We start from the raw sequence: 143,161 nt of genomic DNA on the forward strand, positions 1-143,161 counted from the left end.
CCCAAGAAGATATAGGTCTTCTGAGCTTTCTGGCTCCTTAACTGAAACTCTGGGAGTCAGAGCCCTTGGGCTGGGCCCTGAGTGTTGATATCTACAATCAAAAGTCAGAGAGAGACTGTGCTGTGGACTTGTACTGTGGGAGGGGCCCCTGCCTTGGGCCCTGGGCTTTAGGGGCCCTTGCTCTGGCCCTCATTTGATCACGCCCCTCCCCATGTTCTTATGACAATAGGACACACTCGCCCTGAGCACTCGCCCTGAGCCCATGCCCCTCTTCCAGACCTGTGTTTTGAATTTCTGTCCAAAGGGACCAGAAGCAGATTCCAGGGCTAGCTACCATCTGTCTTGAGATTGGACTGGCCTGAGGAGTGGCCAGGTAGGGGCTGTTTTGGGTGGCAGTAGCTGGAACGTGGATGTGCAGGCTGGGATGGGCACCACATTTGTGGGAGAGGCTCTGCGTATGCTGAGTGGAGCTGAAGGTGGGAAGGGAAGGGGAGCTGGGTTGTGTGCCAGGTGCCAGGGTTGAGGGCCTAGTACAGGCTTGCCTCGTGCTGCCACTTTGGGGTACAGAAATCAGAGGAGGTTGAGATTTTGAAATACAGACAGGATAGAAGGATAGAGCATTATTTTAAATTGGATTTTTAGCTGTTAAATGTTCAGATTTATGGTATGTCGGCCTCCATTTGTATTCTTGCCTTGGGATTGTAAATGTTAGGGGTGAGCTGGAGGGAGAGACGCTTGCTGGCCCCTGGGAACTTGAGCTGAATTGTGCGGAGAGTTCTGAGCATTGGCCAGTTCTAGAGCTAAGTTTTCCAGGGACCCATAGTGCAGGGCTGGCTTCCTCTGGATCTGTGTGGCTCAGAGGATGCCATCCCCTTTCTCTTGAGCTCCAGGGAGAGCTGCACAGTGACCAAGCTTCCTCCTCCAATCTTAGACAGTGTCTTCCCCCCTAGAGGCCCCACCTCTCAGAGCTTGTAGAGAAGCCCTGGTCTGTGTCAGGACTTGGGTCATGGCTTTTGGGACTCTCCCCTGTCCCCATCACTGTGCATTATCATGGCTGATTTGAAGGTGACTTGGATGGTCCCCATAGATCACCTTCAGCCTCTCCAAATGAAAATATTAAAATACCTAGGCCAGTGAATCGCAGCTACTGTAGTGAATGCAACCTCCATGCTTTTTAAATCTATGATGAGCGATGTCAGTAGGATAAAATGAAGCTCTTTTTTTCTTTTCAGAACAACGTATCATGTTTTCATTTTAAACAAGCTTTGGTCAGCTCTTCTTTTTCCTGTTTGTCATGGTGTTGGTTGTGAGTGCATCCCTCATCTCTGAGTCAAGTATAATAAATTCAGTAAAGTGGTGATGGGCAGGTGGGCACAGGAGGTGTTAGGAGGAGAAGGAATAGTCTGATTTGCCAGCAGATGAGTCCTTTTCTGTTCACTTTTAAAATCTTGATTTGATTTTGAAATACCTTCCTTCCTTCCATCCTAAGTGGTATGACAGTTTTTTAAAGTTAAAATGAACTAAATTAAGTGTATTTAATGCATTTTGGGAGGTATGTACAGCCCTCCTTCAGATAGCTGACCTTGGCAGTCTGGCCAGACCAGGGCTGGACATGGGAGGCCAGCTCTTGAGCTGCCTTGAAATGGGGCCTTTCTTCACTGTTGAGGGTCACATTCTCCTATTAGCATCTTGTTATGGACTGAATTCTTGTGTTCCCTCCAAAGTACATATATTGAAGCCCTAAATCCCAATGTGATGGTATTTGGAGGTGGGGCCTTTGGGAGATAGAGTTAAATGAGGTCATGAGGGTGGGACTCCCATGATGGGATTCATGTTCTTGTAAGAAGAGAAAGACCAGATTTCTCTCTCTGAGAGAAAGTGCCATCTGCAAGCCAGGAAGAGTTCTCACCAGAAACCTATCTTCCGGCACCTTGATCCAGTACTCCCCAGCCTCCAGAACTGTGGAAATAAATGTCTGTTGTTTAAGCCCTGCAGTCTGTGGTATTTTTTTATAGCAGCCTGAGCTGACTGGAAAATCCCATCTTGCCTTTCCCATCTCTTCAAGTCAGGAGAGTCCCAGGGCCCCTTCTGAGATCCTCCCCATTCATCTCCCAACCCACGGTCTCCTCCAGGGAGCACCTCTGTACAGGGAGCCCCTGAAAATTGTGTCAACTCCAGGCTGCACACTTTCATGGGGAAAACTGAAACCCTGGACTGTCATTGGGTTGTTGAGCAGGCTGGTTTATTTTAAGGCAGAAAACTTAAGGACTTGTGCTTACAATCTTCTGAGGAAGTGTTGTGCTGCAAAGGGAAGGGATTCATTCAGCGTTGCTGGATTCAAAGGAAGAGTGGATTAAAATCTGTTGTGCAGAGGAGACTTTCACCAGTGCGTGCTGCCCAGCGTGGGCTGGGGTGAGCCCCCTGTCACTGGAGGAGTGAAAGGATCAGTAAGGAATATTTATGAGAGGACTCGTGACCTGACACTCCTGTGGGGACACTACTGCTTGGCATCTAAGCCTCTTATCCCTCAACTCTAAGAATCTGTGGCTTTGCAGTTGTTTTAAATGGGATGCCAGGAGTTGAGAATGCAATTAAAGAAATCCACAGAAGTGAGGACCAAGCTATAAAAAAAATCTTTATTTCATGTACCAGGATTTTTTTCTTTTTTTTTCTTTTTTTAGTTTTCTGCTTTTTAAAATTTTTTCTGTTAACAGTCTGAAAAAAAAAGGACCCACCGAGAAAATAAAATGGAGGTTGGTTTCTTGAACTGGTTTGAGCTGGACATGAGCAATCGTCTGCCCTGGTAAGCAGTTCCCTTGCCGCCCGCCCCATCCCAGCTTCTTCCCTCCAGGCCCCCGCCCTTTTCCAGCTGCCATGCTGGTTTCAGCCACACCTGATGACCTTTTTCAAGAGGACCCAGGACTCAGGCCTCACAACCTGGAGAGAAGCACTGATCTCCATCCCAAACACTCTGCCAGAACTCAGAGAATTGGGGCCAACTGTCCTCTTTGGACAGCACCGCTTGTTTGTTGTTTTCTTGGGGCCTCCCCCTTCTCTCTAGCCCTTGATCCTTTCAGGTTGGAATCGGGTAGGGTGGAGGGCCAGGTTGGAGTGGGGAGGGAGAGAGTGTGATTTCTGCCCACACTGAGAAATCCTGTGTTGCTCTGTCCTGGGGCCCTGGGGCCTCCCATGAACTTCTGGGCTGGGCAGGCAGATGTTCTGCCTTGTGGTTCAGGCTGAATTTAGGGTTCCAGCTGCTGCTGACCTGAGGACAGAGCTAAGAGACGGGAAGGGCAGCTGGGAGCGTGCAAACCCCAAAAGCCTTGCTAGCCACTCCCCCCACTCCCCAGAGCTCAACTTAAGAAACTTCAGGCCAGGGCAGTGTCAAGAAAGAGGCAAACTGAGATGTGCAGATGGGGGCAGCAGGGCCCCTCACCTTCAGCGGAGTGGCTGGCAGGCTGGGCTGAAATGCAAGCTCTGCAAAGCTATTGGGTTTCTCTCCGTCTGAACTGGCCCCTGTCCCTCTGGGAAGAAAGGGGAGCAACATGGGATGCTCCAGACTTTAGTCAGTGGTGTCAGTTTAACTTTTGAGGTTGGTCCTCACTCTGGGACCAAACTTTATAAAGCTCTCCTCTCCATCCCCTGGCTTTAATCACTCCAGCAAACCTTGGAGGATCCTCTTTTTCTCTGACCCCCAAAGACAGTGGGGGAAGCGTGGTGCCTGATCTCTTCTCTCAAGGAAGCCCCCTTCCCTCTCTGTGACTAGGTTATGGCATTAAAGGGGACACAAAATGAAGAGTGGCTTTGGGGACCTCTGGTGCCTTTTCCCTCTCTGAACGGCAGGATACGTTTGCTCAGGTGTGTAATTTTTGCTTTGACGTTGGATGTGGGGACAGGGGGTTGGGAGCACAGTGAGGAGGCATATGGGGTGTGTGTGTGTGTGTGTGTGTGTGTGTGTGTGTGTGTGTGAACAGCTGACCGATAATTCAGAAATGTTCTCAATGTATGGGGCTGGATGGCAGCTATTTTGGTCGTCTCTGGCATCTTCCTCTGGGCAGGTGGCATATCTTAAAAGTCATCGGCATCAAGAATAAGAATGAGCCTTTGGAGCTCATCTGGGTCAATCCACATGCTTATTACACAAGGGAAACTGAGGCCCAGAGAGGCTACACAGCAAGGGATTTCAGAATTCAAAGCTGGATTCTAGACTGGTGTCCTTTCCATGCATGCAAGTAGTGTGCGTGTGTGTGGGGAGGGCACGCGCGAGCATGAAGGCCAGTATGGAGTTGTCCATGGCTTTGGAGGGCCTGAGTCATCTTTGAACCCTTCCTCTGCCTGCGTATGGGAATGGAAGGGTTTACTTGGCATGTGTATCCCTGTGAGTGAGTCTCGCGCTGGGCTTCAAGGACTCTGTGTGTGTGTGTGTGTGTGTGTGTGTGTGTGTGTGTGCGTGTGTGGTGTGCGATCTCCTTCCCAAAGAGAGGATTCTCCATTGTGGTTCTCTCTCCCACGTGAACATCTTCCTGGTATAAGGAAGAGTTCTCTCATTACAGGAACTCCCTGCAGCTCCCTAGGGCCGTTCGTCTCTCCCTCCTGCTTTAAGCCCAGCTCTAATCTCTCACAACAGTATTTTTAAAAAATGGATTTGTATATTTGTTTTCTGTTTTTTCTTTACAAGTTCCCTGCTAAATTTTAAGTCCCCCACCCCACCCCATTTTTTTGTTTTCACAGTTTAAAGCTGGAAAAGAATTAAAAGAAAAATACTATCTGATTTTCTTGCGAGTAAATCCACTTATTATATATTTACATTTATTTATAGTCTGTGGTTTTTTTTATTAAAAAAAAAATCACCACTTGTTTTTCCTTTTTCTTTTGTAAAAAGAAACCTTTTTGCAATGTCAGGACCCCCCCAAAGGGTCAGTGAGCCCCCTTCCCAGGAGGCTGGGGGCCTACGAATCTGGGGGTCCACCATCGCCCCAGGGTCATTGGGTGGCCCTGAGGTGAGGGGTGAGGAGGGAGAGCTGCTTTATATCCCCGGGGGTGGGATCTCCTGCCCCCAAGGACAGGATCTTGGGGTGGTGACCCCAAGAGGCTCACCCTGAGGATTCCGGGGTTTCTGGGCATCTCAGCAAGCCACCAGCAGCCATCCCCTCTCCTTCCTTTCCCTCAAGGCCTAGGAAGTCATCACAGTGGGTTAAGGACCATTAAGGACTGGGAACCTGGGGGCTAGGCAAGCCCCAAGTGCACCCCCCTCCAGGCACCTTTCGGACAGGAGGGACCAAGGACTCTTGGGTCACCCGGAGGCCTACAACTGCCCCATTGATGCTGGGTGGAGTGGGCTCGCAAGCCAGGAGCTTGCCCAGCATTCCTGGGGTGCCCATCCAGAGGCTCCAGGGACCTGGCAGTGACCAAGAGGCTCACCTGGCCCCGGGGCCTCTGAGTCTCCACCCCCCACTCACCCAGGGAGGCAGAGTCGCTTGGGGTTAAAGGGAACAGAAAAGCAACTCTTCCAGAGTTTAAAAAAATAAGTAACAGAAAGCCCTGATTAAATACAAAGAATATCCCCCTTCTTTTCTGTTCCTTCTCGTTTTTTTGCTTTAATGTTATCTTAGTTCCCTTTTATTTTTTCATTTAAATTGGTTTTATTAAATGTTAAAATAATGGTACATGGGAAATCATGCATTTTCTTTTAGATTTATTTTCTATTTTTAATTTTTATCCTCGCTTGCTTTTTTAAAGTTTGTTTTTCCTTCCCTCGCTTATGTTTTTTTCACATTTTCTGTTGTTTGGCTTCTTTGTTCCTCTTATATTTTGTTCTTTTTTTTTTAAATTTACTTATGTTTTTCTCTTTTTTTGTTTTTTTGCTTTTGGAAGGTTTCCCCCCCAGTGGATTGTTTGGTTCCCCCCGGCCCCCAGCCCTGGCCCACCCCACGGGCCGCGCCTGCTCTGGGCTCTGCCTGGGGCGGCAGGCGCTCTGGGCCCCGCGGCCTCATACGGGGGTGGTCCGGCGGTTGGCTGTGTTGGAGTGGAGAGAGTCTTTGTTCTCCTTCTGGATACAGTTGTGAACTTGGAGGAAGCTGTTATCCCTGTCGGAGTTGTAGGTGGCGGTGGGCGTGGTGGCGGCCTTCAGGGGGTCCCTGCTGAGGGTGTACATGGAGATCTCCGTGGACGGCAAGGTGTTGAAACCCTTGAGGCCCACGGGGGAGGCGTCCCTGGAGTGTGAGGGCTCGGTGGAGCGGGAGCTGGAGCGGCTGCGGCGCTGGTAGCGGTAGCGGTAGCTGGGGATGCGGGTGATGGCGGAGGCCTGGAGGTAGTCCGTGGCGCGGGCCGTGGCCCGCAGCTGTTTGTGCCGGTCGATAAACATGTGCACGGCCAGCACACCGACCATCTCAGCAATGATGAAGGACAGGGCCCCGAAGTAGAAGGACCAGCCATACGAGTAACTATTCTTTTTGGAGTCGCTCTTGGAGGGGTCTCCGGCATTGGCAGATATGTACACTATGATGCCAATGATGTTACTCAGACCTGTGGGGCACAGGATGGACACGGAGGGGGACGGGGCAGAATCAGAGAGAAGGATGTTAATTTCCAAGCAGAAGGTCGGGCACTGGGCAGAATCAAAGGACAGGGACAGTTGCCCTTGCCTGCGTGGCTTGTTTGAGCGTCATCGCTTGCACAGAAAGGTTGTCGGTTTGATGCCCTAATTGTGGGCTTGATCCCCAGTAGGGGGTGTGCAGGAAGCAGCCCATGGATGTTTCTGTCTCTCTCTCTCTCTCCTTTCCTTGCTTTCTAAAATCACAAAAACATTATAAAAAAGGGCAGGGACAGTTGAATGGGCCTTTGTTTTCAAAGTGTATGGATAGGTGAGTATACTTCAATGTTGGCAAGCATCACCTTAATTCTTTATCACTTCATTTGGAGAAAGCCACAGAAGAAAGAGCTAATGGTAACATATGGAAGAGGGGAGAGAAGAGAGAGGCATTCTACAACTATTGAGTAACAATCATAATAATAGGTATTGTTTATTGAGCATTACCACCTGCTTTCACTGCTAAGTGAAAATGGCCCTTTTCTAAGAGTTGGGAGGAAGATGGGCCGTTGGGCTAAGGGACAGAGTCTGGGATGTTCGTGGAGGACTCGGGGTGGGGGTGGGGGCTCAGGTGGGAGCCCTAGCACAACCTGCCTTCCCCTCAATATGATCTGTTGCTAGGCCCAGAGATTCCTCTCCTCCCTCCTCTCCTCTCTTGTCCAGGTCCTCCCAGCCAGTGAGCACCCAAACCTCACTCTTCTTCCTACTGGTAGGCCTGGGCTCTGGCCTGCCTGGCTTGGTTCTCATTACCTGCAGACACAAAGAAGATGCCGGCACTCAGGATGATGTTGTGTCGAGTCTTGTAGAACTCGCTGGCTGCGATGCAGAGTCCCCCCATGAAAAGCAGAATCACACTCAGGATCGGGAAAATGCTCGAGGCCCTAACAGCCCCTGTGGAACATGGAGGGTCAGGGGGAGAAAGAACATGGCTGTGAGACTGAGGCATGCCAGAGGGAGGAGAGGGCCAGCACACAGGAATGGGCTTTTATGGACACAGGACCAGAGTCGAGGTTGCTTAGCAATACTAGGGAGGAGAGAGAGGGAGCCACTGCCCAGCTCACAGCCCTGGAGGGGCTTATCACTGCCTACAGGCCCAAACTCCAGTGCATGTTGAGGCTCACAGGGCCCTGTGTGACTTGACCTCTGCCTAGCTCCAGCCTCATGCCTATGTTCCCTCTGTTCAGCCACAGTAAACTTCCCATATCATGTCATTGCATGTCTGACTTTGACATACTAAGCTTTTTTAGTAGAATGTTTTTCCTGCTCTTTTTCACTCAGTAAACTTCTATTCAACCATCAAAACTCAACTCAAAGTTTCCTTGTCTGTGAAGCCTTCACTGACATCCTTAGGCAATTTTTAGCTCCTTCTTCTGCTCTTTGGGGTACCTGGGACACATTGAGAGGCAGTACTTGTAGTGGCCAGGGAATCACACAGCCTGGATTTGGGATTTGAATCTGGCTTTAGCATTTATTAGCTGGGTAAGTTTGGGTAAATTATCTCACCTCTCTGTACCTCAGTTTCCTCATCTGTAAAATGGGGACGGTAATAGTACTTGCCTCTTAAGATTGTTGTGAGAATTAAATGAGTTGATTCTGACAGTGCACTTAGATAAGTCTTTGGGGGCATACAGTAAACATTTGATGAACAATAGTTTGGGGGCATGTGTGGGGTGAACCCTAGCTGCATTCCCTACCCTGTATCCCCACCCTGATCCCTCAGCGCACACACCTGCACACGCACACATGGGTGCCCGGGCGTGCAGTGAAAACCACCTGCATTCTCATCTTTGTGAGCACACAGGGATGGTGAGAGCTTGTTGAAGACCCAGGAGAGAGAGAATTCTTGTTAAGCACTCACTCTGTGTCTGGTCTTGAGTGAGTACCTAATGTATATTATAAAATTTAATCCTTGTAACAGCCCCTCTGGGTGTGTTTTTCAGCTCCAACTGATAGATGAGAAAACTGAAGTTCAGAGAGGTGAAGTAACTTGCCCAAGCCCATCAGCCAGTGAATCAGAATGGGGATTTTGCAGTTAGTCTCACCTGAGTTCAAATCCTGGCTTTGTCACTTATCTATGTGACTTTGGGCAAGAGTCTCAGTTTCCCTGTCCCGTAAAGTGGGAAGGGCAAGAATAATATCCAGCTCGCAGGAGTGTTGTAAGGCCTGCTGCTCAAAGGGCAGTCTGAGCACCAGCAGCATGGGCAGCATGGGAGAGCTGGCTAGAAATTCAGATTCTCAGGCCCCACCCTGGACCTCCCTACTGAGGCAGAATGTACATGTTAACAAGATCCTCATAATAAAATTCGTGTGTGCACAACAGTTTATAAGGATTAAATTGGATAATATCTGCATTGTTTCTGACATTACAAGGAGTACAGTAAAAATACAATTTTTATTATTTCTAATGTTCAGATACAACTTCCCCATGAATTGTCCTGATTACCCACTGAAGCTGGTGTGGTCTTAGTGCTAAATCTATAATAAGGAGCAGAAAATATCTGATTTGTTCCAACAAGTATTTGTTGACCTGTGAATAAGCCTATGGAACTACACAATGCCTACTAATACAGAGTTCTTCCTGCGTGCCAGGCTCTCTTCTAAGTGCCTGCTGTGGGTTAACCCATCTAAACTTCATACCGCCCCATGAACACCATGGGCCTTAGCTTCGAGGAGATTACATGTACCTAAAGCAGGTGTTCATAAACTTTTTCTGTAAAGGGACAGGTAGTAAGTATTTCTGGCTTTGCTGGCCATGTAGTCTCTGTTGCAACTATTCAACCTTGCCATGGTAGCATGAAAACAGCCGTAGACAACATGTAAATTATTTTCTGTACTGGTGACAGAAATGAAGAGTGTTATAAGCACCCAGGAGGGTTGACACTTTACCTTCTAAACAGGTGGCCTAAGCTGGAAATTCCATGCTAATAGTCTTTTTGGCCAAACTCTGTAAACAAATCATTTCACCACTAGTGCCTCATGGGCCCAGGCACCTATGGCTGCCTGCTGGGAAATCCCTCTCCGTGGTGGCCTCGGCTGGAGGACGCCTGACCTGAAATCCTGGCTATTTCCTCATTCAGGCAGGCAGAAGAGGAGGTGCTCTATGGGGGGGTGGGGTGGGAGTTCAGCAGGCCTGGCACCCACTCTGCCTGGCTGTCCACGGAACCTGAGCATGTGCTTTCCCTTCTGTGGGTCTAGGTATGCGCTCTGGTGGGCTTGGACTATGTGATCTTCAAGGTCCTGTGTCCCCCGAGACCTCCCCTCAGGGCCCACTCAGCCAGGCCAGGCTATTGTCACACCTATTCCCTGTGCCAGTCATAGTCTTTACACAAAATAGTCGTCATAGTCATATATAGGGAGGGCAGTCTCCTGATTTCTGGGCACGGTGTTAAGCTCTTTATGCCTGTTACCCCATTTGGTATTCATTCCATTTTAACGTATAGAGTGACAGATGCACTGGGTTGGGAGGAGCTTCTAGGCTCTTGGGCCTCTCTCCCCCTCTCCTCCTTCCACACTGTGCTGCATGGGGTAGCCGGTGACTGTGAAAGTGGATGGGCTACAGCAAATGCGTGTGTGAGTACATTTGTGTGAGAGTGTGTAAGTGTGACAGTGTGAGAGTGTGTGTGAGTGTATGTGAAAGTGTGTGGGGAGATGAGAGAGAGAAGAGAAGAGAAAAGGGGGGAGAGGGAGGAGGGAGGGAGAAAGAGAAGATTATTGGAGAGGAGAGCAAGAGCTCAGAGAAGGAGGAAGAATGAACCGAAGATGGTGGATGAGGGGAAGAGAGAGAGCCGAGAGTGGTGCTTGGGAGCATGGGCTCCAGGTGCGGACTGCTTGGGGTCCCATTCTGTCCTCCCACTGTCTTTGTGGCCTCTGTGCCTCCCCTTTCTCATCAGTATCCTGGGCACACCAGCAGCACCTTCCTCTTAGTGTGGCTGTGCAGATGAATGAAGGTAATATATAAAAGTGTCAGGCCCTGCACGGACAGGCAGGTATCCAATGAGCGTTTGCTGTATATAATGACACATGAAAGGAACTTGGAAACCCAGTGAGCATCCTTCGGGAGCGCCATCTGTGCAGGTCCTGGGTGCTTTCCCAGTTCCTCTTGTCTCTGGGGTTGGTGATCAGCTGCAGGATCAGGAGAGAGTGGCCTGAACGCATCTCTCTCGCTGTTCTGCCTGCCCTCTCTGAGCTTCAGTTTGCCTCCTGTGTTGCAAGGAGAGGGTCAGACACCAGCCCAGAGGGCCACAGTGAGGAGTCATGAGAATGCATTTTAAGCAGTTAGAACAGTGCCTGGTACCTGAGAGCACTGGGAAATGTTGGTTCTCCCCCAGCAGAGCATATTGTTGCTGTTCCCCCCGGGCCTGAGGTAACTTCGGGTGGTGGTGGTTTAAGTGCAGGTTGTGACTCATGACTAGCTCGTGAAGTCAGCATGGTGGTTGCAGCCAGCACTTAAATGAGTATGCCAGGACCGAATAGAAACTGCCGATGTGTGTGGAGTAGGTGGAGGGCAGGCACCTTTTTGTGACCCATTGGCTCTGGTTGCATGGATGTGAGAGCACGAGCTGCGGCTTAGCAGGCTCTCTAACTGCAGCGTTTGGTCACAACAGTTTTAGCCACACTGACCATGATGACCTCTGGTGGGAATGTCTTTCAAAACCATTTTGCTAGAAGGGGCTGCAGGGCTGGGACAGTGGACAAGAGCACTCAGCCCTGCATAATGTTCCAGGAGGCAGGTGGCAGCCCAGCAAGTGTACTGGGCTGGGATGAGTCATTTTACCTCTCTGGGCCTCAGTATTTCCTCATCTGTAAAATGGGAGGATGGGGCTGTGTGTGTGGCCCCAGCATTTCAGGAGCCAGGAGGATGTTTTACTGTGCTTCTAAACTCTAACCTGAAGGAGGGGGTGATGGACTTCTCCCAGGTGTTCCCAGGGGCAGCTGGGAAGCCCTAACAATGCACCACCCTAGCCCTGGTCTCATTCTCAGAGTCCCCCGGGGCTGGTATTCATCCAGGCTCAGAGAAGTGTAATGTGCCCAAGGCCACAGAGCAGACCTCACCTTGAATTCAAGTCCTTCACTCTAAATCCCAAGCTCAGACCTGGACACCTGGTATTCCCCACACTTCCCATGCTTAGGTGCCTAGGAATCCCCTTGGTGCCTGGTGAGATTGGCAGAGGGGGATGGAGAAGGGGCAATAGGGAGGAGGGGGGTTCTCTGAGGCTGGGAAAGGTGGCTTTAGCTCAGCTTGAGACCCAGCATCCACCTCTGTCCTCAACCTGGGAAGAGGGTGAATGTACCAGGGGGCCCTAGGGAGGGTGGGTTCTCATTTATTCGTTCAGCAAACATCTCCTACTGGGTGGGGGTGGGGAGAACTCTATTTGCAGCTACTCAGAGGAGTAGCTGTTCATGGTCCAGTGGGGACAGAGAAGAATCCATAACAAATCATGCAGGTTGGAAAACACAGTGATCACCTCCCTGCAACCCAGCCTCCTCCTACATTCCTGGCCTCGGAGAAGGGCAGCAGTGCTCACCGTCTTTAGTCACTGAGTCCTCTCTTTCTCTCACCTCTCCCCAACCAGACTGTCAGTAAATCCTGCTGGCTCTGCCTTCAAATACATCCAGAATTGGACCCCTTCTCAGTCCCCTTCCAAGCTCCTGCCCCGGTCCCCCCACCTGCATTTCTAGCCTGGATTACGGCCATCATCTCTTTCTGGTCTCCCTGCGCCTGCTCAGACCCCATAGTCAGTTCCGTGGCAGACGCAGAGTGATACTGTTAGCATGGGCATTAGTCCTTACCTCTCCTCTGCTCACAGCTTTCCTGAGGTCCCATCTCAGAGTAAAACTGAGGCGTACAGTCCTGGCCTCCCATCTGCCTGCTTATGCTCTCTGCCTAACCACGTGGCCTCCTGGCTGTCCCTGAGCCTGCGAGCTTCAGACACTTTGCACTGAATGCTCTTCCCAGTACACCTGCAGGACCAGACACACTCCCTCACCTGCTTTAGGTCTCCTTCCTAGTGAGGACCTTTCTGACCACCCCACTGAAAACTGAAGCCCTCTTCTTGGCACCCCTTCTCCCTTCGCTGCTCAATCTACATCCTTTGTACTTTTTACTGTGTAACATACACAACTGTAATGGCCAATGCCTGCCCAGTGCTAATGCCTACTATGATCCAGGCTGGTGTGGAGTTGTCTTACAGTGACTTATTTTAGCCTCATTACAACTCTAGGAAGGTACCAATGGCCATTGTCCCCATTGCGAGGAATCCGAGGCCTGGGAGGTTAACCAAGAAGTGGCAGAGCTGGATTTTAACCCAGGCAGTGTGTGCTAAAGCCTGCTGCTATGTCTGCCTACCTCCCATGGCGGTCAAGTTCAGTAAAGTTCTCCTCCAAATAACCCTCATGCCAGTCCTCCCTGCCTTGGCTGCTTTTCACCTCCCCTTCCTTATAGGTATTTGTTCCTGGTCTAAAGCTGCTCCAGGAGCTTTCCTCAACGACTCTGGGGTGGCCAGTGAAGCTCTGGGAAGGGGTCAACTCCTAGTCCAAGTGTAGTCAAATGAGACCTCTTTTGGTGGGGAGGGACAGGCCCTGCCAAGAGCCCTCCCTCCCCTCCGCTTCTGTTCACTCCAGGCTCTGGAAAAAGTGTTTGACATAGTAAGGCCCTGTTACTGCAGCTCTGGTGTGTGTGTGTGTGTGTGTGTGTGTGTGTGTGTGTGTGTGTGTACATGTGCACGTGTAACTTCTGGGTGCCAGCCCCTCCACTCTCCCTGGACAGAGTATGTCAGGGACAGCAGCTGACCTTCGGCCCATCACCTCCAGCCCCAGGCTCTCACTCTCTGGAGAGCCTGATCCCATCCTGCAGTCCTCGGCTACAAGTGGCCACAGTACAGTGGATTTTGGGGCCTAGCATACAGTAGGTGCTTAATACATGACTGGAAGGGAACTCGTTTCCTCTAATCTTCTTTCTCTGCTTTAAGTCACATTGAGACAGCTAGAAAATACCACTCCCATTTCCTGGCTGCAACACACACACGCGCGCGCGCACGCACATTCGCCATGTAGGGACCCACATGCACACAAGCAGACATGTGCAAACACACAGGCACTTACACATTCAGACAGGCAGACATGCAGGTGCACAGACATGCAGGCACTGAAAGACAACACAACGCAGACTCATGCCCTCATGCACAAAGACAGACACACAGACACATTGACAGCCGTAGGAAGTCACACCCTGGTTGCCACCACCTCTGCTCTTCGTCATGCTCCTCAAGCTTTGTTCAGGAGGGATAGGGGTAGGGAGGCGCCACAGCAGACACATTGATGGCCCCTCAGAGCTGGTTGGGAAAACAGCGCCCTGTACATAGTGAGTGCTTAGTGAGTGCTGCATGAGTGAGTGAGTGAATGAATGAATGAATGCTTCTAGAGTTCAAGTCTCAGCTTTGGTGCCACCTCCTCCAGGCTGGGCGAGGAGCCACACTCCCTTGTGCCCCACTCTTCCTTCTAACCTATATCATGGCATACACCTTATGTTCATGGGTCTATCTCCAGACAGCGAGCCCTCGGGGGCAGAGGCTACTTCCTTGCCTCTCACAGCCTCCCGTGTGGCAGGTGCATCCTGCAGGCAGGTTTAACAGACCTGAATAGAGAGCTGACTCAGGCTCCACCCACTCTGGTGCAGCTTCGCCCACCTTGAGGCACAGCCCCGCCCACCACAGGAGAAGCCCTGCAAGCCTCCCTGGGCCCCTGCTCTGCCCGCCTTAGTGGGGCAGAGGGTCCTTCAAGAATGATCCCTGTCTTCTAGCTTCTCTAGCCAGCCAGGTTACAGCTGAATAGACAACGATAGGAACTCACATCTTCCAGCTTTAAAAATTACTTTTATTGTCTAGCTCAAGATTAGTGTATTATAGATCAGGGGTCAAAAAACTATGCCGCATGCGGCCTGCTGCCTGTTTCAGTAAATAAAGTTGTTTCGTTGGAGCACAGCCACACTAATTTGCTTCTGTTTTGTCTCTGCTGCTTTTGTGCTCCAAGGTTAGTTGAGTAGTTGGGACAGACTGTACAGCCTGCAAAGCCTAAAATTTTTATTATCTGTCCTTTTACAGAAAAAGTTTGCTGACCTCCTATTATAGATGCTCAAAAGTATTGGATTTAGTCAACTCAGACCCTCAGATCCTGCACTGCTAATGTATGTTCAAGTTCTTTGCCCAGGGACACCAAAATGAGCCCAACAATCTAAGCTCTTTTCTCTTTAAGAGTAAGGAGAAGGAGGTATAGCGTAGGCAGGGAACAGTCACTGAAGAACCCGATATTTTCCTTCATTTAACAAAAAGCGCTGATTGAGCATCTACGGTATTCCAGGAGCTGTTCTAGGCATAGCAAAGAAGGAGATGGAATTCCTGCCGCAAGCACTTGGCATCTAGCTGTGCTCCATCAGTGCGGCTGTGGGTGTGGGGCTCAGCTTTGCTCCCCTTCCACCTCTGTGTGCAGGATGCATCTCCGCGTGCGGGTCTCCCAGTCCAGCTCTTTCCCTGAGGGTCTTCCCCACCAGGCTGTGTACCACGTGGTCTCCCTAGGGCCACGGACTGTGTTGCATTCATTCATCTGGATCTCCTCAGTCCTGAGCACAGGGGTAGTGTGCAGATGGTGTTCAATCTGCCTTCACCCATTGCCAGACTCCTTTGGGAGCCCCAGACGTGGTAACAGGGAATACAACCAAACTGCCCTTTAGGAATTCCATTTAAGAGCAACGTCTTGCAGGAATTCATAAAAATAAATGAGGGGCATTGTAAGATATTTCCTCCCCTTAGAGAGAAATCTATAAATTGCATCGTGTTCCCTTCCTTTCTCTCCTTAGTTGCCTGGCTGACGTCATATTCCGTGGGCTTCTCGGTGACGCCCGGATTCCAGGCTGACCTGAGCTGGATTTGATGTGAGGAGTAATTATTGAAAGAGATGGATGATCCATATAATAAAATGCCTCCTGCATTTTTCATAAAAATGATCTGAGGGTAATGCTAAGCCCTCTGCCAACTGGGAGGGGAGGGGCAGAGCGGGATGCTCCTGGGAGAAGAGCGGATCTCAGGAGGAGCAGGCCTGAGAGCCTCCAGCAGAGCCTTCAGTCACTTCTGCTCTGGTGGCTTTGGTGTCCCAGGTGTCAAGGGCCCTCAATCCCTCTCTTGGAAATCCCTTTCTCAGGGAACATTTCATCTTGTTAGTTTTTGCCAATTCTTGAGAATGTTTCTTTGGGACTCAAATGCTTTCTCTTGATAATATGTCTCAGGTGGATTTAAGAGTGCAGCTTTTACATCAGGATTCAACTTTGACTTGACTTGTGGGGGAGGAAAAACAATCTGATCTATTGTTTCAGTAGAAATTCTAATCTGGCACCGCCTGATAAGTTTCTTCATTCAGTTATTCAAGAAGTATTTACTGAGGCCACTGGGCTGAAAATATAATGCAAACAAGAGCCCCTGGCCTGGCAGCATTGGTAGGACTGTGAGGGAGATGGCTGCCCAAATAAACAAGGACCTTACAGCATGACAAAAGTGCCTTACTCTGGGAATATGTTCAGGGGCATGGAGGACTTCCTGGAAGAGGTGATGTTTCAGCTGAAACCTGGTGGATGAGTAGGACAAAGAAGGGAAAGAAAAGTGGTGCAGGCAGAGGGAACAGCATGCATGAAGGTTTAGCCTCCAGACAGGAGGGAAGGGGGAAGGCTCAGCTTTTTCCAGCCCTCTGCTGAGACAAGGACCTCTAGACAGTCCTGGTGTTTGGTGCTCTGAAGGCTAGAGGGCAGGACCCGTCACCATGAAGGAGATAAAAAATTGCATGCACTTACGGAGGAAATATTCTGCTGTGTCAGCTTCGTAATCTGTATCCTCTGGGAAGTGATCAATTTGCTTGCAGAGGCCTTTGAAGTTCCCTGGAAAACAAGGGGAAAAAGGACACATGAGGCAGGCATCACAGTTTCCGGGGTTCAGACCCACTGGCCTCTTCCTGACCTCTCACTCTGCTGAAGCTGGTTCAGTCCTCGCCCTCACCCTAGAGGACGGTATTGCTTTGTCTGTTTGGACATCCTCCTGGTGAATCAAAACACGCCCCCTCCCCTGCAGTGCTCTCGGAGAGGATCTGAGGCCTAAGACTTCAAAATCCAGCCTTCCACTGAGGCTTCTGAGGATTAGCGGAAGCTCGGTGGTGGAGGCTGGAGGTGGAGGTTTGGTTTAGGGCTGTGGACTGCCACTGAAGAGGCCCATGAATGATGAACCTGGTGCAGTGCGTGTGGTCGCCTCTGTGTCCCAGCTCCACTGGTCACCCCACAATTTGCTTGAGAGAAAGTAGATAGCCTTCCAAAGGAGGCAGACCCCAGACTGAAGCTGACAGACATTCCCACTGCACTTTAGATAAGCTTGCAAAGCAGCATTCCACCTGCAGGGCATGGAATTCACCACACCCAGGCCCCAATGGCTCTGAAATCCAGGGGGTGAGTCCCCACAGGGGGCTAGGCTCTCTGCCAGACTCTTGTACTAGACTCATTCTGGCTCTACCACAGGCCTCTGAGGGGGTATTATCATCTCCATTTTACAGATGAAGAAGCTGAGGCTCAGGGAGGCTAAATGACTAAGTACTCATGCCCAGGAATGATGGAATCAGGGCTTTTGCCTCTAAATATTTGCTCAGTGAGAAGGTGAGAACTGGCTTAGGTGAAAACTCCAGCCCAGTGCCACACACAGCAGGGCCCCTGCCAACAGTCACTAAGTGAATCAGAGAACTATGCAGTGCAATCTCCATAAAAACAGATGCTTAGGATAGAATTTACAACCATATCCGCCTCATGACAGCAGGGACTGTTGTATCCCCAGCAGCAGCATAGGTACAAGTGTTGGCTAATTTGCCCTGAGCTGGGAGATATGGTATAGGGCTGAGAGGCAGGCAAGGCGCACTGAGATGCCTCAGTTTCCTCACCTGAAAGGGAGGAAAATTCTTAGGAATTCATAGGAATTCTGCTTTCGTAGATAGTCATGGGGATTGAATGAGCTGACATAAATAAAGTGCTCAGAACAGCACTGCCACATTAGTGAACGTGCTCGAGGCACTGCTGTGAGAGAGAAATGGACTGACTATATTCAGCCACTGACATTGGGGATTTTTCTGTGACAGCGGCTAATATAACCTAATTAATACAGTCCTCAGTACATGTTAGCAATTTATTTTCCTATAGAATTCTGAGCCGCATATCCCATAAAGAAGGCTTTACTGTATACTGTGGAAATTATTTAGGCATTTTAAAGCATTGTAACATAGACCTGTATATATTATATACATGGCATATATAGGACACGGGTATACTTACATGAAGATAAGTGTTTTAGGTATTTCTAGCTATCATTATATGCTACATGTTACAGAGAAAATGGCTAACTGCCCCCCTCCCCCTTCGCCATCTCTGTACCAAATTCACCTCCTTTCCTGACTTCGGCAAGAAAAATAATTCCCCAAAGCATTTTGGGACTTCTGGTAACTTTACGGAAGCTTTGTGAGTCCCAAGAACACAACGTTTCACCCAAAATACTCCCACAGGGCAGGTCTCTTTGAGTGTTCTGGGCAGTCCCTCTCCTTGCTCCCTCCTTCCCCTGACCTGTTGTCTCCCCGCTTCTCTGTCCCCCCAGCACATCTCCCTGCCCTTGTGCATCTTGGTCCATTAATAGGAGGCCTCAACCTTCCCCTAGCAGCTTCTCTCTCTTTCCAACCACACACCCCTCTCTCCTGAGAAGTGTCTTCATACCAGCTGCTAAGAGGATATACTATCCTCCCTAGTGTTAAAATTACAAATCAGTGTGTTTGAAAAGCACTTTGCAAAGCACTTTCATTTTCTCTCAATTCAATCTGACAAATGTTTCATCAGCGCCAATGCCATGCCAGGCATCTTTATAAGGAAGCCTGCAGGAGGTGAGGTGTAGAGAAGGGTCCTGACATGCCCCAAGTCTTCTAACAAATCAGGGACAGTGCTCAACCCCAAACCAAGGGCTTGCAGATGGAGCCTTCACACCCCTCTTCTAAGGGCTGCATGCCTGCACCTGCTCCCCATGCAGCCTGGCTGCCCCTCTGCACAAGCCTGTGCCTCAGCCATCCTTGGACTGGCGGTTGGCTCCTAGCAAGGAGCCTAGTGCAGAAGAAAGGCGAAGAGATGCTTGTTGAGAGGCTGTGTGAAATAATCAGCTGCCCGGATGCTCCTGTGAGGTCCAGACCTGGGTAGTCAACTGCCTATTTGATGTCTCCTGGTGGATGTCTTAAGGCATTGTACACTCAGCAGGTCTAAACCTGAACTCATGATCTTTCCTTCAAGCCTGGCCTTCTGGAGGCACCAGCTAGCTCAGCAAATGTCTCTCCTTCACTTCCTGGTGCAAGTCAGAGCCCAGCCATCATCGCCAACATCTCCTTCTCCCCACTGCAGCTTCCATCCATCACAACATCTTGCTGTATTAGCTTCTCAGTGTCTCTCAAACTCATTGATTGCTCTCCATCAACAGCATCGCCCACTGCTAGGCCGCCTTCCTTGCTTCCCTGGAGGATGGCAATAGCTTCCCCACTGGTCATTTTGCACTCTTATCTGTCTCTCTACAGAGCTATCGTAATTGTCCTTGGAAATGCCAATCTGATCAAGCCACCTCCAGCTTAAAATACTCATCAGCTCCCAGTGCTCTCAGGAAAAAGCTCACCATCTTTAACAGGGTCTGACCCAACCTCAGTCTGACCTCATCATTCTGTGCACATGCCACCTGGGCCTTCCTTCCTGCATGCTCCTTCCTACCACAGGATCTTTGCACATGCTGGTCTGGCTACCTGAGCCCCCACCACATCCTTTGTTGTCTCCTTCCCTTTACCTCCCTCTGCCCCCCTCTGCATTATGCCAGTGGGATGTCTACCACCTGCTGGCTACTCTGTTGTGGGGGAGATGGCAAGGCATAAGTGGTGCTGGTGGGAATGTTCCAGTAGCGGAAGAATTTGCCCAGAGAAAGGAAGGAGCAATGCAGGAGCAATGTGAGGGGGGATGAAGTCCAGGACACAAGTGCAAGGGTGGCCTTTCATGAGGTGGGTGATGGTACGTTCACTGTACCAGGAAGGCAGCACACACCTGTGGATAGACATGGTGGGGGCTTGTGACACTTCTCTTCTGGTTGCTTCTATTTTCTTAATGGAATGGGAAGCAGGATCATAAACTGAGAATGAGGAAGGGGAGGCAGAGTTGGACATTCGAGGAAGGAGGAAGGGAAGCAAATTTTTCTCCATGAGAGTAGGAGAGAGAATGGGCCAGGCTCGAGACATGAAGTATGTGTGTCGGTGGCTTCAAGGTCCCTCTTGAGATCCTGTGGTTTTCTCAGGCCACATTTAAGCATGTCACTGCAATTTGTCTAGCTGGAGGGTTGCCTTTAACTGGGATGGGGGTCTGTGAGGTGAGAGCAAGAAGGGGAGGGAGTGATTATGAAAACTGACAGGCCCTAAGCTGGGTAAAGAGGGCAGTGGAAAGATGGGCATCAGTGCATTGGAAGCCTAGGGTGGGGGTCAGAGAATTGTTAGAGCCAGGGAGTGAGCTGAAAGGGTGAGGCATGGGAGTCCAAGAGTGGGTGCAAAAGACTGAGGGTGTGAAGTGTGGTTATTGGTAATCTAGGGTCAAGTGTAAGCTCATGAACTGGGTGGCTCAGGTTGCAAGGAGGTAGGGATGACATTCAGAGTATTTAGCAACTGGAAAGGTCACCCAATTAATATATAAGACAAAACTAAAATTCATTTTTATTTTCTATGTACATCAAGTATATATTATGAAACTGCTTACTAAGTTAAAAGTTGAAGTGCAAATGATTCATCAAATTATCCTAATAAGCCCCAAATTATTGGTTGGTTTTTAGAAATTATTGGTGTGATCTTTTGATGATGAGGCTCTTACAAGCTAAATGATGGCCCTGTCTGGACCACGGTTGGACACACGGAACCACACCAGATGCTCCCGGCCTTCTTTGCTGCATACGAGTCATTCTGTCTCAGTGAGTACCGAACCTAGTACTGAATTTTCTACTACTAATCTGGTCAGTCAGAGGACTTCTCTGTGAAAATAGCCCTATGTTCTCAGCAACCCAGGAGGCAGGATTGATGGTGCTGGGAGTGGTAGAGTAGAGGATGATGGTGGTGAGGGGAAGGGCAAAACCCCAGAGGCAGTGCTCTCGGGGTAGTGGTGTGAGCACAGCCCTGCCACTAGGGGCTGTAGGAAGGATCTGTTCTTCTTGGGCCATTGAACGCCTCCTTGCAGCTGTGCTTGGGCTGGACCTTGGGGTTGAGGCTCAGAGCTCACCCTTCTACCCATGCTTGGGGAGGAGGGAGAGCAGATGGGGCCTCAGTCCCAGCCCCTCTGTCCTCTGCCTGTCAAATCCAGGAGCCACCCCTACCAGCCCTCTTCCCTGGACTTACTGTGACAGATTGGTGTGATAGGTAGGATTCCAGTATTTAATGACCAGCAGTGAAGAGCAGAGGTGTGGGCCATGAAACACCCCCATGTAAGAGACTGCAGGGGAGAAAGCCAGGCTTCCATCAGAGCAAGAAGGTGAGAATATAGGGGGTTCTGCTGACATTGGGACAAAATTCCAGAGAGCCCAGGGCTGGGACTTGAGGGGCTGGGGAGGTTGGAGATTGGGTCAGCTAGGGGATGAACAGAGCTCTGAGGGACAAATGATTAGTAGTGAGGATGACCAAGGTAACCTGGGTCCAAGGCCAAAATGGGATTGATTGGTCCCAGCGGTCTTTGAGGCTGATGGTGGTGATGAGGCCGTGAGGGTTGGCGGGATGTGTAAGGGATCTCCAGGAGCACCTGGAGCTCTGTGGCCCTGGACTCAGTCTGACTGATGCGGTGATGAGGCTCATGAGGGGGGGTGGTACCAGTGTCATTCAATCATCTTTGGTAGAATTTAAATTTGGTAGAACCTCTATGTCAATGGACATCACTACAGTCGGTGAAGAGTGGTGTACTCTTGTTTTCCTGATTCCAGCCTCGAGTTCTGCTGTACTTCCTTTTGTAATCAAGCCCCGGAGTTGTATGTCTTCAGGCATAGATGGATCCAGGTGCTCAAAAAATCTGGTGTTGGCTTTTCTTCCAGTTGGCTTCATTCTTAGGCAGGCTCTCTCCCCAAATAGTGACTAAAGGCGAAGTGCCTGGCCCTGGGGTGGTGGAAGGAAATTTAATCTGACTCCTGCTCTTCAGGGACACACAGTCTGGGGGACAGTCAGAAAGCGTTGAATGCGATGTTATTTACTGGAATGTAATGTCTCACGTACTATATTAGAGGGATGTATAAGCCTTGTGGGAACAGAGTTGTTTAGCTGACATTTATGGAATATCGACTGTATGCTATGCTCTCTGTGCAACCTGTTGAAGACAGAGGGAAAATATAGTTTCTGTCCCACAGAACTTGCAGTCTATGGTGGGGGACAGAAGGCAGAGGCTGTTGCGTAGCAGGATATGTGTTGTGACAGAGCAGAGCCTGTCTGGGTGCACACAGTAGGTGCCTGTGTGTGAGTGTGTGGGTGTTGACGCAGGCCTCCTGAGGAGGAGGTGGCTGAGCTGCTACAGAGGGTGGAGGAGGTAGCCAGGAGAAGCAGGTCGCATGCGCGTGTGTGTTGGGTTGTGATGAAGAAGTGGTGGAGGGTGAGAAGGGATTCTAGGAAGAGGGACCAGCAAGAGCAAAGTCAGGGAAGTTCTGGGCACACAGGAGGAACAGACTGTCTCAGGGGGTCAGGAAAAGTTCCCCAGGGCAGAGTTGGAGGTAACGAGGAGGCCTGAAGGTAGTGGAATGCTGGAGCTGACTGTACCAGCTCATGGGAGCTGACTGTTGGTATCCTTTCCTAACTTACATTAGAAGCTTGAAGTCAGCCACACTGGGAGTATTTGCACCACAGGAATTGGCAAAGATTACAACGCAAGGTCCCCATTCACTGTCCATAGAGTCATTTGTTACACATCCATCAGGATACTACTGGATGAAGGGCCTCCAACATGAGGGGTCGGCTGGTGTAAAGACATGATGTCCTGGTGGGATTGGAGATTTCAAAAACATTGCTTGCACTTAGAACGCAGGGTAGGCGAGGGTGAGGGCAGGAGGTGGCTGGAGAGGGTCGGGGCCAGATCTCTCAGGGGCCTGTGGTCTAGGCTGAACTGTCCACTGTCTTTGAGCCTTTGGAGGATGAGGAGATTTAGGGGAGACTGTCCCACCATGAACTATAAGTGATTTTTCTGCCAAGGGGCCCAATAACTACAGAAATCTCTGCTGAGCCCCTACCAGAAGGGCAGTGATGCCACACCAATCCCAGAGCCGAGTGACTTCAGGCCAACTCAAGATGGAAAGGCCCGGGGCTGCGCCTAAGGCTGCCACAGCTCTGCCTCCAGGAATTGACCTGCTCACGCTGGAAATTTCAGCTTGTAGGTATTAAGTAGTTTAAGAGGAGGTTGCATCAGCTTTGTGAAAAGCACATTAATATCTCACAACACCAACCGCTGTCTTGTGTCTTTGAGATTCAATAAGCTCTTCATAAACCTGGTCATTAGGGGCTGCACAGAGCTGTTCTATTTTCCACTTTTCAGGAGGAGTTGCAGGAGCAGCATGAGGGAGATGGGAGGGCGCCGATGGAGGAGCTGAGGCACGGGGTGGAGGCTGGCTCAGTAATTTTTTTAAGTGAAGCAAATGAAGGGTTTGGCGGGAGCTGCTTTCTCTGTGTTTTAAATCATTCCTGCTCCTGGCGCCTTGCTTTGCTGGCAGGGCCGTCCCTGAGGGCAGGGATTCGGAGACCTTTAGCAGGTGAGTGATGCCTGGCTCCTCCTGGAACACCAGCCCCCAGCACAGCGCTGGCACCAGCTGGTGCTGGAGGATTCAAAACAACAGCCCGTGTGGCTTGCTTATTTGCCTGTTGTTTATTCATTCATTGGACTGCTTTGAATGCCTACTATGTGCTATCTCCTGTGCAGACACTGGGTGGGGTGAGAATGGGGTAAGAAGTCTGTTGTAGCTCAGTCTCTATTCCCTGAGCCTGCCTTTTCCATTTGTCCTGGGCTCTCACCCCCTAGAAGTCCTGACCCCACAGCGAGCACTTGCTCATACAATCCCCAGTAGTGTCCTGTCCTCATTCTTATCATCACAGCTACTTCTTTAGTTCCTTTCATGTGATGCAGGGGAAGAGATTGTGCTCCAGACTCAGAAAGATCTGATTTCTAAGCCTGGCTCTGCTAGCTGTTAGCTGTATGGCCATGAGCAAGTTATGTGACCTCTCTGTGCCTCAGTTTCCATAGCTGTAGAAAAGGTAATTAATCTCTGTCTGGTGAGGTGATTCTGAGGACTCGATGAGATGACAGAAATGAAGGCCCCTGGTGCGTTCCTAACCCAGAGCAGGCGCTCAGTGAATGTAGTTATTCCTTTGCTCTCTTCTTCAAATGACACCTTCTGTGAGGCCTTTTCTTCCTCCCTTCCTTCCTTCCTTCCTTCCTTCCTTCCTTCCTTCCTTCCTTCCTTCCTTCCTTCCTTCCTTCCTTCCTTCCTTCCTTCCTTCCTTCCTTCCTTCCTTCCTTCCTTCCTTCCTTCCCTTTTTTAACATATCTTTATTAACTTCAGAGAGAGGGACAGAGAGTTGAAACATCAAAGATGAGAGTCATTGATCAGCTGGCTGCCTCCTGCATGCCCCCTGCTGGTGATCGATCCCGAAACCTGGGCATGTGCCCTGACTGGGAATTGCACCGCAGTCTCCTGAATCCTAGATTGACACTCAACCACTGAGCCACGCCTGGCCGGGCTGGGAGGCCTTTCTTGACTGCTCTTAGCTGGAAAGACTGTCTCCCTCACATAGCTCCCATGCAGTGTTTCTAGACTGTAATGCGCATAGGAATGAGCTGGGGATCATGTTAAGCCAGATTCTGACTCAGTGGGAATGGTCTGGGGCCTGAGAGTCTGCATTTCTCATGAGCTCCCAGGCAGCGCTGACCCGGTAGGGTTCCTGGTGGACCATACTTTGGGCTGGGTCGTGAGGGTTTCAAGCATTTTATATCTGTTTTGATCATATTTTGGGTTCTGGCATCATTGTTTAGGAACAAATGGCTACCAGTCTATAAGCTCACTAAGGGCAGAATTTCTTCTAGAGAGTTCCCTAAGCATACCTCATTTCCCTGGATTCCAAGATGCTCACATGAACATTCCAGTGTTTCTGAAGTAGGGATGTGTCTCATAATTGATGGGTTCGTTTACTCACTGTTACATTGATGGTGTGTTTTATAATTAGTGATAATGGCTACGTGACAAATGTTTATTGAACAAATAGATGAAAGAATGAGTCAGTGTGTGTGTGTGTGTGTGTGTGTGTGTGTGTGTGTGTGCATGCCTGCACACATGTGTGTGGGCAGGGAGTGTGCTACACATTCCATTCTCTTAAACAGATGAGCATTATTCCAACTATTAGAATCCCTGGGGCACCAGGAGATTTTGTGCCTCCCTTATTAAAAGCCTATTTGACAATATAAAAATATGTGTATACCCCACAACCCAGCAATTTCTCTTAGAAATTTGCCTTGGAGGAACACTTGTGTGTATGCACAGGATGAGTATAGTATGTCTGTGACAGCACTGCTTGTAACAGCCAAACATTGGGAACAGCCCACACTTCTGTTGCCAGAGAATGGTAATACTGTGGAGTATTTACTACAATGGGGTCAGCAGTGGAAGTGAGTGGGTCACAGCCACACATGTCAGCACAGGTGAATTCCACAAATGTAATATTGAACATAAAAAAATCAAGCTCCAGGAAAATACATATAGTATGGTTCCATTTTCATGAAGTTAAAAACTGTGCGATTAGACCATGGATTGCTTAAAAATACATACATTTGTGGTGAAACTGTAAAGTCAGGCAAGGCGATGATACACCCAGGATTCAAGGGGGCAGTGCATGGGATGTGGCAGGGCGGGCCCCTTTAATGTACTGGGGATGCTCCATTCTTAGCCCGATGGCACATGCACAGGTGCTCATTTTATTGTTGTTGTCTATGCCTCACTGTGGCAGAGCCTGGTGGCTGTTTCCTAGTATCCCGCTCTCTCTGTCTTCCCACATTTTGCCTGGACATACGGCTTCCTAGAATGTAGACTAGTTACCAGCCTCTCTTGCAGCTAGAGGTGGCCATGTGACTAAGTTCTGACCAAGGGATGTAAGTGGAAGTGCTGGGAGCAACTTCTGAGAAATGTCCTTCATGGGATGTGCCCTTCTCAGCTATTTCCTCTTCGCACATGGACTATGGAGGTCCAAGGTTGCCTTATTGGACCATGACATAACCTTGAGGATGGAGAGCTGCATGATAGTAGAATAAGGTAAGGGCATCTGGGCCATGCCACTGTGGGGGCGTACTAGCCCTGGACATCTTATCTCTAGAGCTGTGCGATGAGAGCGAAATAAACCATCTTTTTAATTTTAGTTAAAAAAAATCTGGTAGCTGAACTTAACCCTAATAAACACAATCATACATGTTAAAATAGTCTTTTTAATGTATTTAATATCAAACACATTTTTAAGAAGGCAATTTGTTGAACCCTGAGTGCTCGCATATAGTAGGTGCTTATGAAGTATCTAAAGAATAACTGAATGAATTAATTAAAAGGCGTCTCAATGTTCCTCATAACCTCTTTGTTCAGGATAAACTTTTCTACTGTGCAGTGCCAGCTGTGGCTATGAATATGGGAGAGGGAGATGGGGGCATTGCTAAGAACAGCGTGTGACAGGGTATGCCAGCTTTGGACTAAGGGGGCTGGGAAGGGGTGTAAGATGATGGGTTTGACCTCAGACAGCAAGGATGTAATCGATCCCAGTGACAATAGGCAAGCTACAATTGTTGACACTTAGAGATAATAGAAGAGCCCTTGGAGATGGGGTCAGGGCCCCACACTGGGGACTCTGGGTGTCATGGAGAGGGTGTGCTCATGGGCTGGTAGATTGATAAGGGCCTGACCTCACCAACACTGAGAATTTGAAGGATCTGGGTTCTGAACTTGAAGGCACCTTCATCACAACCTTGAGCTCTGGGTCCCCCTCCTGAACATATGGCTTCCTGGACATAGTGCTGACACGGGCAGGCCCCCAGGGACAGGAAAACCTCAGACCCACTTCACACCACAATGTAATTGAAAGCCTGTTCCTGATGAGGTTAAGGACCCTTGGCACAGGTAATGAACTAACCTAAACATACTCCATGAAGTAGACTATGAAGGAACCTTCCCAAAATATAGTTCAATTCAACTCCTACCACTAGAGAGGCAGGAAAGATCAGCAGTTAGCGCCAGAGTCTGGAGGTGGGCCACTGGGTTCCTATCCCAGTTATACCACTGAACTTCTCTGACCCTCAGTCGTCTTGTCTGTAAAATGGGGAGACAGATCTATCTCACAGGGTGGAGTTGCATAAAGTACTGCATTGAGAGGGCTTAGCATAATTCCTGGCACCCAGTAGGGGTTCGATAAGTGGTAGGTATTGTTTCCCATTGCTGGGCCACACGCTGGGTAGCACAGATGGGTCACACACAGTCCCTGCCCTCAAGAAGTGCACCGACTAGTCAGAGAATGGTGGTTACACTCTGACGTGTCAAGAGAGCTCCCTGGTGGAGACATGCCCAGGGAGTACGGGAACCTGATACGTTTAGATCCTACAAGACAGGACTGTTCAAATGACTGTGTCAACCCCAGAGCCCCAGGAGCAGGCAGACAATGAATAAATACTGTCATCTACCAGCGGCTCTACATTCATCTCGAGAAGCCTGTGGTAGAGAGGAAAGACGGCCGTGCCACTCAGTGAGAGAGCTTGTCTCTGAGCCCTCCTTCTGCCATTTATTACCCACGTGATCTGGAGCAAGTTGTTCCCTTTTTGACTCAGTATTTTAGCTAGTCCTCCAATTCACTGAGTGCCTACTAGGTGTGGCGGTTGAGGTAGGCGCCGCAATAGAATGCAGCGGCATGCCATGTCCCTAAGAGCTATGGGCCTAGGAGACACCTGGACAAATAATTAACTTCCATTACCCAGAGTGTAAACAATGTTAAGGGCAGGGACGGTGACAGCTGGCCCTTTGGAGAAGCTGCCATGAGCTGGGCACTGGGCTGGGCACTTTACATTTCATCCTTAAAACCTTTCATTATTTTCTCCACTTCAGAGGTGTGGAAATGGAAGCACAGGGAGGTGGAGGAATTGCATCTAAGGATTCACTGCTAGTGTAAGCGAAGGAGCTAGGATTTGACCCTAAACAGTGGGGTTCTGGGTGACCACTATGCTCTGTTGATACAGCAGAGCACAGGACACTGGAGGTGGGTGGGAGGATGCATGGCTCAGGCTGGATGGTGGTGGGTTGCCAGGAAGGCTTCCTGGAAGAAGCCCCATCTCAGATGAGCCACAAAAGATAGGTAGAAGTTGGCAGATGAAGGGAGGGAAGGGAGGTGCTAGGGGGAAGAGCAAGGGTTAACCAGAGAGAGGATGGGATCCCAAGGCCCAGAGCGTGGGTCTGTCGGAAGGACAGATGGTTGGTCTGGAAATAAGTGTGTGTGTGTGTGTGTGTGTGTGTGTGTGTGTGTGTGTGAGACCAGTGAGAGACAGCAGCCACTGTCGGATTATTCAGAGCCTAATAAGCCATTCAAAGTATGAACTTAGGTTAAGCAGGGATTAATGTGACCAGACTTGTGCTTTAGGTTGATGGCCCTGGTGGCTGAGAATAGACTGGAGGGAAGACTGGAAACCACAAGCCCTGTCAAAGCCACTGGGTCTCTTACCTGAACCACACTGACAGGAGTAGTCCAGATAAGAGATGGAGGTGGCTTGGCAGCGTGGGGGCGGTGGGCATGGAGAGAAGTGGATGGATATGAAGTAAATTGAGATCATTTATCTGTAAAATGGGGAAATGGGCCAGTGCTGCTTCTCTGATGGTATAATTGAATAGATGAAATGAGAGCTAATAAACCCATTTGGTAAAATGCAAAGCCCCTGCAGAGCTGCAGGCCAGTTAGCACGGCCATCCTTTAGTGAATGAGCCCGTGCCAGACATACACTTCTCCTTTCATGTGTATACTTTCCAAACCCTGGACAGATTGCTACTCCCACACTCGCTAGTGTGTGACTTTGGGCAGGTCATGTTTCCTCTCTAAGGTTTGCTTTCCCCCTTTGTAAAATGGGAGTAAGGTTGTTGTAAAAATGAACACGGTAATGCACAAAGAAAGCTGATGGACACCGTTCCTGTCTCATAATAGATGCCAGGGAAATAAACATCTCTACAGACATAGCTTCTCTTCTGCTACTCCACGCACCAAGATCATGAGACCTTGCTGCCAGGATGTGTCCCACAGACTTTGTCTTCTGAGGGACACTCCTTCCTGCTAGCAGTCATGAAGATCTCCAATATGGTGCCCAGATTTCTCTATGGAATGAAAAAAGTGCCCCAGTGGCCTTTCCTGCTTTGAAAATCCACCTTAATTTTCTGAACATTGATTTTCCCCAGCCCCCTTTGGCTCTTTTTTTAGCTGCTTGGGCCCATTCAGTTTCATGGCTGAGATCCAGGCCTAAGTGGTCAAATGTCACGTAAACCACTGACCCACAAATGGAAACGTTTCATGGGACAAGGATCCATAGACCTGGGGATCTGTCTAACCACATTCTTGTTTCCAAGCCAAACACACTGGCTCACTCCGAAATCTCCCAACTCCCATTGCTTGCAGCACAAAGAGCAGATGTCTTAGACTCAGACATTCTCAGCTATGTCCACTTGGACCCAGAGATTCCCACCTCGTCTGCTCTGACTCTTCTCTCCCAGCTACTCTGGGCTCAGAAAAGCATTTGCCTATTCCCCCTCCTCACCTTTGCTCACACTTGCCCTCCCAGCCAAAAAAAGTCCTCCCTCTTTCCTACCTAAAATGATGCCTGTTTTACTGGGCTAGGAGAGCTAGGAACCATGGGTGGGAATTCTACAAGCAACACTAGACTAGGTGGGGCACCTTGGTCCAAATTTAAGGAGGCACTTGCTCTCAGGGTTGGGCAGGTGCACTGAGCACCTCCGTCAGTTTTGTACCTCACCTTAGTCCAGCCCTATGAAGGGGAGAGTGAGATGTCAGATTGGTAGCTGGGAGAGTGTTGTGGTTTTCTGAACTGACTCCCAAGGTAGTGAGCTCCCTGTTGCTGGAGGGGTTCATGTGGAAGGTGGTTGGCTGCCTTTGAAGGATGCCGCAGAAGGCATTTCCAGGAGGTAGAATAGATGATCCTGAGGTGCCTTTCATCCCCTGGAAGTGAGGATTTAAGGAGCCCTCCTGATCCCTGCAGCTCAGAGCTGCCTCTCCCTCCTTTCATCTCCAAGATCACTCATCTGGCAATTAACCACAAACTGCCTCGTGACAGCTCTTGTATTGCTGTCCTGTCTTATTATTTCAGATCTCACCAGTTTTTGTGCCATTTTCCTAATAGCATTCTGGTGCATTGAGGCCAGGGATTGAGCTGTGCATTTTCCGTTCTCTCTCAGGGGATATGGGGGACCCCCTGATATTTATTAAAGATCCTCTCTGTGCCAATACTTTACATCTCCCCTGATTTACCTACCACATCAGTCCCTTGGGTGGGTTCTATCCATGATCTGTTCTACAGATGAGGGGCTGGAGGCCCATAGAGCTTGATAAAGATTAGCTACTCTTTTTAATAAAAACTCAGGACAGATCTATCAGAATACCTGGATGTAGAGCCTTGGGGAAGTTGCTTAACTGCTCTGGACCTCAGTTTCCTTGCTGTAAAATGGGATGATAATATTACCTATTTTTCCCATTCCTTGTGAGGGTTGTTAATGTATGTGTAAAGCTCTTAGATTGGTGCATATTGTGGGCTCTCAGTACACATTATTATCACAAGAGTGGTGGGCCTTGTCATATCTAGAAAAAAGAACCATCAGAATGCGAGCTTTAGTATTTTTGGTGTTTAAAAAGATCATCCAGGTGGGAAGAAGGTGACTCAGAATTGTCTCTCTACCCAGTAGAGAGGTTCCACCCTCAGAAGCCACTTACATGTAGAAATGGGAAACGTGGGTCTCCCATGAGTCTCATCAACAGGAATCAGTCCCCAAGGACTTGATCACCTTTGGGAGAAATGCAAAGAGGATTCTCAAAACCATAAAGCTGAGGGCAAGACTTGGTCTTTAATGGCCGATTAAACAAAACCCTCACTGGTGCCTTCTCTGTGCTAGGCACTGCTGTGGAAGCAGATAAGGGTAAAAAAGTCAGAATCTTTGCTCTGAAGGCCCTGCATAGTCTGGAGGGGTTGGGGGTAGGACAGAGAATGGACCAGTGAGCCCTGGCTCCCAAGCCAGTGGGTACTCGGAGAGGAGCAGACCATGAGCCAGCCCCCTCTGCCTCTCCACAACTCCCGGGAGGAGAAGGATTCTGAGGGAGGAGAATTGCTGAGAGGAGTTGCAGCTGATCCAGGCAGCTCAGCGAGGACGAAGACCAGGAGGGAGGTGGAGTTGGTGGCACTAGTTGACTGGTGTGCACGGGAGAGGTGGAGGCAAGCTCTAGGGACCATGAGGCTTCTGCCAGCCATTGAGGAAGAGGGAGCGGGCTCTGGAAAGGCCTGCCTTGCCATGCCATGCCTCTGGCCCACCATTGACTGCTAAGAGCAGCACTTTGGTTGCTGCTGGGAAGGCAAACACTGTTTGCATTTCTGTCACTTAAAACAATGTGGTGTTGTGACACTCTAGAATCTGAAGATAAATGTTTAATGAAAGGATTCAATTTGATACGATGTCAGAACTTAATTAGGTCCACAATGCACAGAGGGCTCTGCAGGCTCTTCAATTAAGAGCAACTTCAGCATCTTTGTGTGTGTGTGTGTGTGTGTGTGTGTATGTGTCTAGCATCTTGGAGGGACTGCCTGGGCTGGGATGATGCCTCCCAGCCTTGAGGCCTGCAGATTCTGGCTCAAGGACACTACTTTTGGCAGCTCTGGTAGAGGTGATGAAGGGTTCCGGCCACTCTGTGCTTGGAAATCTGCATTTTCTCAGATTGGGGCTGTAGCATGTGACTGTAAAATGCTGCAAATGAATCTAACCTATTTGAGGCTCAAGGTCATCACCCCAGGTCAGGTGAGGACTCCTCTGAGGAAGCCAACCCTGCAGAAGGGAACTGTCTTTAAGCCCACCTGGCACTGCTTCGAGGAGCATTGAAGGTCAAGGCTACTAGAACCGCAAATAGCTATGTTTTCAATCCCAGCCAAGGCTGACATTCCACAGGTATATGCCAAATAGCTACATTGGCTGTCAAATGACTGCTGTCCAAACAGCCCCAGACTCCCCTTGTCTCCACTGCCCTGGTCACGCTAGCCCCTCCTCCAGGATCTCCTTGACACCCCCATTTCTTCCATCCTGTGTTGGACCTGACACGGGTGTCTCCGGGATGCTGTTCCAGCACCATGGCCAGCACCCACTCTGCCTGGCCAAGGCCTAGGCCCCAGCAGTTGTGAAATATGCTGACTATTGCTCAATTGCAGCCTGTAAAAACGACAGCAGTCTGGGTGGCACGAGGTTATAGACCTAGAAGAATCAGCTTTGAAGCCAGACCCCTCCACCTCTGGCTTCAAGAGCCTCAGTGCTACCCACTCTGAGCTGTGTTAAATACTCTGAGCCTCCACTGCAAATGGGGTTAATAACATTACTTCAAACTGCTGTGGTGAAGATCAAAGAACATAAATAATGTGAGTGGTCCCAGGGTGCAATGGTTAGCACTTTAGATTCAGACTCCAGCAAGCCAAGTTCAAGTATCAGTGGGATGTTTTTAAAGGGTGTAGAATGTAGAGTTTAAGAGTATAGTACCTGGAGCAGACTGTCTAGGTTCAAATCCCAGCTCTGTCACCTAAAAGCCATGACCTTGGACAAGAAATGTCACCTTCCAGTGTCTCAGTTTCCTTATCTTGTGAATGAGAACATAAATATCTTTAGTTTTTGAAAGGATAAATAAGCTAACAGACTTAGGAGAGCATTGGGTGCATAGTAGGAATTCAAGAAAAGTTAGCTGTTACTAATTATTATTACGTAAATTGTCTTACACATATTAGGTGCTTAATAAATGGTAACAGCTACAACCACTTTGAGAATGGCCCTCACCAGTGTTCTTCACTACCCTCGTCATCCAATGTTTTCCAGTTCCTCAAACATCATACTTCTTAGAGGAGAGAGGGCCACCTCACCATATGGCTGCTCCCCTCATCCCTCCCAACTGGCCAGCCTCTGCCTGGTTATTTGGCTAGCCATATCCTCACCAGGAGCATGCAACAAATGTTCCATGTCTCCCACCCTCCAGACTGTGTCACCACTTAGTAGGCACCCAACCAATGAGGGAACCCGGACCAGGGAAGTCTTCTGTCTTAAGCTCAGGAGAGGATGCTTTTTACCAGTGGTTTGCCAGCTGCAGACACTTTATCAGACATGTCTGTGGTTTCCTGAGTGTGTTTTGCTAATGCCAGCTGGAGAAATACTGGTAGGGTTACACCATAATGGGGCTCCATTGTCAATAAGTTGGAGGAATGCCAGGTTAACTGAGGTCAAACAGGTTTCCTAACTGCAGGGCTTTTCAGAGCCTTTACTACACTAATTGCATTGTCAAACTCTAATGTGGGAGTACAGTGCATAACCTTTCCAAAAATTTATTCCACTCCTGACTTCGTGTGTGCCTGTGTGTGTGTGTGTGTGTGTGTGTCTGTCTGTCTGTCTTTTATCTCATGGGGCTACAGTTTTTCGATCATCCTTTGGGAAACATGGAACTAAATGGATCTTAGATTTCAGTCCTGCAGGTTCATGTAGAGCAGTGGGTAATAAAGAGGTAGGGTACAAAGGTTTCCAACACCTCTTTCTCCCGAGTGCTAGTGTGGGAGGCATTTTTACACGTCCCTACTGTATTCACCGGCCTCTGCCCTGCCCTGGTGGCAGCATTTGACCCAGCCGAGCACTCTAGCCCACTGATGTGCCCTCTTCCCTTGGCGCCTGGGACCGCTCCCCTACACCCGGGGCCTGGTTTCCTTCTCAAGCTCCTCCTTCTCTGATTATCCTGTAAGCTTGGTGTCCTGGGGGCTGTCCCCTTGGCCCTCTTATCTTTTCATTCTATGTAAGTTCCTCCTGGCTTTAATCTTCATCTACATCCTGGCCATCCACAAGTCTGTCTCCAACCCAGGCCCGTCTTTTACATCTCCCTATGCGTATCCCGCAGGTACTTGGACCTTGGGCTGAACTTAGTCTGCTTCCTCTTCCCAGAGGCTCACTCTTCCCTGCCTTCACCCAGCCGCTTTCCCAGCTGCAGATATGGAAGTTGTCCTTGATTTTACCTCTCCATGCCGCTCTCATCTCATTGCCAGTTCTTTAACATGTCTCGAACCATTCGTGCCGTAGCCTAGACCACCACCGAACCTCCACGTGCTATTATAACACCCTCCAACCTCCCGCGGCTTCCCTGGTTCCCTCTTACCCATTTCAAATCCACTCTCCACTCTCCGATACCTCTCCCCCCATTCCTAAAGGATACGCTCCGAACTCCATGGCAAGGTCTGCAGGACCCACCACAATTTGCTGCTTAGGCCCCCAGCCTCATCCACCTTCAGAAGCCACACTCCAGCCATCCTGAGCTGCTCTGACTCCCACGATCCACTGTGCTGGCTCCTCTCTCTGACTTTTCCACATGCTTTCTGCCTGTACTCCCTTCCCCACTACCCTCCAACCCCGTCTTCTCTGCCCACCCCCTGGATGCCTCCTGTTGGCTCTTCAGCTCTCAATTTATGCGTAATTTCCTCTAGGAAGGCTTCCTTAGAATCCCGTCCTTCCCACACATTGCCTCAGAGAACAGGCCGCCCCCTTCTGTTTCCCATGACACTCGCGCTTGCCCGTTTTGTAACACTGCCCACACCATGTTGAGATGGCACATTGGCCTGTTTCCTTGCCTGTCCCTTCCGCTGGAGTGTTGGCCTTTTAAAGAGCTACTGTGTTTCCGTCATGTCCTCAGGTCGGAGGTAGCCTGCCCACCTTCTCTTGTCTCCAGACTTGCCCACACACCATCTCAGCCCTTGCCAGAGAGTGGGCAAGGTGGTGGGAGCAACAAGTACTGGGAGCTACGATGCCACAATAAATTTTGCTGGGTTAGTGTAGCTAGTGAAAGGCTTGTGGAGGGAAATGATTCCAACTATTGACTCAAATGAGGTTGGGGGATTTTCTGTGGTTTGCAATGATTCATTTGCCCATTACCGGCTGTGATGTGAATTGGCAGCACTGACATACGGCCTGGACCCACTGCACAGGAGGGAGGGAGCTTCGGAGCCTGGAGGCAGAGTGTTCTCCTTTCCCAGCTCCTCTTGTGCCTTCCGCCGTCTCTTGAGCAGTACCAGACTGGCAGCAAGGGCCTTTGTCACCAGGCACTCTGACTTGGTTTACTTCCTGTCTCCCTCACTAGAGAATGCCCGCAGTTAGAGCAGGGACTATATGTATGTTTTATTCACAGGGTATCCCCACCACCCAGCAAGGGTCTTGATTACACTGGGTGCTCAGTGAATGTCCAAGGAATGGATGAACTGAATGAATGCTTTCGAAGCCATATGCCCACTACAGCATATAATGCCCCATTGGATTGGTTAGGAGGGAAAGAGTGAACACGGGGTTTGTGGTGATTGGCTGGAATCTCACACAAAGAAGACCAGTGAGCAAACGGCACGAATTGCCGCCCACTGTATACATTTTTATGTATCTCATAGGTAGCACACCTACAGGGTCCCATCTGGTTTAGTCTGAGATGACTACTACACTCAACTGTGACTCTCCTCCATTCACTCTACTTCAGACACACAGGCTTCTTAATTTGTCCTTAAATGCACCAATCACCCCCCTCCCCCCAACCAGGGCTCCCTGCCGGCAATGCTCTTGTCCTATCCAAATAGCTGTGTCTCTCGCTTCATTCAGGTCTCTGATAAAAAATCATCTGAACACCATCCTCTGTTCCCTTAGCTGGGTTTATTTTTCTTTTTAGTTAATCACTAGCTAACGTCCAATTGCATTTTTATTTGCTTATGTGTTTGCTCAGTGTCTCCCTTGCTACAGTGGAAGATCCACAAGGGCAGAGCTTTGCTCTGTTCACTGTTGCAGCCCCAGTGTTTAGAACAGTGCGGCACATAGCAGGTGCTCAATAAATGCTTGTGGATTACATGCACAAACCTTTGCGTGTTCTGCTGTAGCCTCCTGCTTTCTAAAGAAATAATGTCACAATAGGTATCAGTCAAAACAAAACAAAATACGACCTTACTGGCATCCTGCATTTAAAGATAAGAAAGTGTATTTATGTTCATTCCCCACTTTTTCCTCAGAATTACCTGGGCAGTAGGTGGAATTTTCATTTCCCATTTTTCTAACCCAGGGCTCAGAAAAATAAAGTTATTGCCCCAAAGACTCCAAATCTGGTATCCCCTGAATGACAGTGTCCTTGGATTACTTAACCTCTTTGTTGGCTAGGTTTCCTCATCTGTGATATGGAGATAAGACAGGTTTATGCCTCATAAAGTTGCTGTGAAAGAGTTAATTTGGTTAAGTGCCTAGAGAAGTGCCTGGCACATACTAACAACTCTTTAAAAGCTAGTTATTCTTGTTAAGTCATTTTAATATTGAATTTTTATTGAAATCCTCCCGTATTAGCATTTCATTTTGAATTTCTTATGTATTTTTCATGCAATTGCATTGTAGGCTTCTTATGAATATAAAAAGGTGAAATCTAGGAAAATCCCTATCCCTGGTTCCTAGTAGGTGTTCAATAAAACATCATCTCTTTTCCCCTCTTAAGCTCAGAAGGCAGTGTGGCGTGGTGGGACGAATGAGAGCTTGGGGATCAGACAGTCCGAGGATGGAGCTCTGTCTTCGTCAGCTCTCTGCTGAACCTCTCTGAGCTGTTTGCTCACGTGTGGGACGGGTTAATGGTTCTGAGATTAGTTGAGATCATTTATGCTGAACACCTGCCACATTTTAGGGTCCGGGAACTCTGTTAGCCTTCAATGTAAAACTTAGAAGCCCTGCATGTTCCAGCTGCTTGTCAAGAGAATAGGCATGTCTGCCTGGCCATAGTGGCTGACCGATAAACATGTGCTGAGTGACCGTCTCTGATTTTATGTGGCTAAATGCCACTGGAGGCAGAGGTTGAGGGCTGAGGGGGAGGGGCGGGTAATGAATTCTGAGTTGTGCGCTGGTGATACCTGGAGGCTTTGGGATGGTTCCAAGACTCTGGGTCTGGGACACTGCCAGCCTCTTCTCTCTGACTTTGCTCCCTTGAGTCTCGGAGGGACCAATCTCTTTCTTCCCAAAGAGGAGCCGGCTGCCATATGGCCGTGTCTTCAACTGGGCTGGAACCTGGGTGGAACCCAGAGGAAAGCGGCCAAGTGTGCCTGCAGGGGCCCCTTGGAGGCAGCTGCTCCTCTGTCACATCCCAGGCTGCAGAGGCTGCCCCAGTTTGCTGCCAGGTCTGCTGACTGCCCTCACATGAGGGACTGGCTTTCCCCTTCCTGGGGAGACAGGTGGCAGCTCTATGAGCTCAGTCTCCCTCCACCTCTCTGCCTTCCTGATGGCCACTGGGGCTCGTTTGCCCCTGGTTCAAACAAAGCAGGAAGAATAAAATGGACATAGTTAAGCAAGGTTGTCACTGACCGTGGATGTGGCTGCTCAACCTGGCCTGTCTTCCACTTGTGAAAATAGAGAAACAGGAGAGTGGCATGCACATGGGGGTAAAACTTAGAGAGAAGGGCAGGAAGTTCACTTTTAGTGAGTGCCTACTACATGCTTGGCACTTTCCTCAAAACATCTTTCTAAATTCTCACAGCTGACTTGTGATGCCAATGTTATAATTCCCATCAGATGAGGAAACTGAGGCCCAGAAAGGTCAAGAGGGAACTACCCAAGATCAGGCAGCTGCTATGTGGCAGAGCCAGGATTTAAACTCATTTTCGTTTGGCCCCCCGACTTTGCTCATCCCACTGCATTGGGGTCTCTCAGACCTGAGTGGTGGAGGGCACATTAAATGTATGTAATTCTCATGGCTCTGCAGAAAGACAGATTTAAAAACACTCTGATCTTTAAAGGTAAAAACATATCGCTAGGTACAGATTTCTTATACTCACAGCATAAGAGCTTATAGCACTTAAATGATTGTAAAATATAAACAAAATTACCAAGGAAATACAGAGTTGCAATACTAATCGAATTCAAATTAACAACATCGATTTCATGCGATGGATGCTTTTCTGCTGGAGCCTCTTGAGTTCATTATGCCTTGGCCAGTATGTGCCAAGTGAGTCCTCTGTTTGTCTACCAGTGTTTTCACTTCGAATGATCTCAAGACCCTCATGGGTGAAGACCACTACTCTGTCCTGTGACCTCAGTTAACAGGAGCTGGGCATCCACAGTTACTTCTGTCCTCCTCAGTCTGTGACAGTTAAGGCAGTAAATTACTACTCTTGTGATGTAAAATCAAAGTCTCAAGTTGTTAAATAATTTAAGAAGTGAAAATGATATTCTACGAGTCTGACTTTCCATTGCCACAGACCGCAAGGGAGCTTAGTCTTTATAATGTAAAATATTTCAACCCAAGGGCCAATTGTTGTCACTCGAAAGTTGGATGTATCTGCCACTCCAGTGGCAGCTGGACATGTTTGTCCACCTGTTAAAAATTAAATGCTGTCACTAGGGGTCATTGCCTTGTGTGAACACAAAGGCAAGTTCCAGCACGGAAATGGTGCTCGTAGGAGCCTCCACAGCGCTGTCGAAGCCAGTTATGTGTAAGTGGATTTGAAAAGATTATCATCAACCAGGAAACACACAGAAGCGCGTAGCGCTTGTTCGCCCGCGCACGCACACACACACTGCCTGGGCCTGTGGTCCAAGGGGGACTTTATGATGGGAAATCCTCGCCTGCCTCCTGTGACTTCGCTCAGATTAAACCAGCAAAGCCAGGTAATTGGACACTCACCTTTCAGCACAAATCTTCCCAATGTGTTTGCAGAGGGCAAGTGGCTAGAGAAGCGTCCCTCACTGGCAGGAGAACTTAAGGCAGCTGCTCCTCTGGGAGGCAGTTGAAGGGCTCTCAACCAAGTGATAGCAAAATCCTCCCTCCAGAGTGAGGCTTCCAGTGAGGCGGAAGTGTCTTCACCCAGATTCACTTGGAAAAAATGTTTTTCCCCTTTCCTTCAAATAAACTGTCAGCACTAGAGAATCTCTTCTCATCCCTCCGCCAGTTCATTTGTTTTATGATATGGTGGAATGTTTAAGAGCATAGATTTATGGCTGACGTCCCCCAGATTTGAATGCCAGTAACACCAATTAATGGCTGTGTGACCTCGGGCAATTTATTAACCTCTCTGTGCCTCTCTTTCTGTTCATCTGTACAGTGGTGCTGCTGGTAGTGTGTGGCCACCTACTGAGCTTGTCGCGGAGCTCTCAGGAGACTTGCGTATTAAACCCTTGTCATGGGGCCTTGCATCGTTCAGCCCGCAGCCAGGGCAAGACCACAGTTGCAGTATTCACCAGCTTCTCCCCTGCATCTGCCCAGTGGGAGCACCAAAGGAAGGAGTCTTTACTATTTAAGTCTTTTTCCTTGGGTTGCACCTCCTTTGGGAAGCCTTTCCCACTTCCAGAAGCCCACAGCGAGAGCTGCCTTTACCACACCTTCTCTTTGCTGCTGGATTTGCCACCCAGTCCAAGCCTGTCTGTTCTGGTCACATATTTTGTCTTTAAGAATTTTACATCTTATGAGATGGGAGCAATTTGGGGGCCAGGATGACTTTTGTTTGTGGATTAAGCTTGGTACTTGGATGAATGACAAATAATGATTCTGAGCTCATTCCAGAAATTGATAAAGAAGTCAAGAGAACAGAATAAGTTCCACCCCTAATGCCCATCCATGCTTTTTATTAAAAAGGCAAAGATGAAGTAGAGTCCATGCGTGCGCATGCACACACGCTCCAGGAGCCTTCCCGTCCCACCCCACGCACCCACAGGTGCTGTGACACGTGCCTGCTCCCTCCCCTGCCCACAGTGCAGTTGCATTCATCTCCTGGGACAGTATCTTACTCATCCTGGCATCACAGAATCACAAGGGCACTGGCAGATAGTAGGTGCTCAGTAGCTATTTCTTGAATAGAGCTGAATTAAAGAGACAACTGGAGCTCCAGCCATTTAAGACAAACTGAATGTTTGCAAGGCAATCCTACTGTTTTCCATCATGTTAAACACGCAGGTTGGTTCATGTATTTGCCAATGACAACAGCAATGAAACAGCAGGTGACATTTACTGAGCACTCGCTATCTGCTGCTTGCTCTACTCAATGCTTTATCTCTATGATCTCATTTAACCCTCCAAACACGGTTACTAAGCAGGCACCACTGTCATTCCCTGTTTATACACAGGAAACAGAAGCAGAGGTTAAGTGACTTGTCCAAGATTGCTTAGCTAGTTGGTGGAGGGGCAGGATTCAGACCTGGCCAGTGGCTCGACCTACGTTTCCCAAGTTCCTGCTATGCAATGGACACAGACTAGGTGTGACACAGGTCACTGTGTCAGTAGTTCTGAATTGTCAGCCCCAGAATGTCCTAGGAGGCTGTCAAAACAGACAGCTGGACCCCAGCCCCAGAGTTTCCAACTGAGTTTGGGGGGAAGCCTGAAAATCCACATTTCTAACAAGTTCCCCAGGTACTGACATTCTGGGCTCACTCTGAGAGCCACTGGTCTAGACTCACTGGTCTAGCCTTAGAATAGGAGGAGTTCAGCAATGTGTGGAGACACAAGCCATGGTGAGACCTGGGGACAAAAATGCCCAGTGAAAGCAGAAATTCAGCTTTGGAACTCTAGGGGGAAGGATGAACAATTTTTAGGCCCCTTCTATATGCTAGCCCTGCTCTGACACTATTTTACTTGAAAGACAAGGCAAGACATCCTCCTCACTCAGCTGCAGAGTTTGGAGAAGTAACAGGCATAACTTGGGAAAAGATTTTGAGGTGTTAAGGGTGTGCATTTGATGTTCCTGTGCTGGGGCCAGAGTGCTCAGTAAAATTCACAGCACTGCTGCTTCCTGGTGGTGTAATCTCAGGCATGTGACTTATTGTCTCAGGCTCAGTTTCCCTGTCTGGAAATGGGGTAACAGGAGTACCTACCTCATAATGCTCACTGTGAGTGAGTGTCGAGTGACTTAGAGCAGCAGTGCCTGGCCCAGGGTTTGCCAGTGATTTTATTAACTGTTGGTTAACACAGCAAGACTGAGTCTGAACAAATGAGGTTCAAGCCACTGAAGGGAACTGGACTCAGAGTCTGGGGAATAACTGATGATAATAATATTGATGGTGATGATGGTAATAATAATAATATGAATTGCTGTTAGTATTATTCATGGACACATTTGTGGGCCAGTCATTGTGCAGAGTGCTCTACTGCAAAATCTCATCGAATGCTCTCAGTAATCCCAACTGTTACCTTTGCTGTTGGGATGAAGAAACTGAGGCTCTACCTGATTGGCCCCATTAACACTCGGCTACCTTGGGCAAGTTGCCCAACCTCTCAGGGCCTCCAGGATGGAGTTGGTCTTGATGTTCTCCAAAGGCTGTGCTGCTCCTACCTGGCGACTCCTCACCCCACATCATTGAGAAACAATCCCCATAGTGGGGAGCTACTCTTACTTGAGCTTTAGGTGTCGAAGCACCAGCCTCCCTGGAATTGGTGATCTTGGACTCTCGACACCTATGAATCATTTCCAAACTGTGCAGCACCTTGGAATGCTGGCGTCTGTGTGGGAGGTGGTGGGGATGGCCCGAGGTGAAGCCATGCAGCAGGCAGAGGTTTCCTGGCACCTTCTCAGCCCACCCTGGTGGTGGGAGCACCAGCTTTCCTTTATGTAGCGTTGAATTCGTGTCAGAAACTGCATGCCATCCCTTGAACTCCCTGAGCCTCTGTAACAAGCCTCTGAGGTAGCTCCCCAGGAGATGTGAAGTTTCCCTTTATAGATGAGGAAGCAGGCCCAGGAAGGTCAGGCTGCTCACCCAAAGCCACTGGCTTGAGGGTCAGAGCTAGGATTTGAACACAGGCCTGTCTGCCTCCCAAGCCCATGCCAGTGATCACCACCCTAACTGTCTCCCTGTTTCTTTCTCTTGCCCCTGCTTTCCAGTCATCCCTCTGTCCTGCTGGCTCCTCTCTGAACTTACTCCTAGAGTCCCAGGACAGGTCTGATATGCACCTTCAAGGTATTAAGAAGTAGTGAAGCCCTGGCCAGGTGGCTTGGTTGGAGCGTTGTCCCATACACCAAAAGGTTACAGGTTCGATTCCCAGTCAGGGCACATAGTTAGGTTGCGGGTTTGATCCCAGGTTGGGGTGCGTATGGGAGGCAACTGATTGATGTTTCTCTCCCCCCCTTCCTCTCTCTAAAATCAATAATAATAATAATAATAATAATAATAATAATAAAAATATCATCGGTAAGGATTAAAAAAAAGAGAGAAATAAGAAAAAGAAGCAGTGAAGACACTGACCCCCAGACTCTGATTTTGGTAGCTCTGGGGTGATGTGCCCTCTTGATTATAAATCATAAGGCCCCTCTGGATCCAACGATCTTTGAAGCTGGGTCCTAAAATGTGTTAAAAGGGCTCTCTGCAGTTCCAGTAGGCTTTGCACAGTTGCAGGTGTGGGATTCACCTCTTTTCAAAAATTTACACTAAAATCTATTCTTTATACAGAGGAAAGAGCACTAGATATAGAGTTTGAGAACTCATTCTGAGTCTCTCAATAACTCACTGTGTGACTTTGGGCAAGTTCCTTCCCTTCTCTGTGCCTCATTTTTCTTTTCTTTAAATGTCTTTATCGATTTCAGATAGAGGAAGGAAAAGGGAGAGAGAGAGATAGAAATGTCAGTGATGAGAGAGTCATTGATCCGCTGCCTCCTGCACGACCCTGCTGGGGATCGAGCCCGCAACCTAGGCATGTGCCCTGACGGGGAATCGAACTGCAATCTCCTGGATCCTAGGTTGAGAGCCATGCGGGCTGGGCTCTCTGCCTCATTTTAAATGAGAGTTGGATGAGATGATCCTTCTTGGCTGTACAATTTGGAGATCACATTCTGCCTTCAAATTGCTGTATACCTGCCCACCCCCTTGCTGAAGGTCGGGGTCCTTCAGGACAGGGCACTGGTACCCCTCGTTTGCCTCCCCAGGGCCTAGACAGCACCTCTCACAAACTCTGTGCTGAGAAAATATTGTAGAAGGCATGAACAGTGCTTCACAGTGTTTAGTAGGCTGCTCCATTCTGCAAACTGTAACGTCACATTTAGATAATCACCACCGATAGCAGATAATCTGGGCTCTTAGAAAGAAACTGTTTGTATTATCCTTTGTCTTATTTGATAAAGTAGCACAGCTTTGGAGAAATTGTGTTTATCTTTAACTACCGTTTTAAAAAATAATTTTTAGTAAAACCTTCTGAAAGTAATTTGACTATATGGGATTTTCTACCTCTAGTGATTTTCTTGGAGAAAAGCAAAACAAAAAAACAAAAACAAAAAAGAAAACAAGTGCTACTCATTCACAGGCAATGCTGCTTGGGGATTTAAAGGCACAGACGTGAAAATCTAGCAGAGTGAGTGAGCTGCTTGAAAAGCTGGCCATAGGCTGCATTGGCACCTTTAAAATTAGTGTCAGTTGCAGGCTAACTAAGGGCTCCACATTCTAATCTTATTTCCGAACAAGTCACTTAACTACCCGGCCCAAGCTTGCTTCCCTGGCGGAGGATGACAGCAGTGGCCTGCGACAGTCTTGCCCATTGTTTCTTGCTTCCTTTTTGCTTCTTGTGTCTTTTTAAAGAATCACCCGATCCATGTTGCTCTCTCGCATTCGTAGCCTCCCCTCCCCTCCTCCTGCTCCACCTCTCCTCCCTTCTTCTCCTTATTTTTCAGTCAGATGAAATGTGGGTTTAGAAAACAGAAACCACCAGGGTCTCGTTGGCCTGTTTCCATCTTTATCAGTGAAGACAATATTCAGGAAAGATCTTTGTGGATTTCGTGGCAAAGGCAAGCCGAGAACCTCATCCAACCGGGAGGGAGCTTTCTGAGAGCTGAGTAATATTTTGGTCCTTGCCTGCTCATGTTTTGCTTTTGAAACCAAACTCCCAGTCCTTTGTGAAGGTTCCTGCTCTAACATTAAAATGTAACCCTTTGTCCAAGCAGAAAAACCTCAGCTATTTAAGAGTCTGCAGCTATAGTTGAGGAGATCATGGTGAGAGGAAGGACTGAGAGTTTTAGGGTAAAACTAATGGCCCAAGATGCTCAGTTGTGAAGGCATTTATTTGGTGGGACCCTTTGTCAGAGATGATTTCATTTAATCACAGTATAATCCTGCCTGCTGGTCTCCTTATCCTCGTTTGACAGATGACACTGAGGTTCAGAGAGGTTAAGTGACTTGGCCAGGGTCATACAGATAGGAAGTGACACAGCCCTTCTGACATCATAAGCCTGCCTGTTCCCATCAAAGTTTGTCTCCATTCTGCTGAGCAATGCTGCCTGCTGGCATCAGGCTGGGCGGATTGGAGCCAGACCGGAAGAGACTGGGGAATGAGGCGAAAGCCCCCTTTTCTCTCTCACCCCTGCCCACCCAGGAGCAGGGAGGGAAGTATGGGCACCGGTGGAGTCTGTGCACTGGAAAAATGGGAGATGGGAATGGGACTCCTGGCTGTGTGTGTGTGTGTACACACACAGAGACAGAATGGGAATAAGAAAACCAGGGTAAATATATAATTAGGTATTGTTTGCTTCCAAATGAAAATAGCATTATGGTTTATTTCCAATTTAAAAAGCAAGGCATGCTCATGATAATATAATTTACTCTGTAGAGAAAGGGATAATAAAGGAAGTGAAAACAGCCTACAATTCCACAATCTAGAGATAACTGTGACCCATGATGGCTGGGCTCTGAGCTCTGCATTCTCAGATTTGCTACCTTAAACTCACCTCAGTCTTGCCTGTTGGTGAGTTGCCATGGAGACCACCAGAACACAGTTAACATGAATAACTCTGATTTTTGCAATTTTGACTCACTTGTCACTGGGAGGGTAGTAGGGTAGCTGATAAGTTCTTTGGATTTATTTGATCTAAGATAGATGTTAAAACTAGCAAAATATAATTAGCTCATTCAAAGACATCTTTTCAAAGACAAGGAGTATGGGAAAATTTCTGATATGATATTTAGACAAAAGTGAACTTGCATCCAATATGTTGAGTCTTGATTAAGAGATATATCTATACTCACAGAAAAAAAGACAAAGAAATGTCAATATTTCTCCTAAAATGTTATTAATGCGTGTTTCTAGGTGAATTATTTTAATTATCTTCTTCATAGTTCTCTGCATTTACTAAAGATTTGATAATGGACATGTTTTGCTTAAAGAGCCAAAGAATAATATATCCTATTTTTAAAAAAGGATAGATGCTTGGGGATGAGGTGTTTTTGAAATACACAGTGACTAGTATGTACAGAGACAAAATGAAGCAGAATATTAAGCAATTTCCCTTTGACCTTAATCAACACTCTAGCCTGGATGGATGTGGGTGAGGGAGCAGGAGTGACTGGCCGAGGGAACGTTCATTTGAGTTTCTGAAATATTCATTTCCTGCAAAAGCCTCAATTTGGCACCACCTTTTATGAGTGGAAGCATCAGTTAAAATGAGCAAGAGAAAGTTTCTCTCTGCAGGAGCTCCCCCAAAGTCCTCATGCTTTCCCCATGGAATTGGTGGTTTTACCAATGGACAACTGCCAGAAATCAAACAGGAGGGACAGGTAGGAGAAAATGGCCTGTAATTTTCGCTCTATGGATGTGTGTCATATAGTAAATTTCCTCAGTTTGCTGCATTACGGGTATGAAACTGTCAAGAACTCCCTTGAAAGCTCCCACTATTTGGGTCCACTGTCAGGGAGAGAGTGAGCCCAACAGTCCTTCCCGAGTGGAGCTAATAAGCCTCTCCAGCCTCCTACGGCTCTGTCCTTTCCAAACGAGTGGTAAAGATAACAATAAAAACCAAGAATCCTTAAATCTCAGGGGAGAGTGGGGAGGTGAAAGGAGGTCTGTTTTATGGAATACCTTGAATAAAAAAGATTTACAGGTAAGTCATTTTCTCTTCTTTCTAGCTGTTAGATTGAGAGGCTACAGTAAACTAAGCCCCAGAGAGAGCTTGGTATAAATAAAAAAATCTGACAACTGTCAAAACGCATAGCAACCAATCAGAAATACAATGTTGAGGGAGGCTTTAGTTCCCAAGTAATTCAGAGATGTGTTAGCCAGTTACAGCAAGAATAAAGACTTAAAGGGACATTTGGAGGATATTTAGGATGCCCCCCAAATCTCAAACTTTGAGACTGACTGAGAAAAAATGCATAGCATGGGCCTAATCTTCTCCCTTACGGAATAATCAGAGCCCTAAGGTCAGAGAATACATTCCTCCCTCCATTCAATAGGTAGCACTGAGTGCCTTCTCTGGGCAGGCTGTGCACTGGGTGACGGATATGTAGAGTGGGAGGACCGAGACCCCTCCCCGGGAGCCTGGACCATGACCGGGAGGAGCTGTAGCTATAATGCAGGGTGTTACATACGTAAAGGCTGCGGGTTATTGTGTGAAGTAGAAGAGAGGCAACTGTGTGTGCGTGTGTGTGAGCTGATGATTGGCAGGGCTGAGTTTGAAGAACACAGAGGAGTTAGGCGGGTAAAGGAGGCCAGGTGATAAGCATATAAACCAGACAGGTGGAATAGTCATTTGTTCATTCATTCATACAACACATACAGGGTGGGGCAAAGGCAGGTTTACAGTTGTGAGTAGGTGAAGCACAGAGTTTGTTGTTGTATTATTTATTAATTATTGCCTTATTTTCCACATGAACAACTGTAAGCCTACTTTTGCCCTGCCCTGTTTATTGAGCTCCCACCACGTTCCTGGCACTATCCCAAGAACTGAATGGATGAGATAGACAATGTCCCTGCCTTCAGGGAGCTTACATTCCTGGGGAACAGACAGCGAACAAGCCAGCGAACACATCAACAAAGCAGAGGCTTCCAAACAGTGATGTGTTATGAGGAATGTAAGCATAATGTGATGTGAGGATGTGGTGGGCATGCATGAAGGTGGCCAGGGGAGCCATCTAGGGATAAGACCTTCCATGCTGTGCCCTGAGTCAGCAATGGAAAGGCCTGGGAAGAACATTCCAGGTGGCAGGAACAGCAAGTGTCAGGGCTTTTAGGTGGGAACCAGCTTATATCTTTAAAAATCAAAAGAAGTGGCAGTGAATGAGGGGTCAGCAGAAGGTGGTAATGTGGTCAGACAGCAGGGGCCAGAACACACAGTGGCACTTGTGAGGACTTTAAGAATTGTTCTTAAGGAGCAGGAGTGGGTAGATAAACTAGTTGGCCAGCTATTGCGATTGACCTGGTGGGTAGCCGTGGTGGCCTGAGTCGAGGTGGCAGTTGTGAACCTGGACAGAAGATGACGGTGTGTGATTATGTTCTAGAGGCAGAATCAACCTTATGCATGGAGGGATTAGATGTGATGGGAGTAGGAAAGGGAGGAATCGAGAATAACTGACTCCTAGGGTGTTTTGCCTGAGCAGCAGGTAGATTTACACAGGTGAGGAAGGGGAGTTCTGTTTTGTTTGAAGGGGGAATAGCAAGCACTTGGGGACCTACGGATGGTTCAGTATGGCATAAACCCAAGTTTCTGGAAAAATTTGAGAGATGGCAGGAGGGGCAGGCAGAGGTCATGAAGGATCCTGCTGGCCCGGGTAGAGAGCCAAACACAACATTGAAGCCTCAGGTAGCCAATAATTGCTTTTCCAAAAAACAGAGAAACACTGTCAGGTTTCGTCTTTTGAGAGATTATCTTCCAGTGTAGATGGTTGTTTGGAAGGATGTGGCGGGAAGCAGGGAGTCCAGGAAGAACTGGCTATAGCCTGACATTAGGTGGAATTGATAGAAGTGGGCAGATTCTTGAGCTATGTAGTGGGTGGGAAATGCAGGACACAGTGACTCATTGCATATGTGAAATGAAGGAGATGGTGAACTCTTCTTTTCTAGGTTGTGTATTTCATGGATGGCGTTCACATTCACTGCAATGCAGTGCAGAGCATGGGGAAGGTTGAGGAAGAGAGGAGTTCAGTTATAGACTCTGGTGTGGTGTCGCTTCCCTAGTACCCACCTGACTCTTCCTCTTTCCTTTCTGAACACTGATTTGTCCACAGTTGCCTCCCACGTCCTTCAGGGGAAGCTGACCCATCCCCAGTGCTAGGGATGGTCCTCCTGTTTAGTACCCCACCCCGGCCAGTGATTAGTATGAGAATGGTCATGTGGCAGACTTGAGCCAATGAGATGGGAGGAGTGGTTTGCTGGGAGCTCTGGGAAGCGGCTTCCTTGCTTTCACCTGAGAGAGCACCTGGAAATGACACTTCTGGTGTCTGGGAGTTGTGTTTTGAGGATGGGCAGCCCCAAACCACTGTAGCTGTCTTGCTACCAACCCTGAGGATGAGAAACCTAGCTAACAGGCTGGAGCTGCTCAGTTATGTGATCAACCCCATTTCCATGTTGTGAAACCAGTTTGAGTTGCATTTTCTCTCCTTTGCAGCTCAAAGCATCTAAACAGATCCAGGGGCCAGTGGGACAACCAGGTGGAGATTTCCAGCAGGCACACATGCTTTTGGTCTAGGCCTGGAGCCCACTCTAGGGTCTGAGATGGAAAAAACTCTAGTGCCCATACTCTTCTGAGAGTTGCTATCAATAGGATTGTTTTCCTATTCAAATAAGGCTTTTTTTTTTTTTTTTTTAAAGGAGGAAGGAAGTGGAGTAATAAAAGGAAGAACTTCTTTGAATAACACACTCTGTGGTGAGGTAGTGCACGGGGTGGGGTGGGGTGGGGGGGGTGGGGTGGGGGGGTATGGAACCTCTTTAATTGAGAATCTAAAGGAGAGATGCACCATTAGAATGATTCAGACACTCTTCAAAGAGAAGCCGAATGACCTATTTTCTGAGATTTTTTAAAAGTGGGAACTCATTTTGTGTTGGTTGCCCCAGATGACATATAAGAGACATGGACTAGCCCAGAGGAAAGAACATGGGAGCTTTGGGGTCTGGCACACAAAGGCCAAGTCCAGCTTTCACACTTATGAGCTGCATTAGGTCCCCGAATCTCATTTGTAAAATGGAGAAAACAACTGCTCCCCAAGGTGGTCCTGTGAATTAAATCGGGAAGCTCATATAAAGAATCTATACTGTGCCTGGAAAATAGTAGGAGTGAGGAAGAGAGAGAGAGGGAGAGAGAGAGAGAGAGAGAGAGAGAGAGAGAGAGAGAGATTCCTTTTTTTTCTCCCACTGTCTCTTGCTCTCTCTCTATCTGACATTAACCTCCAGCATCCTCTGCTCATGATGTGGTTACCAGTGATCTCTGCTTGTCCGACCTGACGGTCAGCTCTCTGTCCCCGTCTTGTTTAAGCAGTGGCGTTTGATCTGGTCAGTTACTCCCTCGGCTTGCCTTCGGCACCCCTCGCTTGGCTCTCCTCCTGCCTCTCGGACTGCTCCTTCTCAGGCTCTTTGCTGGCTCCTCCTTGTCTTCCTGAACCCCGAATGGTGGTGTGCCTCGGGACTCGATCCTCAGAACTCCTCTCTTCTCTAGCTGTGCTCACCCTTCAAGGCTCCTTATCTCAGTTCAAGTAAAAATCCCAACATTCTTGTCATGGGCTACAGGCTCTACCCAGCCTGTGTGCTTTCCCAGTCTTCTCTGCTGCCTCTCCTCGCACTCTCCCCCAGCTCAACTGATCTCCTTGCTGATTCTGGAAAATGCCAAAATTACTCTCCCTTCAAGCCTCTTTACTTACTGTCCCCTCTGTCTAGAGGCTCACTACCTCACTTCTTTCAGGTCTTTGTTCAAATGTCCCCATTTCAGAGAAATCCTCCCTAGCATCCTGTATAACCTGGCAGCCCCCCACCTCATCAGTCTGCACTTCTCTTCTTAATCTGTGTTCATGGCACCCAGCACCACTCAATGCATTATATATTTATTTGTGCATTAGCTCTTTCTTCCTTTAGAATGTCAGCCTCATGTGGTCAGGGATCTAGCTTTATGCACAGTTCCATTTCTAGCGTTTTAAATGGTGTTTGGCATAAAGTGGACTCTCAATATTTTTGGATGAATGCATTCATTGAAGGTTACTGCTATTGTTATATTAGTAGCATTATTTTGCCCAACTTTAAGATTCTATGGTTTAGAAGGATCACAATACCGGATATCAAACTACTACAAAGCCATTGTAATCAAAACAGCCTGGTACTGGCACAAGAACAGGCATATAGATCAGTGGAACAGAACAGAGACCCCAGAAATCAACCCACACCATTATGGTCAATTAATATTTGGCAGAGGAGGCAAGAGCATACAATGGAGTAAAGACAGTCTCTTCAATAAATGGGGTTGGAAAAATTGGACAGGTACATGCAAAAAAAAGAAAAAAAAAACAAACTAGACCACCAACTTATACCATATACAAGAATAAATTCAAAATGGATAAAAGACTTAGATGTAAGTCACAAAACCATAAAAATCGTAGAAGAAAACATAGGTAATAAAATTGTAGACATCTCATATAGCAGGATTTTTGCCAATGCATCTACTAGGGCAAGAGAAACTATGGAGAAAATAAATAAATGGAACTACATCAAACTAAAAAACTTTTGCACAGCAAAAGAAACCATCATCAAAATGAAAACGGAACCCACTGTATGGGAGAACATGTTCACCAATGATACATCTGATAAGGGGTTAATTTCCAAAATATATAAGGAACTCATACAATGCAACAAAAGGAAGACAAACAATCTAATTGAAAAATGGGCAAAGGACCTGAATAGACACTTCTCCAAATAGGACATACAGATGGTCAATAGACTTAAGAAAAAATGCTCAGTGTCACTAATCAACAGAGAGATGCAAATTAAAACTACAATGGTACCACCTCACACCTGCCAGAATGGCTACTATCAACAAATCAACAAACAACAAGTGCTGGCGAGGGTGTGGAGAAAAGGAAACCCTAGTACACTGCTGGTGGGAGTGCAGACTGGGGCAGCCACTGTGGGAAGCAGTATGGAGGTGCCTCAAAAGATTAAAAATGGAGCTGCCTTTTGATCCAGTGATCCCACTTCTGAGACTATATCCTAAGAATTCCAAAACACCAATCAAAAAGAATATATGCACCCCTATGTTCACAGAAGCACAATTTACAATATCGAAGATCTGGAAACAGCCCAAGTGCCATCAGTAGATGAGTGGATAAAAAAGCTGTGGGACATTTTACACAATGGAATACTATGCGACTGTAAAAATGAAGGATCTCTTACCCTTTGTGACAGCATGGGTGGACCTGGAGATTATTACACTAAGTGAAATAAGCCAGACAGAGAAAGACAAATATTACATGATCTCACTCATATGTGGAATCTAGTGAACAAAATAAACTGACCAACAAACTAGGTCCTGAGGCATGGATGCATGGAACAGACTAACAGATGTCAGAGGGGAGGAGGGTGGGAGGGGGATGGAAGAGACTAACCAAAGTATTTATATGCATATATGCATAGACCACGGACAAAGGCAACGGTGTGGTGAAGGTCTGAGGTGGGGTGGGGGCCGGGTGGAGGGGGGTAAAGTGGGGGAAATGGGGGATGTCTGTAATACTGTCAACAATAAAAAATAGAGTGGATGGGGGCAAAGGGGAGGGGAAATAAAAATAAAAAAAATCTATGGTTTATGTTTGCAAAGCAAGAGGTAGAGCCAATGACCTCCCAAGTTTCCTTTCAATTTTGCAAACCCAAGATCCACAGCACAGCGGGTGCTCTGTAAATTGCTTACATGGGAACAGATCCAAACAGAATTACTGATCCTCAAGGGCCTCAGATCACCACACTCCTAGACGTCCTAGCCTTCCTAAAAAGCCATCCTGAGCGATATGGTTAGACAGCTATTTAAGACATGTCTGTTTTGGAGGCAGCTTGACCTATGGTGAGAATGTCAAATGAAACAAAAACATTCTGACATTTTAAAAGCTTTAATTTACTCACGGTAAAAGCCATAGCATCAGAATATGTCAGGTTTATAAGGCAGAGACTTTAGAACAGGAATATGTGCCTACCTAATGTGAGGGCATGTCAGCGAGTTGATCGCCTTGTTGAAGGAGGACACGGGTAGCAAAGTTGGAACTAATGGAGGATGCATCTGCAGAATACGCCTGAACCTTGGGCTTAGGGTGAATCTGTCACTCACTGCATTTGGAAGTTAGGATATATGTGAAATCCAAGGATCGCCACGGTGATTCAAACATGCATCTCAGAGGCCCCGGAAGTACAGCACTGCAGTGACTGCTGTCCATTCGTAGGGTGTGGTGGGGAAAGCATGGACTTGGAGTTACACAGACTGGGGTGTGAATCCTTGCTCTGCTGTGCACAGACAGTGTCATCAGGAAAGTTCCGTAACCTCCCTGAGCTTTAGTTTCTACCGTCACACAGCAGAGACAGCTGTGAATCACCCAACGCGTTTCCCCCGTAGCCTAGCCCTCAGCCGGACGGCGTTTCCTAGCCTTTGTCACAGTGGGGCGTGACAGCATGACTGACTTCCAGCCAGCGGAAGGCCGTGCCGGTGGTGTGCCCGCTCCCAAGCGCAGTTGTAAGAGCCACCATCATGCTCTTTCCCCTTCTGCTTTGAGGCAGGGGGGAGCCTGGCGCCCCCAGGAGCCGTGTGCTGACGATGGCGCAGCCACAGGGTCAAGAGGCCCATGTCCCCAAATCAGTGCTTGGAGTAGAGCTGCCTGTTTTGAACTTCCAGTGAGTGAGAAGCAAATGTGAGTGAGAAATCACCTTCTTTGTGTGAAGCCCCTGGGATTTGGGGGTTTAGTTGTTACATCAGTTGCTGTTATCCTAATATCTTTGTAAAGTGGGGATAAAACATTTTTTTGGAGGGTTGGAATATAAGTGTTATGTTTAAAGCTCCCAGAACAGGTCTTGGTATGCAGCAGGGATGAATAGATACAGTTCTTCCCATCCTCTTGCCCAGCTAGTTTATCTACAGTAGTCATTACACATCGATCCTGTGCAGAGTTTTACTGGGCCCCAAGGGGATGTCAAGAAGCAGAAAACAGTTCTAGCCCTCAAGTTCCGTGGGAAGACAGTTGCTTTTCATGTGTGTATACGCTAAAGTATTGGCCTATGAAGGACAAGAGTGGAGTGAGTGTCTCTAGGGTTAACCATTAGAATTCAGAGGAAGGAGGTCCCTTCGGTCGGGTTAGTTAGGGAAGACAATAAATTACCAGGTATTGAAAGAGAGCAGTACATGGGTCATCATCACAAATAGTGGTCTATCAAGAAAGAATTTCTGTTTTATTTCGGACCCATGATATACCCATCCTCTTAGCAGTTATCCATTGCTAACCGTGTTAGAAAGGTAGGCTATTTAGAAAATTAACCTAGAATATGGATAAAGCTATAAATTAGGACCAGGATATTTTTCCTGGGACATTTATAATGTCAGAAGGTCAGAAACAATTCAAATGTCCAATAGCAGGAGAATGCTTAAGTAGAACATGGTGCATCCCTTTGAGGTGTGTCCCTAGGAAATCCCATCGATGTCCACAGCTTACATTACCACCTGGGCCTCAACGACTTCTGCATTTATGTCTCTGGCTCTGACTTCTCCATACCTGACTCCCATAGCTCCAGCTGCCCATAGGATGCCTCCACTTGGATGTCTCAAACACATTCACACTCAGGCTTCCCAAACCTGAGCTTATGATTCATACCCTTTCCCCATCCTTCCATCATGTCCGTCTTCCAGCATCATCTGCCTCACCATCTCCAGTTGTGAGAGTGAGGGTTATAGGAATCTTCCTTGATATTCCCCCTCCCTCACCCCCATGTCCAATTATGATGTCTAGTCCATTAGGTCCTTAATCTGTTCATAATTCAGCCTCTTCTCTTCATCTCTGCTGCTACCTCCTTAGTCTGAGCCACCATCTTCTTTCACCTGGACTCTGGCTTAGCTTCCAAACTGGCCTTCCTGCATGCAGCCCAGGCTCCTCTCCAGTCTGCTCAGGATCACCTCTGATTATCTTACTCCTGCTGTTCCTCAGCCCCAGCACTCTTCAGTGACTTCCCACTGCTTTTAGAATTAGGCCCCGTGGACCTCATTGTCTGAGCCTTACGTGTCTCTCCATCGTCATCCCATTCTATTGCCCACCTCCTCTGCCATCCAGCCACGGACATTGCACGACTGTTCCCTCCACTCAGAATGCACTTTCCAAACCTGATGCCCCCACTCTAAACACACCATTGCCAGGTTCTTATCTGCATATACCCTGGAACTCAGACTTAGTCACCTTGAGGAAGCCCTACATGTTTCTGCATCTGTTAGGTTCGTTTGGGACCTGCTTCTGTGGCTTAAAACACACTGGACAAAGGAAAAAGTGGCTTAGGGGCACTCTGGATGGGGAAGAGCCAGGTATTTAAAAACAGTTGTCATCAGTAATGCAGAGTGGATTGTCTACCTCGATACCATCACTGTCAAACCACAGAGTATACAGTTCTGGTACTGAATCTGAATAAGGGCTAGTCATCTAGGCCAAAAATATTTACTGTGTGCCAGACACTGAGCTATTTCCCCTACTTTTGTGGAGCTTGCTGTTTGTTTAACACATTTCAAAAACCTGGGTATCAGGAAAGCACATTTGTATTCAGGGCGCTCCCCCCAATGTGTTTTATTTCCTTGAGTAAGACATTTCATGTTCTGGGTCTCAGCTGCAATAACAATCCTTGCCGACTGCCCTGTGGTATGTTCACACTGCTGAAATACCCAGACATCTTCAGTCCCTGAGTGTGATGCGGGGAAGTCAGGCTTTGAATCTGAGCTGTTGAAAGTGTAGCTTTCCCAAGATCTTTCCTTGATCCCCCAGAGGACTTGTGTTACTAAACCAGAGAGCAGAACAGATCCTGGCTGGCGAGGACTCGGGGATTAATGTCCAGGCGTTAACATCATAATTGGGCAATGTTGAAGGTGGCAACATCTGCTGTGTGAGACTTTGATGCCACAGCCCACGTTGCACCTCTCTGCTGGCCAGGACCTCCTCTCAGGAGTCAGCCTGGGTGGCCTTAAGGTTGTACTTAGCACATGCTCCATAGCTACTGTCAGGTGTTGAAAAGCTCTTATTAGGGCCCAGAAATTGACTTGTGTCCTGGGCTTCTCAGGAAAACAGTGGGGACCCATGGGAGAAGCTTGGTGCCTGAAGGTGCCCGAGGACTTGTAATTGAGTTATTGCTGAAGCAGTGAGAGGCTGTGGTCAGTGACAAGTGTTACTGGCATGAGGTTGGCAGGCTGTTGTGAGGCCATCCTGCGTTTTCTCTTTCGCATGGAGGATACAGGAATTGATTCTCTCTTTAAAAGTGATTGCTGGGGGCAGTAGAGCCCAGCACTCAGGAGGGCAGTTCACAAGTGAGACTGCAGGTTTCTGGAGGTGGCAAATGGGTGCCCACTTGTCAGGAGAAAGTCACTGTGCTCCACACTGTCACATGCATTGTCTCATTCAATGACAACATTCCCTGGAGGCTGGTTCTCTTATCCTATTTTCCAGAGGCGGAAACTGAGGCTCCAGGAGTTTCAAAGACCTGTCTAAAGCTCCACAGCCATAGAAGATGGATTGTGGCTCAGAGTCTCAGCTGCTGCCACATCCACGCTGCCTTTGGTACATCACGGGTCCGGTTGTGGACGTGACCGAGTTACGGCAATGTCATCTGTGTTCACTGTCCTGCTTCTAGAAGGGGTCGTAAACCCATCCATTTCTCCTCACCACCCCTGGCTTGTGTGGCTGTTATCTGAGCGATGACAGTAGCCTCCTGACCAGTCTCTCTGCTCCCCTCTCTGTTTCCCATGGCCACACAGCCCGGACAGAGGGGAGGATGGCGCTTTCTTGCTTCACATCCCTCAAAGCTTCTCATCACTAACAGGCCAGAATCCCAAATATTTAATGAGCCCAGGAAGCCCCATGCATGTCCCTTGCTCTGTCTCCTGTCTCTCCCACTCTTGGCTCTGTCCACACTAATCTCCCTGTACTTTCTCGAAGGCTCTAAGCTCTTGGTCCTGCCTCGGGGCCCTCACATATGCCATTTTTTCTGCCTGAAACACTTTCCCCTCTGCTTTTTTCCTGGATGACTTCTAGTCAACCCTAAGTATTCCTTACTCAGAGAACGCCCCGTCTTAACCGTAGCCCTCTCCTCAGTATCCTGCACTCTCTCCTTCACCCCTTAATAATTTGCTAATATCTTTTCCTTCCTGACATTACTGACAGTTTTCTTGTTTTGGGTTACGGACCAGGATGGTCTGTTCCTCGCAATTTCCCCAGCATCTAACACATTGCCTGGCACCCAGGGGATTTCCAATAAGCACTTTAAGACATTTTTGTCAAATGCATAAATGGTTCTCAAAAGTTGTTGGCACCATCCCTGACGATGTGAGTGCGTGTGAGCATATTTATAGGAGCCAGTTCATTATAACTCAGTTTTCATCCATTTATTCACCTATGAATCATTTCCATTAGTATTTACTAAGTACCAACTGGGTGCTGAGGATGCAGAGTGATGAATGTGTAAAAGCGCGAGCCCTCCAGTGACTCAGTGTGTGTGTATGTGTGGGGGGAACATGTGGGGCAGGGGCCTGTGTTCCCGAGCCGGCAGCTCTAGGTTTGCGTCACTGACCCTCCAGTTACCCAACTGTGTGACTTTGGGAACCTCTCTGAGCTCCGGGCGTTTCATCTGTAAAGTGGAGAGAACCATATGCATGTTGTAGGGCTGTTCTGACGCTAAATTGAAGGAGATGAAGTATGTAGAAGCAAAGTTCAATAAAGAGAAGATGTTTTGTTGTTATTATTGCTTATTTTTATTATGTGAGTGGGGCCTAAAGGGGAATTAGGTGAATTCTACCTAAGAGCAGGGCTTCAAGGGAGCTCTTACAAATGAGCAAGTGCCTTTGAGGCAAGATGGATGAAGAGGGGAAAGCTTTTTGAGGAGAGGGTGGATAAAAGGGGAGGGCTTTTGCGGTGAGAGCAATGAGGGACTTCTGGGGGACCTCAGGTTGTGGTATTTTGAGAACCAGCACTCCCCCATTCTCTCTCTTCCGGAGGGGCACACACCACCCTCTCTTCTTCCCAGAATAGTTCAGCCTGTCCTTTGGGAATCCGCCCTCAGCCTCTGTCCTCCCCTGCTCCATCCCCGTTCCCACCCTTGTCCTTGCCGCATAAGCCTGTACCTCCAGGTCCCCCTTTGCTCTCAAAACTGTAAAGAATGAAGGATGGGAAACATCTCTGTCATCCATCAAATTAAACAGGGAGTTGGCAGCCATGGTTTAATCAATGACAAATCAACTCTTCTCTCCCAACATCTGGGAGACTTGTGCCCCAGGATGGACAAGCCAGTGACATGCAGGGACAGACTTATCAACAACTTGGAGATGGATGGGGACCCTGAGGCCATCTCATCTGCCTTCCGTCCTTAGCCCCTGTCTGGCCGCTCTCCAGTATGCCCCAAGTTCACGTTGATGGAGTCAGTTTAAATGTGTGTCAGTAGTGTGAACCTCAGCCTCCAAGCCCAAATGTCAGCACAAAAGTCCTGAAAAGTAAACTTATCTCTTCAAGGAAGAAATAGTGTGATGTTCAAGAGTCGGTGCTCTGGGAGCCAGACTGCCAGGGTCCACGTCCCAGCCCTATCCCTTGGGCCAGTTAACGTAGCTCGGCTTCAGTTTCCTCATCGGGGAAATGGGAATGGCAGTCGTAGTTCCTGCCTGGGAGCTGGTGTGAGAACTAGTTGCAGTAACAAGTGGGGACCACTTAGAAAACTGCCAAGTCTATAATAGCTTGGAAAGTGTTGTCTGTTATTATTAACTCTTGGCAGAACCCTTTCCAAGCAAGGGCTGGAGTGTGAGTACAAGGGCCCAGAAAAATAACCAGCCTCCCCAAATCCTTCTGAGGAGCAAACTTCCTCCACCAGGAAACAGTGCTTTTCATCGTGGGGGAGTAGAGAAGCTTGCGGCCGAGTAAAGAGAGCTAGGCATCTGTGGTTGGGCAGCCAGGAGGACTTGGTTGGCTGCTTACTAACTATCTAGCCTTGGGTAACTACCTGCCCGTTCTGTACCTTGGTTTCCTTTCCTGCACCATGGGGACCATCATCCCCACATCAGAGGGTGAGGTCTGACAGCTTGGCAGCATCTCCCGTGGTTCACTCCTTTTTTAGGCCACCTTCATTTCATGCCTTGGTTATTGCAGTTGTCTGCTAATGGGCCTGTTTCCACACACATTCCCATCGAGGCAGCCAGCGCAGCTTCTGAAACCCAAGTCAACGAATGGCACCCCTTTCCTTAGACCCTCCAATGATTCTGACATCCCTCAGGGTAAATTCCTCATCCTAGCCCACAAGCACTGCCATGGCTGGCCCCACTTCCTCTCTGTTCCTCTCTCCTCCATTTCTGCCCCTCCTCCACTCTGCTCTCTCCCCCCTGCCTCCTTCTTGGAACACGCTGAACACTCTCAGGGCCTTTGCACTTGCTGTTTCCTCAACCCAGAATGTGTTCCCCAGAATCAACAGGCTTGTTCATTCTGTTCAACTGTCTCTTCTTCTGAGAAGCTTTCCCTGGCTACCTTGTCTTCCATATCATTCCCTCCTTGCCATCCCCTCTCTCTGTACCCTGCTTTACTTTTCTGCACAGCACTTATCACTGCCTGACAAATGTTCATGTACTTGTTAGTTTATTGCTTCTTTATTCCCATTAGGCTACAGAGCCCATGAGGGGAGGATCTGACTTTTGGTCTCTGCTGGATCTTCAGTACCCAGCACAGTGCCTGGCTCAGTGGAGATAATCAATAAGTATTTTTTGAATGAACAAGTGTGTAATATGTGACAAAGATGAACATTGTTTATGAAAATGTGCCTGGTCCATTGTAGGCGTTTGATAAATATGAGTTTTTAATCCCCTCATTACTGAACTAGAAAGAACATTTAAAAAACTAATACCCTTGGGAGGGGTAACATGTTGATTTAAATTAACATGGGATTCCGGTAAAAGGGAGGACTGGGTTGGGAGGGCAGAGAAGGCAAGCCAGGGGCCCTGTAGACAAACTTCACCAGCTAAGCAATTTTGCCCTTGGCCAGCTCTGTTTATGTCTGTGTTTACGACGATTCTCCAGGCAATTGAATTGCATTACCCTTTTCATTCTAATAATATGAACAGAATTCAGATGTGGTATTTGATGATGTCTTGTCTATTGAGCGACTTCAGGACTGCCTGGCATGCTGCAGCAAATTACTGTCAACTTGAGGGCTGCCGTGCCTCCACCAAAGTGCCCATATTTCTGTGGAAAATCCTGGTCATTTACAGTTTATGTCTCAAAAATGAATTTTTATTTCATTGGCTTAATCTTTAGAGTTATCAGAAAGATGTGTTTATTCCCAGCTAGACTTCAAATGCAAGATTCTTATAACGAGACCAGAGCTGGAAGATTTCCTGAAGGGAGAGAGAAAAAAAGCTTTCCCCGCCTGGTTGGAATTGCTGTGTGTACGCTACCTGCTGTGAGAGAGAGGAGGGTAGACTGGATTTCTTCCAAAAATTAGAAGGGAGGCTGATTCCAGCTTGGGAGGGTATTAAAATCTCAAGACCAAGGCTGATGGGAGGAAGTGGAGGAGAGAGGGGAGCATGTGACCATCTTTCCCAGCTCTGTTTTCTTAAAACCAAACACCTGGAAATCCATTGCCTCCAGCCATTCCTGGCCCTGGCACATAGTAAGCATGCAAGGAACATATGATGAATTAGAATTGAATTTAGTTGGTGAGGGTTTGGAGGCTGTGTTAGCTGCTGCATCTGGATGGGGAGTCAACCATGTCTCCCCCACAACCCTCTAGAGCATTCATATTGCCTAATCATCTGTCACAAGTAGCAGCAGCGTTGAACCTTTGGCTGTGCCACAGGATCCAGCCCTTCCTGAGGGAATCTCCCGTCACAGACAGGTGCAGCTTCACCCACACACTAGGTCTCTGAGTCAGAAGGGCATGTTTTTGCTGCAATAATTTTACTACTGTTGTTCCTATCAAATTGGTGTGAACCCCGTCAGCTTTTTAGGGAAGGGGTCCACACCAGCTGAGATCTTGAGATTAGTTTTGTTGATAAAGAGGTATTTACTTAACCAGCCCCTTAACCTGCTTCCTCGTTTCCTGTCCTTGGACAACAGAGAAAGACGGGCTGCACTGTGACCAGTGTCGTTATGGAAACTTCTCCCGCAGCCTGCCTGCCTGGCAAGGGCCGGTGGAATTCTGGGTAATTAGTGGAGTTGTAGCAGCTAGCAAACTCAGTGCCAGCGCAAAGCGATTGGTTAGTGATTGTATTAAATCCCAGGGAGGGGGTTATTCTGAGCAACAGTTATGGAAGATGCCATTGCTTTTTTCTGCCCGTCTTTCAGTTGTATAGCAACAAACAAAACAAGCAAAACTCTTTGCTCACTTGGGGCTTGTATTCTAACGAGCCACAGCTATCTCGCCATCTCATGCAGTGACCTGAAATGACATAGACAGTACAGTCACAGAGAGAATCAGGCTCAAAAAATATGTCAATCAGAAGGGAAGGTGAGCACCGGAAGAGAAGGAAAGAAACACCAGTGAGCAAGTCAGAGGGTCCTATAGAGTTGACAGTGCTAAGTGGGAGCCTGGCCCAGACATCCCTGACAACCAAGGCAGAGAGGGAAAGTGTATCAGTCACGAGAATTTCATTGCTCGGAAAGGGACACTTCTACTTTCCCTACTACTTGTCATAACCAAATCTGTTATTTAATCATATTACCTTATTCAAGCCTTAGAACAATTGTATGACCATGATGATCTTATGATCATTATTAGCCCCATTTTACAGATGGAAAAACTGGAGCTTAAAAAAGTTAAGTACCTTGTCCAAGGTCACATCTGGGAAGGGGCAGAACAAAGATGAATTCCCAGGCAGTCTGAATTCAGAGCCTATGCTCTTAACCATAAATCCACTGCCTCTCCTGGAGGGCAAACTGAAAAAGTACACCAGTGGTCCTTGGGCAGAGGCCTAATTGCCTTGGGGATAGTCTCCTGCCAGGGATCTAGGAGGGGAAAAAAGAGAGAAAAATTGGATATTAAATATGAAACTCATCAGCTTTTATGCCCAAGACATTCTAATAGTCCAAGAATGGGAAAACCAGAGCTGTTAGGTCCCAGGCTCAAGAAGACCTGGCTTAAACTGGTCTGACAATTTGCACTCATTTTCTGATGTCATAAAGTCATGATCTTAGTAAGAAAAAGGAGTAAAAAATTTCCTTTTCACATGGCTCTTGCCTGTCCTGAGGCTCACCCTGTTATGGATTCTCATTAGGGCCCCAAGAGCTGCTGTAGTGCCAGGAAAAGCAGCTGGAAGGCGCTCTCCAAGGCGCTGAAGCAAGAGGCGCTTCTCTTTCTTTTTTTCAGATTGGCTTCTCGCCTCTGAGTCACTACTCCTGGTAACCACATGAATGAAAAAAAACCAGAAACAAAAAAACCTCTCGAAAAACGAGACAATCTGCATCACCAAGCTGAGAAAATATGCCAGTTTGTAAGCATTCAAGTTTATTTGTAGGTGATGCCAACCCTACAAGGCACCATAGGGTAAATGATATAGCATGGACTCCAGAACTAGACTACACCGGCTCAGTTACTTACTAGCTGAGTGACGTTAGGCAAATTTCTTAAACCTCCTATGCCTCAGTTTCCTCAAATGGTAATAATAATAATAATAATAATACTGACTCCAAAAAGAATTGCTGTGAGGATCAAATGAGTTAAAAGTTACTAAATGCTTAAAACAGTGCCTGGCAAATAATAGGTCCTATATATGTCTTCGTCAAGAAAGTTAGTTACATTCCTTAGGGCAAAATCTTGTGGTAATGAGGTCATCTCTGGAATGATGAACCTGGCAGAGTTACTTCATGCCATGGGGTAGGTCTGGCCTTAGGGAATGCAGTAGTGGCAGATGACACAGAAAACACTATCTTGCTCTCATCCCCTCTCTATCACATTTATAAGACAAGACAAAAAGCCTGCACCAAATCCAATTTTCTGTTGCATCTTGGAATGCTAAGTCCAATGATTTTCTAAGATGTTGAATTCTGTTTGCTATACAGTTCTTAAACAACAGCTGTTCATCCACCCCAGAGGTGACAGTGAGTCGTTGTCGGGGGCTGTTCAGTGCATACCCATATCTCTGGTTTCCCTTGTGGGGATGTTAGGGGCTCTAATTAATTACTGTTTGCAAAGTGCTGGGAAATTCTCTAGTGAAAGTTGCTATAGAAATGCAGGTTGCTGTATTATTACATGTGCTTGTCATTGTTTTAAAAGTTTACTGGGTAGAGAAAGATGGAGAATATTTTTTTCTCTGGTGGCAGTGAATTAGTGTTTTGTAAATTGGCATTTATGGACATTAAGTCACTTTATAGAGACATTGTATCTCTAGAGCAACAGGGATCTCATATGGGAAATGGACATGAAGCATTTTCTCTTTTAGTTTTGACCCCCCCCATTCAACTCCTGTTTCTACAGTTGAACAAATATGAAAAGCTACTGTATGTATCCAATCTTAAAAAGGTCAAATACATATTTTTCTATAAAATTTCCTTTAAAGAGTCAGTTTTTTATATAGAACACTCCTCCCATTAATTTATGATAAAATTTGAGCAACATTAGGTTGAAATAAAAATTTGAAGTATAAACAAAGAAATTAGGGATCGATATAAACTCCAACAATTAAAATCATGTGTTGGGTACCTCCACCTGAAAAGCTATCAAAAATTTTGGCTTGACTTGATTTTGTAAAAAAAACCAAAAAAACTCACATCTCAGAAATACCTCTCTGTGTTATAACCGTATATGCATTTCTTTTTTTCTTCACTATCTATTTCCCCTATTTTCCTTTAACTTTTCTGTCTCCCAACTCAAGCTTGAGATAATGACATCAGTCCTGGCATACTGAACGCCACCAAGTTCACTGGAATGAAAATTGGGCGTCACACAGAGGAGAACACAGATCTTGCTTGCAAGCTGTTCAAGCGGTGATGAAATCTGAATCAGATAAGATTGCTATCCTTGCTACTATTAGCTGCTCCTCAGCCAAGTTTTATGTGTAGCCTCACAAAAATTGATTTGCAATCAGTTATATTTGTTTTTTAAAATCTCACAAAATCTAAGAAGTCTATTTTAGTTTGTAAAAAAAGAACAAACGAGAAAAGAACAAACAATTGCCTCTTGTATACGAATAAATGTAAAACCCATACCTGGAATAATGGCCATTTTCTTACTCCCCAACAGGCATTCCAGGTGCCAGTCACACCACATACCTCTAGATTTTCTAGTGTTATGCTCTTATGTTCGGGTTGGGATTCTCATCAGCTCTCTCCACCTGTTTCTCCTCCCTCCCCTACCTTTCCCAGCTGCAGACATGGATGTTCTCCTCTGGGCTCCCATACTATCTTGCATGCTATGAGACTCCTCACATAGTAATCAGTAAAGGAAAGAATGAATGAATGAATGAATGAATGAATGAATGAGGTGGGTCTTACTTCATGAGGGTAGAGACCCTGGTTTTATATTTTCTTATAGCCTTTGGTGTGGTGGTCTGATCGCAGGGGCAGGCAATGACACTGTTTATTCCAGCCATCCAGTCACTGTCAGCTCACAGCAGCTCTGGATGGCTTTTGCTCCTAGTGGATTAGTTATATTGCAGGTGATCGATAAGTTAAATGATTCCACATATCTTCATTTTAAGTTGTTAGGGATGCTGTCACTTACTTAACCGCGTTCAGTCCTACTGATTTACCTATCAAATCCTTCCACTCTTCTCACCGTCCAGGCACTGCCCTCATCCAGGCCACCATCAGCTCTCATCTGGACAGCGGCAGTGGCCTCCTCACTGGTCTGCCCTCAGTCATTCTTGCTCACTCTTATCTCTCCGTCTGCGCTGTAGCCAGAGGGGTAATTCAAAATGCCAATCTTACAAACACAGGTGAGGGACACTCAGGCATGGTGGGACAGCCATGTGAGGACACAAGTAAGCGGCCCCCTGCAAACCAACGAAAGAGGCCTCAGGAGAAACCAAATCTGCAGACACCTTGATTTTGGACTTCCGGTCTCCAGAATTGTGAGAAAGAAATGTCTGTTGTTTAAGCTGCCCAGCCTGTGGTATTTTGTTACGGTGGCCAAAGCAAACTCATATTGATGCTCAATCAGAATTACACCCACATCATGAGAACAGCCCATCCAGAGCAAAGCCCTGCTTCCTTGAACTGCTTCCAAAATCACCTAAGAACACAAGTAAAATCCTGCACCAGGTCCTCAGAATCCGCTCTAACTGGGATGCTCCACAGCTCCAAAGGGGGTGGCCTGTGGCCCATAGAGAAGAGTATGTTCTACAGTCTCCTAGAAATGAGGCATCTGTAAAATAAGTTCTCCAGTTGGTTCTTGTACACATCCGTATACAACTTTAAAAAATACATTGTGAGCTTCATGTTTGATATTTTTCCATAAAATAACTGTGAGTGACATGCCAGTCACTAGTGTCCTCATTATCAGGAGTCGCCCTGCACTGTTCAGGAGAGCAGAGCTAGCATAGGGAGGTCCAGTCACTGCCCATCTAGTGCTGGATTCAAGCTCACACACTCTAGGATCAGGTCAGGGTGGCGGAGTAGGTGGATGCTGCACTCACTTCCTCCCATGCCCACATGAAAATTACAACTAAATTATAGAACAATCAACCTGGAGAACCATCTGAAGATTAGCTGAACAGAAGTCCTGTAACTGAGAATATGAAGAAGAAACTGCATCAAGACTGGATATATTTCATTTTTGTCACAGATGACAGTAATGAACATCTTTTAAAGTGAAACGATTTCCTCCCCCCAATATGTTTTTATTGACTTTAGAGAGAGGAAGGGAGAGGGAGAGAGAGAGAAACATCAATGATGAGAGATTCATTGATCGGCTGCCTCCTGCACGCCCCCCACTGGGGATCGAGCCCGCAATCTGGGCATGTGCCCTGACCAGGAATCGAACTGTGACCTCCTGGTTCATGGGTTGACGCTCAATCACTGAGCCATGCCGGCTGGGCTAATGAGAAACTTTCTATCATACTTCATTATATCCTTAAGATAAATTTCTAGGAATAGTATTGAATTAAAGAATATTAAAAAAATAAAATAAACATTCGTTATCATGTCCCTGCCCAAGTAACACCCATTTTACTTTCTAAATATATTTTTGAATCCATCCACCGCTCTCCATTTTCTCTGCACCACCCTTGGTCAGGCTACCTGGATGCATCCTTGTAACCTACTTCCTGACTGGGCTCCAGTGTCCCCATATGTTCCCTCCAACCACTCCCCATAGTTACTGCCTTTTACCCATAGAGCCAAGAAAGAAGGTCAGAGTTCTTAGCATGGCCTCAAGGCCCTGCCTGAACTGGCCCTGCCCACCTCTCCTGTTGCATCCTGCCCTTGCTCTCTGTGATGCAGCCTCCAGGCCTTCTTTGCACCTTGCAAACATGTTTATGTTTTTTTGCATGCAAATCCATCTATCTCCTGCTTCCAGAATACCCTTCACTTCCTCTAACTCTTGCTCACCCTCAGACCTCAGCCCTTTCCTTGAACCCCTGAGGGAAATCTCCCCATTATTCATGTCGTGGACCCCTCCCCCCCATGTACCTCTTCTCTGTAAGATTAGCACAACAGTGACTGGGCAGTGATTGGTGTGCCTTCTTGATTGACGTCTCTTTTGCCCACAGGGCTGTAAGGTCCGAAGGATGGGGGACCATACCTCTGAGATCTTTGCATCTCATTGCCAGCAAGCTGCCACCAGCCCCATAACAGGTGCTCAGGAATGTTGCTGGATGAGTGAATGTGGGGCAGGATACCCTGCTGAGCAATTAATTTGGGCTGGATAGTTAGTTTTCACACCCTATCCCAAGGAGGCAGACAAGCCTCAGGGGCATGGTAATGGCACTGGGCTGAGGGCCGAGCGGCAGTGTGGCCCCACCCACCCCCTTGCTGGAAGCCCAGGCTGTAAGCAGAGCAGCTTTATTTGGCAAGCCCAGCTGGCCCACGTGGTATTTCTTTTCTCTCTTTTTTAAAAATTTGGATGAGTTGCTAACATTGAAAAATTGGGAGGTTTTACATACAAATTTGAATATTTGGCTTCTTTTGGAAAATAGAAAGATCCAGCAACCTTGGGCCTGCAGTGCGCCAGTTGGCTGCAGCTGACCTGGGCTGCCTTGCCTGCCTTGACTGGGGCCTGTGTGTTGCAGTTGCCCACACTTCCCACCTGGAACACTTCTGCCACTAGGCACCTGCCTGGCTTCTCTGTGCACTGGAGGCTGTGGCATCCAGCCTGGGTTCACAGAGACAACAGACAGAGCTGGATTATCTAAAATGGGAAGGGCTCCAAGGGCATAAAAGGTCAAGGAGAGCCAACCTGGAGAGGCCAGAGGTGTTTGCAGACTCTAAAGGCTCTGGGCTGTGTGGGGGGCCCTTACACTGGGCTCCCAGCCTGGGCCCATCCCCTGTGTCCAAGCTTGTGGAAGTAAAGGGGAGTCAACCTCTCTCTTTGAGGAACGTTTTTTCATTCCTTCTTCAATCTTGTACTAATGAGCGAATTTGGGCATGCTTGATCCCACATGCTCTCTCTCTTCCTGTAATTTTAAAACCCATACTTATGAGGAGTCCATTATGACACTGCTTATTGTTATATGTATTTGAAGACAACTGAGGCAAAAGCCATGACCTTCAAAAGTCACAAGTCAAAAACGAGGTATATCAGTCCATTAAGAAGTGCTGACTTTATAGATTTTTGTTTCCTCTGTCCATTATCGCCTCCTAGCGCCTGGCAGGGCACCTGGCCCTGGAAGTCAATGTGCGACAGTGACAGGAATGTGTCTAGAGCTTTTACAGGTAGTAGGTGGGTTGTTTCCATGTGGTATGTGCCTTGGTTTCTGATGTTCGCTGTGGTCATGCTGAGATGATGAGACAGATGATTGTATTTATGTGTGAAAAGTCTGTGGCTTAATTGTTAAGAATTAATGTGCAATTTTTGCCTGTTTGCCTTCTTTATGAGAGATTAGCAGGCTCTGGGCATGGAAATGACAAGCCAGGCACCCACGTCTTCAGTGCAACTATAGATGGACAAAGAGGAGATAGACTTGAGGGAGAACCCAGCTCAAGAGGGTCACTGGGTGACACATGTGGCACACATGTCGAGGACAGAGGAGCTTGGCCAGGGTTCAGGACGCCTCTGTCTGGGGGAGTGGGTGTGAAGGCTGGTCTAGAAGTCAGGGTGGGGATCCTGGGCTGGGATCACCTTCCCTTGGATATTCTCTGGATTGAGGAGCTTATCTTCATAAGATTTCCTTCCTAAACTGGTTGGGGCTGGACACTGGATTGACATTCTATACTTATAACTTTTTTAACCTGTACAGGGTTTTTATCTTATAAATCTTAAAACTTTTTACTGGACACAATGAGATTGGCCATGAATGGACAGTGCTGTGATGAGGAGGACATCCTGGGGTTTGTGTTTCCTCTGCCATGACCCAGGGAGTGGAAGCCTCTGGTTCCAGAATATGGAGCAGGTTCCGGGGCCCTAGGGAGCCATGTGGGGTAAAAAGTAATGGTTTGGTTCTGGTGCCCCGGAGGACAAAGCGGTTCTCAAACCCTCATCCACTTCCAACTGCTCTGAGTGCCCAGGGCCCTGGAGAGGTCCAGTGAGAGCGTGGGCCGGCAGGGACTTCGAGTTTTGGGGGATGAGCCTATAGGCTTGTCACTTCCAGGGGGCTGTCCAGCACATCCCTCTGGGATGTCATATATAGGTGCATTGTGACGGAGTATCACAGCATATACTGGCTTTCAGTAGGGCTGTCAGTGAGGTCCGGGGGAATCCTTACAGAACAGGTAGGGGGGCAACAAATATAGACAAAGACCTCACAGAGCCACACGAGTGAACAAAAACTGGCCCATGAACTTGAGAACAGGCAGGTGTAAAGGGAAGACAGTCTGACTTTGAGGGGGAGGAAGATGGGCCCTGGCCTTTGAATCTCAAACCAGGACAGAACCAAAGCCAGGGCGATTCCTCCTGTAACATTAAGGGAACACACTGCCCTTGCCCCAAAGGGGAAGGAGTAGCTGGCACCATGGGACAGACTGCTGGGGCCTGTTATGCGACCTGCGGGAGGGAAGACGAGCAGAGAGGAGCACTCACGACATACTGGGCATTTCACATACGAGAGCACCTTAAAAGATTCCTGAAATGGTTATTACTATCCCATTTTACAGATGAGGACAATGAAGCTCAGAAGCTAGACAGTTTACTACTATCTCATGGCTTCTAAGTGTTGGCTGGGATTCAGACCTAGGCCTGCCTTCTGCTCCCATCTCCTCCTCCGTTCCTTCCTTCAACACGTTCATATTCAGTGCCAGTAGACAGTCCTGCTGAGAGGTTCCTGATGCATTATTAAGGCAGATGGGAAGGCGGGGCCCCACCCTTTTGGGGATGAGCAACTTGTCTTTCTTCCTGTAGCACAGGAAGAAAGCTCTGACCCCAAATCAGAAAAGAGGCTGGGATGGAGCCATGTGGGAATGGGAAGTGGGGTGGGGGCCACGTGTAGGTGGAAGCTGGGCCACCATAGAGATTCTGATGGCATTGTCACTGAGGAGCGAAGGACAGGAGGCAGGGAGTAACGCTGCTCAGACACCTGCTTTGCCTTAAGCACTGTTAGCTGTTTCAGGTGCCTGACTTCCCAGAGGCCTCTCCCATCTCCATCACACAGATGGGGAAACAGGCTCAGAGAGGCAAGGCAACTCACCCACAGTCACTCAGCTAGTAAGGATGTGCCGTGTCCTCCTGACTCCAAAACCCGTGTTCTTTCCTATGAACGGGCTGAGTGGGAGCAGATCAGCTGGGAGGGAGCAAAGCAGCAGGACCTGGGGGTGATTCTGGAGGAGGGGTGAAAGCAGGAGTAGGATGGTGAGGGGACAGAGGGAAATCATGTGCTGGGATGGGTTTTGCTTTCAGGACCAGACACCTGGTTTCAAATCCCAGCTGTGCCAACTGCCAGAATCGAGCAGGTAGAGGGAACACCTGGAGTATCCTAACTCCCCATGCAGTTCCTTCCCCAGCCTGCCAGCCTGAGAGGAGGCCCCCACAGCTCCTCTTGCCTCTGGCTGCCTGAGTAAGCAATCCCCCAGAAGAGCCTGACTCATGCGCCTTGGCTTCCTGCCACCAAAGCTGCAGGGAGGACAGTGGCCCAGTGGCCCCGTACCTCTCAGCCTGGTCTGACTGCCCAGTCTCCTCTGGGGGACAGATTGGGACATTCTCCTCACGACTCTGCTCCTGGTACCTGCAGAAGCCTTAGCCTCTCAGATCAGCCTACCACATACCTGTGCAGCTTTGTTGATGTAGTTGTATGTTAATGTGTCACTGTCCCTCACTAGGCTGTGAGCTCTTGCACAGCAGGGTTGTGCCTGAGTCATCTCTAGTCCCCAGTGCCCATGGCAGGACCTGGCACAACATAGGGGCTGCTCAGCATATAGTTGTTGAATTCCCTTCTGAATCAAAAAGGAAATCCCCCCACACCCTGCCTGTGGACGAAAGCCAGGGAGACAGCCCCCTGATGGAGCTGCCCCCTGATAAGCAGCCCTCAGATGCAAAGCACACTTAGGCATCTGCCACACTTCGGCATTGTTTTCCTTCCAGTGCTTTCGATTGCTGGTTTTAGTCCAGCCCATTCTCACTTTCTGTCTTGGAAAATCACAAGGAAACTCCATGCTGCTCCTGGAATTCTTGCCAACATGATTCAAGCAGAACTGAGCACATGGCACTGAGTTCCCACACAAACAAAGACGTTGCCACTTTCAGTGCAGTGGCCTCCTTCCTTCTGCCAGTCTGAGCCCCCCACATTGCCCAGGTGAGAGGGGGCAGTGTGCATACCTGGCTGGCTCACCCACTTCTCACCAATAAGAGGCACCGGGGGTTGGGTGACATAAACATGGAGGTGAGGTTGCCCAGTGGGTATAGCCTAGACACTCGCTGCATCCGCATGCCCACTCAGCTCAGGTGTCTCCTCCTCCAGGAAGCCTTCCTTCCTGCCTGGGCACGAGAGGCAGGTACCCCTTTAGCCTAGGCTCCCCTCAACTTAGGCATGCACCCCCTGCACAGTGATAGTGGATTCAGTTTACTCAGCATGTACCATCTCTGGGGCTTATGAGGCTCTTTACACATGCATTCTAGTACCCTGTGCTCTTCAGCGTAGTTGTTCTTGTCTCCATTTCAAGGTTGGGGACACAGGATTTGAACTCAGGTTTGTCTGCCATGGGCACCTGGTTGCACTTTTTTTTTTACTTGTCTCTTTTACTGGACCTTGGCTTATTTATTTATCAGGGCCCTATGCCACAGAGGGATTCAAATAATAGTTGGTGAATGAATCTTGAGCACTCACAATGTGTTTCTAGAATAATCATAGTTTAAAAGATAAAAAGGACAGGTCTCAATTAAGCATTCCAGTTTCCCATCCTCCTCACTGGTTTAGGACAAATTCTCATGTGGAGCGTGAACTCTGAGGAAGGAGACCCTCGCCTGAGTCAGCCAATGCGTGTCTGTTCCGGTGCCTGGCGCAGAGGAAGGGCTCAGAAAATACCGAGTCCACAGTTCGGTGCATTTTGCCCTGGTGTGTTAAGTCTCAGCTCTGCTTCCTGTGAACCATCTCCTTAGGAGCCCCCAACTCCAAGGTCCTTGTTTTATGCCAAGGGGTTCTTAGAGGAAAGAGCGCTACCTACTGTCTCCCAAATCAGGGAAGTTGGATGTCTGATGACTGCTATCCACATAAGCAAGTATGAAATGACAAAGCGATATGAGAATTAAAGTGTGCAGAATACCTATCTTCTTCAGGCTTCCTGAATCTTTCTTTTTAGAGAAAAACCTTGTAATATTAATAAATGACAGAGAGAAGGGTGGAAAAATGACTCTTTCCCTTTGACATGGCGAAGATCACAGGGACTAGAGAGACCTTTAATCTTTATTAATACGTCGCAAGGGGGCCTCTGCTGCAAGCTGTGGGAAGCAGACATCCAAAGGGTTTGCATTGCTTGTGGTCCTCAGCATCCCTGGGCACCTCAGATGCCTGCCTGATACTGTCAGACTCTAGCAGGGCCACATCATGGGGACCTGCTGTGTCCTGGGCAAGAACAAGGCAGCCCTAACCCAGCTCCCATCTGTGGGGGGGCTGGAAGACAAGGAAAATTCAGGACACGGGCCTCAGTCACATGGGCCTGCTTCTAACCAAGGGCACCGATGCCCTGAAGAAGCTCAGAAGGAACCAGGCTGGTGGTGGCAGGGACAGGCACATGTTATGCCTCATAGGGGCACACCTGAGGTCATTAAGGAGAGCATCCAGTAACTAGCACCCTCGTTTCCATTCATCACTGCCCTCCACTGCCTGGCTGAGTGCTCCCCCTCCTCCTTCATTATGGTTGAGCCAAAAAATCTGTGACTTGATATCAGACAGACCTAATCCCACTGAGTAAGTCAGGAATTGCAAGGTAGGTTCAGGAGAGTGTAATAGAATTGACAAGTTTTACCATAAGGATTTAAGAGTCTAGACGGTTGCAGGGGCAGACACACACACACACACACACACACACAGACTGAGAAATGGAGAAGCATATTTTGACATTCATTCATCATTCATTCATTCACTCGAAAGTACTTAGTGGTTACCTACTCAGTGCTGAGCACTGTTCTGGGTACTGGGGATCCAGTGGCTCTCCAAAGTATTGTAGAGCTTACACTCATTCCAGTGTTCTAGTAGGGAGTTCCTCCAGGAGCCAGGATGTGCCAGGGTCAGTCTCACTAAAGCCACATTATAATGCAAAGGGGTGAACACTGCCTGCACCCCCTCTCTCAGGGAGGGCACCTGTCCAAGGCCACATACTAGGTTATGGACCCAGGATCTGATCCTAGATTCCAGGCTCTTCTCTTTCTACTTTCTACTCAGAGCTGGCTAAGAATCCGGCTGAGAGGGATGGTGCAACCCAGGGAAGAACCGGTTAAGTGTGCTCAAGTAAGGCAGCGCCTAATTCGATTATGTCTGCTAGACTGCAGTGAAATAAGATGGGGTTCTCTCGTAGCATTGCCTGGTGTTTACAGAACAAGAAAGTGGAGGTAGGAGCTTCTGGGAGAAGAGCATGTGTTTCAGGCTGAACTGTAAAGAGAAGAGACCCAGAAGAAAGTGGTTCTTGATTTTACTACTCACTTCTGAGAGGGGATGCCTGGTGCAGGGGAAAGGTCAGGCTGGTGCCCAGAGGGAGCTACAGAGAGTGGGAGGTCCCATTGGAAGGACACCAGGGCGGGGCAGAGAGGCTGATGGGGAGAGACTTGTGAGTAGGAGAGTAAGCAGTGAAGGAAAGTGACAGTGAAGACTTGGGTGACTTGTGGGATTTATTTCAAACACCTCCTTGCTCCTCTCCAGTGTCCACCTTCACGTGCAGACCGAATGATTTTTCTAGGAACAGTAGAACCTGGTGAATAGTGTGTGGGAACTGAAGCCAAGCTGCCTAGGTTTAAAGCCTGGTGTGCCCCTTCCTATGCTGTGTGACCCTGGGCAGATTACTTGCTCATTCTGGATGTCCCATTTCCTCATCTCTAGGTGAGGGTTGAAGTAGATCCAGACTCATGGTTCTCATGAAGATTCAATGAGCCAATATTCATGAAGCACTTAGAACAGTGCCTGGCACATAGTAAATGCTCAATTAACGTGAGGTTTTGTCATTATTTTAAATCCATGTCTACTATGCCCCCTTTAAAAACCCATGAGGGGAGGCTCTCTGTGGCCCTCAGAGGAGAGCCATAGCTCCTAGCTGGCATTCGAGGCTTTTGCAATCCGGCCTTTGCCAGCTCTAGTTTTCTGTATCACCTCTCCCTCTGTCCATCCCCGCATCCCCACTGGACCCAGTGACCAGCAGCCCCTGCCAGCACCTTGCTCTTTCATTCTCTGGGCCTTGCTGGTCCTCCTTGCTTTTTAGCCCCCTCCCCCATATGCAACGTGGAATCAGCTTCAAGACTCAGCTCCCACCTTGGACAGAACTTTCTGACCCTTTGTCCACCCTGGAACTCAGTACTTCCTCTTCCGTGCCTCTAGATTTTGGCCCTGTCCCCTCATGATTTCATTGTTCTGAGCTGTTCACATGACAATTCACCCCACTTAACAGTTAGGACCCATGCCCTATAGTTTCCGAACCCCCAGTCCTGCCCAGCAATTGCCTCCATGCCTCAGTCAGTGGCTGCGGAATGGATCTGGCTCTTTTTGAAGGAGCAAGTGCAGGCCAGAGGGGTGACCTGTTATTATAAAGTAAGCACAACTCTAGTGATAGGGAGATATTAAGAACCGTGAAAGGCTGTTTAGTTTGTTTCCTTGGCTAAAAACCCTTCGAGACAAAGAGCCGGGAGGAAATGCTGCATTTTGCCACCACATTGCCTCTGGAACAGGGAGGAATAAAATGAGGGTTCGTGTTTCTCCTTCGAGAAATTAGGTCACTGGGTGTTGTTAAGTGTGCCTTGCAGAGCGATGCTAATCAGTTCTCTTCTGGCCTAAATATCTGGTAATTATCTTGGCTTTTTGCTTTGCCAGGCTTGGCTTCCTAAAACAGTTCATCCACACCATTACTTTGCAAGATCTTCAAGGAGAGAGTTAACTACCACTACCTCACAGTGAGCACGCCAGCTCCTGCCCATGCCCGGCTCTGTTCTGAGCTTTTCAGGTGTGCGGACATCTCAGCTCTCTGCACAGTCTAGGAGGCAGGTGACACTATGATCCCCAGTTTATAGGGGAGGGGACCAAGGCTCACCGTTTCAGGGCTGTTGCCACCTTGCTGGGCTCTCATCCCTTTTGTTCCTCTTCACCCTTCTTTCCCACTCCCCACACTCACCCCTTGTCTGGTCATGCAGAGCACGTGGTTTCCCAGGCACAAGCTAGAGCTCCAGGGTGATCCAGGCTCCCTGCCCTCCCTAAGCCCACCCACCCCAGGACACCTGCCTGCCTCAGGTCTGTAGCCCCCATGCACTCTCCAAGGCATGGCTTTGTCTAGACTCTTCCAGAAACTTCTCTCTGATCTCATGTTGCAATCAGAGGCCAAACCACCTGCTTTAATGTTTGACCGTCAAGTGGTTGAGTATGTATGCATGTGTGTACATGCATGTGGGTGCTCATGTGACTGCTTTCTTTCCACATTTAGACTATAACTACTTGAACGCAGGGATGAAGTCTCTTTCTCTGTCTCTCAGCTTCCATGGAACACTGACCTCACTAAGGTTTTCCTTGTAAACCTCATTCATTCAAAAAGGCAACAGCAAACATTTATTTAACACCTACTGTGTTCCAGGTACTGTGACCAGCACTGGGGTACTGGACTAGACTCTGACTGACTATTGTTAGGAGAGCAAAGGTGAAAAGAGAATTAAGGGAAAAACTGATAGATTAGGACCAGTTCATCTTTTAAAACCGAAAGTTCCTCAGTCCCAACTTGTGACCTACGGTACCAAATTATACTGTCAATCACAAATAAAATTCAGTATAAAGTGTAAAGGTAGATAATATAGCTTAGCGTCTTATGACTGGTTGGCTTGTTTGGAGGGATCTATTTTTAAGTTTGTATCTTTATAACCTGATAATCTTGCACAGCTGTTATGAAAAGAATGGTTATCTTAATAGCTAAGTAATTGAGCTTTTGTAATAGGCTTTACTTACAGCGTGTTTAATGTGCAGACCACTCTCAGAGCAGACCTCCTCACACCTATTTCTCTGAAGGGGAAACTGAGGCTCAGTGAATTTAAATCATTTGCCTGAAGGGCAGGGCAACCGAAATTGCAGGCCAGGCCAACGTTTATATTCTTTACTCTCCTGGTCTCTATCTTTCTGCTTCTGAAGTTCTAAAATCACAGAGGAAGAGAGAGATGTTTTGACCTTGTGGTATTACATTTTCTATAAGGTCAGAAATAAATAAGTGGAAATTAATCTGACAATCTCCAAGCAGGCTGCAAAATACCACTTTGTGTTCCCCTTGGATTTGACCCCCATAATTGTTCCACTCATTGACAGTTGATTGGCTTAAATAATTCATACCCTTTCCTGAGGCCTATGGCTCAGAGTTGGCATTTGCTTGATGAGGGTTGTGACTGATGGGCTATTACAGGCTGACATGCTCCGGAGAGAGGCTCAGAACTGTCCCCAGCCCCGGCGTCTAAGGTGAATCCGTATGCTAGGATCTCAGTCTTCTGTAAAGTGCTGAATGGTCAACATGCAACTTTGGGGATATTCTGAGCATGTGTGCATTCCCAGCCTTCCTGTGGACCCAAGGGTGGGGGTTGATGGTGTTTCCTGGGACAGAGGTCCCTGTGCTCTAAGTTACAGGCCTGGCTGGACCTGGGTGCCCCAAGGGTCCACATGGGGCCCCTGCCTCCTCATGGACAGAGATTCCATCAACTTTCCAGGCCCATTGAGGACCTAGATCTTCTGCTATGAATGGGGGACTGCAGTTTCTCCCAGCCCCTTGCCCAGGAAAGAAACTCCTGCTAGTGGGCGAAGTGGCCAGCCTTTCTGAAGAGAAGAGAAAAGAAGTATATCCTCTGAGATAAGAGGCTAGGGATGGGGAGCAGGGCTAGGAGGGGCTAACCCAGTGGCAACCTTGACAAAAGGCAATAAGGAAGGATGGGAAGAAAGAGGCGGATCAGATTCTCAGAAGGGGCATGAGCATTTCCTCAGAGCTGAGGTACGAGAGGTAAGGTGAATGGTGTGGAAGGGAAGCCAGGAAGGGGCACAGGGCAGGGCTACCTTTAGGGCAGGTGGGTAGCGGAGGAGACAGAGAAACCACAGCCACAAGGTGTCCTGCACCGGACTGGCTTCAGTGCACATGGCAGCTACTCTAATTAGCTGGGTCTCAGGATGTCACATCCCCTGGCTTGTTGGGGTGACCTTGAGCCTGGGAGCAGTTTTGGTTTTGGTCTTGTTTTCGGTTCATGCAGTTAGCCCTCCTTCCTCGTGCTCTCAGAAAACCCTCTTCTTCCCATGTCATCACTGTTCTCATACGTCACTGGACTCCCATTCACATGTGGGTTCCCCACAGCAGTGCCCCACCCCAGACCTCCTGAGTCCGAGTCTGTGTGTCACCCAGACCCAGGCAATTTGTGCATGCTCAAGTCTGAGAAGCAAACTTGAGGGCTGACTCTAGGCCTCGTGGGCTAAGGATGGCACCTACCTTCTGGCTGTTTTGAACCCTAAGCACAGAGCTGGACATAGAGTGGGATGTTAATAGATGTACATTGACGGAGTGAACTAATGAGTCTCTATAGAAACAAACAATGGGGGTGGGGCCATTGAAAGGAAAGAAAGTGATCCAGTCTGAGCAGGCAGCAGGGGTTACAAGATAGAAAAGACTAGAAGTCGAATTCTCAGAACTCCAATAATGTCAGAACTGTTGGTAAAACTTTTATGTGGACAGTAGCCTGCCTGTGAAAAATACATCCTACAGAGCACACTCTGATCTCTTACATGAATTCTTAAATGCTGTGGGAATGACATCGCCATGGAGGGCCCATTCCAGGGAAAGAGCCACCATGAACATTGTGGGCAGATGGAGAGGCAGGAGGGAGCAGAGGGAGGAGGTTTGGGCCCCAGGTGCTGGGAGAATGCAAAACACTGGCTGCCCTTCTGCCATAACTTTGCTGAAAAGAACTGGAGCCAGGAGAGTGGAGGTAGGGCAGAGGGCTCTGGACTCTACACAGAGGTTCCAGCCTCCATACCGAGCCCTGACCCCAGGTGTGCACTTTACAGCTTACGAAGCAGTTTTACGTGTGTTGTGTCTACCTGTCATTTCCTGGAAATGAAAATACCCAGGCAAGCAGGAGAGGTGGCAGCATGCACCTGGGCGGGGGAATGCCCATCAGTGAGGGGACAGGGTGATCTGGTAATGGGGCCTCGTGGGAATCTCTCTCAATGGTGCTCGATTGCTGGTGGTCCATGGGGCTCGGGGCAGCTGGTGGCCATCCCTCCCTTATGATCAACTAAAAAAGAGGCCTGGTGGTGCCCATGCTTGGCCCAGTCAGCCCTGGTGATTGAAGAGGTTGCCTGGTGGGGCCCCCTCCCCTTGGCTGGTAGCTGCAGGCTGGTGTTGGTCTTGGCTGATAGTGCCATGTGTGGGCTCCAGCCAGGCTTCAATCTTGGCTCTACCACCTCTGAGCAGAGGTGCAGTCAACCCTAGGAAAGCTACCTCACCTCTTCCTCAGCATGGACCCGGGATAAACTCATTTCATTCTGATTCATAAACCACATCTGTGATAGGGATGTTTTTTATCCCCCATTTTACAGACGAGGAAACTGAGGCCCAGTGCAGGCCCCTTAGAGCTGGACTGGACACAGGCGGTTCTAGTTCTGGACCGTGCTCTGAGCCCTGTGCTGTGCTGCAGGGGAGAGGGGCGCAGAGGCTCGCAGTGGGCACTCTGGAGCTGGACTTGAATCCTGGCCCTCTGTGCACTGGCTGTGTGGCCTTGAGAAAATTACTCAGTCTCCTTAAGCCTCAGTTTCTGCATCTGTAGAGCAAGTCTAATTACAGTAACTCTCTCAAAGAGTTGTTATGAGGGTTACAATGAGATCATACAAGTAAGTCCTTTAGAACAGTGCCTGGCATATGGTAAGTGCCCAATAAATTCTCACTCCCACTATTCATGGAGTTGGTGGGAGGACTGAACAAGGTAATTTATGAGGCAGGCGATCAGGAGAAGTCCTTTCCCTCCTTCTCCTCCCTGACCCTAGAGGTAAGCTCCAGTCAGTTTCTAATGCCGGGTGGGAGTGAATTCCATTCTAGGACATGCACACTCTTGTTTTGTGTTGACTTTTTTCAAGGAGTTGGGAGTACTTCCAAAATGGAGAGTTTCATTGTAAGGATAACAGCCCTAGGAATTATGTCCCATCCAACAACCAAGGACCTGCTGGGCTATGTTAAAGTCCCAGTGTCACCCTGTCAGTTGGAGGCACGGCAGTCACAGAAGAGCCGGTGCGCCGGAGTGCCTGGCTCACAGCTCCCTCACCGCTCTGCCTCTCTCCTGCCTCCGACCTGTTCCCTTGTTATTGCAGCAGCCTCCCCACCTCCTCACTCTCCATGGGGAGATATTTGAGAGAGAAAGAGGGAGGAAAAGAAAAGTGGGTTATAATTTCTGTTACTACCAGTAACAGCAGTGACTATCAGCAGTAACATCAAGAAGATAGGAGCAGCCAGTTCTTCCACCGTGTGCTCTCTGCACTGCTGAGCTGAATCCTCCCAATGGCCAAGGAGGCTACTGTGGCCACCATCTCTAATACTAGGAGGCCCAGACAGGTGAAGTGGGTTTGTGTCCGCATGGCTGGGAAGTGGTGGGTGCTTACCAGTCACACCTGGCCTGTGGGACACCACTGTGTGGCCCACTCCAGCCCTCGTGGAGTGGGCTCTCCCACCCTATCTCTTGGGAAGGCCAGACAGAGAAGAGTTGCTGCCCCACATGACCTTGCCCTCCCTGTGCTGGAACCTTGCACCAGTGGTCTGCACTCTGGCCTCTCTTTAGTGTCTTGGAAGTCCATCCAAGCCTGAATCTTTGTTGGCAGCAGCAGATCCTTCTCTGGTTGGGACCATGGCCCTCTCTTTAGGAGAATAGTACCTGTCACCTGTACCTAATGCAGATTGCTACCAAATATGTGGTCCCCACCATGTATCTCACATATATTCCCGTTCAGAATCTCATGTAAGAGCAACATCACTCATTTCGCAAATGAGAAATGTGAGGCTCAGAGAGGCTAAACAACAGTCCTAAGGTCACCATCTGCCTCACTTCCATTTTAAGTCCTTTGATTCTCAGGTCCCAGATCCCCATGAAACCCAGGCCTTAGAGCTTGATGTGAGGTTCTGTGGGGAAGGGGCTTCATAAGCTGTGTCTAGCAACTGAAATGTTAGGCATTATCTGCTCCCTCCGTTTTACAGAGGAGAAAATGCAGGCTTGTTGGGCAAAGAGCCTGATCAGGGTCACAATGCTCAAGTGGGAGATGCAGACCACCTTTAGCCCAGATCCTCTGCCCCCACATCCGGTACCGTTTCTTCTACTCCTTTCCCTGGGAACATCTGCTGGGCCAGCCTCAGCAAGCGCCCTAGAAAAATGGCAGGGACCTCGTTCCCCTCAGCTGCTCGTGGAAGACTTGTCTCTCTTTCTGCTGCTTGTAATCTGAAGTGTGTATGAGTGCATGTGTGTGTGTGCATGCATAGGTGTGTATTTTAAAAATCTTTTGTCAGCACCAAACTCATCTGAAATTGCAGCAGGAATAATACTTTAGTGTCCTCTTCACTCTCTCTGGTTCTGACAGTCTCACAGCATCACCCTCCGCTTCAGAGGGAAAATCATAATGAATGACTTAAAATAACTCAGCAGAAGAAAATGAGGTTTGATTTGAATTGCAGTGAGAACGACTCCCTTTCAGTCCCTCTCCCTTCATTTCCTGGCCTAGGCTTTCAGAGTCTGCAAGATCCTCCGACATTCAAAGATTCCAAGAGTCAAGAAAAACCAGTCAATTTTTTTGATCTAAAAGTATATTTGTTAGGTATCTATCCCCATAATTCCACCAAGTGTCCCCTTTAGAGTAGGAAGCACTCATGCCTTGGTCTCTCCTTTATTAAGCATTTTCTAGTCCACAGGGAATGCTATGGTTTCCCCACCACGGTATTGCCTGCACAAGCATCTTTCTCTGGGTGGATCAGAGTGGTCCATACACCACAGAACCTATTACATACAAGCTCATCTCATTAATCACTGTGATCTGTATCAGTAGGAAGGAATTATCAGAAGAAGGCAAAATGCAGATTTAACCAAAGTGGCCCTATCTGAGCAGGATCATTATAACTCCAACATAGGGCCCAAGAGGACACGGCAGGTCATGGGTATACCGAATATATCAACGGAAACCCTGCTTAACCCACATGAACATAATATTGCCAGAGAAATATGCACTGACCCCGTGGCCCCGTTCCAGCGTAATAAAGTTCTGCGTATTTAATATATTTTCTCGGTAGAGTGTCTGTCACAGCGGACAGAGTTGTGAATTGCACATTCTGTTTCTGCCTTGATAATAGTTGTATTCAGCCAAGTAGCCAATAGGAGCTCAGTAAATTAATAAAAGCGAATTCCTTTTAAGTCCAGTTCTGAGTATTGTTTTGGTTTGCCCCATGGTTGCACGGATTTGAACAAAGCCAGCTCGGAGGCTGCTCAAATGAACTTATTACCCAGCTTTTGTTTACAAAATGTATTTCGAGGCTGCGAGTCATGCAGTGGTCATGCAGTGATGCCAGCGGTTGGGAAGAGGAGAGAATGGGTGTTGAATTTGTTGATATGCTGAAACCCAGAGGGAGGGCAGGGCGGCTGCTCACCAGGCTTACGTCCTGCGTAAAATGAGGCCACACCAACTTACAGAGTTGTCACCTCCCCAAATGCCAATACGGGTTGGCTTGCAAAGTGCTGCCAAATGAGTTCACCCTGTCCTGGTGGAGATTTATGACACACGGTTTGTCTAACCTTACATGAGGGGAGCCCGCAAGTCAATGGAATTGGGAGGAGATGAGCATAACACAGAAGCTCGATTTATAACCCCCGCGCCGATCAAAGCCGCTTCCTCGCTTCCTCATTCCCCTTCCCCCGATCTCAGAGAACCAGCCCACTCTCTGTCACCTTCCACTACCCTCTTTCCACACACGTTCACATTTGACCCAATTCCCCCTTCTATCCAAAGACTCGACCCAGTTCTCCAGCCTTCTCCCCCACAGTTCTGACCCAATTTTCTCATCATTTCCACAAAGACATGACCCAATTTGTCTCCATCCTTCCCCATGCACATGCGATGACATTCCCCCTACATCTCCCCGCACTACAGATCTGGTCTAATTTCCACCTCCACGCTAGTCATTCACACCTGTCCCCTCCCCCACTCCTACGGACCGGAGCCAGAACAAGCCTCCTCCTCTCCCGGCTGCCAGGACACCAGCCTCTCCTCTGAAAACACTGGAGACTCGGCTTCGCTTCTGCACAGTAACCTGTACTCGTCCCAGGTGCACTCACAGGAGCTTGACCTGATTCCCTCACTCTCCAAGCCTACCAGGGTCACTGATCCCATCCAAACCCCCTTCCCAAGGACACGGGGTTCCCAATTCAAGTTCATGGTGTAGCTCAGAGCAGGCAGTTACTGCAGCACCTGGTATGGGCGGAGGAGCCTGCACAGCCACCAGGTCTTGATCTGATATTCAGTTATCAGGTTATTTTTAAAGAAATCACTTTGTGGGCAGCATAAGTGTCAGGATTTTGAATTTTCTTTTAAAAAAATGATGTGTGAATAGCTCTGGTGAAGTGTGGCGGACAGAGAGGAGATAAAGTTCTTTATAAGAAAAGGTAGAAAAGATCAAATGCACCAGCCACTGAGCACGCCATGGCCTATATAAGTAGGTCTCCTTAAGAGGTTATAGGAGCTTGCTCTCCATGGATGGCTCACTCTGAGCTGCTACCTAATTAATAAGTAAATATGTTTCATTATTACAAATGATTCTTATTTATCACTAGGAGCCAGACTATAATCACTTCTGCATTTTATAAAAGCTACAAATCAGCTATCAGGTTACAACGGCATTACATACTATCAATTTTGGGGACTGATTTGAGTGAGAAACCTTGGGATGGGGGTGAATGGTTGAGGGAAGACTGGAGAGGGCTTTTGTAGCACTTCCCTAGTTTCCCAAGTGTCCATTCATCCCCATCTAACTGTCCACTCACGTCTGACGGAGAAAGGACCCAGGACATTCCTCCCTTTTCTCTGAACTCGACCAAACTGGGGTGATACTTAGGGGGGAACTAGGATTAGAAATTGTTGTTGTTTTGAAAAATCCAGCATACTGTTCTGAACAGGTTTTCTTCTAAAATGAAGTAATGCAACCTGAAAGGCTTTAAAAACTAGGCAGACTGTTCCAAATGTCAGTTATTATGATGACAATCCCTGTTACCATCGCAGTCATCACTGTCTCCACCACCTCCACCTTCATCGCTACCTCTTCCTCACCAACACCATCAGCATCCTCACTACCAGCTTCATCAGAGCCACAGTCACCTTCATGATCACCACCACCACCACCACCTTCATGATCATCACCACCACCACCGCCTTCATTGTCACCACCACCACCACCACCACCTTCATGATCATCACCACCACCACCACCACCACCACCTTCATTGTCACCACTACCACCTTCATGATCATCACCACCACCACCACCACCTTCATTGTCACCACCACCGCCACAACCACCTTCATTGTCACCACCACCGCCACCACCACCTTCATTGTCAACACCACCACCACCACCACCTTCATGATCATCACCACCGCCACCACCACCTTCATGATCATCACCACCGCCACCACCACCTTCATTGTCAACACCACCGCCACCACCACCTTCACTGTCACCACCACCACCACCACCACCACCACCTTCATGGTCATCACCACCGCCACCACCACCTTCATTGTCAACACCGCCACCACCACCTTCATTGTCACCACCACCACCACCACCACCTTCATGATCATCACCACCGCCACCACCACCTTCATTGTCACCACCACCACCACCACCACCTTCATTGTCACCACCACCACCGCCACCACCTTCATGATCACCACCGCCACCACCACCTTCATTGTCATCACCACCGCCACCACCACCTTCATTGTCAACACCAGCACCACCACCACCTTCATTGTTAACACTACCATCACCACCATCACATCTGAACAACTCTGATCCTGACCATTACCTCTTCAAATCTTTTCTTATCCTATCAACCTCTTTACTTAGAAATTTATCCTTTATAAAGAAGAAATAGAAAAAAAATTCCCTATTTTTAAATTTTATTTTAAGAGCTTTTATATGTTTCCTTCATAAGTGAGAATTTCAAGATCTCTATTTCTATCGATCTAGCTTACCTCTGCATCTGTCTGTATCCCATCTATCTATCTACCATCTGTCACTTGTCTCTATCTACCATCATTTTCTTTCTATTTTTGGTTGTTTCTGTGACTCTCCCATTTTTTTTTTTTTTTCATCCCTCTACCCTCACTTGCAGTTGGTTTAGAGCTTAGAGCCTGAAGGTAACGGATGGAAACCTTAGAATACAGAGGATGCTTCCACATGCCCCAGTAGAGAGACCAGACCTTTCCTAGTTGGCAAAGAACAACTAAATTTTTTTCTCTTTATGTGGGGAAAGGGAGTGCATCTCTTTATTCAGAGTCAGAAGTGTGTAAAGTAGAAGAAAGGCAGTAAATCAGAGCCCTTGGGCCGCACCTGGCCCCTCAGCCCCATGACGTGCACTTTGTTACCACCCAGTGAGTGCTCATCAGATTTGAGTGTCAGCTTTGGGGCAGGAAAGGAATTAAATCCATAGTCCCTGGGCAGCCACACTTATTCTGAGTCTCTTTTTGGGTCACATCCCTTATTTCTCCCACTGCTTCCTTTTGCCTTTATCAAAATTTATGACTCTGATGCTGACGTAAAATTAACTATTAATGTTTGGAGTCCATTGAGGTTTAAATACAACTCCACCAGAGACTGACTTGAAAAAATTATTGAACTTCTTTTGGCCTTAGTTGTCACAGCTGTGCCCCTGGGATCACTGCCATGCAGGGAATGCTATGGGACTGAATGAAATAAGGTGCATACAGTCCTGCCAGAGCACCCAGGTGGTAGGTGTAGGCCCGGCACACGTATGTTTCCTGTTGCATATCACCTCCGCCTCTCCCTACCATGCTCATTCCTGGTGCAGCCAAAGGATGCCTGGGCTGCATGCTCCTGGGGATCAAGGCTCGCCCTACCACCAGCTAACAATGCTCAGCCACGAGGAGAATCTGATAATTGAATTAGGGAGGTGTGACATAGACGGGCCAGGAGGCGGAGTTCCTGGGGGAACTTGTGCCCCTTATTCACAGCTGAGCCTCCGAGACAGCCCATTGCCACGGATGGGGGTGGTTCCCACAGCTTGGAGATACTTGGAGGAGGGGTTGCAGGCAGGAGCCCCATGCTGGAGGGAAGAGAGTCTTAAACCTCACTCCCACCTCCGCAGTTGCAGACTGTGTGACTTTGGGCAATTACGCAATCTCTCAGCTCCTCAGTTTCCTCACCTGAAACATGGGGATCCTAAGACAGATTTTGCATATTGCTCTGAGGATGCAATAAAAATGATTGGCACGTAGGAGGCCGTGCAAGAGATACTGTTTTCCTTCTCTTCCTTCCCTCTCTGTCCTTGTTCTTTCTGCAGGTCTCCTTTTCTGTGTATTGCCTCTTCTTCTCAGGTTTCGTGTTGCAGATTTTGAGAAATGCTGGCTTGTATGACCTGCATTTGTTAGGAGGATGGCCATTAAAAAATCCAATAAGTGATAAATGTTTGATTGCATAAATAAGAAGAGCGCCACAATTATTTGGGATTATTATTAAATTGTGGAATCAAATGAAGCCAAAATAATAATAATTGCATTGAAAGTCAGTGGACAGCTACACCCTCTAATTTGCTTGAAAATACTACCCTCGTTTATTATGGATGCTCAGTCATGCAGTTATTAAAAAGAAGACCTCCAAACTGACAATACTAATAATGGTGATAAATCTTCCAGACACGGAGGGATCTCACTTTGCTTTAATTGAAGGGAAGCTATGGAAGTGTTTTCCCTCATTTGAAAAAAATCTTCCCTTTTTCTCAGGCCATCTGTCTGGCTATTAAAATCCCATCAGCTTCATTGCGAGATCGCTTACTTCCCCCATGCCTGCCATCCCAAAGGGGGCTCTAAGAGCCAACTAGTTCATGACAGCTCAGGCCCCTCCAAAGGGGACGCTTGCCTCTCTTAGCTCTTCCTTTAGGCATCCTGTCTCTCTCTCCTGGCCTCTCCGTTCACAGCTGTGATTTATTTCCAGGCTCCCACATTAATGCCCAGAAATTAGTTTATATCTTTAATACTGTGCTGATTTGTTTAACTGTTTAAGAAATAACTGTCTCTTCTCAGTGGTGTAGGATCTAAGGAGACAGTGCTGGATCTTCAGGATAAACATTCTTGAGGTGAAGGTCAACACTTCAAGTTCGGTGTGTACTTTATAGATAAGGGGTGGGGGCGTTGTGAAGCCCATGAAAGGAAGTGGCTGAGTCAAGACCAAAGCTATAGAAGGAAATCCTTGTATTCCTCTGCTCTGACCCAACGCCTGGATTCCTAGCCCTCGAGACTCCTGGGCTTGTGTGTCACAGTATTCCAAACCCTTCTGATGTTCCCCCAAATCCTTTCTCTCATTACTGTTATCACTCGTTACTATTATCTTTCATTTCTATTGCTATTATCACAAGGCCGCCCCTTTCCCCCCAGCCACTCCCTGGCACAATCTTTACTGAGAAACCTCATAGCTTCTTCCAAGTCGTATCTTTTCATACTAGGGGCTAATTCCTCTATGCTTGAGAGACTGTAGGGTGGAGAAGGAAAGCTGCTAACGTCTAGTAGAGGCAGAGGAGAGAGCTAATTCCTCTTATTCTGGTGGTCCTGGGAGGGGGCATCTGAAGATCCTGCAGGGAAACAAGGGGGAAATTCTCCAGCTCAAGCTGGTGTGTCACAAGGGAGGCAGGCTCCCAACCTCTCTCCCTGGGCTGTCATCCACACCACCATCTTCTCCAGATGGAAAAATGGGTTGAGTTGTAACTAGGAGCCCAGTACTCCTGATACCACAGACAGACTTTTAGAGTCAAAGCGATTTTTGTGGATTGTCTCTGACCTTCTCTTCACTTTCCATCCCAGGGTCCCTTTATCACCTAAAGAAGAAAGCTGGGCCTGGCCAGTGTGGATCAGTTGGTTGGAGCATGGTCCAGTACGCCAAAAGGTGACGGTTTCGATTCCCGGCCAGGGCACATACTCAGGTTGTGGGTTTGTTCTCGGGCGGGGCACACGTGGGAGGCAGCCGATTGATGTTTCTCTGTCACATTGATGTTTCTCTCTCTCTCTTCCTTCCCCTTTCTAAAATAAATTAAAAATAAAAATAAAGAAGAAAACTGGTGAGCAATGGAGATGGAGGGACACCAGTTTCTCCACTTCTTTCAAACCTGATGGGTGGTTTATTAGTCAGAATGGTGCTTTTGCAAAATGAATGATGGACCATGTGGTATCTGAGATGAATCTGGTTGGTATAGGGATGAACAGTTAAGCAGATTTAAGCTAAGTATTTTTTTATATATATCTTTATTGATTTCAGAGAGAGGAAAGGAGAGGGAGAGGGAGAGATAGAAACATCAATGACGAGAGAGCCATTGATCAAGCCCACAACCCGGGCATGTGCCCTGACCGGGAATCGAACCCTGATCGCCTGGATCCTAGGTCGACGCTCAACCGCTGAGCCACGCCCTGCAGGGCAAGCTGAGTATTTTTAATGTGTGTGAAAAATTTAACTAGTAGGTCAACCAGAGATTCCTTGAATGTTATTGTTTAGGATGACGCTGAAATGGGATCAATTTAAAGATATGTGATTGATTAAATAGCAATATAGGTGGTACCTGGTTGTGACCAAAATAATGAAGGTGGCACCCAAATGACTGAAGGGTGGGAAATCTTGATTTAAAACAACACCAGCCATCTTTCGACCCCCTACTCTGGGTGCATATCCTTTATACAGATTGTTTTAATTTTTATAACATACTGCTTAATAAGCATCATTATTCCTGTTTTCTGTGGCAGATAAGAAACGGCAGTTCAGGGAGATTAAGTACCTGCCTGAGGTTGCAGAGTTAGTCACGATTTGAACCCAGGCCTGTCTGATGCCCAAACAGGGCTCTTTCTGCTGGATCGTGCTGCCCAGTCAACCAGGGAAGAAACTAGGGCAGGAAGTGGTTGGGTTCCAGGGAAAATCTATGGTCCTGGCTGCTGTGGTGTGCGGTCCTGTTGTCTAGCCTGTAATTTTAGCCCGAGTCCTGGCCACAGGCTTTGTGGCTTCATCATCAGTCTACAATATTTACTCCCCTGCCGGGTAGGTCTCAGCGAGTTCTCCTTTGGCAGTGTTGTGGGCTGGAAGGGGGTGTCTGTCCCCTCTCCACATTCTGCTGCTGCTTCTCTGCTCTGAGCAACTGTCCTGAGCCCCCTGGCTCCAGGGTTCCATCTGCTCTGAGAGGGGACGCCCGCGCCCAGGCATCTTCCCCTCTCCCAGCAGCCTCTGCCATCCTTCCTGTGCTCTTGCCCCTCCCCCACCCAACCTCCTTATGCTGAGCTCCTGCCTCCTGTCGTCCTTTCCCACCCGTCGCCTGCTCTCCCACGGCTTGAGAAGCCACTGACTTTGACATGCTTACTCTTCCTCTCGTATCAGCCACCCCACCCATTCTGCCTCTGGCCACGTCCTTGTACTGGGTACTGTGGCCGCGGAGGCCCATGGGGAAGCAGGAAAGACACAGTGTTCTCAAGTGGGAGGGGAGGCCCTTTGAAACAGACCTTGCGCGCCAGGTCCTCAGGCTCTCCTGTGAACTCGGTCGTCCGGGGAGCGATTCCGCTGTTCCTTCCCTGAGCTGCTGCTTCTGTGGCAAGCTGACACTCAAACCAGTTTCTTCCTCCCTTCCTCCATCCGTTCTTTCATCTTTTCTCCCTTCCCATCCGTTCTTTCAGCTTTTCTCCCTCCCTCATGACAGATTTTGCTGAGAACCTACTATGTGCTAGACACTGCCGTAGTTCCTTCATTCTGACTATTGGCCAATCCCCTGTTTATTCATCAAGCACCAGTGTGTGCCAGGCACTGTGCCAGTAAATGGGGCACAGAGACAAATCTCACAACGTCCTGTCTCAAGGGCCATACTGTCTGGTTGAGGAGACAAAGACTTGAAACCTGAGAAGTACAAGAAAGTACAACAGATCTTTGCGCACGTCTGCACTGGCAGGGGCAGTGGATGCCCTAGGGCCAAGCTCTGGTTTCTGTAGCCTGTGGGAAAAAGGCAAGAGTTGCCACATGGCTTCTGGCTTTGATTAGCCCCCAGCCTTCCCTTCACTGTGTCAAAATGAACACTGTGGATGCCAAGACAATAGACACCTTTTCCTGCCACAACCACCCCGGATATGAAACCCCATCTCTAAAGTAGATGTCCCGTAATGGAGCAAGTCTGGAAGAGGGAGAAAGCTCCAGTTCTCAGTGCTGTTTGAGGGCTCCCTTTCGACAAACCTTGCTGCCTTTTTATGTGCCTTTGTAGGACAGATGGAGAAGCACGGAGCTCACCCAGGGCTTCAGCAGCGATGCACGCTGGGAGGAAGGGGCATGAAGAGACCCAGGAGAGCAGTCTGCCCTGTGCACAGGTGGGATTTCATCCGCCCTGAGAGGCAGCTGCAGAGCATGCGGTCCAGAGGGACATGTTTGGTGCTCTGGGATGGCAGAGCCCCCTCAGTTCCACAGGCTCCTACTGTGTGAGCTCCTACTGTGTGCCAGGCACTGTGCTAGGGGCGGGACTGGGCCCTGGGTTCTAGTCCAGCACTGGTGCCAGCTGGCTCCCTGGCACCCACGAGTCCCTTCCCTCTCTGGGCCTCAAAGTCTTCAGTCATAAGGTGAGGATCCAGAGTAGCTGAGCTGCTGAGATACAGCAAGTCCTCACTTAAAGTCATCCATAGGTTCTTGGAAACTGCGACTTTAAGTGAAATGACATGTAACAAAACCAATTTGACCATAGGCTAATTAACAGAAACAAGAGTTACATTTCTATAGCATATTTCTGGTCACAAAAACATCACCAGACTTCTAAATAAAGACCCCAAACACTTCTAATATTAAACTTTGAAATAAAGTAAGCCGTATACACTTAAAAAAGATGAATAAAAACAACTAAGATAATTATTTTCCAACCTGCTTATTCTAGTTCAGGTTCATGGGTGGTGGGAGCCTCTCTCAGCAGCTCAGGGCACAAGACAGGAACCCGCCATGGACAGGACACCCTTCCATCGATGAACCACTTGCACTCATACCCATATTCACGCCCACATCCACACTCACACACACACACTCTCTCTCTCTCAGATGGGACCATGTAGACGTGCCAATCACCTAACGTGCACGTCTGTGGAATGTGGGAGGAAACCAGAGTACCCAGAGAAAACCCACACAAACACAGGGAGAACATGCTTACTCATGGGTTTCAGTGAGTTCCCCCCACATAATCAATTTTTTCTCATCAATGTTATAACGAAACAACTTTGAATGAAATGTTATTTGAGGACCCTGCTGAAAACCACTAGTTGCCTTCCCTCTTTCCTTTTCCTATAGCAACAAAACCTCTCATTTTTCAATGGGCATGTGGCCATCTGGAATAAAGATTATATTTTCCAGATCTTCTTATAGCTAATGTGTGGTCACATGACAAACTTCTGGCCAATGAGAACAAAGCAAAAATATGTGATATCTTTCAGAAACTCCTTAAGAGCCAGGTGACAGGTGCCCGTGGCCTTGGTCTCTCTGTGCCATCCCCACCTTGATGCCTGGAATGTGAAGGCAGTGGCTGGAGCTCTGGCAGCCATACTAGACTATGAGGTCAAAGGCCACACTGCAGGGATTGTGGAGCAGGAAGCTGGTAGGAGCCTGTACTGCTAACCAGTTTGTGGAGGCTACAGATCAGACTTTTACTTCATGTCTCCAGACTGATTTACTTGAGAGAGAATAAACTTTTTGTCTTATTTAAGCCACTTTTAATTTTCTTTTTCTGTTACTTGTAGTCAAATCTAATCCTTCCTGATACAAGCTCTAAATTCCCTACCAGGTGAACCATTCTGAGGTTGTAACATTAGGGGAGTTCTTTAAGCACTCACTTCCTGGGCTAGGCAGAATAATGCCTGCCAAAGATGTGCACATCCAAATTCCTATAACCTGTGACTGTGTTGCATTGCATGGCAGAGGGCAGTTAAGGTTCCAGATTGAATTAAGGTTGCTCATCAGCTGACCTTGAGATGAGAGATTAGCCTCAATTCTCCAGGTGGGACCACTGTACTCACAAGGACCCCTAAATATGGAGAAGGGAGGCAGAAGAATCAGTGTCAGAGGGTTGCAGCATTAGAAGGATTCTGTCTGATGCTGGCTTTGAAGGTGGAGGAAGGGGCCACTTGCCAAGGACTGTGGGCAGGTTCTAGAAACTGGAAAAGGTGAGGAAATGGATTGTCCCCTAGACTCTCCAGGAGGAACTCAGCCCTGCCAACACCTTGATTTCAGCCCAGTGAGACCCATTTCAGACTTCTGACCTCCAGAACTGTATGACAATACATTTGTGTTGTTTGAAGCCATTAAGTTTGTGGTAATTTATTACAGCAGCAATAGGAACCTAATGCACTCCTGTTTCCTGCTGGTAAAAGGAGAATCATGCTAACACCCGTATTATAGAGTACCATGTGGCTTAAGGAAGAGGACATGTGTGTGGTCCTAGGACAGAGCCCAACACACAGGAGTCCCTCAAGCAACCTTAGCTCTCAGGGGAAAATCATTCCTTCCTCTTACACTTCTAGTCACCACCTTTAGCCATAAATAACAATATTAGCTGAAACATACTATATGAAGTGCTCAGGACTAAACTAATGGCTTTACCAAATTCATGTACTCTGAATTTATTCAGTATCTGGGAGAAAGGTTGTCATCTTCATCTCAGAGGCGAGGAAACAGGCCCAGAGGTAGGATTTAGATGCATGTCCACCAGAACCCACTGGCCATAGTCCAAAGCCTTGCTTCCCCAAGTGTGGCCCACAGTCCTGTGGCATCAGCTTTACCTAGGAGCTAGAAACAGTCTCAGCCCCAACCTGGACCTCTATGTCAGCAGTTCAAAAAGATTCCCCAGGTGACTGGTGTTCACATTAATGTTTGAGAAGTGCTGCTCTGGACCTGAGTGCTTGCTCTTTCCCTGACCTCACCCTTTTTGGGGGCAGCCTCAGGTGATTTCATTTCCTTTATCTACTTTATGCCTCTCTCCTTTTTCTACTTGGCAAACTCCTATTCATTCTCCAAAACCCTATACAGGGGGACCACATTCCTAACCTCCCCAAATAGAGTTGTTCTTTTGTCTGGCCCTCACACATGCTTTCATCAGTGCTTGAGCTCACTGGTAATGGTCTCAGTACATGCCTGGCTCCTTCTTCTAGGCCTTGATCTCCTTCAGAGCAGAGCATGGCTTTTGTCATCCAACCAACATTTACTAAGCATCTACCATGTGCCAGGTGCTGGTCTCATCCTGTGGCTATGGCAGTAAATAGGACAGACAAGGACCCTGGTCCCACAGGGGTCACATTCTGCTTGGGAGAGAAATAATGTACACTGTAGACAAACAAGTTCAGAGAGCATGAAGTATGATGAAAAAAATAAACTAGGCAAGAAAGACTAGTGAGGATGAGTGATATCAGTGGTGCTGGTGGTGGTGGTGAATCAGGGCAGCCCCCCTGCTTTAGAGCTGACTTCTTTCTGTGCCCCATGAATTAGCACAGAACCTGACATATCAAACATTCACAAATTGTCTGACTGGATCAGATCCAACCATTCTCTCCGATCAAACTGTACATTTTTGTAAGTTCACATCCTTTCTGAGCAATTGCTGGGTAACTGTTTTCCTACCAAGAAAGCTTCTGAAATTTCTTTCTTCTCTATGAAGTCTTCTGAGGAGAAAATTCAAAGTAGAAAATGCCCCATTTTCCAGCTTTAACCCCACCTCTCTCTCTTCAGCCAGCACTGGCAACTCAGGACTGGCTCCCTGGCGCCTGTCATTTAGTTATTGAATGAAGCACACCACGTGGTCTGCATGGCAGGGTGCACTTCCAAAACCGGGGTCAAGGTCAGAAAATGTCAGCCTCTGAAAGAAGCTGTGAGGGTGGCACCAAGTGAGTGAGAGGCTCTGTCTTTAAAAGCAACAACTGATCCTAGAGACGCTCAGTAAAGGGGAGTGGATACGGCCAGCCTTGCACCTGAATCTTACCAGCAAACACTGCTTGGGAATGTGGGATATTTATGCATTTATTTACAGATGCGTGGACTTAGTCACTCTTAGCTGCTACACCCTGCCTGGCTGGTGTTGTTTTGCTAACGCTTTCAGCTCTGGGAAGACAAAGCTCCGCCTGTAATTTGCCATTGGCAGATAGGAGTGTTTGCAAACTCAGAGGCCAGAGGGAGGCCAAAAGAGAAAAGCAGCCACAAGAGACACTCGGGAGTGGTGGGGACTTGGGGAACTGCAGAGCACCTGCCACACCTGAAGGGACATCTGCTGCCCAGCTCCCACTGATTGCTCCCAAGCAGGAATGGGACCCAGGGTGACAAAAATCTGATTTTTTCAAGGAAAACCCAAAATAGGGATTTTTTTTCTCTATAGGAAAGTTCTCAATTTGTAGAACATTTGAAGGCCAAGCACAGCTCACTTGCAGGTCACCATTTGCAGCTGGAAGCGTAATCAATAATAAACACACTGCTGTTACTCACAGCACCTGGTGTAGCTCGAGAGCTTGCTTTGTACCCGCACCTTGCTAGTTCCCTTCCTCGGAGCATCCTACTGAAACTTCACAACCAGCTCATGAGTGAGACCTGCTTTTCCCCATTTACACATGAGGAAATTAACTCAGAGCAGTGAAATTCCTGCCCACGATCACACAGCTGGTAAGTGATAGGTTGGGATTTGAACCCAGGCTGTTGGATACCAAAGCTGACACGAACTCCAGGCCTGGCTAGAACATATGTATACTTGCATTATGCTCGTGCTGAGGAAAACCTGAGATTACACATGCATCCTAATCTTAGATGCAAAGCTTTTCGTTCTTCACTCATTCAACAAACACGAACTGAGCACCTACTACATGCTAGGCGCTGGGCTAGGCCCTGGAAACTCAGGTGTGGAATCACTCTATCCAAGATTAAAGGCACCATCTTCTCCCTGCACATTTCTCCTTTTTGAAGGTCACTCCCTGTCACACCTTACTCAACACAAATGACAGCTCCCAGGTCCTGTGGATCCTCTGGTGCCAGGCCCCTGCCCTGGGTCAGCTGCCTCCTCACTCGCTGGGCTATGCAGTCATCTCCTTACTGGACTCCCTGCTCTGTGCTCTTCCTCCCATCTCTACTTCCCAGGGCTTCTGGAGCCATCTTTCTAAAATGCATGTCTGACCTTATTTCCTTCTCCACAGCTTCCTCTCTGGCTTATTTACACAGTATAACGGTCTCTTCATGATGTGGCCTCTGTCTGATCTCACCCTTCAGTACTAACACCTCCCTCTACCTCCCCTTGCACTCCCGCTTCTCCAGCAATACTGGAAAACACCCTGCACTCTCTCACACCTCTTCCTGGATGCCCCCCCTCCCCCCATGTGCTCGCTGTGCCCGTGTGTCGCCCACGAGCACAGCCTCCTTGAGGGTGGAGGCCGTGTTCTTTCACCTTTGTAAACCCGGGGTGAGGACAGTAACTGGTACATAGCAGTAACTGAGTGTATCTTGTTGAAGAAATAGTTGAGAACTCATGGTCTAGAGGTGGAGACAGAGATGGAAACAAGCAACAGAGAAGATGGAAGATGCTGTTGGAGGCCCATGTGGGTGCTGTGGAAGGAAAGAGGGAGGGAACGTAACCCAGGGAGAAGTGACAACCTAGCTGAGTCCCGAAGACAAGTAGAGTGTGGTTGGAAGGAGCCCTCCAGGCAGAGGGCAGGGGAGCGGGAATAGGTGTACTCACTCCCTCTGCACCAACTGCAGGGAGAAGGATGTCCTTGAATTTGAGGCACCCTTGGTTTTCACAGCAATGAGAAAACCCGGCAGCCCTTCCTCTTCCCCACTCTGCCCGGGGTAAGGAGCATATCCTACTCAAGCATCAAACTTTTGAAGACTTCAGCATGCACGGAGTACAACTTCTGCTTAGCCTTGCCTTCAACTTCTCCAAGAAATTTATTTATAGATTTGTGGAGCAGGGGAAAATTGTAAATATGATTAGTATAGTAGAAGTCTGTGCACAGGTTTTTGGGTTGGACAGACTTGGGTTGGAATCCCAGCTCTGCCACTTGCTGTGTGACCTTGGGCAAGTGACCTAACTTCTCTGAGCCTCTTAAGATGGAAACATGGGTATCATAGCATATCCCTCCAGAACTGTGAAGATTGAAGAAGAGCTAACTTCTGGAAAGTATCTAAAAGAGTGCTTAGCACAAAGAAAGCACTAGACAAGTAATAAGCTATTATTATTATTACTGTAGTTATTATTAGTATTGAAGTTTTTCAGGGCTTCCTTCTTTGTAAAATATGTTGGAGGAAAATTGGGGAGGAGAGTTCTCGACCTTAGGGAAAATTCAGGAAGGATAAAAGATACGTGCAGACAGAGATCCGGGTGGGGGAAAATGTGACAGAAATGAATGACCCTTTATTCAGAGAAAGTAAGAAGGGAGAGCAATGGGGCAAAATTGGGATAAAGAAAGGTTGCAGGGTCAGCCACAGCCAGTCACCAGTGAGTTTTGCCTGGTGGCAAGGCCAGAGCGAGGCTGGCACTGGGGTATTTAAATTACAGAGTGCCGATTCCCCATACAGCGAGGCCCAGCAACTGTGCACCTGGGATCTTGTACCGAATCCCTGGCATTCCCGTTAGCAGCTGGAAGACTACCTGAGGTCTGGGAAGTTCAGGGAAGAGTGAATAAATACAGTGTCAATAAGGCAAAGGCTTGGTGGCTGCGCAGAGGCAGACCCAGGGCTGCTGAGGCAGACTCTGGGCTAGGCTATAACTAACAAGGATTTGGGTTGAGAGGAAGGGTGAGTGCTGCCCAGGAGGGAGCAGGTTTGCAGAGGCCGATCAGCTTTCTGAAGCTTGATTGCAAGCTCTGGTCTGGGGAACCCTCCCCCAAGAGAGCCTCCCAGGTTGAGGGTGCAAGGGAAATCCCCCTGCCTGTTCTCAAGAATGTGGCCCCAGTCAAGCCTAGGAGAAAAGACTGGTACCAGGATGCTTGGTGTTTCTGTTTAAAAGCCCATCTCCCTCCTTAGATGGGAGCTCCTTGAGGGCAGGCACCACTTTTTTTTAGTCATTCATTCAACATGTAGCTCCTAGGCTCTTTCTGTGCCAAGGTGGGCACGGTCCCTGCCCTAATGGAGCTTACAGTCATATAGGGGACACAGATCACGAACAAGTAAATGCTAAAAAGAGAAAAGCCAGTGTTAAAATGCTAAGGATGGAAATAAGCCAGGGTAACGGGACTGGGGGCTACTTCAGATTCAGGTGGTCAGGAAGGCGCCAGAAGTGACATGTGAGCAGAGACTTCCTGGATCTTTGAACCCCAGGGCCTAGCACACAGTAGGTGTTCAAAGGAGGCTTGTTGCACTGGGGAGTGAGAAGGGAATAGAGGGGTGCGATGCACCTCTATTGCACGTCGCTTATAAGCGTCTCCCGTCTTCCTTTGTTACCCATTTACTGCAGCTGCCAGTGTACATCTGGTTACGGCAACAACCTCCTCACAGTGCTTCGCTCAGTCCCTGTAAGTCTCACTGGCTCCCACCCCAACCCCCTCCATGAGGGCCTCGGCATCCGGTGTTCTCGCTGGTGGGCAAAGCCAGTTGTGTCCCTCTGCTGCTCACCAGCTTTCGGGGGCTCCCTTTTCTTCCGTGCTGAAACATACTCCTCCGTGAGCCATTTATGTCCCTTTGGGGTCCCGTCTCCACCACCTCCCAGTCTCACCTCTCCCTGCTTCCACCTTCCAGCCATGCTGGACTGCTTGGGAATCTGTGTTTGTTTCTGCACATGCCATTCCTTCTGTCTTAAGTGCTCTTCCTCGCCTTGGCTCACTCTCCCCTATGATGCATCCTTCAGAACTCTGTTTTCCCTGACATCCCTCCCTGCCCAGTCTCTGCACTCCCAGAATCCCGTGTGTTTGTATTTCACGCTGTGCCATCGTCATCGTCTGTTCACTGGTATGTCTCCTCTACTAGGCTAAGAGTTCCTCGAGGGCAGAGATTGAGCCTTTGACTCTGTCCTAGACTCTCACATAGTACCTGGCAAGTACTCAGGGAGCAGCTATTGAACCAAAAATTAGCTGTTGCCCTTTTCCTTGTCAAGGAAGGTGCTGGTAAGACCACCTTCTTGTCTCCTCTGCTTCTTCCTGAGTCATGAGACAGATACCAGCTGCACGCTAAAGAAATCCCTTAGGCCCTCTCAGCACCCTGACTGCATTTCTCTCTGCCAGCAAGAGAGCTCACCATCTTCCTTTGGTTCTAAGGCACATATTTTAAGTTTCAACGTTTCTGAAATTAGAGAGTGTTTTACAATTGATGTGTACATTACATTTGAAAGCTGTTTAAGGAGACAGCTCATTTTGTAACTGATGGTGTCTTAGAACTGAGGGAAGATGGAACTGAATGAATAAATTCCTTTATATGCCCAGGAGAAAGGATCAGGATGCTAGGCCACAGTAGCTTATCAATAATCCTACAAAAATTGACATGCAGTTTTTGGTGTTTCTTATTTTCAAAAAGTCTGATGATATAACTGAACCTCATTCAAATTCCAGCTCGAATCCTCAATGATCCTGACATTGTAAAAGATGCCAGGAATCCCTCTGAATTTGCAGGAGGGTGAGGTGGAGGGGTGGCAACAGGCTCTGTGAGATACTTTGTATGAAGAGGAGCTGTTTTGTGAGATGCCTCTTCTTTAGGGTCTCCTGCTGGGACTCACCTGCAGGGTCCCTGAGGCAGGGTGGGGCTTGTTCCCCACTGCCTCCCTATATTTAGCACAGGGTTGGCTAAACACCTCCATATATTTTGAATTTTGTTGATTGGAGTCGAATCAATCTATTTCCTCCCTTCTCTGTGCTGTCATGGGAAGTTTTAAAACCAAAGAGACCACCATAATCAGGCTGGGGTGGAAGTGGGAAGAAGGTGACAAGGAGGAGAAGGGCATTGTGCTCTTAAGCCTCAGCCACCTCAGGGACAGGCATCATCATCTCCATTAAGTAGATGTTGCAAATGAGGTGCAGGCATAGAATGAACCAGCTCAAGGTCACACAGCTTAGAAGAAAGAAGCCAGAAGTCAAAGAGCAAAACTCTTTAACAGGACTAACAGGTCCCCACCTTTGGGTCCTAACTACTCTGCATCTCCCATCCTACACCATCCATCACCCCCTACATATGCACACTTCTCCCCCCTCCATCTCTGTTCTCCAGCCACCCTGGCCTTCTCCTGCACTCATCTCACTCTCTTCCTCACTGATCTCTGCACTTTCTGCCCTCCAGCCTGGAATGTTCTTTCTTGCTCTCTTCACCCAGTTAATTCCTCCTCATTCTTCAGATATCCGTTCACATTCAGATATCCAGGGCCGCCTTCTCTAATTGGATATGATCATAATATTATAAACGCACAATCCCGTGTGACTCTCCTTGGCAGCACTTATCAGAGTTGGAATTTGTGTATACATTGGGGAGTCTACTTGAAGTAGGGTCTGTCTCTTCTAGTCAGCTCCCAGGACTCTGAGGACAGTCACCCTGAAGGATGCTACTTCCTATTATGACCCCAAGCTCTGGACCAGAAGCTGGCACTTGGCAGGGGTTCATCAAAGATTTAATAAATAAAATAAATGAGTTGAAGAAATGGACTGATTGGTGGCTGTAAATTAACCTGGAAACTCAGTGCCTATTTAATTTGAAAGTGGGTTTTTTGCTGAAATATATGTAGTCAAGGCTAAAACAACTATTGAATTTGAGAAAAATTTAAAATCTCCTGCATAATCAACCTGGATACATATCTTCTCCTCCCCCACTGACCTGGAAGCGAACACTCATGGGGAGCTGTCCCCGGGGATCTCTGTGACAGACACTCTGATGACGTGGAGGTAGCAAAACATGGCCAGCATCTATTTAGAGGATGTTCAGCCCCCAGCACTTCCTTCCCAGGCATTTCCTTTCTCTACACTCTTTTTTTATTCTCTTTATTATTGTCCCTTGTGTATTGAGCCCTCCTCTTCCTCCCTCTCCCCATTTCTTCCCTCTTTCCTTCCTTTCTCTGTGTTGGGTTCATTATTTTTTAGAATGTCAAAATAATGATGCCTTTGCCACCGCTGCCGATTGGATGTAACTTAAAGAGCAATCCTTTGATGATGTGAAGGGACCACCATTTTGGAAGGTCCACCCTGTAGCATTTGTTTATTCGCCAGCAAAGGTGGGGTGATGTCTTGCACTGTCCTAGTTGCTGTGGCTACAGCAATGAGCAAAACAGACAAAACCCCTGCCCTTGTGGAGCTGCCAGTCTAGTGGTGGAGATGGACAACAGATATCATGAGTTAATTATGCAGTGTGCCAGAAGGTGGAAAGTACTCTGTACAAAATAAAACAGAGTAAGGAGGATGGATGAGGGGAGGGGCTGGGGGTTGCTGATTGCTATTTCCAACAAGGTGGTCAGCGGAAAGCAGGTGACAGATATCCACTCATTCAATTCCTAAACTACCAACCACCCTGTAAAGAGGCTGTTATACTTTATTCTTACAGAAAGGGAAACTGAGGCTGGGGAGATGAAATGACTTGCCCCAAACCACACAGCTCATGAGGCTGCAGGGCTTGAGGTGAACCTGGGTCTGTGTGACTGCAGATTCTTTCAACTGCACCCCACCCCACAAAGCTTCATCTGTAAACTTCCATGAGTGACAGAGGACATACATTTGCCATTTTCTGAAAAATGATTGCAAACATAAAACCAATGGATAGTTTACATTGGGGACACTTCCGAAATGAAAGGGTAAAACCAGAGAGGCACCTGGTGGGTCTCACCTGAATTTCAGTGTTTCATTCCCTCAGCCTCGTGGGGGTGAGGTGACTGGGGACAAAACTATCACCCTGCATGTCACCCTGCATGGTGCAGGGCAGCTGAATGTCGGGGAGTCGGGTGCCTTGGAACTCAGGTTTCCTGACATGCAGGCTGGCACTCGGGGATTGCCCAGTGAGGTGCAGACAGACTAAGTCCGGTGCTAGCCGTGATGAGAAGTACAAGTAGGCCAGGGGCTGTGCATGGAGCCCGCTGGAAGCTTGCAGGGTGGGCAGGAGGGGCCTGGGTTCGAGTTCTGGCTCTGCCCCTCACTGTCCATGTGCACTGGTGTGTGTGTCACACAGTGCACGTCATTCGGATCGCCCATAAAAGGAAGCAGGGGCAAGGAGGGCAGTGTGAATGCCAGGGACTTGCAGGGCTTGTTCCTCATTCTAAGGTGAAAATGGCTGGGATGCTGGGCCTGGTTCTATGGAAAACTGCTGAGCAGAACCCAAGACCTTGGGGACTGTTCTCAGGGTCCTGGGAATTGGTGGGCAAGTTTGGTAAAGAACAGAAGCTTCTGGGGAAGCTAACTAGGGCTGGTCCAGAATGCCTGCTCTCTGCCCAGAGTGTCTATTCTGGTGAGTATTAAGATCAAACTGGCCTTTGATATACTTTAAAAGCAGAAAAGGGAAGAAAATCAATGGGTTATTTTTTCCTTCCCTGTAAAGGCTGAATGTACTGATAATTTTTCTTCAGCCAATTAGGAGCTGTGCAACTCCAATGACTGACTCCTTTGGAATACTCTTATTTTATAATAATGAATTCATGACTCATTATTATTCTTTAAAAAAAAAAGTTCCAGGAAGAACAAACAAACCGGCCCGATTTCCTCATTCCCACCCCCTCTCTTACTTGATTGGCACAGTCACATGTCCTTATGATGCTTGAATTAATTTCAATAATTTTAAGAACTTTTGAGTCAATCCATTGATAAATAATTTTTATGCACCTACTGTGTGCAAAGTGCCAAAAGACAGTCAAATTATCTTGTGGATCATGGAGCCATGTGTACACACAGTATGAAAGTCCATGAGTAACTTCCATATTCAGCTTGTCCACACTTAAAGGCACGAGTGTCTGGGAAAGGCAGTTGGCTTTCCTAACATACAAGACATACCCTTTCCTTCTTCAGAACAAGAGAGCCTTGGCTGAACCCAGCATGGAGCACTCGCCACCTTGCAGGCCTAGCAAAGGCTATGCAGCTATGAACTTGCAAAAGACAATTCAGGAAAATCGAGACACAACTTGCTCAAAGAGAGCAGGGATGCAGAAGGACAGCAGAGCCTCCGTGAGAAGCAGCGCATGGAGGGGAAGACAGGAGACTATGGAAGGAAGAGGAGCTTGGAAATGCAGCAGAGGGAATTAGCAGTCTGAACATAGAAAGATTTCGGCTGTGCCTCACAGCAAGGGAAGGGGCAAGAGAGGGAGAGAGAGCCGTGTGCGTTTCTGCTGCAGACCACGCAGTACCCTGGGGCCTCCTCCTCTGCAGGGCTGGAAATCCTCTGGGGGTGACGTGCGGCTGGGACAGGGTAAGAGGGACAGGAATAAACACGAGTGAATTTCTTGCTTCCCCTGGAGGCAGTGATTCCTTTCAGTGACCACAGAGGTGAATGTCTTAGGCAGGCAGCCACTACACGGCCCGCAGCTACGTTGCCTGAACAAGCTGTTTTAGTGCCCTATTGTAGATTTTATTGAAATGGCCAATTCGTCTCTCCATCCGGAGGCTCTTAACGCAACTTTTGTGAAAAGTTCAAGAATTTCTGTCGCTCTCCACCCACCTGTGTCCACGTGCAGACTGTCCCCTAACCCCCTCCATCCCACTAAGGACACCAGCTTGCCAGGGGTTTCAGGTTCACACAGGGATACTGCTGTTACTCACTCTGCAGAGGGAAAACATAAAGGTGGTAGTTTCTTCTGGATTCCTCTCCCCTCCCACTGTGTCCACCCCTAACAAGTGGTCCTGCCCCTTCTCATCCTCAGAAGACCAGTTCATTTCAAGAGCAGCAAGAGAGGCAAGGAAATATTTTTCGATTCTTATTTTCATCAAGAAGTAAACAACAACAAAAATCATCTAAAGAGCAAACGCCCCAGTGAAAGCAGCAGAGAGCACAAGCAGACAGGGCTGTGCTCTGTCTGGAGTCATTAGCAGCCTTTGGGGTAGAAGGTCTGAAATCTGTTCACAACTTCTCAGGTACGGGCAGGAAGCATGATAAAGAGGTGACGGGGGATCTTTTCGAAAGTCCAGTTTCTCACAAAAAATGTAGGTTGGGGGAAACCAAAGCACTGATGACTTGATTTCCATAAAGGACGACCCTATTGTGAATGCTCAGAAAAAAGCAAGCACACGAGGCCATCTGGGCCAACCTCCAGAAAAAAGTGCACTTACAATCTTTGGAAATCAGCACAGCCTTTGAAAATAAGTGACTTAACATCTTCAAACTACTTCCTAAGCAGCCAAGGCCTGATTTCCTAAGGGGGTCCTGGGCCTGCAAAGCCCCATGTGGACAGAGGCTTTGGCAATGAACGGCCAGGTTGAATGGGGGCCCTGAGCACTCACCCTTCCTGCCTGGGCCTCGGCTACAAGTGAAAATAGAATTCTAGTCCCGACGGGAGCCTGGCCCAGCCCTGCCCTCACTGCTTAGAGGCCCCGTGCCCAGGGAGAGGGGCCAAACCCACAGCTCCTGTGTGCATCACACAACCCTTGGGAAGGGTTGCAATTCTAACCTTTTTAAGGATGATTCGGGGAGAGAGAGGGTGTGTGGCTTGGAGAGAAAGTTAAAGGGGTTGGCTGGGCAGCACGTTTGGGGATGTGGACACCAAACAGATGGGTTTTAATGAAAATACTTAAGCTTTTTAATGCAAAAATGATCCAAAGCTCCCTCTAGTCCTCTTGCCTTCTGGGAACGATTAAATGTTAAAAAGATCATAGTATTAAGAATTTGCAGATATAACCCTCAGGAAGTATATATATGTATACCAAGTCCCCTGGGTCCTGGGCCTCATTCTCCTGAAAGAATGTCCTGCCTCCCCGCCAACCCCTTGGCCCCATATCTCCATCCATCTAACTAAAGTCCAAGGGAAGCGAATTGCTACTGTGAGCATTTCCCTAAAGCAGCCTTCATTCACTTTGCTTTTCTTCTCTTTTGGAATAAAAGTCTGCCATAAATGTTTAATTAAATGGAAGTCTTTCTGCTGGTAATGACTAGCTGCATGAAAGGCTCTTCATTTTTTTAAAGGAGGGGTGTGTTTAAAACAGTCCCTATTAATTTCCCGATATTGATTCTCTGGCTGGGGAAGAGCATATAGTGTTCAGCATAGAGCTGCTATGCAGACTATGTTCGAGGCAGCAGTTTGGATTGAGAAAGGGCACCAAATGCAGTATGCGTCAAATAGACCATCGCTCAATGAAGTCACTTAGCTATTCAAAACATGTTCAGCCATCACTCAACCGTTTGCACCAAGAATGTTGGGAGGGGGGCACAGAACTGATGCTCTTTCCCAGACATGACCATTTCCCAAAGAGCTGCATTTGCTCAGTTTGCGTTAGATCAGTTTCTCCCTCTCCTGTCTGTTTCGCTCTTTTCTCCCCCATCTCCTGGCTTCCACTCCCTGCATCACCATCCCATGTTGAGCTTAACAAACAATCCTGCAGTCCCTGCTTCCCAATGCTGCCTCCAACAGCCTCCGGTATTGGTCCAAATCAGAAGCAAAGCACATAAGCCTTCTCTCCACATGGAAACATGTATCTATCTGTGCACGTCTTTCTACGGGTGGCTGTAGCTTGTACACACAGACCTATGTAACTGTTCAAATGCAGTTGCTCCCATTAAAGTCCGTTGCTAAATGCAGGTCGTATGACCTGCAGGAGTTTTTTTCAGTGCTTATTAGTGTGTCTCAGAAGCACATTCTTTCATCTGCACCCTGATCACCCAGGCTTTACACTGTGGGGACCCCTCTGCCCACAGCACATGCACCACCACACATGTCCCAATGACCCTGCATGATCAAGGCAAACAGCTGACACCCCTGCCCCACTGCTCTCCTGTCCCCCCCTCAACCTCCCCGTGCCCTCGCCTTCCTCCTGGCCTCCCTGCACAATGTCTGATTCTCCAGCTGGCTGCAATGCTGACTCTACTCGCTTCTGGATAACAGACATGTCACTCTGCATGGAAGGGAATTGGTTCTCAGCTTAACCTGCAAGTGAATTGCTGTTTATTAGAACTTGGGCTTGTTGCCTGTGAGAGACGTATGTATTTTTAGACTTTGTAAATGTTGAAACACACATACACACACAGCCAGTCACCTCCAACAATATGTGTGGCTCATAGACATTACGAAATGCTCTTGAACTCAGCTTGAGATCCTGGAATAATTAGGATTTACCAAATAAGGATTCTTAGAAACAATTTTTTTTTTTTTTTTAAAAGGAGATTTGCAGTTGATGATGTGTCTGGGACTTTTGGGGAGTAAGGGGAGGAGGGGGAAAGGAAGAACATTTTTGAATTCCTCTTATGAAAAGAGGAGCAGTGTTGAGAGACAATTATTCCCCCCTTCCCCCCATAGATGGCACGACTACATCAAATGGCAAATCCTAATGATTCCGAAGTAGGCAGGACACATTTGACTTTTAAAGACAATCGCTTGTTTTCATCACATCATAGGTTATTCCAATGAAGAGGTTTGGGGAAAGGGAGGTGGTGGAGGCTTGAGAGTTGAGAATGGTTTTTGCTTGTTGATTTCCTTTCCTCTGAAACTAACCCAAGCAACCTTGATCTGTGGCGAAGGAGTGAAGTAAGAAAATGGTGGAATGGAAAGGGGACTTATCTGGAGGAGGGTGGGGAGGGGGAGCGGGGAGGGGAGGGGTGGGGTGGAGAGGGGGAGGAGATGGGAAATCAAATACCTTCTAAGCAGCAGGTTCTCCATAATCCAGAATGGGTCATAACTTCCTCGTTCTTTTTGCTGGTTTCATTCTCACTGACACTTTTGCTCTTGCAAACCCCTCTGGAGTAGAGCCAATAGTCGGTTCCCACAGCTATGGTCATCAGACTGAAGGCAGCGAAAGCACCAACGGTGGTTAAAAGCATTTGAACACCTCGATCAAACAGCCCCATAATTCTTCATTATATAAACACCCAACCGACTTCTGGTTCTCGGGAGAGTGTGGTGAGGGTGCAAGTACTAAAGCAAAAAATAAAATAAAAATAATTCCACTACTAATATAATGGATAATATGTGTGTATAGAGATTATGGAGAGATATAAAAAAAGGGAGGTAAGAAAGCTCACGGAAAAGAGTATAAATTATAAAGATCACACGGGAAGAGAGGCTTGCCTTTTGAGATCAGAAACTGTTCCAGTTGCAGTGATTTTTTTTTTTTTAAAAAAAGGAAAAAAAAAAAAATAAAAAGACACCCCCCACCCCCCCAAGTGAGATGCCTTAAGCTCTTTTCCTAAAATTCTGGTCTCCAGTTTCCATATGTGACAGCTAATTTGGAGATGGCTTCCACAGTGAACCAGGGAACAGCCGCATTCTCAACACAATCTCTCATGGTCGGGACCTAGACAGTTAGAGATTGTAAAAGCCGAGATGCAACCTTCCGTCTCTGCGGCCTGCGCCATGAAAATCCTTTGCTTCGCCAGTTCTCTTCCTTGGGGGGTCTCGGGCGCTTTCGTTTCAGACCAGACTTCCCAGTATTCTGTAAGCCCTTGATCTCAGCTGAACAGGTGCGGGGGTCTCGCCTTCCATGGTTTTGCCCCGGCGGCGGCGGCGGCGGCGGCAGCAGGGCGGGCAGGCGCAGCGGCGGCCGGACGAGCAGCGGCGGTTATTGTTGGCGGCGGGGTAGTGTTGGCGAAGTGGGGGAGGGAGGGGGTTTCTCCCGGAGAATCGAGGCGGGTTTCCCTCCCCCTATCTGCAAAGCTCCTGGAAACGAGGGAGCCGGCGTCTTGCTGCAGGATGGGCCGCCCGCCCCCCCAGCTCCTGCCGGCCGGCCCGGCGGAGGCGCTCCCACCTACTGCATTACCGGGTGGTGCTGAACTGGACAGCTCCCTGCGCTCCCGCGCGCCGGCGCTGGCGGGGCGGCCGGCCGGGCGGGGCGCGGGCCGGCCCTGCGTCCCCGGGGGCGAGGCCGGGCCGGAGCGGGGCTGCCTTTCCTCTTTTTACCCCTCTTCCAAATCCTAAAATGAGCGCTCTCCTGGGCGCCCAGAGCTCAGAGGAAGGCGTAGCTAGAGAGAGCTCGCTCCCTTCCTCCCCCCCCCACTCTCTCCCCTTCCCTCCCTCCCCCTTTGGTGTTTCTTCCAGCTCAGCCTCTTTCTCATTCCATCTCTACGTGCCCAGAGCTTCAAATACAAACCTCCCATCACAGTCAGATGGGCACAAAACTTCAACCAGCCGTTTCTCTGCCTGGAAGCGGGGAAAATATAACCTGGATGGGTAATTACAAACAAGGTCTTTATGTGCTTTTTTTAAATCATCGGTTTCACTTTGCTGTTCGGGGGTTTGTTTTCTTTTATTGGCAAGTTAGCTGCATCTCCTTTTGGTTTCCCTCTCTTGTCTCTTTGTCTTTTTGGCTAACCGGGGGCGTGCAGTGCACTGTGTGTGTCTCTCTGTAGTTTTCCGTGAAATTCCGAATCTTGCTCCTACAAGCAGACATTTTGGAAAGATTATTCATGGAAAAGGGTGCGGAAGGGTGACTGGTGGCTGGGGCTTGGGCAGTGATTTTCATCTTAAGGATAAACACGTTTGTAGGAGAAGTGGGTGAAATGTGAGTCCTACTTAAGTTTCCCATGCCATTCATAAACTGGATTGGAAGATAAAAATCTCCCTGCTGTGAACACGGAAACACATCATAACACATCTCTTCCTCTGCAGAATCCTTATCCTGGGTTAATCACAACGTCACCTCTTGTTTCTATCTGTGCAACTTTTCCTTCATGTGAACCCTGAAAAAAGCAGCACATCAAATTCCTGCTGCTACTGATCCCATTTTTCTCTGATCAGCTTCGTAGTTAAGTGAGTGAGAGCACATGAGGACAATAGTGGGTGCACTGTTTTTAATTTTGGGGGGGGGAGAGGAGCCTAGAGAGAGCTGTCAGTCTGATGGGTCAGTTGAGGGTTATAGATGTTTTAATTTCATAACTCAGTTATTCTATACTTTCTTCTCTCTCTCTCTCTCTCTCTCTCTCTCTCCATTTTTGTCTTACTTGACAATTTTTCAGTGATCTGGTGATTTTCAAAGAGTGCATAATAGATGACTGAATTAAAATTAGATTTTCTTTGGTATTGCCTAACTTCTTTCCCCTAGCTCAGAGGTGGTCTGTAGGCAGAGCCAATGCACTCTTTTTTGTGTGTAGAAAAATGACCTGTTTCTTCATCCTGCATAAAACTTCCTTCTCCCCCTGTTTTCTTTTCAGTCACTGTGAGGGACGATGCTGTGCTCCTGGCACCTGGAGAGGGTCCTGGTGTCTGGAGAATAGAATGAAGATTTCAGCAACCCCTGCTAAGGTACCTTTAGGGCATAGAAAGAGCTGCATTTGCAGATTAAAGATTTCTCCAGGTTGGTTTCTTGTCCTGTGAGGATGGGGTTGGGGAAGGGCAGATCTGTGGATCCCACTCAGCAGGGAACCTAGCAAGTTCAGCCAGTGGGTCAGGTGGGTGATTTTCTTGGCTCCCGTTTTTGAGAGAAAAGTGAAGGACAAGCAGGAAGGTCTCTTAGATTGGCTAGGCCTTTTGGGGGCAGTGGAGAGAGGCTTGGGTATAGCCACATAAGCCTGAGAATCTTGCCCTTACTCTTGTCACCTTGACTGCCTTTGACCTACCCTAGAAGTCCCTTCGGACTGAAGATAGAGACCTCCTTCTCATCTCTCCACCCCTTTCACACCAATCCTTGAATCTTGCTCAAATGAATCAGCAGCAGAAACTCAGAAGCTTCTGTTTGCTCACAGAAGCTGCTAACATCGTAGCCACTAAGCGGCCACAGCTTTAGCAGCATTTGATTAATCTCTGGCCAGATAATCATTGAGAAAAGGAAAGGGGGCTGGGGAGGAAAGTAAAAGCATTTAGGCTGCCTGCATGGAGAGAAAGAGACTTCTGGAGACAGAACAGACCTGAGGGCATAGCTCGATTCTGCTACTTAGTAACTGCATGACACCCAACAAATCTACTTCCTAGAGGCTCAGTTTCACAGTATGTAAAATGGGCACATTAGTGCATGCCTTCTTTTTTTTCCTGACGTTATTCCTAGCTACTCCCTGCTTTTAACTGCTGCCACCCTGCTCAGGCCTCTACCATCCCATCTGCAGCACTTTAGTGTATATGTGTCACCTTTCCTACTGACTTTTGAGCCCTTGGAAGTCAATAGCTGTGTCTTATTACATCTTTGGGACTTAGTCTAGGGCTTGGTACATAGTAGATGCTTGATAGACACAACAATGGCTAAGTGATCATAGTGAGGTTAAATGGTATGAGACAGGTGAAGTTCCTGGTACATAGTAGGTACTCAATAAATGGGGGTTTCCTCTCATTTCTCCTCCTCCCATTTACATTCAGATCGGTCTCCAGCTTCTTCTTCCATCTAACTCATGCGCCACTCCTCTTCCCCCTTCCCAATGTAGCTCTACTCCTTAGGTCCCTTGTGCAGACCAGGCAAGCCACCTGGGAAGAGCTGTCTTGGTGCAAGTCCCATTAGACGGTCTAGATCCACCAGGCACACATACTTAGCAGCTGCTGAATGGACGCTCTTAGGGGAGCAGCTTTGTGTGCCTGCAGTTGGTTACTTGGTAAGGGCTTAGAGGAAATTAGCTGAAATGCCACAGGCCTATTTTGAGCTCCTTCTTTGATGGAGTGGAAATAACATGGGATTTGGGAGCAGCAGACCTGGCCTTGAAGCACAAGGCTGACATTTCCTCATTGTTTGACTTGTGCAGTCACTTACCTTCTCTGAACTCTCTCTTCATCTGTCAAGGAGGACCATGGGTAAGAGCCTTACCGTGTGGTTGTCAGTCTTATATATTAAAGGCAATGACAACAGCGAATGTGCCAGGTGCTGATCTAAGTGGAATTCCATCATTATTCCCATTTTACAGATGAGGAAACCGAGTCACATAATGGTTTTTTAAGTATCTGGCCTAAGTTTGTTCAGTTAGTGAGTGGCAGAGCTGGGAGCCCAACCCAGCTGCCCAGCTTAAGAGCCTATGTCTTTACCACCGTGCCATGACCCAAGATGTGAACTTTCTGAATAAGGGCATTGCACCAAGTCTATTTTCTTCTCATCCACAGACAATTAGGGAGTAACTTCTAGGTGCCAGGTGCTTTCACACAGATTCTCACACTTTCCAAGAACCCTGCAAATGCATGTTATTCTCTTATCCTACAGGTGAGTAAACAGAGGCTCAGAGAGGTCTTGTATCAAGTCTCAAGATCATATATCAAGTGACGTGCAGCAGCAGAGATCTGAACATTTTGCACTGCTTTAAGTTCTACTCGCTCCATAGTTTAGCCATTTATTTGTTCAACAAATTGAGCAACTATGTGTCAGGTACCATGCAGATTCCTGGGGATGTTGAGCAAGACAGACATGGACCCTTTCTCCATGGACCTGAAGACAAGCAGGAGGAACAGACAAGTAAGGAGGGAACAGACAAGCCAAGTTGTGTGAGGGATGCTGCGGGGCCGTGGAGCAGGGAGACCAAACCCAACCTAGGGAGTGAGAAACATCTAGAGGACAGGACATTTAAGCTGAGATGCAGGAATGAGAGTCAACTAGGCCAAGATGGGGTGAGTGAGTGGAGGGGAGCTAAGAAGAGGAAGAGCATTCCAAGCTGAGGGAACAGCACCTGCAAAGGTTCAGAAGTGAGCACACGTGGGAAAGGCGATTGGCCAGTTTTAGGGGAAAATGCTAAGTATGGCTGATAAAAGGGTAATGATGGGAAATGTTTTAGGCTAAGAGCCTGGAGGCCATGGAAGGGAGGTTGAAGCATAAGAAACAACCTGGAGGAGGGAGGCTGGTGGAATATGGAATGTGAAAACCAAACCTGGAGGCAGGGAGACAGAAAGGAGCTATTGCTGGGCTCCAAGCAGGAGACAGTGGTGGCCTGGACCGGCGTGTGGTCATGAGGATGGAGAAAAGTGAAGGTATTGGGGATGTGGGGAGGAAATAACTGAATATTCCATTACTGAGACGGGCCGCTCCAAGGGAGCAGCAGGTAGGTGTGTCAGAGGTACGGGGATAGGGGAACTGAGAATTCAGTTTAGGTCACGTACGGAGTTTTGCCATACTCGACTGCCTCTTCACTCCCTGCTCCCATTCGGGCTCTTCTCAGTATGTTAATTAGTGAACTAGATTTGTAAATAATTCACTCAGTTACATTCTAGCCCCACTAGAATGTAAGCCTCATGAAGGCAGGGATTAGGTCTGCTTTCTTCATGTTGCATTTCTAGCACTTAGAACAGTGCTAAGCACATAGCAGGTGCTCTATGAAAAGGAATTACTTTACTGATGTAAAAATCCAAATGCATGTCTGCTGAATCCCAGGCACTGAGCTGAGGCACTAAGGGTGCCGATGAAATTAAAATACCCAAATCAGGGAGACTGGCAAGCAGATAGACAACCCAGGGCAGTGAGACACAGGCCAGGGAAGCTCCGGGGTGTCCGACATCCCCACTCTGGCTCCCACAGCCCCCACCTTCTTGACTGGTGGCCCTTTTCTTCATGTTAATGAATTGCTGGTTAATGTCAGGCACATAGTACGTCCACACACATATCTGGTGGCTGAATGAAAGGAAATGAAGACGTGTGCTGTGGAAGTCCAGGGCAGGGAGCATTGGTTTCTGTCTTGGAGTGCTTCAGAAGGCTATGCCTGGTGACAAGCTCACCCTCAAAAGCCAGGAGAAAAGGTCACAGTTAGTCAAGGCAGAGAGGAGGGCACTGTAAGCAGAGGAACCGCACATGCGAAGGCAAGAGGTCTCAGCAGTAGGAGCAACCTCAGGGAGGTTGGTATGACTGATGGGGACAGACAGAAAGGCTGAGGCTGAATCCAGGTAGACTGCTGTGCCTGGGACAATGGACAATGGACAGTCCACTGGCATCACTGTTCTTGGGGTGCTTTCCCAGGCAGGAGCAATGAAGTGGGAAGAGACCAGGCTGTGGAGTCAGATGGGCCTGGGTTCGAACCCCAGCTCTGCTGCTTCCTCTCTGTGTGACCTTGGACTGTGATTTAACCCCTCTGAGCCTCAGCCTCCTCGGCCGTAAATGGGGGCATAGGTGCCTAGTTTGTTCCTGCCTTAGGTCCTTTGCACGTGCTGCTCCCTCTGTGGGAATGCTCTCCTCCCTTAGCGCTGGGCCCTAGCTCATCACTCAGGTTTTTGCTGAAATATCGCCTCCCGTGAAGCGTTGCTGGTCACACAACTTAAAATGTCTCTCTTTGTGACACTAGACTGTTTTGCTTTCCTCACAGTGCTTCTTGCAACTTGGCACTCTGTTTATTATCTGAAATTCCTCCCCCCCCAGCCGCCTCCCCCGGGGTGTCAGACCACGTCTGTCTTGTTCACTGCAGTGTCTCCGACGCCTAGAAAGCGCCTGGGATGCGGGTGCTCAGCGAATTGTTTCTGAGTGAATGACTAAGGTTATGGTTGTGGGATTAAACAAGGGAAGCAGGTACAAGGCTTTGGAAGATAGTAGGAGCAGGTCTCTAGAAGTCCCTGACGCTTGGCAGGTGGAGGGCTGGCGTGGGGAAGGGGAAGTGGCCTCGAGATGCTGCGGGAGGACCGGCAGCCAGCAGGGAGAGAGGCAGCACCAGAGTGGGACGAGGGAAGGCCGGCCGGCCCAGCTTCCCGTGCTGCTTCTCCCAGCCTGCTCCGCTCTCGGACCCCACACCTGGCTCCCTGTGGGTGACCAGAGGCCTCCAGTCCGCCTGGCCCTTCAGCTCCATGCTGCAGCATCCCCTACACAGAGGCCCAGGGGCTCGGAGGGAAGGAGACGCTGGGAGAAATGGCAGGTTTTACTCCTTGCCAAGAGCTGCTGAGGAAGCCTCAGGGAGCCCCACGCGTCTACTGCCGGAGGGGGCTGGGAGACTGGGTGGGTGCGGTTAGTTCTGAGCCTGGTGAGAACTGGGAACTAAATGCCCAGGTGTAGAGGTGTCCACAACAAGAATTCCCACAGAGACGTCCTTTCCCACCCAGGACTTCCTCCCAGTCCGGGCTCTGAAACCCCAAATATGCAGCCTCCCCTCTGCCTGGGCTGGTGTGGAATTTCACCAGGACCGGAGCCGTGGCCAAGACAATTATGATATAAAATTATTAATAATGAAGTTACAGAGTAAAAAAAGGTAAAGAGGACACACAGAGGTGCAGAGGAGAAGCAAGAAACAATGTTAAAGGGCCGAAGGGCAGGAAGAAAAGGTGATTTCCAGTGACTTACAGGAAAGGGAATCGAATGGATGGAGAAAGTGAGACGAGGGCAGTGTGCATGACCGAGCAAGTTCGGGACAGGACAGAGCCTGGGTCCTGAATGTCCTACATGACCAGGCTCGGATACCACACTGCCCTTCCTCCTCCACCATCTGCCCACCTGCCTCTTTCCTCCATACAAACCAGACTCCTGTTCCTAGATCCCATAGCCCCACACCTGCCTCAGGGCCTTTGCACCACAGTTCCTCTGTCTGGGATGCTCTTCTTCCAGCCTCCTTTTCAATGTCCGGTTCCCGAAGCTGTCTTCCCAAAAGGGCCCAGTTGACCTGGTCTAAGGGCCCACCCGCCCCTCCTCCATCATCACTCACTCTTTACCTGCTTCGCTTTCTCCTTAACTCTTACCAGCACCTCTCACCTAACATATGTGTTTATTTTCTGATTTATAATGTAAGGGTAGGCACCTGGTCATGTCCTGTGATATTCCCTGTCTGGCACATAGTAGGTACTTGTAGATATGTGTGGACTGCACAGTAAAACCCCTGGGTCAGCAGGGAGGGAAGCTGAAGCCGAAGTGGGCACAAGGGGGAAGGAGATGGCTGGAATATCCCAGAAGGTTGGCCTGGAGCTGCACAGGGATGCCAGCAGTATCTTGTGGAGGAGATGCTGGGGTTTCTGAGAGGAATGGGGGCAGGGGGACTTCTGTGGTTTCTGGGCAAAGTGGAACCTGGAGAGGTGACAGGTAGGAGAGAAAAGGGGGGACACTCCTCTCCATGTGGATTTCAGGTGGGTCAAGGAAGGATTGCTGAGGTGGCAGGGCTGGACCATATGCAGACTGGGGACCCCGGGCTCAAGTTCCTGCTCTGATGCCTCCTAGTGTGACTTTGGGCAAGTTACCAAACATTCCCAACTCTCAGCTGGCCTGTCTGGAAGATGGGGCAGCGTCGCCTGCCTCAAGGTGCTGTTCTGATAATTAAATAAAATGAGTACTTCCAGTGCCTCCTCCATAGTAAGCCCTAAATAAATATTAGCTACATGTCGAGCTCCTGTTGGGTGTTATGTGCTTTGAATAAAACACAAAAATGAAGAAGATATGGTCCCTGCTCAGAAGTGATCAGTTGAGTTGAGAGAGACATGTAAGTGGAGCTCAATATAGTGGATGGAGGGCGGAGGGAGGCACACGGGCCATCAGGTAGAGGGCAGGTGACACCACCTGGGTGTTCAGCAAGGGCTTCTGGGAGATAGTGACATCTGAGCTGGGTCTTGAAGGATGAATGGAAGACAAGGATCAGAGAAGGCCAGCGGTAACAGTAGGCCCAGAGATAGGGGATGTGAAACATTCACTCAACTAACATTTGTTGAGCACCTACTGTGTGCTGAAGACACATCAGTGAACAAGACTGGGAACATACATGCCCAGGAGGCAGACACTGAGTAACTGATTACACAATTGGCTATTTGATTGCAATCATGGTGTGTTTGTGGAAGCTACAGATAATTCTGTTTTGTCAAAGTGCCAGGAGGGACTGGCAGAGATCAGTCTAGAAGGGAGGTGGGCCAGGTCAGGGAGGCCCTTGAGTTAAGCACAGTGCCTACTGTGTGGTGGATATATAGATGAACAAAACCAAGTTTGTCATTGGCAGGAACCAATGATTGAATGTGGAATGATAGAGGGAGGTCTATGTTGTGACAGAAGCACAGCATGGAAAGTGACAAGCAAGGAAGGCTTCATGGAGGAGGTGCCCTTTGTTTTGTCTTGCAATTGAATAACAGTCCCAAAGCCCACTGTCTTGCCTTTCAGGAGTAGGAGTTCCTCTTGGTAAGTTTTCATTATAGGTGATTTGTTATTATGGCCTTACACAATTCTATAAATGTGTCTGACCTGGCTCCTTACAGAAATGGTCAGAATGGCTAAGGGTGTCCGTGGATGGTGAGGAGGGACCCAGGTACTCAGGGCCCTGCAAGATGTGGCCAGCACCATGCCCTGCTTTGATCAGGCCTGATTAGGGACAAACCATGGTGGCTGGACAATGACTCCATCCCCGACCCTGGCAGGTTTTGCAGGGTGGTAAGTTCCTCCTTCCCTGGCAAACCTTTCTTCAACAACCCTTGTGTACCAGAAGCTCCCGTCAGTGCCCAGGGAGACGCCTGCACGTTGTGGGTGCTCTGTTATCTGAGCCAGGTAACTCGGTGTGCACTAACACGTCAGCCCACTCCATGGCCTGCTTGGGATTCAGAACCCACTGTTTCCCGAGGAAATGGGGGTTCCACATGCCAGGGCGGAGCCCCCGCAGACCAGGCCAGGCTCGGTGCCTTAGCTGGGCTCCCCCAGCCTCCTTCCCATGGGCCTCACCTCCTTGTGCTGCAGCAAATGCTGTCTCACCATCTGCCCTGATAGGCCCTGAATCCGCAGAGGCTGGGTCCTTTCCCTCGTGCTTGCTGTCATCGTGGCCGTTGCATCTTGTACACAGTTGCACACAGAATGGGCCCTCAGAACATTTGGTGATCAATGGGGTGGGGTGGGTGCAAGGAGAGAGAGGGGAGTATCCTCTCTTTAATGACAGGGGAATCCTGTTGACCATCCAGTTCCCACAGCTTTTGCTGAGCATGGCCTGTGTGCCAGGTACACATCACATCATATGAACTCAATCCTCACAGCAAGCCTGGTTCTCATTGTACAGATGGGACCCAAGGCACAGAGAGGTTGAGCAATTTGCCCAAAGTTGCGTAGCTAATATACAATTGAATCAAAATTCCAGCCCTGAGGCTCTCACATGGTAGAGTCTCATTTATGAATTGCCCACTTCATGCCAGGTGCTCTCTCCTTTCATGCTGCAGAAACCTTGGGGAAATTGGGGCTCAGGGTGAACGTGCAAAGGCAGACAGCTAGCTAACAGCAGACTCACTGTTTGCACACAACTCGGCCTGTGCAAAGTCCCGCCAGTATATAATCATCCGGGAGGCTCTGCTGATCACCTGCTTCCTCCCCTCCTGCTGACTCGGCGACAATAAGGTATCTACTGAGCCCTGGTCTTCTTTCTGGCACCACAGGACGCTGGGCTCAAGCCTGGGACTGCCCCTGCAGCTAAGGGGATTGCATTAGCTGTGGGGGCCAGACTGAATGGGGCAGTGGAAAGAACTTGGAGCCTGGAGTTAGAAGACTGGGTTAGAGCCTGGCTGGTGTGGCTCAGTGGTTGAGCATTCATCCATGAACCAAGAGGTCACTGGTTCGATTCCTGGTCAGGGCACATCCTGGGTTTCAGGCTCGATCCCCAGTAGAGGGTGTGCAGTAGGCAGGGTGGATGTTTCTCACATTGATGTTTCTATCTCTCTATCCCTCTCCCTTCCGTCTAAAATACATAAAAACATATATAAAAAAGACCGGACTGGGTTAGAGTCCCAAGGACCTTGGGGATGGTGCTTCCCCCTCGGAGGTCTGATTTCTTCATCTGGGAAATGGGACAAATGATAATGATGCCCTCAGATTAATTTATATCAAGCACCTGGGACTGTATGGTCCAGACATAGTGCTCAGGAAAGGTGTGAGGTGGTAGCATCTTTCACCACGTTTCTGAGACCTGGCCCATCTCCTCCAATCTCCTTCATCCTTTCACCCTCTCCCCCAGCTCCCCCTCCTCCACCCCCCACGTACACATTGAGTTCCAGCCACAGCCCTTCTTTCTCAGGCTCTTTTCTCCCACTCCTCCCTTTGTCTTTCTGTGTAGGTCCGAGTGGAGATGATCGCAAAAGGGCGTCGCTGAGCAATGCCCTTTCACCAGCTGTTTTTCAGTGTTTCTTTATGTCTCTTTTGCTTGTGTTCCTACTCCCTGTGCATGTCGCTCTTCCATCCCCTTCACCCCCATGTTAACCACCTGTGTATTTCTGCTTGTCCCTACAACTGTAAACAGAACAGCCGTGCAAACAACATTCCCACATGAACACGCTCCTGCACCTGCCTGCACACACATTCCCATGTGGGGGTTGGTCTCTGTTTCCCCAAATGGGATTCTATGGGGCACCCCTTCTGCATCTTGCTTTGTCATTCAAACAACAACGCTCACGGGATGCTCTCCGAGTCGGCTGCAATGGCTCTAATTCATGCCTCTAATGGCAGCGTAATATTTCGTAGTGAGCAGCACTGTCAGTTCATCTGGTTTTCTATTGACAGGCAATTGCTTTATTTCCTGTCCCCCTCCCTCCTGTTATAAACATTGCTGCAGCAAACATCTTTGTATATACATCCTGCTAACTGGAGCTTTTATTTCGATGGAATAGATCCCCAGGAGTGGAATTGCTCAATTGAAGGGTATACATATTTTTTTTTTATTTCAGTCGATGTTGCCAGATTGCTTTCCAAAAATGCTGTGATACATCACATTTTCTGCAACAATTCATGAGCCTACTATTTCTTTGCATCCACTGCAGCAATAGGTGTTAGTATTATTTTTATTTTTATTACTTGCCAGTCTGATGGGGATGAAATGAAATCTCATAGTTACTTTAATTTCAAGTTCCTAGAAGCCAGAGCTTGGGCATCTTTCTGTACGCTTGCTGGCCGTTTGGATTTGCGCCGTGTCTCGCCCAGTCTTATCCTTTGCCGGATTCCAATCCTCATTCACTTCTCGGCAGTTTGTAAGAGCTCTTTGCATTCTATAGCATTAACCTGTATTTCCCATCTCTGTTGCAACTAGTTTTGTACTCAACTTTCTTGTTTTTATATTGACTTTATGAATGATATCTGTTGCCACAAAAAGTAATATTGCAGAGTGAATGTCTTTTCAAATAGGACTTGCTTGTTTTTTTATGTCCTGAGACTGCCCTGGCCTTATTTATTTTTTTTTTTGCATTTTCTTCCAAGATTTTTTTATCTTAATTTTTTGGCTGTTAAGTCCTTAATCCATCTGAGGTTTATTTATGGATATAATATAAAATGAGGTTTCAACTTTCTTACAAAAGATAGCTGGTTGTGCAAGTTTCATTAATTAAATAATCACTCTTTTTCCAACTAAATAGCATCTCTGCCGCATACTGGCTTCTCATGAAGACGTTGATTGCGTTCTGATCTCTCTGTTCTGTTCTGTTCTGTTCTGTTTTACTGATCCATGTATCTCTTCCTCACCTGCACCATTTGGATTTGATTATAAGGGCCTTAATATGTTCTGATTTCTAATAAGCCAAGTCCTTCCCCAATATTCTTCTCTTTCTGGTTATTGCTGTCTTCATTCTTCTACACGAACTTTGAAACTATTTAATTCAATGATGTCTTAGTCAACACTGGATCCCCGACTTACATGGGGTCAAGCATATAATAGGGGAGCTGGAGATTTTTGTGAAAGTTGTTACTTTTCTTCCCCTTCCCCAGTGGTTCCTATCTCTCCACCTCCAGGACTATAAAAGGTATCAAATACTAATATTCAAACCAAAAGTAGGCCCCATGAAAATGTGTGCAGAGTACAAATTTAACCGAATAAAGAAAGCTTCAGAAAGAGGCAAAGAGGTCAGGCATTCATTTATTGAACACCTATTTATTGAACCCATATGGTATGCTAGACCCTACTCTAGTTCTGGGGACACAGTGGTGGCTAAGCCCAGACAAAAACTTAATTTTTAAGGTGTGATGATGGTATTGTGTGTATTATTTTTCGGTGTGACGATATTGTGGTTATGTTTAAAATAAAGAGTCCTTTTAGAGACATATATGGAAATATTTACAATAAAGTTATATGAAGTCTTGAATTTGCTTCTAAATAACCTAGGGTTGGGGGAAATGGATGGAAGTATAGACAAGATTCGATTGGCCATGAATTGATAATTATGACAGCTCAGCAATGGTTTAATGGGGATTTATTATACTATTCTCTCTACTTTTGTCTATACTTGAAATATGCCATAATAAAAATGTTTTAAAAATGCATGCAGAGCTTATTGTGTTTCAGGCATTAGTGTGTTTGCCTTACATCCATTAATTCACCAAATCCTCCAATAGCCCTGTCTTGGTCGGCTAGGGCTGCTACAACAAAATACCGTAGACTGGGTGGCTTAACAACAGGCATTTCTAGTTCTTACAGTTCAGGAGGCAGAAAGTTCAAATTTGGTTTCTGGTGAGGACCCTCTTTCTGGCTTGCAAATGGTCACCTTCTCTGTGTCCTCACGCTGGGGGCCGAGAGCGAGAGAGCAAACTCTCTGGTCTCTTCTTACACGGGAACTAATTCCACGATGAGTTCTCCTTCCACAGGCCCCACCTCCAAATACAACCACACCCGGGGTTAGGACTTCAGCGTACGAAGCAAGGAGGGCCCAGTTCAGTCCATAGTACACTCTTTGAGGTGGACATTACCATCCCAGGTGAGAAAATTGAGGCCCCACAAGATTTGGTACCTTGCCCAGGACCACAGCTAGTAAGTGGCAGCGCTGCCTGGCCCCCCGACCTTGCTCTCAAGCACTGGGCTCTACTTTTACATCTCCATCTACTCTTCGTGGCAATGACTCTGGCAGTGAGTACATGTATATCACTTCATATGGCAGCAAGGGCCATGAAGGATAAAATAAAGCAGGGTTGTGGCGCAGAGAAGCAGCCTGGTAGTGGGAGAAGCAGGGGTTGATGGTGGGGTCCTCCTTCAGCAAGGGACAAGGTCCCTCAAAGGAACTGGGGGAGCTGAGGCCTGAACACAGACGCAGAGGTTGTGTGGAGATCTGGGACAGCTGTCCAAGCAGAGGGACTGGCAAGTGCACAGGCTCTGAGACAGAAGCAGGAAGGTCTGTGGGGCTGGACACAGCCAACCAGGCTGAGAGCAGCACAGCAGGGCGATGGGACAAGCTCTCCCTGCAGACGGTGGTCAGGCACGGACGTGTTCCCAGAAAGGAGCGAAGAGAGCTCAGTAAGATCATAACGACTTATCGGATTTATTAGCTCAGTGAACATTTAAATACATTTCCTACATTTTGCAGTGTGAAATTCGTCTGTAACAGACGACTAATTTAATTCTGAAGCCAAATGAACTGCTCTTTGCCTTCTCGCAAAGTCACCCGCTTTTGATTTTGATTTTTTGCATAACTTGATTCAATTTCAATTTTTCTGCTCTTGTCACATTTTCTCCAGGTCCTCCACACTTTTTTTTTTGGGGGGGGGGGGGTTGGTTATAATGTTGTTATCTTATTATTAGTCACTAACCAGTGATAATTCACTTTTCCAATTGATCTATGCTGCTCATAAAAGGCCAAATCAACTGGAAGGCCCGGAAGCAAGTGGTTAGTGAGTTCTGAAAGCCAATGTAGACAGAAAACTGTGTGACAGGCAGGGGACCAGGCATTGATGACCTTTGGTGAGTTGAATTGCTCTGTGTTGAACAGTCTCCATGTCACAGGAGCGTCCACGAGGCAGGTTCTCAAAGGTGCAGGTGGTGGTAACTGCTTGTATCAGAATCGTGTTGTGTGTGCTTAATATTTTACATGGTCCTGCTAGTTCATATTTGCTCTAAGTAAGTAACTGACAGTGTCAAGTTCAATGGATTCTGTAGCTAAAATGTGCTCAAGCACAGTGTTTCCCTTGGAAAAAGAAGGCTGGCAATCCATGCGCATTTTTAGTGCAGTCTTCACGCAAACCACACTTATCTGAGTAAAATGAGAATCTGTACGTGGGGGTCAGTAGGCCCTTCTGCCATTCCGACTTGGACCTGGAGGTGTCAATCACAGATGAGCGAGGGTGGGGCACACACAGCCGCTTGGCTAACTTTCAGGTGGAATCACCCCCGAGGTTGCAAATGGGAAGAATAAAGGCGAAGAGGGATTACTGAGTGGGCTAAAAGGAGTGGCTGTAAAATAACACTTTTTTTCTTTGGGTAAGAGGAAGCCATTAAAAAGGACAGATCTACTCACGAATGAGAGTTCTGGGTTCCTCCTTTCAGACTGTCAGCTAGTGAGGTTTTGCAGGTTTTTGACTAGCTTTGGCAGGCAGCTTGGGGATACAGAATAGAGGGGAAAGAGGGAGCAGGAAATGGGGGGAAGCCTCCATCCGGGGCTCGGGAGGGATTTGCAGGGCGCCGAAGGAAAGTGTGTTGGGGGAACTTCAGGGAGGGTGAGAAAGGCAGACGGGGTGGAAGGGTGGATCTTAAGAAATACTCACTCAGACTGTGTCTCTTTATGATGCTCCAGGAACATCATTAAGGACCTTGAGCAGCCCTGAGATTTTGGTGGCCGGGTTGATTCTTTGACTGCTGTGCCTCCATGTGGACTGGGTCACGGGGGTCATGGCTTCATCAAGGCCTTGGGGGAAGGAGTGGATGCTGGGGGACTGCTCTCATAAGATGGTAGGTTGGCCAAAGATTGGGTGAAAGGTCATGACAAACTGTACAATTTAGACATTAGAATTTGTCTTCTGTTTTTAGGTGTTAGGTAAAACGAAGCCAGAAGAAATAAATAGCCCTAGACTGAGGATCAAGAGACCTACGTACCTGCCCCTGCTTCACTAGCTAGTCCCTTCCTTCATTCAGTAGTTTATTGACTAAGCTGTTCTATGTCCCAGGCCGGAGCTAGGAGCTGGGCATTTAAAGATAAGTTGTTCATCTTTCTGGGTAATTTTGAGCTGTGTGTTGAAGGGAGGATAGGAGCTTATAGACAGACAATGGAAGAAAGGGAATTTTATGCAGAGGGAACAGCATGTGCAAAGATATGGAGGCTTAAATTGGCAATGAGTCTTCCAAAAGCAGAGAGCAGTTTAGTGGGCTGCAAATCTAGGATCCATGCGGCTGGGGAAAAATGTGACCTTTTTTCTATTGCCATTAAGGATGTTTCCCCTTTTCATAATTATAAATAATGCTGAGGTGAATATCTTGGTATATAACATGTCCAGGTTTTGCCTTAGGGTAGATTCCTAGAAATGACACTCACAGTGACTTTTAATAGGACAGTGATCTGGGGGACTGGGCCCTGTAACTGGCCAAGTCACGGCTCCTCTGGGTTTCTCTTTCCCCATCTGTCAGAACATGGACCCCAGAAACAAAAATAGCCTTTCTAGCTGTCACATCCAGACATCTGATGGCATCCACAAAGTATGCTTGAGTCCAGGACTCTAGAGAGATCTGGATTCCTACTGATGCAGAAAATTACTTGTTACTTTATTTCAAGCGAGTCGCATTCTTCCTGTGTGCCTCAATTACTCTATTGGCAGAAACCAGAAGAGACATAGGTGGTCACAAAGTGACGGGCATGAAGGTTTAAAAATGAGATAATTACATGGCCCGGGCATGGAGCTTCCTTCCATGCCACCCCTTGTGTGCAGATGCCTCCTTTTCATGCTCTGAGCTCGCATCTTCCCCTCTATCCCGTTTCCACTGTCTGCTGCAGACCTCTCCCACCTTGCTGGTCACTGTAACCTCATTCTTGGTTCCCAGCCCACCCCCCGGGAAAAGTGGAGTCAGCTTCCAAAGCTCATGTCCTTTGCTTGGGTCATACACTGTCCCCCACATGGATGACGTGGGACCTCTTCCCTCCTCCTCTGTCTTGCTAATTGTTCTTCCTCCATGATGTCACCGCTCCAGGAAGCCTCCTGCTGTCCCAGCCTGGATGGGAGCCGCCTTTTGTATCCTCTTGGCTCCGTAGCGACCCTTTCTCATACCCAATGGTACTGCCTAGTACCTGGGGGGCTTCCTGCTGTCTCCTCCCTGTGGCTTCTGGGGGCATTGAGGTGGGGACTGCAGCCTAGCCTCGTGGTTAAGGTCGTGTGCTCTGTGGCCAGATGGCAGGGTCTGTATCCCATGTGACTGTGGACGCCTGTCTCAGTGTCCTGCTCTGTGAAATGGGAATCCCAGCTGTGATATCACACCTCAAGAGCTCAGCTTCCCCCTCTACAAAATGGGATGATTCTGTTTCTCTTTCATGGAGCTGAACTGAGGTAATCTTAGGCTATGTGTACAGGAGCTGACACAGAGTAGGTGCTTAATAAGTGCATTTAAAAAAAATTATGTGGACTTGCACTCCATCAGTCCCGCAGACCTGGGGCATGAAAGCCAGAGTGGAAAAGGCACGTTGGGGGACAGGTGAGTTCACCACCTCACTGACAGATGAGGAAACTGAGGTCCAGAGAGGGCTGGGACTCCTATAAGGGCATACAGCGGGTAGGAGTTAGTAGGTCTTGGAGAAGAGCCCAGGTCTCCCTCAGCCCAGTCCACAGGTCTTTCAGACCCTCCACTCTGGGCCCTTGAAAATTTGGGTCTGTGGGGATTGTCAGAAGCTGACGGGAGTCTGTTTCTGACAACACCTTACACAAATTGGCCTTGGTTTTCAGATGGTTAGACAAATACTTTCTTAAAATGCTTCAGTTGTCCCGAGGCCCAGAGTCCCATGTTTGCTTCCAGTTTAGCCCGAGCATGGCATGAGGGTCACTTGCTTCCAGACGCTGGAGTGTGGCTTTCACCCCAGCTGGGTCCAGTGCAACTCTGTGTGGCTCAGTCCTTTGGGCCTTGGGCCTGTCCCACTTGGCCAAGTATGGTGGTGACGGGAAGTGTGGAGAAGCCACATTCCTTGGCCTCCTCCTGGCGGATGAGGTTAAGAGGGCTTCCAGCCGGCAGATCACCTCGCCATAGCTGTGTGACCTTAGCAAAGTCTCCTTAGTCACCAGGTCTCAGTTTGCTCATCTGTCAAATGGAGGGGATGCTGGACTCCCTCAAAGCAGTGTTGCTGCTGGGACAGGATGAGACAGAGCAGGTACATGGTAATCAGTGTCATCGTATTCATTTCACTTAGTGACAGCCCTGAAAATTGGGATCCCAGGGACCCCAAGATACCCTCGGCATCTTTGACCTGAAGGAGGGAACATCTGTATTTCTGCAGGCCCGGTGGCTGTGCACACTCAGGCAGTCTCTTGTCATCGTGAAAGGCACAGCCCCATGGCTCCCTGGTGTGCAGAAGCACTAATGACTGGCGTGGGTGCAGCATCCCACACTTCACAACGCCCTTGATTCTACACAATGTGTACCCCTTGAGTACCCTAGAACTTTACAATCCACACGTCACGAAGCATCTGCCGGGGCTTAGAGAGGCTGACTCTCAACTTGAGGGTCAGATGAGGTGGAGACCGAGGGAGTCACTCTGGGGTCCACGGCCCTGCCTCTGGGTGACCCCAGGGGGAGTGGTCCCGGGGACGGTGGTGGTCCGAATCGACTGCAGCGGCCCCTCCCAGTCCCCTGGGCTCTGCTCCTGCTCTCGCCCTGCATCCTGCAGAAGATGGAGTCCTCCTGAATGAGGCTTGGCAACGCTGCCACTGTTCAATGAGCTAATGGCGAAATTGGAAACTCAAGGGCTGCTAGCAGAGGGAGAAAAAAAGACAGGCTTTGATTCATGGGCAGGAGCATCGGTGAATGGGGAAGACTCATCCTGCGGTAGCTGTAATCCGAGGAAACGCCTGAGTGGCACGTCCTTGGTCCTTCGTCCTTCGTCCTTCGAGCAGGTCCCTCCCAGAGAGAGGAAGGTCGCGCCAGGGGAAACCTCGGCTGGCTTCGGGAGCGCCCAGGGGAAGCAGAGGTGAGGGAGCCCTCCGAGTGGGGCAAGCAGGTCTGGGCTCCCATCCCAGCCTGCCGTGGAGCCGCCCTGGGGAGCTCCTCTGTGAGTGGGGGTGCTAGTACTTGTCATCACGGGGCTCCCCTGAGCAGGGTGTGTAAACAGCTGGCAGGAGCCGGGCACAGGAGAGCGGCTCACAAAATAAAAACACCTGGAAGCTTTTTTCCCCCCTAAATTAAGGCAGAGTGGAGAGAATTTCCTGTTAGGAGATGGGGATAAACTCTCAGCTGCCTCCATTGGTCCTGCATGAATGAGTCAATTTCTAAGCATCAGATCTGGTTTCTGGTGGGGGGCGAGTAGCTGAAGTTATAAAAATGTTTCTAAAGGTGACAATTCAAGCGTCTGTCGGTTATCTCTTACAGGGGGCTGTTCTATACAGTCTCTCTCATCTGCTCTTCATATAGACTCAGTGAGCTGGGTGCTATGATCCCAGTGCCGGCGAGGACGGAGGGATCAGAGAGGGGTAGTGATTTGTTCCACGACACACAGCTAGTAGATGGCAGAACTGGGCCTCTAGTTTGGATCTGCTGCTTCCAAGTCCCCAGTTCCATCTTAATTTGGGAGGAAACAAAAACCTCTGAGAACAGAGGAGGAGAAACATGATAGTGTCAGAAGGAGATAATTATTGTACCGTGGTAGGTTACAGAAGCTTCTTCCAGCCTTCAGGCTGGTGAATTTCTTTGGAAACATGTTCTGTGATAGGAAAGCAACTAGGCTGCCACAAGGAAGACTTCAACTCACCAATTTTTTGGTTCACATATCAGTTTCCCAAATTAATAGAGCCTTCCTCTGAGTACTGGGAAAAGGGTAGGAAAGCTCCCAGCCTGAAATGGGGCTACAATAGTAATTAATGAAGCGGGGTTAGGTGAGCAGCCTCAGCTTGCAGGGCAAACAGGAAAAGTTGATATTTTATTTTTTCTAATAACTGCTCCCACTGTGATCTATTGAGTTTCATCTTTCTTGCTGGGTAGCTGAAGAACACCGCGGGCTGATTCCATAATTTCCCAGTCACTTTAAGTTATTAAAAAGAACAATTTCATTTTGGTTATTAAGACTCAATCCTGTTCATTTTAAAATGTCAATCTTGCGTGAAACTTGGAGTGCCTCTCTTGGGTTGCATATGTACATATGTGCGTTCATGCTCACACATGTGTCTGTGTGCATGTGTGTGCATGTGCACATGCGTGCATGCTTGTGTGTGTGCATCCGCTTGGGTCCAGGAGAAAGGTGCTTCCTGGAGTGACTGCATCTGGAGAGTGGGCTGTGCCGCCCCATGGCTCAGCCCTGCTGCTCCCTCTGCAGACAGCCCTGTGTGTGTCAGAGAACAAAAGTCTGCTACACCCCTGCCCCGTGGCTTTGCCTGTGTGTCTGTTCAGTACACAGTATCTGAGGCTGGTGCCAAGGTCAGGCTCTTTAGGGAGCAGGTGTTGGTCTGATGAAGCTCAAGTGCCCCCTTCTCCTCTCAGTTCTCACGGGCAGCTGGGGATCCACCTCATAGCTCTGCCTGCCAGGGCCCCTGATCTTGGGAGTGGGTCAGGATGTTGACATCAGTCCTTTCTGCCTTCTTTGATGTCCTCTTTAGCTATGGAAACCCATGGGCCCTTGCCACACCAAACCCCAGGCACCCTCCTCTCTGTCCTGGCATCTCCTCTGTCCCTTTCTTCGTGTACCCTGGGATCGCCAAGCCTGGTGGCATGGGATGTGTGGCAGGTTCATGGGAAGTTGGCTCACTGACTTGGGGAGGGGAAGGTGAGGTGGCTTTGGGCTCTCCTGGTCATGTAGACAGACAGCCAGACAGCCGGATGCGCACTCTGCTCCTCCCCAGACTTCCCTCTGCACCGCTCACTGGTGAGTGCCGTCTCCTGCCCCTGAGGCTGTGGGCACTCCTAGGACTCTGAGGATCAGACCTTCCTTGAGATGGCCCTGGACAATTTAGCCACTTTGTTCTCAGCAGTGAACCTTTGCTGCCCCTTGGGAGGGAGGGCAGGCGGGGAAAGTGCAGACCTCACACATCTGGTTACATGCGGTCCTGCTTCCTGAGCACCCAGGTTGCGCCAGGCACTGGCAGGGGCTTTATCAACACTGTCTGGTGACGCTTGAGACCCGCACAGCAGGTTTTCCTCTCCCAGTTTTATAGGCCTAGACACCGGGTGTCTTGTCCTAGGAGCATGGGCAATACGTGGCAGGACCCAGATCTGAATCCAGGTCTGTCCATCTTCAAAGTCCAGGAAAGATGGGTGTGAGCCATTTGGGGCCACCCAGAATCGAATCCTCATTCTCTGGACACAGCACCCTAGTTTCTTTTGAGGCAGTTACCTCTTCCCCATCGGGTACAGCCTTGGGGGCTCTGTCAGTTAAGGTGGCCTGCCCTCCCTTAGACACATGACCCAAACTCAACTTCCTGGACCCTCTGTCCTAGATCTTGAGTCCAGCACAGAGAGATACAGGGACAAACAAGCAACAGGAACGAGAAGAGTGGGAGCGCATTCCCTCTAGCACTGGTAGCCCAGGCCTCCAAACGGTGTGGCCTCTGCAGTCCCTGTCCCTGATCAGACCCTCGTTCCCCAGCTGGCCCATCACTTTAGCAAACTAGCCAATGTCCTTCCATGAACCCCCCGTCCCATGTTATCTGCTCCAGTCAGCCACAGTTGATGTCCGTTGTTTCGATCCAAAAATCCTGTCTGGTATCCTGAGCATGGTGTTGGGGTCTTGCTCCCCACCTGATGGGAACCCCACTATTCTGTGTCTCGGTGAGTCGTGACATGTAGAGACTCAGGACAGGGCCTGGTGCAGGCTGGCACTTGACAAATGACCACAGCCATTACTAGGACCATTCTCTCCAGCTCTGGGTCACGTCAGGGTCCAGGTGGGATGTGTGGCTACGCCTGGCCCCCCAGGCCTCAGGGCTGGTGGCAATCCTCAGGCAGCCCCAGCTGACAGGTCTTGGTTCAGTTCCTACCAGGCAGATGCTTGTGTTGCATCAGATGGCCGCTCACCACAGCTGGCACTAACTGGCCACGTCACAGCGTGGCAGCGGGCTCAGCTGGATGGCGGGTGGGCGGTTTTGGGGAGGCCGGCCTTGCTGCAGCGTGCGCTGTGGTCCCAGAGCCCCAGGCGGGGGCTGACCGTCTCTTCCCGTAGTTCTGCAGCCTTTCAGCGGCAGGCAGGGGGGCCTCAGATGGCAGGGGTCACCATTCTCCTCGTCACCACTGTCATTTCCTTGTTATTAAGAGTGATAATCATTACTGCTCTGAGCACCTACTATGTGCCAGGCCCTTTATGATAGTAAGGCAACCCTAACCATGAAAGAAACAGCAAAATACATCATCACAGATACTCTTCCCAGAACTCTTATGGGGAAGCTTAGGCCCAGATTACAGATGAGTAAACTGAGGCTGAGGGATGATGCTGGGGAAATGTGGTAGGGGCTTGGGTTCCACTCGCTGTGTGTACTTCAGCGGGGCTGTCGCTGGTTTCTCCTGATTCACTTCAAGGCACACACAGAAGTGTTGGAGTCATCCGGAGATAGCCATCTGATTTACACAAAACACATACACTCTTCTTATTCTGCTCCTTGTAAAAATAATCCTGGCTCTGTGACACCAATGGGACTTCCCCTCCTTCCCGGGCCACACCTGGATCCTTGGGGAAAAAGTGTTATCCTCACAAACGGCCTCCTTACATGGCTGACCCCCACATTTTGCTCCTAGTCAGAGCCCCTCCTGCACTCCAGACTCAGGCCTACACACCCCACCAGCCTTCTCACTCCACTTGGGCGTCGGGCAGACACTTCCAACTCCGTACATTTAAACCCTTGGTCTCTTCCACCAACCCTGCTTCTCCTGCAGCTTCCTCCACCCTGATGACCAGCGACTCCACCCTTCCAATGCTGAGCCCCAAAGCCCCAGAGTCGTCATTGGCTCCTCTTTCCATCTCATACCCCCATCTAATCCATCAGCAAATCCTATATTCAGAACCCATCACTTCTCCCTTCTTTTACGGTTTCAACCACCATCCTCTCCTGCTTGGATGATCCTATTAGCTTCTCCACCCAATGCAATGGCTGGGATGATCCTTTTAAGACATAAGTCAGACCACATCACCTCTCTGCCTGAGCCAGGGTGGTGACTCCCTGCCACTCCAGTAAAAGTCAAAGGTCTAAGGAGGTCTGCAGGGTTCTCCTGACTTGGTCTCACCTCTCACAGTTCTCTGCCCTCTCTGCTCAGCCACACTAGTCACCTTGCTGTTCCCTGGCACACCAGGCACACTCCTGCCACAGGGCCTTTGCACTGGCTGCTCTCTCTTGCCCCAGATGTACACACAGCTCACTCCCTCACCTCCTGTGAGTCTCTGCTCCTTCCTCCCCCACCCACTGAGATGGTATCACCCACACCCCAAACCCCAAGCTCCCAGTCCCCCTAACCCCATCCTACATTTTCCTTGTTTCATAGCAAGTATCATCGTCTGACATCTTCTACAAATTACTTAAAGAGAATTAGAATTGCCACTTCCTGTCTGACTCCTGATGCCAGCATGTCGGCTCCTCAGGGATGAAGCTCTTTTCCTGTTTTGCTCACTCATGTGCCATAAGCTTCCGGAACACTGCCTGGCACACGCAGACACTCTGTGAATGAATCCCTACTAGCTTTCCTCTGATCCTCAATTTTCTCCCTGAAACGGGACAGGAGAGCATCAGTTCATCCCACTCTACAAGGTATTGTTAAAATCTCCCGGTGATCCATGGCTGACCTACCCCTGCTCCCACGTCCAGGCTCATCTCCTTCTACTCTTGTTCTCACCCTTGGGCTCCACCAATATCAAAGCCCTTGGAGGCTCCTGCTCTATCATACCTCAGGGCCTTTGCATATGCTGTGCTTCTGCTTGGTGGGCTCCTGGGTGTCATTCAGTGTCCTGATTACATGTTGCCTCTTCCCTGAGGTCTTCCAAGATACTCTCAGCTGCCTCAGTCTTCAGAGACTCCTTCCTTCCTTCCTTCCTTCCTTCCTTCCTTCCTTCCTTCCTTCCTTCCTTCCTTCCTTCCTTCCTTCCTTCCTTCCTTCCTCCCTCCCTCCCTCCCTCCCTCCCTCCCTCCCTCCCTCCCTCCCTTCGAGTGACTTTGGTCTTTTTGTGCATCTCGGTGCATGGGTCCCATTGTCTCGCTGGGGCTCATCTCCATATCCATTGCACCATCAGACTGAGCTCCTTGAGGGTGGAGGCAGGGCCCTGGCTCCGTGTCCAGAGCCGGCCCAGGGCCTGGCACATGGCAGTTGCTCAGTCAGTGTTTGTTTGCTGTTGACAATAGACCAAATCTGAAATAAGCCAGGAGAGAACAAAGACTGTTCTAAAGACCCTTCAAGGTCACCGCTCGCAGGGAACAAACAATGTCTTATTATTTGATCATTTATTTATACTCTATTTTCAAATAGGATTTGGGGCAGCTGAGATGAAAGGCACAGATACGGCAGGAGCAAAGCCTGAGTCTTGGACGCCTCCCTCTCCTTCTACTACTGGCACTTCCTTACTGGTGTATAAACATGCCCCCTCTGTTGTTTTAATAAAAGCTCCCCAACCCCTCCCACAGCTCGGTCCCTCTGCAGCTTTCGCCTTTAAGCCGGGCCTTCAGGACTGTCTTCACTCAGGCCCCCTCCGCACGCCACCATGAACCTGCTCGTAGCAGGACGGCAGCTGCCTCTATGGCGCTTAATACAGTGGCCACTTCAGACCTAAATCTCTTGAGCTCTGGGTAGCACTGGACCTTTTGGCCTCTCTTCCCTTCCTGAGCACAGGGCAAGTCAGGTGCCTCTGAGTCCCCGACCCAGCCTGCCCACTTCCTGTCCCGCCACTGGGGGACAGTCGCCCTGCCACTCTAAGCATCCTTTTTAATGTCTGTCTGAAGAGGAACATGCCACCCACCTTTAGACTATTGTGCGGCTCCATGCAGGCCTGGACCCAGGGAGTCCTTCCTGCGCAGGGAGAGTCTTCCCACCCCACGTGCTCACGTTTCTTGGACTCAGGAAAGGCCTGCCAATTGGCTGAACCCAGGAGTTGGGCGTGTAGTTGGAAGGAGATGGAATCAGGAACCAACCATGGGTGGCTTGCTGCTGGGGACTGTGCAGGGACATCCTGGCCAGAGGGCAGCTGTGTGACTGGCTCGTCCTCTATAAATCTGTGGCCAGAGCATAGGGACCCACCCGGAGAGCTGACTCGGCCCCCCGGCCGGTGCTCATCAAATCCATCAACCATGGTCAGTGGCGTGACAGTGGGCATATGTCACCCGCTCTTGACATATGCCCTTGACACCAGCTCTTTCTTCCCCATTACTAATGTCCTTGCTCTCTCCGTGGGTAGTAGTTCTCCTGTCTTGGAGACAAGGATGCTGAGGACCAGAGAAGTTAAGCAGTTGGCCTGAGAACACAGCAGCAGAACTAGGCACAGTGTGGGTTCTATGATTTTGTGTCAGATCAGGCTGGCCAGGCGGAGGGGTCCCAGCACCTTTCTGAAGACGTGTCCAGAAAAGGCCCTCCTGTGCTCCCAGGCCCCGAGGAGGAGCACAAGGAGCTACTCTCCCCAGGGTCCTCTGGATCCAGAGGAGCAGCCCACCCATCTCCATCCTCCAGGTCCCCTCTGCACAGCTTCCCCGAGATGGCACTGCGGCCACCTCTACAGAGCTGGCCCCAAATGAGGTTCTACTCTCACAGGGACCCCTGGGATACTGCTCAGCAACTGACCTATATTAATCGAAAGTGCTATTCGTTGCTGTGGTCCCCTCCCACCCAGCACGCAACCCCACCCTGCACAGATACCTCCATCCATCCAAGGACGTTGTAAAAATAAAATCATCACAACCTGGCCCTCCGGGAACCTCGGCTTGACAGCGTGTCCTGCTCCGAGGAGGCATTCACAACCCAGTTTGAGGAAGAGAAAATGCAGGGAGGAACTGGCGAGGGGGGAGAGTGAGGCAGATATGAATTTAAGGGGTGGCGAGAATGAGATGAGAAGATGAGGGGGCGGGGGCCAGGAAACAGAGACAGACCAAACCAGGGACAAAGAGGAAAATTAGCAAAGGAAATTCCGGTCCGATTATAGGGTGGAAGGGACTAAAATTCCCAGGGGGACAAGTGGAAGCCTTAGAAAGAACTGTGCGAGATGGGAGCAGAAACGAAACAGGAGTCCTGGAAGACTGGTGAAAGGGAAGAATGGGTGACGGGGACGGGAGACATGAGGAGCAGATGGCTGAAAACAGAAACCGGGAATGTGGAACAGTACAAGAGGGTACCGGACCTGAGGGCTGGAGAACTGGGAAGGAAGGGTTGGTTGTTAAGACAGAAAACAATTCAGGCCAGCCCGGGGGCAGCTGGGGCCTTGGGCAGTGACTGGACCAGCCTCTGAAAGCTGGACGGTCCTGCAGCTGCAGACCAGGCGAGTCCAGCGTACGGAGCCTGGCCCCTCTGCAGGGTCTCTCCCAGTCTTCGCGCAGGCCCCGGCCTGCCAGCATCCAGTCCTGGGCATCCTGAAGCTGGCTGCTCAAGAGCAAACTGCCCATGAGGCCTGGGCCAAACCCACTGATTCACTTTCTCTCTTCAACCTTCACGCAGAGGATCTGGGGCAGCCAAGTGTTCTGTCTGGGAATTTGCAGTCTCTGCTGGGTCCATCCTGAATTTGTCTTCAAATGTGCGTTAGGAAACTCAGTGTGCCCAGAATTAGGGTTGTTTCTTCTCCCCTTCCTTCATTTTTCACTAGTCAACACGGATTGGGCACCTACTATGCACCAGGCCTCTCCAGGCACACAAAATCCTTGCCTTGTGGTCCTTCTGGTTCCTGCTTTCCCTTCCCCCCATCTCTGCCTCCTCCCTTCTTTTTGCTCTTATTCTCTTACTCACCCCCAGGTGCATCAGCTATTTTTGCTGCATTGCAAACTGTTCCAAATTTAATGAAGGGCCAAACAACAATGATCACTTATTGTTATTATGGTTCTAGGGGTGACTGGGCTCAGCTTGGTAGTTCCTACCTGGGGTGTCATGGCGTCACAGTTAAATGGTGGCTGGGGGTTGGGCTGGAGTCCTTTTGAAGGCCTCTCTTGCATGTCTGGTGGCTGTGACCTCATCTGGAGCTGGCAGTCAAAATGCCTACATGTGGCCTCCTCATGTGGGGAGGGTTTCCTCACAGCATGGTGACTGGGTTCTAAGAAGCTGTTTTGCCTTTTATGACCTATCTTCAGAAGTCACTCAGTGTCACTTCTGTTGTACTTTATGGTAATTGTGTTATTGTCTAATACTATCAGGTGCAGGTAGGGATATGTCTCCTTAGGTGGAGTCCCTTGGGTATAACTCCTTGAGAACCACTCCTCTCATTAGGAAGATCTGTGAGCTGAAGAAACAAGTTCCTTGCCCTCTCCCCTGTGCCCCGGGAACAATGATGGGACAGGGACAGGGTAACTACCATAGACACTCCCACTAAAGAGGGAAGTGTGGGAGGCACATAGCAGTCACTGGTCCATAGCAATTCTGAAATCCACCTGGGCACATGTGGACCATTCCTTGATTAGTAATCAGTCCTACTGCCTCTGGGGTTTTGGTTCTTTCCTCTGTTACCCTAGTATTTCCGTAAGAAATGACTAGTGTTTGCAGCTGAGTAATTTTCTTAGCCTGCTTCCTACCCATTGAGATTTGAGGGTTCAAAGGGCTCTTTTTTCATTTGGTGATCTCTCTGTTCCTTTCATTCATAGCCCAAACAATTCCTTTAAAAGTTTTGTGAGTTTCCTATGAATCAATTTGTAATTCATTCCATTTGACAAAAGCTACCCCCATAAATCTCTTTTTATACCTTAGGCTCCTGGCAAGGCTGCTCTTCAGATTCTTCAAAGATCAACTGTTTAAAAGGATGGATTTTCAGCACATGCCTTTAAGATCCTCAGAAGGCCTTTGTCTGTCTGAGAGAGTCTATGGGGCACTTTAAATCTTTCTGAGCTCTTAACAAAAGGCTTTGGAGTCACACCCTTGGCTTCATCTTTAAGCTATCTTCCTGACAGTGGCCCTGGCTCTGATCTGTCTTTGCCTAAAAGTCATTTCTTCTTTTGAGAATTGTCATGTGGGTGGATGGAAATAAGAAAAGTTTCAAACCCAGCAAATCTTGGCTTCTTTATATTTAATAGTTTGTTTTTTGGCTTCTCGACAGAGGCAGGATTTGCACCCAGGGCCACCTGTTCTCAAAGCCTGCACTCTTGCTGAGAGACCGTTCCCTCTCTGCACAGTGGAGTGATCAGGGACTTCAGTGAGTCCTTCAGGAAAGGTGGGCTTAAGCAGGTGGGAGAAAGGCAGGCATTCCAAGCAGGGGCACCACATGGATGAAGGAACAGGAATGGAGGGCCGCGCATAGTGTTTAGAGGACAGCATGGCACCCAAGAGCACAGTACCTGCCTGTCCCTCTCACCTTTGCCTTCTTCATACATCCAGTTCCTACTGCCTATTCCCTTGTGGCCACTTTTTATGTCCCTTTGTAGCATAAGCCCTACTGTGTCCTCCGTACTACATTTCACTCTTCAGCCTGTTGGCTCACAGGGGTCCCATCTTCCCTAAGAATGCCCCTTCCCCATCTTGCCCACTGGAGAGTGACTGACTTATCTATCAAGGGCCAAGATGAAATGTTACTGCTGTGTCCTCAGGGAGCTTGCGGTCCTGCGGGAGAGACCCAGAATGAGTAGAGAATCACAAACAGTTGTGCCAATAAATTTGAAGTGACAACGGTGACTAAATGCTCTGAAAGAAAGGGGCAGGGTAGGTGCTCTGGGTACATCTAAGAGAGATGATCTAATCCAGTGGTTCAGAGAAGGCTTCCTGAGGAGGTGACATCTGGGCTGTGACCTGAAGCGTATCCAAATATTAACCAGATGGAGGAGGGATGAGAGAGAAGAGTGTGCCAGGCAGGGGGAACAGAACAGCCTGGATAAAGGCCCTGAGTTCGGAGAGAGCATACCATCAGTCACGACAACAAATTATGACATCATTGAATTATCAATACATATTTCAGTGGCTTTTCTCCCTCCAGTTCTCACTCCCCCTTTGTGCTTCTGGGATCACCTAAAAATAGCCACCTGCCCCTGAACATTTATCTCAGGGTCTCAGGGTAACTGGTAACCAAAACTAAGATACTATTAAGTATTCCATTTCATAGGTGAGGAAACTGAGGCACAGAGGATGTAAGCAAACACAGAACTGCAAATCTTTGAAACTAAAGCACCAACTGTGTGTGTGTGTGTGTGTGTGTATGTGATGTGACAAGGCTGCTGAGGTGTGTGTGCAGGACAGGACAAGGATTTGAGTCATTAACTTAGGGGCACAGGAGGCCTTTGAAGGGATATCCTGTGCCCGTATTTTCCTATCCATGTGATGAGAAGTTTGGGTAGATGAAGGTGCCTTCTCACCCCGCCCTGCTACAATTTGGGGGTCTTGGAGCCTCCCCTGCCCCACGTGCACTCACTCCCTCCTCACCTCCAAGGGCCGATGGGGGCTTCTCTCAGGCCTTTGCTCTGATTTGCAGCCCGTGGATAGGCCCGGTGCTGGGTCAGTCCTGCGTGGGGCCCCAGGGCTGCCCATGCTCTGAAGGGGTAAGTTGGGGCCCCACCCTAGCTCAAGGCTCATATCTGACCCCCCATATCTGGAATTTGCTACTCTCTTGGAGGTGGAAGTCCCAGTGCTTGGGAGAGGACCCATGGGAACCTTGGGATAGTGAGGACAGAGAAGGAGGCTCTGTTGAGATCTGCTAAGGAACTGGGGCTGCTGCTCCTCTCTGCCCCAGGACCTTTGAATATGCTGCTTCCGCTGGCTGATACACAATTTCCTCATTTCACTGCCCAACTTCTACCCCCTCATATCCCAACAGAAAGGCATTTGCTAGACAACCTCCTCCAGAATCTAAAACAGGCTCCTTGCCCAGCCAACGCGGCTCAGAGGTTGGGCATCGGCCTAGGATCCAGGCGATTGCAGTTCAATTCCCGGTCAGGGCACATGCCCAGGTTGCAGGCTCGATCCCCAGTGGGGGGCGTGCAGGATGCAGCAGATCAATGACCCTCTGTTATCATTAATGTTTCTCTCTCTCCCTCTCTCTTCCTCTCTCTCTGAAATCAATAAAATAAAAACAGACCTCTTTTGTAGCCTTATTCAGACAGCTCTGGTCTTTTCCTTCAAGCAACTTTTACAGTTTGGTTCTATATGTTTGTGAACTTACTGTCTCTCTCCCCCACTGTACCATATGCTCCATTAGGCAAGGAGAAAGAGTGTCACCTCTCTTGTTCAACCTGTAAGACCCTGCACCTAGAATAGGGTCTGGGGCATGGCCAGTGCTCAGAAAGCCGGGGCACATCGAGGCATGTCACCTCTTTGTCCAGAGCTGCTCATAACACCCTTCTTGCCTGCCTGTGGCTAATGAAGAACCAGAGAAGTCTCGAATCTCAGGATACTTAGGGATCGTTAGTCCAACCTTGTCATTACAGAGGCCCCAGAGGCAAAGGCCCTCTCAGTGAGGAAAAGTGGACTTGAATCCAGGTCTGACTCCCCAGTCCGGTCTCTCCCCAGACTTGCCTGGGGCCACGGCAGACCACTCCCCAGGGGTCAGTGGCGGGACCCGGCCTCCCAGCCCCAGAGCTGCCTTGACTGAAGGGGGGCAGCAGAGTCCACTCCTTGGGCTATCCAGGATGGGGCCGCAGCAGTAAGGAAGTGGGGATGTTCACTGTTCCAGCGTGGGCCGAGCATCTGCAAGTACTGCCGTATTGCCTTCCAAGGGAGCTGATATCAGGCCCCAGAGGGGTGAAGTGACTTGCCCAGGGTCACTCAGTGAGGAGTGGCTGAGTGGAGACCTGAATCCAGACGCTGCTGGACTCCAGGGCCGAGGCCATGTGCAGGCACACAGCTCCTGGCTCTGCTTATCTGAGGTGCGGCCACCTTCTGCTTGCTCGAGCGGGAAGGTGCAGAAGGCAGGCTGTTGGGAGGCACCCAGTCCTCCTCAGGATGCTTCCTGAGATTCACAGCTCCCGGGAAGCAGCTGTGGGCGTTCCTGGAAAGCTGTGCGAGGAGGAAGGTCACAGGCTGTGTCCTCAGCTGTGAAAGAGGTGTGTTGCCTCAGCCTCCTGGGTTGTGCAGGTTGAGAGGAAACAGGCTTGAAGGGGACTTGGGGATATCCCAGCCCAAAAGGGGCTAAGTTTCCCTGCCGGACACTCCACTCAGCCCCCGAGCCCCAACACACCTGGGCAAGGGAGCTACTGTTGGGAATCCACAATGAAAAAGGCTCCTGGGTGCCGAGAAGGTCCTGGAAAGAGACCCGAGTCGAAGGAAAACAGGCACAAGTCCTGACTCCTGACAAAAGAATGCCTTGGTCAGCTGGAGACTGGGCAACTTTGATCCTTGGACTAGTTCTCTGAGCGCTTGTGCTCAACATGTGACTATGATGGTGCCGACTGGAGAGAGCGCTTCAAAGGCCAGCAGATCACTGTGCTGTTGGCCTGTGGGTGGACCGCTGGCGAAAGCCAGCTGCGGAGCCGGAGCCAGCGTGTGCAGAGCCGGGCCCACGAGTATCTTCACTTTAAACTTAATTTATTGATTGATTGATTTTAGAGAGGGAGGAAGACATATTAATTTGCTGTTCCACTTATTTATGCACTCATTGGTCCCAATACGCCGGGGATCCAACCTGCAACCTTGGCGTATTGGGACGACGCTCGAACCAACTGAGCTACACATAGGCCAGGGCTGCATCTTAATTTTATCTTCTCTTCTCAAACCTGAAATAAATGCTAGTTTTAAAACTATAGCAATAAACAAATAGGTAAAATGAAGAAGCAGGGCCTGTGCCTACCACGCGTCGCAGGTGGGTCTCTCCCTGCCCCCTCCCCTGCCCTTAGCCAGTGCAAGAACAGAAGGTCCTTGGCCTTTGGTGGCGGAGTTCACCCCAGATCAAATTCTCTAACCTTCAGAACAGGGTCCCAGGGTTGTAAGCACAGTGGATGGGGCTCTGTCTCGGGATTTTAGGAAAACAGACAAGCTTTGGGCACAGCTGGGCTGCAGCAGTTTTTTCTTTTTTCCTGCCTTCAGCCGTGGCAGCCTGCTCCTCTGGAAAGGCAGCTCCTAATTAGAATGGATCGAAGAGTCTTTGCTCCAGCTTTGTTCTCAGTCTCCATTGAATCGTTGCTTTAAGACTTAATCTGGTGCAGTCACTGGTGGGCTGGGATCCTGGGCTCTCTGAGCTCCCCTCCGGCTTGTTGTGGCTGGCATGGGGTGGGGGGGCAAGCACCGAGAGCTTGGCAGTGCCACTCTGCACCCTCTCACTCCAGGCCTCTTCCTTTTCTCTTTTTCTCCCCACCTACTGTCTCTCCCTTTAATTTCCCTTCATTAACAACCCAAAGCTGTCCAGGGTGCCAGTCCCTGCTGGTGGGAGTATAAATTGGTACAATTTCTCTGGAGGGCAATTTGTCAAATGCTATTAAAAGCCTTAAAAAAGTGCATGGGTTTTGACCTGGAAAGTTCCCTTCTAGGAATTGGTCCTGTAGAAATAATTGGACAGGGGTCCACACAGATGTGCAGGGGATGTGGCCCTCAGTGCTTTCCATGAGTGACAACTCGGAAACCTGGGTCTGTCTACAGGGGTGTCACTCAAACGATCATGTGATAAAGCATCGGGAAAGAGCCTTTGGGAGCTAAGCGGGGAAATTTGAATCTTGACCAGGTGGTAGATGCTCCTAAGGAATTACTGTTAATTTTGGTCGGGTGTGATACTGGCCTTGTGATCGGTTTAGAGACACTGACAGAGGGGTTGGTGTCTGGTTTAAACTGTTGTAACAATAACAGTAACAGAAGGGGACAGGGTGACACAAGGCTAGCAGAAGCCTGCAAGTTCTGGTTGACGGGTAAATGAGTGTCCATTGTATTGCTCCCTCTATTTTTGGGTATGTTTAAAATTCTTCATGATTTAAAAGGAAATAATTATGTAAAACCCTATTTCTTGACCTGAAATGATGTCCACAAGATAGTACGTGAAAATAGCACATGTGGCACTATCGTATTTTCTTCTTTATACTTTTCCATAGTTTCCACCCCCCCGCCCCCCAATAAGCATACATTACTTTTAGGCTCATAAAAAAGCCATAGTTATTAAATTTGGAAATCACTTACTATGCGTTAGACCATGCCTGGAAAGGGTTTTACATCTCTGAATCCATACAGTCATCAGTAAGGTTGATGCTGTTGCGCCCATTGGGTAAATGGGGAGCCCACAATCAGAGAAGGTAAGTGACTTGCCTACGAATACACAGCTGCGACTAATTCCACTAAAACCCCAGCTGCTCCTAGGGGACTTGAGAGGAGTATCAGGTGTGGTCCCTGCCCCAGGAATGACAGTCCTGGCTCTCCTGGTCTCCTGCGCCCACGCTCAATCTGGGGTCACCCCTCTCTGCCCCTAGAACCAGTTACATAATGGCTTTGGCCAAAAAGGGCACTTTTTCCTCCCATCACAGGTAAAACTCGGGCACTGCCCGGTCGATATTCTCTCCTCCGAGCCTTCCCAGCCTCCTAGCCTTTTCAGCACAGGAACGAGCTCTCTGCTGCCGCCCTGCTCATGGTCGTCTGCCCTGCTCCTGGCAGAGAGGGAGAGCGAACGGGCATTGTGCACATAAATATAGAATCCACAGAGGGCCGCAAGCTGAGTTCTTAATCTGGCTCCATCACTAACAATTTGCAACCTAAGGAAGTCACTCTCTCTCTGCTTCGCCTGTCTCTGAAATCAGTAAAGGATAACACATTTTAAAAAATCAATTGGTGTTCTGCGGAAAAGGGGGGAGACGACGCTAAGTCGGGCTGAAAAGATGGTTCCCAAGCTTCTGCTAATGCTGGAGCCCGATGAAGTCTTGTCTCCACCTCCCCTTCATCAGCGCTTTGCTGAACGGTGGTGGCTCTTCCCCATCTCCTTACCTCCAGGCACTTCCTCTCCCACTCCATCCTCCAGTCCCCCCAGGTCGATCTTTTTAAAGCAGAAATCCTGGTGAGTCACTTCTGCTAAAACCCTGTTGGCTCCCCGCTCCCTTCTGGAAAAAGTTCAACTCCTCTGCTCTGTGATAACAGCTCCTTGCTTTTGCTCTGTCCTTCCCTCCAACCTCTCGCCTGCGGGGCACCCCTCGCTCCTCACCTACACTGCATGCAGTTCCCCAAGGGGGGGCCCCCAGCTTCATGCCTCAGGGCCTTTGCATGTGCTGTTTCCTTGGTCTGGAATGCCCCTCCCCCATTAGCATCACGTATTTTCCTGCAAGGCCCCTAGAAACCCTCCCTGCTCACCAGACTTGCTCCTTGAGGACACAGCCTCAGTCATCCCTGATATCGGCAGGGCCCTGCACAGAGATGGACACAGGAATAGGGTACATAGGTGCAAAACCAAAGGCTTCTCTCTACATCTCCAGGATGGGCAAACTCCTCCAACAGATGTGGGTCAGTATAATTCTCAGCTCCCATCCTGGGCTCAGTTGGATCTGTGCTTACTAACACCCCAGTTTGGGACAGGACATTTTTAGTTTCTAATATTCCATTTTAAAAACATTTTAGCACCAAGATGAATGTATTTTACCACAGACACTGATGCAGGTTGCCTCCTGCCCACGAGTCTCCTTGCAGAAGATGGTCTAACAATGCACCTTCCCAGCCATGGGAATCTACAGGGCTGGCTCTCATGGCAAGAAGTGTCACAATGAACCACTGGGTCTGGGGACCACCTCTGGGGGCTGCTCCTGCACTATCCACATCCAAACAGGGACCTCAGTACAGAAAAGTGCCTGAGTGTTGCAGAGGCATCGTTTGAGCTGGGGAACTGGTTTATATTTCTGAACACCCACTCCAAAATGAGCCTGCCCGCTGTTCCCCCTCCCACTCACCTGGGCTTCTTTGTCCTGGTGGGTGAACCCCAGCAGTGTCAGCCGGCAGCAAGGACACTGCAGAGGGTCAGCTCCACAGAGCCAGGGAGCAGCCACTCCTCCCGGAGGGAAGGAAGCCAGAGCTTGTGGAGAGCAGTGAACAGAGCTTCCTCCTCAATCCCGAAGGAGACAGCAGGAGCTCCTGGCTCCGTGCCCTCCCGCAGCTGGGAGACCCCGGCAGGGGTGCTTTCTGGGTTCCACTGGGTGCAGAAGTCAAGTGTTGGCTCAGCTTTCTCCTCCAGGGATTGTAGGTGATTCTAGGGCAGGGCCTGAGTCCCTCCCAACTCTGTAACCCCTCGAAGTCCAAACACACAGTCTGTGCTCATCTGCTGAGTCCCAGGGCTGGGCACTGGGGAAAGAAAGTAGAAGATGGAAGTTGGGCCACCGCTGCTGTCACGGCCCACCTCTGAGGGGCTGATGAACCAACCATGCCCAGGGGTACCAGTCACTCTGCCCTCTCTCAAATCTTAAATGTCACCTTCTCAGGGAGGTCTTTCCTGAGCTCTTTAGGGAAGTGCAGTAATTTTGGGGGGAGATGAAGTAACTAAGAACCACCTACTATGTTTCCAAAATTGCGCCGGCCGGGCACTACAAGGACATAGAAGCCAAGAGTCCTCCACTGGCATCCTGCGGCCTTTGTGATGGAATCCAGATTCCTGCCAGTGTGGCCCTGCCCACCTCACCTCCTGCTCCCAACACACACCAACACCTCCACTGGTCTGAAGCTGCCGGACTCTCCAAGCTTGTTCGCGCCTCAGGGCCTTTGCACTTGCTGTCCTTGCTGCTGATAGCTTGTCCCCCAGATGGCCACATGGTTGTCAGACCTTAATTCCAATGTCACTTCTCAGTTTTTCATGCTCACCCAACCTAGTTATGCTGTGAATCACTGCCCATCACAGGTCCATTTTGTTGTGTGCATGGCACTTGCCAGGGTCGGAAAGAACCTCCATTGTTTCGTTATTGTAGAACCAGTTTACTGAGGAATCTCGACTCAGTGGGCCCCAAGCCTAATTCATCCTACGTTCTCTAATTGCTTCATTCTGTCACACTCGAACGAGTCCCCCTTCTTGCTGGGCCCTCATGACAGGCTGATTTGAACACATTTCAGGCACTTTTATTTTTAAAACTCAGCCCAGGCCAGTTCAAAGCTCCAAGGTTTGGCTCAAAGCTTCTCTCCAGAAGTGGGGAAGGGAGAGCTTTATCTCTCTCTCCCTGGGTGCCTCCCCAGGGGTGGGTGCTCTGTTCCCCTTGCAGGCTGCTCCTTCTGTTGTGACCTCCCTGGAGATGGGGGTGCCTGACTGTTGCGGGGCTGAGCCTCCATGGCTGGCATTTCCTTGGGGGTGGGCAGCTGTACCCCCAGCCCCGCCAGTAGAACAGTGCCTGACCTCTCCTGCGGGGAGCAGGAGCTGCCTGAGAGCCCAGTGACACCCCCTCCCTGTGGTTCCTTATGAGGTGGGGGTACCTGCTCTTCCTGCTGCTGGTGCAGGCTTCTCCCCACTGAGTTCCCCCAATTCCCAGGGCTGTGTGCCAAGCTCCCCAAGGACACCCTCACTACCCTGTGCCTGCAGTTGGCACCAGGTTTCTGCAGCTCAGTGAGCATCCAGCTGGGGCACGAGGTGCCAGCCTCCTCTTGGCAGCGGCCTCTGTCTCAGGAGTCTCATGGGACATCTTTTGCTTGGTTCTGGGGTTGGGGTAGGAGAGGGAGTGGTCCCCACTCATCAACACCATGTCTGCCTTCGCTCCCTCTTGACCACTCGTTATTCTTATATAAACAGGGAAGAGCAAGGAGCGAGGGGCTGGGGGTGGCTTCTGGTGCCAGGGACAATTCTGCCACCTTCTATTATGCCACAGGGAAGGTGTCTGGCCCCAGCCTTTGTGATCTCTTTAGGAAGTGGGTTACTTAGCATCTCTGTCCACAGCTGTAGTTCCCAGTAACTGATTCTGGGGCAACTGGAAGCGTCCCCTCCAGGTCTCCTTGGTTTTTGTAGGTCTTCCCTCCTGGCACACATGACAGGAGACTGGCAACTTGGCATGGCTAGTGCCTAGAAAAACGCCCAGCACACTGCCGGCCCTCGGTGCTACCTTCTGAAAGAAGGACTCAGTAGGAAGATTGCTGTGGCTATAGTGACCTCACAAGCAACCAGAAGAGGAAGGGGGAAGGGAGGGGCCTGACCTAGGTGACACCATGTGCCTGATGTCTTTCACCTGTCATTTCATTCATCACAATGACCTTGAAGGGCAGCCTAACGGTCACCCTTTGCCGATGAAAGACCTCCACCTTCTCCAGGCCTGGGCAAACTCGGGAGGAGCCAGAAGGGCGCGGGGGCAGCTGTGAGCTGAGCTCTGGCTCCCGGGATCCCGGCTCTGCCACTCCTGGGCTAAGTCACTGAGTTCTCTGGCTCTGGTTCTTCATTTGTAAAGTGAGATGAGACTCTGCACTGTAAAGATTTACTTAGCTAATGCGTGTAATGTGCTGAGCTCATGTAGAGACACGACAGGCCATAGTCACCAGAGCCACTTCCGTCACTATTGCTGGGGCAGACTGGTCTGTCTGCCCCCCAGCTGGCACTCCCTGCACCAGGTCCCCCACTCCCACAAGGCTCGAGGCGTGGGACTGAGGTGATGGAGCCCTCCAGGGCTCTGGAACTGAGAGAAGCCGAGACCCCTGGTGAGGGTGACAGTCAGAGGCGGCCTTTGATGCCAAACTGCGGCTGCAGCTGACGTAAAGGGTGGTGAGGAACCTCTGTGGGTCTTTAATCAGAGGAGTGGAAGCAGTGTTTAGGGAGATTAATCTGGCAGCGGAGACAGGATGGAAAACAGGCTCAGTACAAAGAGTTATGGCTGCTGCCCGGCTCCCTAGGAGGCGGGCCATTAAAGAAAAGTGGCCTGGTTCTTGGCTCCCTGGGTGCTCAGGGTTCCCGGCAGCCGGGAGGCGCTGGCCCCTTATTCAGAGGCAGCACCTGGGAGGCCGGCAGAGGGCACTGTTTTGTCGGTGACAGTGGTCCCGGCGAGGGATCCCAGGCATCTGGACAGAGGTCAGGCAGCAAGGCCCAATGTGTTAGAGTCAGGAGAGAGTCAGCCCCTTAGTCCCCCAGCCCTGAGGCAAACTGTAAGCAGTTCTGGGCGCTGTGGGGTCTGCTCTCAGGGGAAGGCCCCCAGGGAGGGTGGGACCACCCACTCACAGGCGCCGTCCCCCACTGGGAGGCCGGCCCAGGCCCCCGGCCTGGCTCCCAGGGCTGCTCTAGAACCTGGGCTGCCCTGGCCAAGAACGGAAGGAGCTGCTGCTTCTGTATTTCCTTATTTTATTTGAAGCTGTCATGACAGGTTGGAGGAGCCGAGGCAATTCTGTCCTCTCTCGTCTTCCAAGGAGACGGGGCCGCGGCCAGCAGGCCCGCAGCGCCCAGCCCCTCATGCCAGCGTGTGGAAAACCTCCACCTTCTCCCGGTACAGCTGATGGAACTGCCGGGCCAGACACTGGAAGGGGGCTTCATAGTTTTCCATTTCCTTCTGCGGAGACAGGACGAAGAGGCTGGTGTGTTGTGTGTGTCACCAGAGCCGGCACACACTCACTCTTACCTCACACACTTGCCTCATTTCACCTGCACACCCTTTGGGAGGCTGCTAGCATTGTGCCTTTTTACCAGAAGGAACCTGTGACACGGGGAGATGAAGTAACTTGCCCAAAGCCACACATTTGTCAGTGGCGGAGCTGGGTTTGAACCTGTTTTCAAACAATCCTTGGCTGCTGGCAAAAGTACAGCCTCGATAAGAGGCAATGAACTATCCCCAATGAAGGGAAGAATTTCCAAACCAAAGAATGTTCCAGAGTCACCAAGCTCAGTGTTCAGACAGCAGCCGGGCCCGGGTGCAGAGGCCCAGGGGCTTGTGCGGAGCCCAGCCTGGAACTCAGACTCCCCAGTGTGAGGAGAGCAGCCTGCCCACCCTGCCAGCCGAGTGGCAGAAATGCACAAAGGAAACCGGTTCTGGTGGAGAAAGTTACCTGGACTTTCTAGCAAAGGGAATCCAGGGTGGAGGAAACAGGCTGGCCAAGAGGAGAGACAGAGGTGGCAGTAAGTGCAGAGAGAGGGTTCAGGATGGCTGGACTGTAGCCGAGGAGCATCTGCACTAGGCTCATGACTGCTGGGGACACGGCAGCTGCCACTGTCCAGTTGGACACAAGAGAAGTAACTGTCATACCTGCAGGAACCTTTGGCTGTGCGGAGCGTAAGCTCCTAGGCAAGGCCAATGTCAAATAGAAAGACTGGACCCCTATTTCACACCATTCATTCACAAACACCAACTCAAAATGGATTAAAGACTTGAACTTAAGACCTAAAACCATAAAACTCCCAGAAGAAAACATTGGGGAAAAAGCTCTTTGACATCCATCTTGGCAATGATTTTATGGAAATGACACCAAAACACAAGTAAAAGCAAAAACCAATAAGCAGGACCACCTTCAATGAAAAGGCTTCTGCACAGCAAAGGAAATGGTCAACAGAAAGGAAAGGCAACCCATGGAAGGGGAGAAAACATTCAAAACCACACACCTGAGAAGGGGTTAACATCCAAAATATATAATTCAG

The 143,161-nt window shown here is 48.9% G+C and overlaps 2 protein-coding genes across 3 annotated transcripts in view; both read right to left on the reverse strand.

The window, feature by feature from the left end:
- Window positions 1–5,717: 5,717 nt before the first annotated feature.
- On the reverse strand, window positions 5,718–104,710 carry CACNG2 (calcium voltage-gated channel auxiliary subunit gamma 2). The gene is made up of 4 exons (XM_081130978.1): window positions 103,581–104,710; window positions 16,425–16,508; window positions 7,340–7,480; window positions 5,718–6,525 (listed from the first exon to the last, which is right to left on the reverse strand). The coding sequence occupies exons 1-4, from the start codon at window positions 103,789–103,791 to the stop codon at window positions 5,990–5,992; spliced, it is 972 nt and encodes a 323-aa protein (XP_080987104.1). The 5' UTR covers window positions 103,792–104,710; the 3' UTR covers window positions 5,718–5,989.
- A 37,156-nt stretch (window positions 104,711–141,866) lies between these two features.
- The window catches only part of IFT27 (intraflagellar transport 27), a 15,604-nt gene continuing 14,309 nt past the window's right edge, over window positions 141,867–143,161 (reverse strand). Inside the window, exon 7 of one of the 2 annotated variants that reach the window (XM_081130980.1) lies at window positions 141,867–142,082. In XM_081130980.1, the coding sequence (XP_080987106.1) occupies window positions 141,984–142,082 (99 nt within the window). In that variant the 3' untranslated portion in view covers window positions 141,867–141,983. The other variant, XM_081130979.1, reaches the window with a different exon arrangement.

This window comes from Miniopterus schreibersii, assembly GCF_964146895.1.
Source record: "Miniopterus schreibersii genome assembly, chromosome: 2".
Taxonomy (NCBI): Eukaryota; Metazoa; Chordata; class Mammalia; order Chiroptera; family Miniopteridae; genus Miniopterus; species Miniopterus schreibersii.

What these genes read in the sequence shown, in the direction of transcription:
- CACNG2 (XM_081130978.1), bottom strand. Translation starts at nt 103,791, where the DNA reads ATGGGGCTGTTTGATCGAGGTGTTCAAATGCTTTTAACCACCGTTGGT. An exon ending in CACAGCAGAATATTTCCTCC is followed by an intron (nt 7,481 to 16,424) that starts GTAAGTGCATGC and finishes CATGTTCCACAG; the next exon opens with GGGCTGTTAGGGCCTCGAGC. An exon ending in CATCTTCTTTGTGTCTGCAG is followed by an intron (nt 6,526 to 7,339) that starts GTAATGAGAACC and finishes TGTGCCCCACAG; the next exon opens with GTCTGAGTAACATCATTGGC.